Source organism: Acomys minous (assembly GCF_964271855.1).
Source record: "Acomys minous genome assembly, chromosome: 9".
Classification (NCBI taxonomy): domain Eukaryota; kingdom Metazoa; phylum Chordata; class Mammalia; order Rodentia; family Muridae; genus Acomys; species Acomys minous.
The window spans coordinates 75225971-75370149 of record NC_140490.1 but is presented as its reverse complement, the minus strand read 5'-3'; the positions used below and the strand labels follow the sequence as shown (position 1 = coordinate 75370149).

The 144179-nt window shown below is 41.7% G+C and overlaps 1 protein-coding gene and 1 long non-coding RNA gene across 6 annotated transcripts; one reads left to right on the top strand and one right to left on the bottom strand.

The window, feature by feature from the left end:
• Positions 1-40877: 40877 nt before the first annotated feature.
• LOC311605571 lies at positions 40878-134119 on the bottom strand. 4 transcript variants are annotated; one of them, XR_014782012.1, is made up of 9 exons: positions 133544-134119; positions 106624-106706; positions 78073-78179; positions 71669-71771; positions 70805-70946; positions 67274-67335; positions 49277-49357; positions 45896-46015; positions 40878-41177 (listed from the first exon to the last, which is right to left on the bottom strand). It is a non-coding gene; the product is annotated as an uncharacterized lncRNA (long non-coding RNA). The 4 variants fall into 4 exon arrangements; XR_014782013.1 differs by lacking the exon at positions 71669-71771 and having other exon boundaries at positions 133544-134112; XR_014782014.1 differs by lacking the exons at positions 70805-70946; positions 71669-71771 and having other exon boundaries at positions 133544-134112.
• INHBA (inhibin subunit beta A) lies at positions 121959-142131 on the top strand. Of its 2 annotated transcripts, none has more exons than XM_084796227.1 (3): positions 121959-122341; positions 127284-127790; positions 136914-142131. In XM_084796227.1, the coding sequence occupies exons 2-3, from the start codon at positions 127403-127405 to the stop codon at positions 137798-137800; spliced, it is 1275 nt and encodes a 424-aa protein (XP_084652353.1). In that variant the 5' UTR covers positions 121959-122341; positions 127284-127402; the 3' UTR covers positions 137801-142131. The 2 variants fall into 2 exon arrangements, with proteins under 2 accessions (XP_084652353.1, XP_084652354.1); XM_084796228.1 differs by lacking the exon at positions 121959-122341 and adding an exon at positions 124267-124553.
• The last annotated feature ends 2048 nt before the right edge of the window (positions 142132-144179 follow it).

Sequence of the window (144179 nt, the reverse complement as noted above, 5' to 3'; positions counted from 1 at the left end):
TCTAAGGAAAAGCCTATTTATTTACTTGTAGTTTTGGAGGCTAGGAAGTTCAAGACTGAGAGACTGTCTCTGTGACTGTCTTCTTATGGGCAGTCTTCCCAGCAGGGTCTCTGGTGCAGGGATTTCATGTGGAGACAGCAAAGTTGCCCAGAGGGAGCCGTGAACTACTCCCTTCATAACCCTTTAACTCGCGAGCGAATTGATTAATCTACTCACGAGAGTTGAGCTCCTGTGACCTGGTTGCTTATGTTCTCACCTCTTAATACTTCACAGTGAGGATGGGATTTCAACATGAAATTTGTTGGGGGATATTCAAAGCATCATGCCAGTGTTCTGTCTGCTTGACCAGGAGAAATGAGTCAGAGAGGCCCGCCTGCCCCCAGCCCTGTTCAATAGCTTCTAAAATGAAATAAGGCCGAGAGCTAAAGTACAGTGTACTGTGCTCGGCTGGGGGCTGGGAAGTCCTCCAGACTCCCAGGGTCCCTCCAAATACCTACCAGGTAGACAGATATTTTAAGGTAAAAGACAACGTTCTATGCACAGTCCCACTTAGCCAGACGTTAACCTAAGCCTAACAAACCAGAGATCTGGCAAAAAAGAGATGCTTTGGAAGGTACCGACTTTTATTCCAAAACCAGCTAGCATCCCAAGCTAAATAAAGTTCTGGTCTTATTTTCATCTCTTATAAGTAACAAGGCTGAGAGAGGGATCAGGAATAGGTCAGGAGTATAAAATAAATGGGAGCTCCCCACGCCTTCTATAACACACAAAAAGGAGGCTGTTTATTCCATGCAAAATAGTCATAGCTCTTGTGTTTGCTCAGATCTATTTTTCCCCAAAAGATAATAGCATTTTTAGTTCCTGGCAGATAATTAGTAGTTTCTTATCTATATTTTCATTGTCCAAACTAAGCTGCCAGACAGAATAAAAGAAAAGCACGGGTATGTTCAGATGTTAATTATAAGGTTATGGCACTAAAAAAATGATATAACCCAAACACATGGCCTTAAAGATTCTGAAATCTGTGCCAAATGTGATTCATCAACGAACCAGAACCACTGCAAAACCTTCCAGAAGTGACCATTCCCATCCACCTAGCATTTCCTTAAACAGACCTTAATATATGTGTGTGTATGTATGTATGTATGTATGTATGTATATATATATATATATATATATATATATATATATATATATATATATGACCTCAGTTTCTATATGGTGTTATATAAAACATAGGTGAGTTGGCTCGGTGATGGAAGGAGAAAGGGTTTCTTCAAAGACTCCTGTCCCTGATCCACATTTACCCTGTTGCCTTCTCTAGTGCACTGATTTCTTTGCTATACCACAATTTCTGACACCATTTGTTGCCTTGAGTGCTCCTGAGTACACTCTGCACAGGCCTGGGCAGCACCTGTGTTTGTTACGCTGCACTGGACTTGCGTAGGACATCCTCCTGGCTGATACCACATATTATGTAACAGATAGGCCATGACATACAAAAGATGTGCTCACTCCAAGTGGTTGGTCTTTGGCAAATCCCATAGTTGTCGTTTGCCAGTTGTCCTTTCTCCATTAATTCTCCATCCCTTGTATATTTTAAGATAAAGTTTAATTCATTTTTTTGGTTCATTTGTAGTGATAGTAATTCATCAGGACTTCTGTTGTAAGACTCATTTGATGTTCAAGAAACCTTATGAACTTCTGTGAAACACTTGGAGAATATTCTTCCTAGAATCCAGAAGCAGCTTTTGGTCAGTTCTAAATTAATTTCAACATGAAACTGTGTTATTTTAGTCCAAGACCTACATCAGTTGAAAGGCCTCTTGTGCAACTATTTAGATGATAGTTGGTTTATGTGGTCCACATGGATACACTTAAGGAGATGAGATACAGTTCATTAGTGAAGCTGTGAGGCAAAGGCAGAGGGGAGTAGGAAGCTTCAAGAAGATTAATTTCTAAACCACCACAAGCAAGAGCATCCAGGTGACAACTGTCCTGCTTCCCGTAAGCACATCACTAAAGGAAGCCGGCAACACTGGCTTGTGGAGATTTGCGGGGTGGAAGCCATTGTAAGCAGAACTCACCTGTGGGAACAATGTATAGACAATTCAAATTGGGGTGGGGTTTCTAGTTCATGAAAGTGAGAGAGATGAGAACATACTCTTTATTGGACAGTTGTCCCTGAACTGTGAGGCATAAATGAGGTGTTGAGATGTCTGGACTCTTTGATCTTTGGGTGCAGACAACAAATCATCTCTAAGAGGAAAAACTGGCTTAGCAAGTCTGAGCTCCATCCTTGTTGGTCACTGCACTGGCAACTCAGTAGTTACTTTGTATCCTTTTCTTTTGATTTACAAAAGAATATCACTTTGTATATAATGTTTTGAGGGCATAGCTGGGGGTTAAGACTAGAGACAAGCACAGGATACTTTGGATACAGAATAGGGACTTCCACTAGGATAGCACTGTGCTAAGTACAGGGCCAGAGCCACGGGAGGAGAGACTATGAGAGGAAAAACGCAGGCATAGAAGAATGATCCAGCCATATTATGGTTGGACGCACAGCGATGGGCCGCACTCAGACTTACACAAGTCTGACTCCGTGAATGCTGAGATCTGAGCTGTGCGGGCAGACACAAGCCTTTCTCCAGAGAACGAAAGCTGCTTCATGCTGCTAATGTGACAGGGGCATTTGGAGAATGTTGTCACATGCTGAAAAACGGAACAAAAGCCAGAGCAGTCCTATCATCTGGATCCCCTTTCTTCCTCATCACATCTATAAATACCACAGAATCCCCAAGCCCTACCTTTCTGGGAAGGCTCGTTTGGTCCTTAAGGTCTGTGGAGTGTTCTGCTCAGTGTTCTGCCAGACACTCGCAGCCCATGGAGGTTTTATTGACATCCCCTTGTACGGGTAGTCAGTCTCATCACTAAAGATGGGCACATTATCCAGGTCAAGAATTGTATTTGCCATAGTTTGAGCGAACACCTACCCAGAACTAGCCAATGGACAGGACATTCTCCATAGCTGAGTGGAGAGTGGGGTCTGACTTTCACACGAACACTGGTGCCCCATATTTGACCATGTTCCCTGGATGGGAAGACCTGGTGGCACTCAGAGGAAGGATAGCAGGCTACCAAGAAGAGACTTGATACCCTATGAGCATATACAGGGGGAAGAGGTCCCCCTCAGTCATAGTCATCGGGGAGGGGAGTAAGGGGGAAATGGGAGGGACGGAGGAATGGGAGGATACAAGGGATAGGATACAAATTGAGATGTAATATGAATAAATTAATAAAATGTACTACAAAATAAAAAAATGACATTAACCTTGCTTTTAAAAAAAGAATTGTATTTGCACCACTTTGGTTCCATCACAGTATTTAATACAGAGCATTCATTAATTTATTCACAGAGTCCTCTGTTGCTGGCCAAGTATCATAAGACAGCCTGAATCACCATCCTTCCTCCTGAGGGCTTTTCCACACACTCAGAGGCATGGTGGCCATTTGATCTCACTTGCCTGCCTGTTTCTCTCACAGAGGAAAACAAAAGCTACTCCAATGAAGAGCAATATTCTTTAAAACAAACTTTGCTTAGTGCCTACTTTTTTATGAAATGCAGTTTGGCAATCCTTAAGTCTAGGGTAATGTTAGGTCCTAATCGAAGGCGTATAAAATATAGTGACTTTTTTCTTTTGTCTTATTATTTTAATTTCTACTGCATCTATAACTCTACATACTTCCAATACCAGAGGTTATGTCTACTTGACAAAGGGGCACAAAGTGGAAAATGCTGAAGCAAGCAGGCAGAGCAGTAAGTAGGCTTTGCCAGAAAGTAGGCCAGCTGTCTGTAATGGGCACTGTCTGCAATGCCACTTTGAGGTGGCAAAAACAGATTCATCAATAAGAATTGGAAAGTTCAAAGGAAACATTAAATTTTGACTTTTGTTCTTTGGAATATGTTTAATTAAATATAAAAACTGAACTATCCTCACAATTCTTTTCATACAAGATAAAATTGTAGAGAATTTTTTCCCTCATCTCAATCAGATGACCAAAGTCTATTAAGTTATGTACACGTGCATGGTGTTTAAATGTGTGTGTGTGTGTGTGTGTGTGTGTGTGTGAGAGAGAGAGAGAGAGAGAGAGAGAGAGAGAGAGAGAGAGAGAGAGAGAGAGAGACAGAGAGAGACAGAGAGAGACAGAGAGAGAGACAGAGAGAAACAGAGACAGAGACAGAGAGACAGAGACAGAGACAGAGAGAGACAGAGGGATATCTGGTATTGAGTTGCATTTCCCATACACTTATGTAGAATTTTTAATCCTCAGGTTTTTTTGTCCTCAGAAATTTTTCATCATTTTAGGCCTGAAAATTTTTAGGCAACAAATAATAGCTGTGTTCACTTCTTCCTTAAACACTTGCTTGATAAATTTTTTTCTACTACTTAAGATTTTTCACATATATTAATATGCACAATATTTTTCCTTTTCAAGCATTTTTGCTAATTTTAATTTCATGCCTTATTTAAATACCTTGTATGTCAGAGCAATGCAAAATGAAATAAGAAATATGAGTGTCTTTGTCTTTCAATGCTTGTGTTGCTGTACCAGTGTTGCCAGCTATTGATTTATTTATCCAATTCTTTTTTCATGCTGTTGAAGTATCCATTTATTCTTAGAGTTGTTTTCTGCCATACAAGGAATTAATGCTGCTTCTTCATGATCTATGATAATGCTAGTGTGAATTTTCCCCTTGAGCCTACTATGATGCCATAAATAGTTCTTAACCCTATCTAGTCTTTTGTACAAATTTATTTATTCATGAGAGAGAGAGAGAGAGAGAGAGACAGAGAGAGAGAGACACACAGAGAGAGAGAGAGACAGAGAGAGAGACAGAGACACAGAGAAAGAGAGACAGAGAGAATTATTTTAGCGGCCTGAAATCAGCCACAGTGAGAGTGTTATTACAGAAATTGATGCCCATCTTTTTTCCTCTCTTACCATCATCCAGATGGGCTGCCAAGCATGTGCATCAGAACAGAATCATTTGTTGATGGCTCTTTTTGGCACTCCTTCGCTCCTTCCATCACATTCTTCTTTTCTCTGAGAATTTATCAAGCGTAAGCTACAAGGAATGGGCAGGAGACCACAGGAAAACTTCTATGCCTTCCTATAGGTAAGAAGAAAAATTGTGTCTTTAACTTCTGCTGACATCCCAGAACTTGTCACATGGACACTTTAAATAGAAGAAATGTAAAATCCTTATATGTATGTATCTCTGGTGAGAGATTTCTCTCTGTCTACTGGTCTGTAGTGAGACTAGGCTTCTACTTCCTCCTCCTCACCTCTTATTTTACAGATCTATTTCTTTGCCCAAATATTTTATTTTGTTTCCTTTCCTTGCTGATTTCTTTTCTCACCTCAATTTTAGAGGTCATTAATGAAGTTTTTAGGGAAAAATTGTTTTTTATTTAAATTGCATTATGAGTATAGATTTTGGGGGTATGTGTGCCGTCATTGCTGCTGTTTTGTTTCTTAAGCTGTAGTTTTGTATAGCACAGGGTGGTCTCGAACTCAGTTTCTTCCCTCCCAGCCTTCCATGTGCTGACATTAATATTGTGTGCCACTATGCCCAGTGAATTCATACATTTTTGAAGATAAGGTTGACAAGTTGATGAACATGTTACATGAAGCAGTTCATTAATAGCAAATAATTTCCTTTTTCCTGAACTTAAGTCTCACTTCAGATTGCACAGGTGCAATATGATTTGTAATTTTTATATGTAATTGTCAGATGAAATTAGCTTCTAGTTTCTCTCCCTCCCTCCCTCCCTCTTTTTCTCTCTTCTTTCCTCCCTTTCATCCTTTACTCCTTTTTAGTTTCATTGTCAGATTATACTTACAACTTGAGACAATTAATTCTGAATGATTTATTCATATGCATTACAGAAGTTCAGATGGCCTGGGACGTATTCCTTGAACCATCTGGCATTGCCAACTTTTCAAATGTGTTCTGTACTTCTTGGTTTACTCAACTTCTCTACTTCATTTAGCTAATAATTCTAGTTTTATGCAATCATTTATTGAGTTGATATTTTCAAAATCATTAGCCCAATATCAGCTGCAGAGTAGGAACTGGCTAGGTATTTCCCAAAATAATTTTGTGGTCAATATTTTGCTTGTGGTATGACTTAGAGACAGTACAAATCTGTAAAAAATTATTGAAATCTCATTAAGTCAGATAGTTGAGTTTTTTAGCTTTACATTTGTTTTTGTAAGACTATTTTCCTCTTAATTAATATTCATTTTTTAAGGTTTCTGTTCTGCTTATTTTGTTCCCAAATATTGCTAAATGCATAATGTTTTCAGTAGTTCCTTAGGACAGTGTTAACCCACTTTCCAACTGTGATTCCTGCAAAGATTGATTTCAAGAGTTAATTAACATCAAGAGGTCCCCATGATGAAGAGAGCAAGCATGTGAACCTCTTCATCCCTCTTCCACTGTCATCCTTGCTTTAATGCATAGCAGAGTCAGGGCGCAGGATCAACAAATACTTTTTTCTGCTCTATTTTTATTATATCTTTAACATATGCATTTATATTATTACACATAAATAAAATAAACTACATGCAGCAGAAAGAACCATGAAACAAGCAGGAGTTATATAAGTGTTACATTCATAGTGATTTGGCTATTTGTATTTGGCACATTTAAAGTAAACATAGTTCCTATCTTGGTAAGTCTAAAATTCTGAATGTAAATCAGTATCCATCAAATCTCATTTCTATTAACTGAAAACCTCTATCTAGACCTAAAAACATCTCAATCCCTAAACAACTAAGCTTAATTGTAAAACTAAAATATCTGGTTTTCAATCCCATCAGTGACTTGAGAAGGAATAAAATTAATTACCTCAGTGAATAGGAAGTGCAAGTTAGCACCTTCCATAATGAAAAAATGACAGAGACAGTTTGCTGCCTGAACAGTCATTCAAACGTCTCTATAAGATTGGAGCATCATCTTCAGCCTTCTGGCCCAATATATCTGACAGACATATTTGTGAGGCAGGAACTATTGAGGACTTGCTTACCCCATCTTGGCAGAGTTTGGCTGTTGACTCTGCCTGTATCCAAGCTTGTCCATTTTTAGGCAAAATTCTGTCAGTGGCAGAAATGAGGACATTTTTGTCCAGTGGCTTGTTTGCCACATTTGAAGCCACTTTCATAAGCATTTGAGCATCTTTGATGCTTATCATTTTCTTTGAGGTAGGCTGAGTGTTGCCAGGAGTCAACCGATCAACAAATATTTTAATAAGTCACCAGTTTAGGAACCATTGAGGTGCTATTAAGTAGCCATCACTGAACCTCAACTCTATCATACACACATTAATATGTGTACTGCCTTGGGTGGATTGTGTAAATCTCCTCATGTGAAAGGGCAGGCCCACTGTTGTAATGCCCACTATAGTGTCTATCCCCCAAAGGACCCTACCTGTACTTGTAAAATGAATGCATATTGCTCACGAGAGCAGAGACATTTTATTGGTAGGATGACAGGAGCTAGACTAGTTGGTCCCCTTGGTGTCACTTTGTTGCTTTTCATGTAATATTAATAGTAAGTGAACATTTTCAGGTTGCCCAACATTGACTGACACAAGGGTCACCTTCACAAATTGTATAAATGGGGAAAATCTGAACACCACATAACTGTTAATATCTATGATAAACAGGCTTTTGATAATTTCCTGGAGATAAAATACTAGTCTACTTGATTTATCACTACCATTTCTCCCTACAAGTTACTGTTTGCTGCATCTGAAATAAAAAAGATGACCTCATTATTTTGCTTTACTTTAAAGATGTTTTAAAACTAGGAAGAAGATCCTTCATTGCTAAACCCCAAAATTCTTTGCAAAACCAAAAGAGTCCTAGACAAGTCAAGATGATTGCTTATGCTAAGTATATAGTTGGCTCATAAAGTATTTTAAACAACACACAGCAAGCAGTTTATTACAGAGCAGTGGGGAAACAGCATACCTGGGCATCACACTGATAATTTAGAGGCTTCCTTTAGCACAGTGGTCATAACAGGTGGAGCTGCACAGGAAGGGGTTTTAGACAGGATCTGACGTTGTGGTTAAACAGCCCAATTTCTCTTAGGCTTATGAGCTTTGAGACCAGAGGCTCATTCTTGCAGTGGCAATTGCCCACCCATTCTTAGGGTTTGAAATCTGTGTTGAAACCCACAGAATCTTTTTTGACTCTTGTCTACTATCTCAGAAATCACCCACATTAAACAAAAAATGCGAAGTCTCTGGACCCGTGGGGTAACTCATTTTGAAGATGGTTCCGGACTTCGTACGAAGAACCAGAAAAAATGTTGAAAACACAGAACAACAAAAATCTGTGGTGTGTTTGCAAACCCTAAGACTCTAACCCTGATCTAAAGCAGACTGTTTTCTCCTGGCTTCCTTCCCTTCCCTTAATTAAGCTAACTGGGAAGGCAAGACTTCCATCAGAGCATGGCGGCCATCCTCCTCTCTAGGTCTACAGCGTGAAACACAGACTCGGCTATGGAATTGCATTTGAAATATTAAAGGCAAAGGAGCCTCTCCTCACTCCTGTCACTGGTCTCTGTTTATTTTTCTTTCTTTTGTGTCTGATGTCAAGGAGAAAATGACTTAATCTGCTGGAATCTGAGCACGCTTGCATTTTGAGATAATTAGAATTAATGTTAGAGGGCCAAATAGCACTGAGCAGTCCTGGTGTTTCTTTTTCGTAAAGCACTCTGATGGCTTCTCCTTCATTTGGGACTCTGGCTGGCTGCCACAGGCCACCTAGATCCAAGAAGCAAAGTTTCTTTTTCTAGAAGGGAAATTTATAAGCTGGAAGTTAATAACTAGGGCATAAGCGGAGCAGAGTTCTGGAAGCTCGCTATCTGTTTGGGTTCCTCCTCCGTGTGTATTTCTTCCTTTTGCTGCCTGGATGGCAGGGCTTTCAACAACACAGCCGTGAACCTGCACCTTGCAGCTGCTGGAAAGGCAAATCCAACAGAGGAAAGGACAGCAATGAATTTTCTTGAAGGCAGGCTAAACCCCAGGAACTCAGTTCTGAGACATCATCTGTGAGACTCTTCAGGGAGAAGACCCAGACACAATGGTTATTAGTTATGGGCCAGGCCATAGTTGACAGGATGTTTGACTTCCCCATAAACTGTTTGGCCAAGTGAACACATGGTCTTTGTGATTCATGCATACGAATCGAATCTCTTGCTTAAAATCTTTCAGTAGCCCCTCATGACCCACAGAGTGAAACCGAAGCCCTGAATCCCTTGGCATGAGACTCATGACTTTCCAGGAACTGGGTCATTGTTAGCTGCCCAGCTTTCCTTTCTACTGCCTAGTTTACATGCAACAGACACCAAATGCCTTGGTGTTTCTCAAACACATGGTACTATGTCATCAACATATATTCCTGTCTCCTAGAAGCCCCTGTTTATCTTCACACATGATCTGGATCTTCGTATCTGGTAGGTGCTCTTTTAAAATGTTTTACAAGCTTTATCGTATGAATCAATTTACAAGTAAATAAACACATAACATCAAAATTATGAGACCAAAAATTTATACATGTAGACCTTGCATACACTTAGAGATTAGGCATTTAGAATGAAAGCTGTGGCACTTCACATTGCATTTAGTGCCTTCAGTATTGAATATATTTTATTCACCTATCATCTTTCAAAAAAACCCAAACCAAACCAAAACAGAACACAAAAAACCCACAACAAAATCAGAACCAGAAAACCATTGGTTTTATATCCTCTTTCATAACTTCCTTCTTATACTGTATGTACTCGGTATATCTGTTAAAAAATGAATTTCAAAACTCAATGATGAAGACATCCACAACTCCTGTATATGGTTTAAGGACTGCATTCTCCACGCTCTCACAGTTTTGGGTCAAAGTCTACCCCGTGGCTAACATCTGAGCATGAGGTTGCCCCTGAGGAGCATGTGACAGTTTGTTTAGGCCCTGAACTCTAGAAAGGCCTGTTTCTGTTGTGGCAACCGGAAGCAGAGGAAAGTAGCCTGGTGTCCAGGAATGGACTCTTCAGCGTTCACACATTACAGGGATTTCACTCTGACTGTTCACAAGGCCACTAGCAACACCATGTTGGGAAGTGCCTTCTCCTTGGGAAAAGGGGCCTCTATAAACTGCCTTTTCTCAAACCCCAAATTTACCCCGAAGGTTGGCGTTCCATTTTCATGCCAACTCTCAAAACCATGGTCTATTTGGAATTGGCCTTCGCTTCAGCATTCTGGAATGCTCCATAAATAGGCCCCATTGGGGAGCTTTGGGAAGTGCTATTTTGATGCTCCTCCATGCACAGTCACTTGGACGCCAGCCATTTGTCAAGGGAGCCGTTTGAAAGGGCAACGCAGAATCCTACCCACATGATCTCAGCACCTCTTTCTTCTTGCTGATAGTATCAGGCTAAAATTGGCCTCGTTTTGACTTTACCCACCCCTCTCACTAAATAACTAGATTGTGTTTAGAATAAGAACTCAAAGCAACAATGGATTGACTGGGAGGCTTGTGTTTCTCAGAAGTCTTAGCAAGGGCTTCCCTCCCCCTTGCATTGTAATTTCTCCATAGAATTGTATTTTGCTTGGAAACACTGAAAGCAAATTATGGTCAGAGTTGGTGTTTGTCAAAATGAAAATGTGAGGGGTGTGATTTTCATTTAAATTTGTCCTTCCCAGAGCAATTGGGACTTTTAGGGAGAACTGGCCTTCTCTGCTACATATTCGAGGCTGAGATTACCCTTCTTAGCCAGACAGAAGCATGCACAATTCTACATAGATCCCTGTGAGAATGTAGCTTATTCCACATGGGCAACATTTTTCTTCCCCCAGCTTTTCCTGAGAAAATTTTACCCAGTAGTTTTGGTAAACTGTGAATTTATTACATTGGAGATTATGCATCTGGCTTAATGAAAAAATTTACAAAGCTTAATGAGCATGTTTCACAATTGTCCTTGCTTTACAAAATTTAACAATTAGTTATTACATACTATGTTGTGCAAATAATAGATGAGGATTCAGGGAAACATGACTCTTGAAACAGACCTTATTGCCAAGAAGCTGCCCCTAGGGACCAGTAAGTCCCAAGGGAATAGCTAGGGAAAAGATGGGAAAGACGCACTTGGACCATGGCAGTGACTGATTGACAGATGTTCCTGGGGTGGTAGAGAAAGTTAAAAGAATGTAAGTGTGAACTTAAGCACTTACAGAAGCTTCAATCAATAAACAGACTGCAGGAGAGATTGTTGTTGTTGCTGTTGTTGTTGTTGTTATTATTACTTTGCTTTTTGTTGCATACTCTTCCAGATCTTCATGGTGTTTTGTTTCCTTCCTTCGGGTTTGTTTACTGTGTTTCTTTTCTTTCCTTCGGGTTTTGTTTATTGTGTTTTTTCTCTTTCTTCTTTTCACCATCCTCTGCAAACTAGAGGTCTCAGTCTCCCTCTATGCGTCTCCAGATAGCCAGCGCAGTGTCTGCCATGGACGAGACTTTATTAAAAGGCTCAATGAACAGAAAGTGACAACTATTTGTGGAGTGACTTGCATATATGTGCGTAGCAAAAAACATCCATCGAGAGGCAGAGGTAGTGGAGGTCTACTGAGAAGCAGCATCTTTCGGTTTCGCAGAGTGCCTGCATCCATCTCCTAACAGCTGTGGATGCCTACAGAACATCTGTTCAAGATCAAGGCAGGCAATGCTCCAGCACGGAAGGGGGCAGCGCTCTCAAGTCTCCACCCCCTACGAGAGAGCTATTGGCAGTTGATGGCTGCTGGGAAAGCCATGCGGCCATGAGCCAGTGGTAGGCGTTGCACCCGAGCATATGGGCGGGGCTAACTGGACTCAGTGTGCTATAAAAAATAAAAGAGAATACAGAGGACTTGAAGTTGGGAGAAGGATATGGCAAGGCTTTCGGGAGTCAGTCAGAGGATGGGGGATGGGCATACTGTGTTCCTTTGTGTCACATGCCGATCTTGCAATTTGATGCAACACTATTCTCTGTTTTGTCTTATTTTTGTGTTACACAAAAGTCTAATTGCTTTTGTCTTCCTCTGGGATTATAAAGGAGGAGAAGTTGACCTATTCACCTCCTTAATATGGTTTATTTGGTTTTATTTTCCCATTCACATCCTTAGATGAATAAACTTAAAATAATTTAAAAAGACATTTAAACAAAATCAAGTTCTGTAAACGCCTTGCCTTCATCATCTTCATGGCCCAATTCACAACTTCTTTAGAGCCTGGAATTTACTCCAGGGCAAGCACAAATATTTTGTATTTAATTGCAGTCTGTAGTTAAAGATCGTTTTTCATGTTCATGAACTGCATTGATTTTACACATAAATTTTACTTGTCTAATTCACTAGTTCCTGAGGAGGATGAAGTGAAGGCATCTTAATCTAGGAAAAACATCTCAAACGCTCCTGCACACGTTTTGCATTTGACATAACCTAAAACACATTTCCTCACAAAACTTTTCCCCTTACCTCTTAAGCCCCTGCGTACTTCAATGGAGTCCCAAACCGTTTTATCTGGATTCATTTACACTCTCATTTACTCATCAGCGTGGTGTTTTGTAAGAGATATTTAATATTATCCAAGAGCTGTTTTGATTTTTGTTTTTTGTTTTTTTTTTTTCCTGAACATTTCAAAATTTTTCCTGTAGGAAAAACTCTGTGTTCCAGGCCATAAATTGAGTCTGAATCCAGAAAACAGAAGTTGTGGGAAGCCATAAATTCCAAATGAGCAGCAAGTGGTACTGATTTTAACTCCTCACTATGTGTGCACTGTGGTTACTGAAACAGGGCTTGTGTCCACAATGAAAGCAGGCTTTAAACATCAGTGGCATAATTTTGCATCTGAAAAGAGAATCCTTGTCCTCACTGTGCTGGCTGAAGAGTTTCTTTGTCAACAAACAGGTGTCACTATCAAGGAGTCCTCTGGGAGTAATCTCCTTCCTTCTATAGCTGTCTGTTCTGGTGGCCTAAGGGTGCTCCCCACCCTGACACCACTGGGCTGTCCCAGCAACCAGAGTTCCCTGTCCAGTGAATTCATGTAGGATAGTTAGATATCCTGGACTTATTTTTATTCTAAGTCTTGGAAACCAATGCTATTGAGATATTTGAGAAGGAAAATTGTTGGAAAGCTACCAAAACCATCTTTAGAATTTTAGAAGTGGAAAATCCAGCGTCTTGAGATACGATGGCTAAAAGGGTTGCTGGCATCCCTGGGCTGTGGGTTAAGTCAATCACACAACGAACAGACTGAGCACACAACCAGGTAGTGTCTAAGGGCAATTGTAAGCTAGTAAATCCTGACTAACCTGTTTTTTTTTTTACTCTTTTCTTCAGCAGAGAGATTGAAGCCTCCCTGTTTTTGTTATTTTAAACATTTCTTTTATTCTTCAGATATCTGTCACAGTGTTGACTACTTTGTTATTACTTTGAGATTTTTATATTTAAAACTCAATACTATATTCTGTACATAATCCTGTTTAAGGTGTCTCCTGAAACTATGGGTTTCTAAAACAATTATAGAATCCTCATCATGAGAAGCCTGGTCTCAGCTTGTAAGAAAGTGAGTCTAAAATATCTCCTGACGTGAATGCTTACCATGATTAAACTTATTTTCTTTGTGATAAGCACATCTGAATTTTGGAGAAACCTAGTTCCAACCAGATTCTTTTTCCCAAATATTTAGTTTCCAAATAAAAATTATTTTAAATATTATTATTTGATCATTATGTTTCCCCAAATAAATACAAATGGCATGATTACTGCTTAATTATATACTAATAACGCAATTGTATAACTGCTAATTAAAGTCATACATTTATCTTTCTAAAGTTTAATACGATTTATGTAGATATTATGGTGAAAGGCAATACTATCTACTGGGATATTTAAACTGATGGAGTTTACATTTGGTGACTTTCTTCTTGGGTTTCCAGGTGGCCATGTAAAGAGAAAGGGTCAGATAAAACTGAGCCCAGGTCTCGCAGAAAACATATCCTACATCTGAGAAGCAGATCTATTTCTGGGCGTAAATCAAACACAGTCTCACTGATGATCGCAGCTTCTCTGGCTAGGCTGTGTGCTGGTGTGCTTGCCAACAGGAACCCAAACTGCTCATGTTGGGGTGTCGTCATGAGTTGGGGTGCTCATGTTAAGGTTGAACATCTTTGCAGAGAGCAAAGTCACTATGGCTTTCTCCCTCCCCACCCACCCCCTGCTGATTTTCCTGGGTCAAAGAAAAACCTGTAAACAGAGCTTGCTTTAATCATCTGCCAAACACATGGGCCCAAGGTTTTCTTTAAAGGAAGGAGACCTTGCGAGCAGTCTGAGGAGACTTTACCTACACGGAGCACAGCACACCTTAGCAAGTTCCTTCTGCTCATGTGATACACACGCACCCGCCTAATTATCTTGAAAGAACACTGTCAGAATGAAATAGGTGTTTGTGAGGGCACTGAGGCATTATAACATTTAATCTATAAACACAGCTCAGAATGTTGCCTCATTTGCCTAGGTTGACATGAGTCTGAAAGAAATTCGCTTGCATTCAAATAAAAATTTGAGCTGGTGATGCATTAAAATGAGTTTGTTTGTTTTTGTTTTGGGGTTTTTGTTTGTTTTGTTTTGTTATTTCAAGACATAATTTCTCTGTGTTGCCTTGGGTGTCCTGGAATTGCTGCTTTGTAGACCAGGCTGGCCTCCAACTCACAGAGATATGCCTACCTCTGCCTCCCTGAGTGCTGGGATCACAGGCGTGTACCACTATCACCTGACTAAGATGAGTTCTTAATCAGGTGTGTGTGTGTGTGTGTGTGTGTGTGTGTGTGTGTGTGTGTGTGTGTGTGTATGTGTGTGTGTGTGTGTTTAATAGAAAGTGAAGAAAGATCCTGTTATGGCCTAGAAATACAATAAAACACTATGGTGAAAGTCCCTTCAGAGACATGCCACTGTCACATCCTAAAACAAGGGCGAGAATGCTCAAGGGCAGGACCATTGGCTGGAAAGTTTAGATCAGAACCTGATTTCATAGTGTCAGTCTTCTCTAGACCATCTGGGCTGAGGTATCAATTATGATCTAAGGATTTATGAAAGCAACTTTCATTTTCACCATCCAAAAACTATCTATGTGGTGCTCTAGGTACTGAGAATTAAGTGATTGCGGGATCACACACACACACACACACAGAGGGAGAGAGAGAGAGAGAGAGAGAGAGAGAGAGAAGAGAGAGAGAGAGAGAGAGAGAGAGAGAGAGAGAGAGAGAGAGAGAAGGAGAAGATGCATGCGGAAGAAAGAGAATTTCTGTCCTAAGTGAGGAGTGAACTAAGTGACAATATGCACATCAGGCTTCATCGTTCAGAAAAAATGTGGCTTTAGAATATTTTACGTAAGGTGACTGAATAGAATTTTATATTCAGCTCTGTGTGACTTCAAAGAGAAGAAAGCTGTTCAGGATTAAATCCTCTGTAGGGAAAAATAACAGCTACTCTGCATGCTTGGTGGGGAGTTCACCTCCGTAGGCAGACAGCATCTCCTTTGTAAGATTTGCCTCTTTGGGTGATAGTTAACATCCCATCAGTGTGGAAGCCTTCCTAAGGCCTGCCATTCAAGCCTTCTGGACTGAAACTCAGGATGAACACACTGCCACACAAAGAACCCAGAACCGAGTTCAAGGACAGCGGTTTTGAAAGTGCATGGAGTGCTTACTGCTTTCCTTTGGCCTTGTTGAATGGCAATGTGTTTCAGATTTCTAGCTCTTTTATTTTAAAAATATATATTAGTTAAAATACAACTACATCATTTCCCCAACTCCCTTTCTTTCCTCCAATCCCTCCCAGGTTGTTTCCTTGTCTCCCTCTTAGACTGATGTGCCTATCTCTTATCAGGGTGGCTTTCAGCTTCATTAGATAACATTCTGCTCTCTGCACTGCTTTGTCACCACTGATATCCACTTATCTGAGCTAAGTGTCATCTCCTCAAATTCATGTCCACCTGCTGTTTGTGAGTGTGCCCTTATTTAAAAAGCAAAACTTTGAAGACTTGTTTGGTTTGGGTAGTTTTACATTTTTTGTTTGCTTTAGCTTTTCTTTCTTTCTTTCTTTCTTTCTTTCTTTCTTTCTTTCTTTCTTTCCTTCTTTCTTTTTCCTGAAGGGAGACACAGAGAGAGGCAGAACATGAATATGGGTGGTAGGGAGGAGGAGAAGACCTGGGAGGGGTTGGAGGAAGAGAAAGAATAAAAATATATTGTATGAAAAAATTTAAAAAGATTTATTTATTAATGTGCTTCATGCATATGAGTACTCTATCTTCATGCACATCAGAAGAAGGAAGCAGATACCATTGAATTTGGTTGTGAGCTACCATGTGGTTGCTGGAAATTGAACTCAGGATCTCTGGAAGAGCACCAGAAAAGAAAAGTTTTCCTTCCTAAGGTTTCAGAGAGAGAGAGAGAGAGAGAGAGAGAGAGAGAGAGAGAGAGAGAGAGAGAGAGAGAGAGAGAGAGAGAGAGAGAGAGAGCATGTTCCCACTAACTCCGTGATGTACTCAGAGCTGGCCTGAGAGTATCTGTTTGAGACTCCTGCATTCATAGCAATCTGTTAGGACAATCTCACAGACATGTCTGAAGAGCATCAGGGTTGTAAGTGGCGCTGCAGACTTTCCTGTGTTGTCCAGCAGTTAGACGGGCATTCTCTGAGTCCAGCCTGAGTGCAGGGTTTAGATTTCTACAGTCTACACCACCTTTGGGCTCTCTGTGGGATCAGACAATGAGGTGGGGAGCTACAAATTCCAGAAAACCCTGGAGAAATAGCACTAGTGAGAAATTCACAGCAACAGGCCTGTCATGTCAACCCTGAAGCACACGTTGTACACCCTCTTCTTGTTCCTGACCATGTCTGTTTGCCGTGACCTCTGCCTGTGTCACCCTCTGTAAAGTTTTGGTACCTCAGCTGGAATTTAGGGTTTTCCACAGTCCTGTTTCCATTTTATTCCTGTCCCTTCTCTTTCACCCTCTGCTCCATCCCCACAGTATTTCCTAGGACCTTGCCTGCATGGCTCCAAGATTTTCAATGTCTATTTCTCACAGCTCTTGTGTCTCTTCTCTTCCCGGAGCCATAGTTTCCAAACCTAGCTTGCATCATCTCCTTCAGAAGTTCTCCTGTCTTTCCACTAGCATCTATCTTCATGTTGCCAAGTTTACCATAGATTTCTATGTCTTGTGATTTGTACTGACAGACTGACTCCATTGTATTTTCAAAATTCTTGCTTTCCTCACAACCATACTTGTTCCCATGGTCTCTCCTGGGTATTTACCTACAATAGAAGATGCTAGAGGAATAAGAGAAGTGACATGTCAGTTCTGTGCAGAAACTATTTTCTGTTTTTCCACGTAGCACTGCCGTGCCCTCAGACGTCCCATCACGGTTGCTCCTTTAGACTGGTTCCAGGAAGGAACTGGAGCACGGAACAGGAGTGCAGCTGACCATAAACGACAGGAACCTGTCCTTCCAGGAACATGTGGCTGTGTTATCAAGCACAGTCTGTCATGAGATGATTTACACAATAGTTCTTGCAGTCAGGCATAAATTATCACCAATTGCATACATGGTTTCTCTTCCTCTTTAGAATGTGAGCTTCCTACAGAATTTGCGATGGGTCCGTCTTTGAATTTATCACAATTTTCTTTTTAGATGTTTATTTTTTGGTATGGTAAGTAGAAACATGATTTCAGCAAGGATATCAGTATAAAAGCTATGATGAGGCCAGGCTGTGATGGTGCTAGTTGGAAAGACCAAAGAGAAGCCAGTAGAGCTCCCTGTAGCAGGAAACATTGTGGATTTCAACCAGAATCTCATTCCTGGAAGAATTTACGGAAATTAGCTCCACTTGTAAGGGAATGAACTATTTATGGATGATGGTTCGCACCACATCTCTCTTTAAGTCTCCTCTTTAGTCTGTGCAGAAGACAATAGATCCTGTGTAATGACAGATGATTTTCAGAAACTTAATCAATCAGTGACTCCATTGCACTCTTTATACCCGATGTGACTTTTTTGATGCTTAAGCAGATTAACACATCTCCTGGGACCTAGCATGTAGTTATTGATCTTGCAAATGCTTTTCTCTTGATACTTATCCATAAGAATGACCCAGAGTAATGCTTGAGTCTCACTCAGAAAAGGAAATAAAATAGGCTTGGAAGTGGAGGGAGGGAACGAACTGGGTAGGAGAGGAGAAAGGAAGGAGAGCAGGGTAGAGGGTTATGAGTAGGGAAAGCAAGGGAGAGAACAGAAATCGGAGGTGGGGGACATCTCTGAGACTTGTCAGAGACCTGGGATAGAGGAGGCCCCAGGAAGTCTATGGAGGTTACCCTAGTTGAGACTTCCAGCAGTGGGAGAAATGGAGCCTGAAGTGGCCACCTCCTATAGCCAGGCAGGACTTCCAGTGGAGGGATAAGGACACCAACCAATCCACAAAACCTTTGACCCAAAATTTCTCTTGTCTACAAGAAGTGTAGGGATAAAGATTAAGCAGAGATTGATGGAATGACCCACCCAAACCTGGCCCTACTTCAGATCCGTCCATTGGGGGACAACCAATCCCTGACACTATTAATGTTACTCTGCTGTGCTTGTAGACAGGAGCCTAGCATAGCTCCTCTGGGAGGCTCCACCCAGCAGCTGATGGAAACAGATGTAGAGACCCACAGCCAAACATTTGACTGAGTGTGGAGAGACTTATGGTTGGGGGAACGATTGAGGGAGCTGGAAAGATCAAAGAAGACCTACAGAGTCAACTAGCCTGGGTCCATGGGAGTGTACAGAGACTGAACCACCAACCAAAGAGCGTCCTATGCCCCCTGCACATGTGTAGCAGATGCACGGTTTGGTTCCCCCAAATGGTTCCCCCAATAACTGGAGTGGGGCCCTTTCTGACTCTGCTGCCTCCCTTTGGATCCTGTTCTCCTAACTGGGCTGCATTGTCTGGGCTCAGTGGAAGAGGATGTCCTTAGTCCTGCAGTGACTTCGGGTACCAGGAAAGGGTTGGCTCCCATGGGAGATTTTCTCCTTATCTCAGGAGGGAGAAGGAGAGGGGAGGATGCAGGGAGGGACTTGTGAGGGAAGGGGACTAGAGGGAGAGGGAGGCTATAATCAGGATGTAAAGTGAATGCATAAATATATAAAAGACGACCCAGAGAAATTTTCTTTTAGCTGGCAAGAACTAGCATATCCCAAGTATTTTTTCAAACTAAATGCACTTTCTCTAATGGAGATTTCAATAGGGTGAGTTGGTAGGGAGGCTCCAAGAGGACATTTGTGATAAGCTTGCAAATGCTGCTGATGGCCAGTGTACCACCTTTCAGCAAGTGTTGGGACTTTGGGATTGAGTCATAGGACACAATGTAATTTTTTAGCTAAGAAAAGAGTAGATACAGTTAGCACTAATGCCTGTTGGTCATAGAGCAACACAATTACCTTGAAAGTATTGAAGAAGTCAGAAAGGAAATCTTTTAGCCATAATGCCCAGTGGCCATCATAGATGAGAGTTTAAAAGCACAGGACTGGAGACCAGATTCTAGCCCATCAATTGAGTCCTCAGCTGAGGTTTTCACGGGTTGCTGGAGAGCTGGCAATTTGCTGAGTATCTTTGGGAGACTTGCAGGGTTTCTGTTTATTGCTTAGGGTGCTTGTGGTGATAAGATGTAAACTCTGTGATGGATTTTGCCTGTGACTTCAGCACTCATTGGGTCAAGAGATGCTTGCTGTTTTCCGACATAACATGGTTTCTTTCTAACAGAGAAAGAGGGACACACAGAAACACATTGGGAGAGGAAAGCCAGCCATGTGATATTTTGGCCCATAAGAATAGAAAGGAGCACATCAGTAAGAAGTTGGGGGCTAACACCAGATCTCTAGGGATTTCCTTTCGGAACATGTAACTTTCAGGATCAACGCGGTTGTACCACTGAATTCCCTGGAAACTCTAGAGCAAAGGAAGGGACAATAGAGAAGAAGTCAGCCTCACTCATCTCCCCATCCTCATCAGGACCCATCAGGACAGACTAACAATTTATTTCCTTCAACTTGTGCCACCTTACCAATTTGACATGATAAGAAAATATATGACAGTGAAGATGGAATTGTCTGTGGGAAAAGAAAATTTTATAGCTTCTCTATAGCTGAGATGCTCAAGATGAGGCAGAAAGATCTTATATGGAGTGGATTTATCACTCTGATTAAATCTTTGAATATTTTCACTTAAGAGTTAAGACTTTTAAAGTTATGCTGCTGAAGGTGTAGTGTTCCCAACATGCACAATGCCCTGGGCTTAATCCTAAGTTTTTAATAATTGAATAGATAAAAATGTATTACTTAGAACGTACTATCTGTCTATTATGTAGGATTAAGCAAAAAATTCAACTGAAGTTTTCATATAGAGGCCACTGAAATTACTGTTCCTAAATAATTACCAAAAAAGAGCGACGTATAATAGTAAGTTTCAGTTACATAACAGCTATTTAAAAAGAAATCAAAATAGCAGAAACATAATCTAATTAATGACAAAAGTTGGGCTTACAACATGGAGAAGGTGTCAGTGAGGAGGCAGTGGGAAAGTATGAAGCTTGGGGAGAGGTCCTGGAGCCCCCAGAGTTGTCCTATAGTATAAGCATATTAGAGCTGAGGAGTGTTGGGCTTTACTGAGCGAGCCAGGGAACAAAGCCAAGTGGTTTTCATCAGCAGAAGGAGGCTGGGCCAACAATGGTTGCAAGTGTTTGCTTGTCTTGACTGTCTGACTTTCTGATTTCCTTCTCCAGTGCTAGGACTGGGAAGGCTGATGACAATGTCTTTCCAAAACCTTAGACGAAAGCGTTGCCTGAATTGGAGTATACCAGTGCAGTTTCAACACTCATTTTAACAGTGGCTTGTAACAGCACAGAGATCTTAAAAAGCAACTCGCCCGTGGATTCCTCCCTCCTTCATTTTCACAGCCGTAGAAATAAAACAAGTTTTCTCCCACATCCTTCTGTACCCATCACTTCTTGTCATCCCTCTCTGTGATACCTTCATCAGAGGGATCTTAATTCTTTCGTCACTCTTTCCTTTTTGTCTTTGATGACGGAAAAAGGAGGAGTAAAAGCTTCATAGGTGGAAAATGGAAGAGATTCTAAGTTCTGGTTGACCCTGTAGGACACAGAAGAGCGCATGGTCTCTCTTTTGACCACGAAAGTGGCCCTAATATGTTAATATTTTATGCAACAAAGTTCATGAAGATTTCAAGCTCACCAAGTTTGTACAATAAAACCTGTGCATCACGCAGTAGAGCATCACAATTCCCACCCTTTCTTTAGAGAGGACACTCTACACAGGTCAAACACAGGCGTCAAGATTAGACACATCCTTGTGAGGAGCACAGTTCCTGCATCTGGTACACTTCTCACATTTACATGCTCAGGCTCATCACTACCACACTCGTTTCCACAGCGCGTGCTCTGCAGGTGATGCTGTGGAGACTCTGCAGACTCTTTGGCCCAGGGCAAGAGTGCTTATTTTAAGGAATTCTGTGTTACAAAGGAAAGGGACCCTGTGACAGGTACATGGTGTGGTTAACACACATGTAAAGGTATGATCGTCCTTTTAGTTATATGTACAATGACTGTTGTCCAACCCCATTGCAGTTGAAGATGATGGACTTGAGTCTTCTGGGAGGAACAGTGAAGTATTGAAGGGTGTGGAGAGCTGCGAGGTGCCGTGCCTTAACATGGCGCAGGCTTCCGCTTTCCGCCATCCCGACGGCGAGCACTCTCTAAGATAAACAAGTCCTCATATGGCAAAAGGCTGTGCAAGGGTAACTAGTGATCTGATGACGAGCAGTCCTGCTCTGACGCGGACCTATGAAGAGGTGGCACCTGGCATGAGCTGATTGGCCCTTGAGTTGTACTTAAGCTTGGCCCTTCCCTTCTTCAGGGCCATTCCCACTAAACTTAATCCTGAGTAATGATCTCGAGAAGAAGTCTGGTTGTTGGTGTCTTATTTCTGCTGGACGGTGCAGCGCCGACAGAAGGGGCTTTGTGGCAACCTGTTGTATTTGAATGAGCAATGCTAATCTTAGAAACAGAATTTCTAAGATTATGTTGAATTTTCTCCTTAACTATCTTGTTTATTGAATATTTATCACATATCAGGCTTTTTCAGTGTCAAAAATTTTACTCATGACCACACTTTCCCCCAAGGAATTAACCAACATAATTCTTCTTTCTCAATATGTATTTTTAATTCCAAGATAACTATCAAACATACCTTAAAAAGGCACAAGTGTCAGCCTACCTCAGAGAAGATGATGAACATCAAAGAACCTCCTTATAGAGTTGGCTTCAAATGTGGCAAACTAGCCACTGGGTAAAACAGTCCACATTTCTGCCACAGACAGAATTCTGCCTAAAAATGGGCAAGTTTAGATGCACGCAGAGTTGATAGCTAAACTCTGCCAAAACAGGGTAAGCAAGTCCTTAATAGTTTGTGCCTTGCAAATCTGTCTGTCAGATATATTGGGCCAGAAGGCTGAAGAGGATTCTGGGCCAGAAGGCTGAAGAGGATGCTCCAACATTTTATAGAGATTTTGGAGTGGCTATTCAGGCAGCAAACTGTCTTAGTAATTTTTTTTTCACTTTGGAAGCTGCTAATCTGGATTTCCTATTTACTGAGGTAATTAATTTTATTCCTTCTCAAGTCTCTGATGGGATTGAAGACCAGATAGTTTGGTTTTACAATTAAGCTTAGTTAGTTGTTTTTAGGTCTACGTGTTTTAAGTTGATAATAATGAGACATGATAGATACTGATTTACATTCAGAGTTTTCTTCACGGCTGCCAAATACAAATAGGCAAAACATTATAATTCCTGATTTTCTCATGATTCTTCTTGCTGTATGTAGTTTATTGTATATATGTGTAATAATATAAATGTATATGTGAAAAAGAACAAAAAAAGAAAGCACACATGAACCCACAGTGGTTTGGACAGCATGCAAAATCGCAGCATGGAGAGGGGAGTTGGGCATGCAGTCCCACTCCTAACTGAGGATGGATTGGAAACGGACAGCTACTAGGAGAGAGAATCAGTCTTGGTAAAGGTGTGGCCTCTGATAAGTGCAGCTTACTCCAGCTGAAGGCCACACATCCAAGTGGGTATGGTGGCACAAACTGGTTAAATAAAGTTGGGGCTATGGGAGGAGTTGGGAGTGAACGTGATTAAAACACCTCCTACAAAAATCGCAAAGAACTAATAAAAATGAAGGAAAAGTTAAAATGCTCTTCCAAGATTTCCATACAAAATTCCAAGAAACAAAAATCTTATCTAACTCCCGTCTCCACCTACCCACATGCACATACACTTTTAGTGACTCTTAGCTCTCTGCCACTGCCTTCACTAAGATATTTGATTGGCTTCTGTATCTTCTCTAACTGGTTTTTAATCCATTTTTGATCTACCTATATCCACACAAACATTTACATATACATATATATATACACAATATATATACATATATACATACTACACACATATACACATATATACTATATGAGGTGTAATGCAGGGTGTAAGCCTAAAAGCATTAATATTAGTAGCGAAAACTGGAATAAAAACACCTATGCTTACCAATGGTAAGCTACTAAGAATGTGAACTGATAGTCCTGCAAAACAGCTACATCTATATTAACAAACTGTACAGGGATGAGCAAATGGTTAGAACTTTTTGATTGTGGATAGTTGAATGTTATAGATCTAAAGCTAAAGCTTTTTGGGTATCTATAGTCCCCTTAACAGACTATTTTAATGATCAATCAGTGACTATGGAATGCCATTTTTGCCTTTATTTCCTCATTAGAATAATCATATATAAACGTCTATCTGTAAGTATTGGATCCTTTCAAATTTTTGTCATAGTTGAACTACTTTCTTCATTTCTTTTAAAAAATGTTTATTGTGCATAGAAGCACAACTTCTTTTTGACTCATAGCCTATCTTTTTGAAACTTGGCTGACCTTAAACACATTCCTAAGTCTTTTGGAGCCTCATTCTCCTCATTAAGTTAGATATGCTAAATGCTTTCTAAAATCTTTCCCTTTATAAAATTCTGTGATGTTGCATACATATTCAAACCCTTTAATTCTACATATAAGGAAAGAAATTCAGCTTTCTAGTCATAGCTCAGAAGCCAGAGGAATTTGAATAAGCATCTCTAAGTGGAGACTGTACTCTCATGCTCACTGAGACATTACTTATATCTTAGACACAGGAGCAATTAAACTTCCAATGATGAATCAGTGAGTGTGGTAGATAATAAAATGGAATATCGTTTAGACTTAAACAGGGGGAAACCCTGTGTTTTTAACCACTTGTTAAACCTGGTGGATGTACACTCTATGTAAATACTGCTAAGCTTGGTGTATTTTATTCTTGAAACAAGAGTGTTAGCTATTCAAATTATAAGCGTGAAGACAGAAGTATGCTTAAACTATCATAATTTTGAAATTTCTGAAAATACCTGGGAATACTAATTCATAGTTCCTGAATCTCAAAAGACTCAAAAACACTCTAAATAATTCTAAATTGTATCACTGTTAATAAATAAATGTACTCATAAAACCCAGGAATACGAAGTAAGATATTGTTAACCAAAATTAACAACACAAAGAATCATGTAATGCGCTGAGATTTATCCTGGGGCAGCAGAGAAAACTGGCTCAAAATTTAAAAATTAATTAGTATGGTCCATCACATTAGTACATTGAGGAAGTAATATCACATAATTATATGAATAACTGTAGAAAAAGCCTTTAAAGCGCCAGCACCCATTCATTCGTGGTATAAACATTAGCTAACATAGTGTGCACTGAGGCAAATAAAAACCTGCCATCTTAGAAGCTAAGCTGAGGAGTAAGGTGAGGAACTCCCATCCCATCCCTCTTGAACATCATCACCAATCTTAGCTAATTTAGCGAGACAAGAAGAAAAATGAGTCTGGAAAGTCAGAAATAAAACTATTTTTACTCGTGGATGACATGACTTTATATGAAAAGGATAAGAAAAAAAATAATCCAAGGTTGGGAGAAACGAAGCTAACCTATAAAAGTCAAAAATTTCCCCAAATACCAGCATGAAACAAGTCAAATATGAAATGAAAAATACAATATTATTTACACTAGTAGTAAAATACTTAGTTACAATTCTGGCAGAATAAATACAATGTGCTATATGAGGAGAAACTATTATACAATCCTAGGCAACTGTGAGCCCTGAGAACTACAAGAATGCTGACCAGGCATTATATGCCCACTGGAGCTCAGGAGACAGGAATATTATGGAAGTATTCAACAACTTTCTGCTTAGATTTGCCTATTCTCCAAGACAAACTCATATTTGATGCAGTTACCTGGGTTAAAATTTCTCATAGCTAGCTAGGTCACTGGCCCTAGGGAGAGAATTTACAACTGTTATTTTGCTAAGTAGACATAGAATCAAACTTCTCTATAGCTTCTTACCCTTATGCCCACAGATTAGTGCATCCCTCATCAGAGAAGCTTCTGTTTGTGGTAGGTGACAATAATAGAGAAACCCACAACTGGTCCATGAGTGGAGAATAAGAGACAGTTGAGTGATCACGTCTAAATGGGACATCTTTATCATACCCCCTTGACCCAAGGCCAAGGGATCGTTGTGGAAAGGAAGCAAGATTATAAGACCCAGAGGTAGTGGATATCTGTGGAAAAATTATTTGCTGGATATGCTAGGGACACTCACTGCGGCTCTGATGGCATGCACATAATCTCTGCACAATGTTGAGTCAACCAAATTCCTCAGCGGGATAGGGGATGGCCTTACGGAATCCCACCTGTAGCTGAGAAGCTATTATTGGCAAGGAATGGCTAATGGGAAAGGAGGGTGAGCTTTCTTCAGGAACGTGGTTCCTGGACAGCTATCCATGCTCCAGTACATGGGCACGCACCTTTGCACAGACAGCAGTGAGTGGGTACAGGGGTGGTGAGGGAGAGTGGGGTAGGGATGAGCACATGACTTTGTGAGCACGAATAGTTGGAGGGTAGCAGAGGAACTGCAGAGGAGGGAGTTGGGGGTAGATTTTGTCAAAATACATTATACGGATGTACACAATTTTCAATAAACAAGGGAAAAATTGACAAATGAAATCAGAGAAGTCAGTGGAATGTGAGCTACCTCGGTTAGGGTCAAGAAGACAGTGCACTCAGTACTTCATGGCGTCAGACCTTTCTTACTTGATCTACGGATTCGGTACACTCCGAGTACAGCCTTGTAGGGAAATGTACCTAAAGTTTTGAAATAATACGCATAAAGTTGGCAAAACTAGTAACTTTGGAGTTGTCTATTTTATCATAATTAAAAAGTTTTTTTCTCTCAGATAAGGAAGGAGGAGTAGGAAAATGCAAAGCCGACACATGAATGCACACACACGTATCGTGTATGAGGTGGTGGCTGTAAAATGCTGGGAGGGTTTACTTAGCATCAGAAGAGCTCAGTGCTGGCAACGTTATGCTTTACCAACTCCAAAGCTCAGGAGGAATGCCAGTGCTAGGAGCAGTGCTGTGCTAGCTCGTTGTTTTGTTTTGTTTTCATATCTTACATCTAATTTACCGATTTATTTATTTAATCTCTCTCTCTGTCTCTGTCGCCGTGTGTGTGTGCATGAGCATCCGTGTGTGTGTGTGTGTGTGTATGTGTGTGTGTGCGCACGCGCGTGTGTGCCTGTGAGTGCCCCATGCATGTGCATGTATGTAGAGTCAGAGGTCACAAGATGACTTTGAAAAGTTAGTTTTACTCTGTGGATGCCATGCTTGAAGGGAGGCTCCTTGTCCCAATGAGTCATCTTGCTAGCATTATTTTTCTTCCTAAGTGTTTCGTTTTGTTTTGCTTGAGACAGTGTTTTTCTGTGTGGCCTTGGCTGTCCTGGACTCACTTTGTAGACAAGGCTGGCCTGGAACTGACAGGGATCTGCCTGCCTCTGCCTCCCGAGTGCTGGGATTAAAGGCATATGCCACCACGCCCAGATTTTTTCCAAGTGTTAACCTTTGTGTTTGAAAGAGTTCTATTTAAAAAGACGGGAAAGTCAACTATGCATCTGTACAGAAAGAAAATAATGCAATTAATTAATAATTGGGAAAATGTTTAAAAAAGACACAATCACAGATAAAAATTATATTATATTTTTATTGTATATATTTTATTATAATGAAGGTGGTATTGTTCTTGTGGATAAAATAATTATTGTAAAAATAAAGTGGGAATGTGAGAAACAGCAACATGAAAAAATGAACTTGACACATAATTAAATTTGGTTAAAATGTTTATGTATAAAGAAATAGGGAAAAACCCAAAATATGAACAGTGACTATATAGTTTATGAACCATCCATGGGTTTTATTTTTCTGCTTACATGTCTGTGTTTTGCAAGTTTTTAAGAGATAAGCATATGTATTTTACTGTCAAGAAAAGATATTCAAAACACAGGGACGAAACAGAAGATAGCTCCCTGTGAGGCTGGTTCCCCTGCCTCCCGCGTTGCTCCCTCTCCCTCAATCCTCTCTGCAGCCTTCCCTTTGTCCTCCTGCTCCCACATGGAGCTCACTGTGTGGGCAGAACTAGAATAAAACGGTGATGCTGAGGAAACAGTGCGTGATACCATCGGGAAGGAATTAAGAAGCAAGTTTTAAATGAAGATTGGAGGATTTGTCAACAAGTTGGAGAACATCCAGAGGACCAAGGGATGACTGAAGACCTGAGGATGGAGCCTGGCTGGAGAGGAGAGATGAAAAGACAATGTGTTTAACTTGGCCACACTGTAAGCCGAGTCTGAAAAACAGCATTGGCGCTCAATCAAACCACCAACAACTGCCAGGCAGATCCCCATCCTGAGCGACCCTGAGAGGTCAAAGCCGACTCTTAAAATGTCCAGGGCTTTTTAGTTCAACCTGAGGTTAAAGACCATATCTTCCACAAAGTACAGACTGCTTTGCATGTGTGCCAAGAGCTTGTCTTTAGTGTGTCTTCAAGATGCAAACATTGTGTAGAGGAAGCAAGCCTCTAAAATTTCTGGTGACAGAAAATGCTGACAAAGCCAGATACATTTTGCCAGGTTTGCTCAGTGTAACTGTGCTGAGCAAAAAGAGTTTTCTGGGTTTTTTGTTTGTTTGTTCTGTTTTTTGTTTTTTCCTTCTTCTTGTGGTTCATTTTTCATGCTTGTTTTGTGTTTATTTGGGGGAACAATGGGAAAGAGTGGTGACAGAAAAGAGAGAAAGATAAACTAAAAAATTGAATCTGTGAGTTCTGTTGAGTGAGAGCAGCCAGGGGAGATGCCCTCGCAGATGGTGGGCCTATCCATAGCTCCAAACAGCAATTGCATTGACATAAAGGTCAAGGCAGGAGCTGGGCATGGTGGCACACGCCTTGAATCTCAGAACTCAGCAATCGGATTGCTGTAAGTTCGAAGCCAGCCTGGTCTACAAAGTGAGTTGAGGACAGCCAGGGCTATACAGAGAAACCCTGTCTCAAAACAAAACAAAACAAAACAAAACAAAAAACAAACAAACAAACAAACAAAAAAACAAACAAACAAAAAAAAAAACAACAACCAAACCAAACAAAAGCCAGGGGGTTATATCTGCCATGCTGGTAATTGTGTAGGCATTACATCTGGCTAAGACTGTTTAATTGATTTCCTTTGTTGTCAGCTTGCACAGTATTTTCTGAAACTATGGAAGCAGACTTTTCTAGACTGCAGGAAAGAGGCTTTCAGGCCAGATTCAGTCTAATGTCCCAACTGTGAGGTGTCATCAGCAACAGGGGTCTACTCTCAACCCCTGTGAGACAACTGATATCTTCATCAATAATATTTATTATTTTAGGAGAAGACTATTTTGAAAGGACGTTTCTCACGCCTAATACTGGTGTTTTTGTTTGTTAGTCTATGTTTTCTTGTGGGGGCATTGTCAACCCAAGTGGCTTAACACACACACACACACACACACACACACATATATGTATATGTATATACATTTATATATAATATATTTATATATGCATAGCATATACATATACTTATTATATACTATAAAATATATATTCCTTGAGGCTTTATCAAATAGTCTTGGTGCTATTTGTCTATTGTATCTCCTACTCCTTCTGTATTAGCCTCCCTGCCTCTACCTACTTGGAGGCAATCTTTTCCATTTCTTACTTTATATTACTTGTATCTTCCCATTCTCCATCCAAGATTCCCTCAGATATCGTCCTTGTACACTTTCATGGTTTCTGTGTTTACTCCAAATTATATATGCACATCTGAAGGCTTAGAGGTGGGAACCGCAGATTAGAGAAGACATGAGGCTTTGGCTTTCTGAATTTGAGTTATATCACTTAATATCATCTTTTCTAGGCCTATCCATTTACCTGAAAGTTCCATAATTTAATTTTTATTTTCAGCAGAATTACTATCCCCATTGTGTATATGCACATCTTCATTATCAGTTCACCAGTGGAAGGGCATTTAGGATGCTTCTGTTTCCTCGCTATTGTGAATTAGGTGGCACTGAACATTGCTGAGCAAGTCCTATACGCATATACCAAGGAGCACTACATCCAGGTCTTATGGTATATTTATTTTTAGTTTTTGAGGACTTTCCATACTGATTTCCAGAGTGGCTACACCAGTTTGAATTCCCACCAACAGTGGCTGAAGGGTCCTCTTTCTCTGCAACCTCACCAGCATTTTTTGTGAGTTATTCTGTTGATCTTGGCCATTCCGGCTGGGCTGAGATGAAATTGCAGTGGTGCTCTATTTCTCTAATTGCTGAGGACAATGAACACATTTTGAGGTACTTCTTTGCTGCTTTTATTTCTCTTATTGAGAACTCTTTGTTTAGGTCCTTCACCCATTTTTAAATTGGGTAGTATGTTGTCGCTACTCTTTGTTTTCTGTGTTTTGTGTATTAGTCCTTTGTCAGATGTACAGCTGACATAGATCCTTTCCTGTTCTGTGTGTTTCTCCTTTGTGCGATTTCATCCCTGGCTGTGCAGAACCTTTTTCATTTTTTGTGGGTCCAGTTGTCAATTGTTGGCCAAGGTTCCTTGGCAAATGGCGTCTTGCTCAGAAAGTCCTTTCCCATACTTGTATCTTGTGTGGTACTGCCTATGCTGTCTGCTAGAAGTCTTAGTGTTTCGTGTTTGACATTGACGTTTTTTATTTGCTTGCATCAATAGACATGGATGTAGACACATTCTCCTGCATGTGGCTGCCAATTTTCCCAGCACCTTTTGTGGAAGATGCTGCCTTTGCCCCAGATTATGGTTTTTGCCTCTTTGTTGAACATCAGATGGCTGTATATTCAAGTGCCCTCTATTTTGTTCCATTGATCTACATGCTTGCTTTTGTGCCAGTACTTATTATAGCTCCATAATGTATCACGAAGTCTGGAATGACAGTCTCTCCAGCATTTCTCTGTTTTGCTCAGAACTGCTTTGCTATCTGGGGTCCTTTCAACTATTCTTGAAATGTCGCTGTGTTTCAGCGACATAGGGGAAAACAAAATCAAAGATGATGTAGTCTGGAGCTTCAGAGCTCTACATTTCCTTTTGAGAGTTTCCCACCATGGCTTCTTCACATTGGAGGAGCTTGGTTTGTCCCATAGGGGATGCCAGGGACCCTGTGCTCTGTAGAGGTGATGCTCCACTCATTCAAGTCATACGATTAAATGCTCACAAGGAAGTAAGGTATTATAAGCAGTTACACATCAGATTTGGAAATTTCTACTTTGCCTACTTCATTATGAAGCCATCAAGCCCTATCAGAAAGAAGGATGTAATTCAGAGACTCTATGGATTTGGTTGGGAACTCATTTTCAACTTTTCCTCAGACTCCAAGATACTCTTTGAGTCCACGTCTGGTGGAGCGATGGTCTGAGGTTTGCACATATGCTAATGGTTTCTTGCTTCTTTATGAATGTCTTAACTTTATCTTCTCATGGTTTGATTGCAAAATACAAATCTGCTGTAAAGAATGAGGTTAAATATTCCCAACCCTTCCTGATTAATTTTTAATTTTAATAGCAATGCTTAGTTCTGCTTGTCATGTAAAGGTGATAGAAATTAGAGTACAAGCAACATGTCCTGTAAAAACACATAGTTCTGTGATACTGACTCTAATTGTGATGTACCGACTCTCTTCATTAGAAATGCCCATTCCCGAAGACCTACTGAATTGCTTGCTCTTAGAGATGAATTATTTTAGATTTAAACAGTGATCTTCTTGAAACACAATACATTCAGGCACCTGAATGCAGCACTTAAGAAGAAAGCCACAGATGGGCCAAGGCTGAGCCAAGATCAGAGTTTTTGGATTTAAAAATAATATTTATTTTCTGTTTTACACTAGAACCAGTAAATATGAACTCAATGGAAAAATCCATGAGCCTATTTTTAGAAAGTCTCATATGTAGGGAATGTGATTGTGACCAATGGGGCAGGAGGGCCTTCAGCTTCCTGTGTGTCTGACTGCATCTTATGTATAACTATCAATGTAATACAATCAGACAGATAATTACATCTTTTAATGGCAAGTAAGTTGCCTCTATTTTGAGCTAGAACATTTTCCCCAGTGATTTGATCACTAACTCTATTGAATGATTGGAATCAGACAATTGATTACATAACAGACATAATCTAGATATTTCTATTGTATTGATTCTACTGGTATCTTCATGTACCAATTTTATTATGGTAAGGTAATATAAAAGTTTTCTCTTTTTTTATTTTGACAGTATGCTAAAATGTAAAACATAGGCTTCTAAGGTTCTTTGATGAGGATAAGATGGTTAATTTGCTAAGCAGCTGTTTACCACATAAAAAGATATTTTAAACTTTTCATACTAATCTTATTTTACAATATATATGCTTTGTGATCACAAGAATATGGAAGACAGGAAGAGGACGAGTTCAGAGAAGGGAGAAGCCAGTGAGAATTCTAAGCAGCGTCCCAGTGAGTGGATCTGACTCTGGCTTAGCACTCAGAATGTAGTCTGGAAGGTGATGGGGAGACAGTCATCAACTCAGTGTCACCAGCTCCAGTGAGACATCTGACCTTTGCATGTCTTTGTGAATGAACCAGCAGTAAAGGAGCAGCGGGGGAAAGCAGCACAATCAAACTGGCCATGCGGTCTCTTAGGTAAACACATGATGAAGTTGGCATTCAGTTTCTTATGACTTTCTGTGGCTTCTTCAGCCTGGGGAATTCTCCACATTGCAACAGACAGCCCTGTCATTTCATTCTGTGGTAATAAGGAAAAGGCCTCTGGTGTGAAACACTGGCTCACTGTGTGACTAAGGAAAGGGCAACTGTTCCATCCTTCCACATCAGCTAGCTCCAGGGCCACTCAGAACAAGGACACACAGGACCCAGTTAGTATGTTTTTAAAAATTACTTTATATTTTCCTTATTTTTTAAGAAGGTAATGTGCTAATATAATACTAAACCTGAAAGGTATGTAATTAGGTTAATTATGTGTTTATCATATAATATAGGATATGTGAATATTCCTTTTAAATTATATACATTTTGTGGATATATACAAATGAGTCCGGTACCATGGAGACAGAAGAAAGCATAAGATCTCCTAGAACAGAAGTTATAGACAGTGGTGAGCCATCTGCTATGGGTGCTGGGAGTCCAACTGGGGTCCATTGCAAGAGCAGTATGCAGTCTTACCTATGGAGTCATTTTTCTACCCCATTTTCTTTAAAAAATAAAAATAAAAATCTTATGTTTACACTGTATTTTCATAATATTATCCTCCTTTTTCTCCCCCAACCTCTCCCATGTCCCTACCATTCCCTAATTCATGGCCTTTAGTATATAAATATTTATTCATATATAAAATTATATATACTTATATATACATATATCCTATTGAGTCCTTTTAATGTTTCCAATATGTACATGGTTTAGGTTGATGATTCCATATTGAGTAACCACCTAGATGGGCTCATACCTGGGGAAGACTAATTACCTCTCTTACTAGTCATTAATTGCTGATGAGATTCTACTTTTCACGTATTTGGCTTGTAAAAACTTGTTGTCATCACTCAGGCCTTGTTTGCAACCACACTGTTAAGATTTTATGGGTTTGGCTTTCCTGTCATATCCAGATGATGCACTCTCACAGTAGACTTCTGAGTCTTTGTATGCACATGGTCTTTTTGCCTCCTCTTCCATGATATTTTCTGAGCCATAGGTATAGGGTTTGCATTATAGAAGTATTAATTGGGACAAGGCATTCTGCAGCCAGTTCTCTGAATTTTGCCCAATTGTGGATTTCTGTAATTGTCTCTGTCTGCTGCAAAAACACCTTCTTTGATGAGGGGTGAGAGCTACACTTATTTGAGTATTTGGGAAAGTCGCAGCAGTTGTAGGATGTATGCCCTCATTAGCCATTGTATACCATTCAGGCCTGAATTTTCTACTATTGATCAGGCCTTGCATCCAACTAGACAACCGTTGGCTAACACAAAGGCACTGTTATGGTGCCTTTAGGTGTACCATGCTTGCTGGTCATTGTTGTAAATCAAAGGCTTTACAGCTGGGCAGGGCTATTGATTATTTCCCTCTGCCTTGGCAGTTGGCATACCAACTACCAGTACTATGAAACAAGCCCTCAGAGGAGCTTGCAGATTAGATACTGATCAATCTCTTCAAGTCCTATGTCCACAGTAAATAGTATCTAAATTCTGGAAGGCAACCAAGGGTAACAGCAGTGGCATATATTGTTTTGGAGTTTCTTTTTTTCTTAATTTTAACTTTATTAATTTATTCAGATTACAATTAAATTTTTATCCCACACTTGTATCCTCCCATTCCTCCCTTCCTCCCGCTTTCATCCTATTCCCCTCCCCTAGGTCTATGACCGAGGGGGACCTCCTCCCCCACTATATGCTCATAGGCTATCAAGTCTCATCTTGGTAGCCTGCTTATTCTTTCTTTGAGTGCTATCAGGGCTCCCCACCAAGGGAGGTAGACAAATATGGAGCACCAGAGGATCGGGGCCCAGGGGGCTCTGCTCAAACTATTGCACTAACCAAGGACAATACAAGCAGTAAACATCAAACCCCTACTCTGATCTACTCAATGGACAGGACATTCTCCACAGTTATGTGGAGAGCGGGGACTGACTCTGACACGAGCTCTGGTGTTTTTGGAGTTTCTTGAACTCCCTTGACCAATATCTCCAAAGGAGGTTTTTCATGCCTGGTCCCTGCCCTTGGGTATTATCACACCAAATGGCATAACTTCATTTAAATACATTTTCACATGTTGTATATGGTTTTAGGTTAGTATTAAATAATAGATCCCCTATGGCTGTTCTGCTTCCCTCTCTCCATTTTTGATATCTCCCATTTTCTTTATTTCTCCCTAATATAACCTGTATCCTACTGTTAAGTCCTCTAGACGTTCTCCAACACAGACGTTCTTCCCTGGTTCTTGCTGTTGCTTCAGGTTATAGTCACATCTAAAGACTGAACTAGGAATCCCAAAGGAGAGAACATACGGTGCTCAGTTTTCTGGAACTGGGTTACCCCACACAGCATATTTTCTAGTTCTACCTATTTATCTGCAGAGTTCATGATCTTAAATTTCTTGTCACCAGAATAGGACACCTTTGTGTATATGTACAATGTTTTCATAAAAGTCCAACTTAATTGCACTCTTGAGTTTGAAGGATTTGCTATTCTCTCTTCTAGCATCTGCTGTTTGCTCGTAATTGTTAGCCGTCCTTGGCTTGTAGCCACATCACCGTAATCTTTGTCACTCTCTTTATTCTAGTGTCTGTTCTGTGTGTTTATGAAAGTTGTAATTGGATTTAGGGCCCATATGGCTATTTAGGATGATCTCATTTCATGACTTTAAACCTTACTATATCTGCAAGGTCATTTTCCAAAATAAAATCACGTCTATGAGTTCTGAGAAGACATATATATTTTTATGAGGTTATCATTCAGCCCACTACCCTGGAAAATAGTTATTGTAGTTGATGATAGGATCTTTGGGAGTATATATTAAAATGGGCTTTGAAATCCGAACCAACTCTACTAACTGAAAACAATAAACAAACCTTCACTAGGGATGGATGGAGCACAAGGATGCAGGAGAAGATGCTCAGAGGTTTGAGAAAAATAGGATCATGACTATGGATTTAGCTACTAATACTTTGGAGAAAGGCAAAAGCTGATGGTGACTAGTCACTGATTTGAAATGAAATGAGAAAATCAAAGGAACCTTTCTGACAGCCTATAAAAGGCTCTCAGCTTCTGCATCCAGAAGGCAAGAACGTTTAGGGCCAGCTCCAGCATTTGGTTAAAATCATAGTCAAGGTCCACAGAGGGCTGTCTATTAACCTGGGGTAGTATCTTACGTTTAGAAGTTCTGAGCTTCCTAATGTGTCAAGGTGTGTCAATGTTGTTGCACCATCACTTCTGGGTAATTTTCCTAGAGTCTCTCCTCACTGCAAAAATGACCACTTCTCTTTGCAAAGGCCTAGACCTTCTCTTAAAGGCAACATAACCTACTGGATTCCTCCTAAAATAGTATATTCTTTCATTACTATCTGCTCATCTCATGCCCTGGTTAGCTTGAACTGTAAACTTGACACCATTTGGAAGACTCTGGAAAGATAATATCAATGAGATAACTTTCAGGCATTTCTGTGGGGGGTTGTCTTGATTGTTCATTGAGGATGTTTTAGCATCAGTACCATTGCCTAGGCAGGTGGTCTTCAATGGCATAGAAAAGCTAGCTCAGCTTGATCCTGCCTGCCCACAGCCAGCAGCATCTTCGATGGTTCTTGCTGCATATCTTTGGCTTGAACTGAGTTCACCGGTGACAGGTAATGCTGTATGGGAGGTGTGAGGAGGCAGCAAGGGTGCATTCAGTCCTCTCTGCTCTTGACTGAATATGATGTGTCTAGCCACTTATATTCCTGCCTTGATTTACCCTCAGTGATGGCTGAAAGCTAGAATTGTAAACCAAATAAACCCTTTCTTCTTTTAAAGTGCTTTAAACCTTTTCTTCCTTTTGATCAGGATATTTTATCACAGTAGCAAACATGAAAACTAGAACACTTCCCTTCTTAGCTACCAAACCAATCTCTGATCTCCTATGAGAGTACATTCAGGATGGAAGGGATGGACCCTGCCACAAGATACAGATTTGGTCATGTATAGTGCCAGGAGGTGAGGGGTTGGTTTGGATGCTGAGGGTGCTGGCTCAAAGGGTGTGCAGCATAAATTCAGATAAGATGAGAATTTCTTAGTATTGAAACTCTCTATTGTGAAGGAGAGGGAGGACCCTGGTACGGACCCTGCGTGGTGTCTGTAATGTGTTGGCTCTTGACTTCTAGGGCTTCACTAAGTACCTCTTCCTAAGCATAACAAAATGCATGATGCTTCATTAATACCTCATAATCTTTAGCGTAGCTTTGGAAATCTAGCTTATTCTTGCTTTTCAAAGTCACACTATTCTGGCATCATAAAATAACCTATTGTTTTAATATTTTACACTTTATTATGGAGTGAAGTAATTATCGTGCTTATGGATAAAGTATAACATAAATGTGTGTGTGTGTGTGTGTGTGTGTGTGTGTGTGAAGCACCAATAAGGCAAGCAGTGATATTGGAGGAATGAGTGACTTGAACAGGGAGGCGCATGTGACAGGGTGGCAATCTAGAGAAAACTAGTGCATAGGAAAAGAAGCATCATAAAAAAGCCAAGGGGAGAATGCCATAGTTAGAGTGAACCATAGTGGGAAGGGTCTAAGGTGGTAAAAACCTGGAACAGCCTAGGATATATTGGAGGCACTGTGGCTGGGATGTAGTGGGAGGAGCTTGATAAAGAGGTGGGTTTTTGTTTGTTTGGTTATGTTTGTTCTTTTTTTGTTGTTTTTTAGGCACAGAGGTCAACAGCTTAATTAACAAAATGATGTAACATGATTGACAACAGCATCACAGCATTAAGCCTCATTTACTCTAAAATACCAATGCTATTGATCTTCTAGCAGCGCTCCCCATTTTTTTTGTAACAGAAACCTACAGATATCAATAGAATATCTATGCCTATGTAAAGTTTCTGTCTTACTCATGTTTTTGCTGTAAAGAGACATCGCAACCACAGCAACTCTTATAAAGAAAAGCGATTAACTAAGACTGGTTTATGGTTTCATTTTAGTTCATTATAGTCATGGTTGGAAGCATAGCGGAGCACTGGCAGCCATGGTGTCAGAGTGGTAGCCGAGAGTTCCACATCTGAATCTCCGGGCAACAGGAAGAACGAGAGCCACTGGGCCTGGCTTGAACTTCTGAAACCCCAAGGCCCACCCTCCAGTGACACATTTCCTCCAAGAAAGCCATACTTTCCAATAATGCAACTCCCTATAAGCCTACAGGGGCCATTTTTATTCAAACCACCATATACCACTCCCTGGCCCTCATGGTTTGATAACCATAACACAAAAAGCATTCAGTCCAACTTCTAAGGTCTTCATAGTCTATCACAGTCTCAATACTGTTTGAAATTCCGAAGTTCAAAATCTCTTCTGAGACTCAAGGCTAACACCCTGAAATCAAAATAAAAAAGGGGATCACATACTTCCAACACACAGTGGCCCAGCATTTACCATTCCAAAAGGGAGGGAAGAGAATATATTGAGGGAATATTGGATCAGTGCAAGACCTAAAATCAGCAGGACAAATTCCAAACTCTGCATTTCCATGTCTGATGTCAAAGATTCCTTCAGATGTCCGTCTCTTTTCAGCCTTGTTGACTGCAATATACTTCTTTTGCTTGGACTGGATACACACCCATTCTGCCCCTTTCCTTTACAGGTAATCCATGATTATGGCATCTCCAACAACTTTGCATTTCCAAGACAATCTGTCACTCTGAGTTCTGTGTCTAGGTCAAGGTGCTGCTCACTTCCAGACAGGAACAAATCAAAGGTCCCGTTTCACTATCAGGAGCAGCTTGAAGTGCTCACAGAGAGGCCTGTTTGCTATGCAAGGTTCCTGGTCTCACAAGAGGAAGTAGAAATAAATTTTCTACTGGGTATTAGAGTTAGCTCTTTTAAAATGAGATTGCTGGTATCAGAAGGCAGTGGAAACTCAGGAGTTCCAAAAGCCTATCATGATACCAAAAGTGCTACAGCCCTTTGTTACGCCGCCATGCTAAGCATGACAGAGGATGTGGGTAGATGCCTGGAACTGGCTAGAAGGCAAGTCTGGTAAGATGCAGACATGGTGGGTGCTTTGCAGAGAGTCAGCAATTATCTTGCAGCAATGCATGAACCACTAAGCTCCATTTAAAGTGTTCAACTGTTTTCCTAATCCAGAATCCCGAAGACCACATTCCACCAAGAAATATGGTCAGGCCAGCCTGTAATAGCAGTACCTCAGTCTCTGGCACCTTCTTCTGTCTGAGGATTTCTATTGCCATGAATAGACACCATGACCATAGCAACTTTTATAAAGGAGGACATTTATTTGGGACTGGCTTACTGTTTCAGAGGTTTATTCCATTGTCATCACAGCAGGAAGCAGGGCAGTATCCAGGCAGACATGGTGCAAGAATGGTAGCTGAGAGTTTTACAACTGGATTAGCAGGCAGCAGGGAGAAAGCCACTGGACCAGGTTTGGGCTTTTGAAATCCCAAATCCCACTCCTCGCTGGCACACTTCTTCCAACCAGGCCACACCTACTCCAGCAAGGCCACACCTCCCAATAGTGCCCAGCCTTATAACCCTTTACAGGCCATTTTTATTCAGACCACCACAGTTCCCTTATATATGGTCCTCAACTCTTAATTCCTGAGTCTATTCTCCTTAAGACTATTCTCAACCCTCACAGAAGCATCCTTTACTCTGTTTGACTTCATTACTTTTGCATGATTTTGATTTCGGATTGATAATATGATTCCTGGTCGTCCTGTCATTTTCCAGCATGGCCTCTATAATTGGTTTCAGAAGTATTTCATTGGTTTATGTAAGCATGAATGAAGAACAACACAGGCTCCTTCCTCTTGTATATAACAGACTGGTTGGCATAGACACCAGCCTTGTGTGGGAAAACATGCCTGAGCAGAAGCCATCAAAGATTGAAACAGCTTAGTAGCATTCACTGGATGAGCCTATTTCTACACTTGGTTAAAGTTATAATCCAAGAATGATCTTTGGAATTACTTAAATTCTAAGACTGCTGTTGAGGAGACATAATTTCTGAAATCATAAGCTATCTGAGAAATAGTTTGCTTGAGTATATATATGAGTATATATGGTGTGTGTGTGTGTGTGTGTGTGTATGTGTGTGTGTGTGTGTGTGTGTGTGTGTACCATTAGATATCCTCAGAATGGTCACATGGAATGAAGACATTCAGTGCTGGTAGTGTTGTAGTTCTCCCCCTGGGAAGATGGGAGCCCAATGTTAACCCATCAGTAGCGGTTGTTTGAAGCTCAAAGAGTCCATAATGTTTTGTGTGTGAGAGAACTTGTAGTTTGCTGTTCCTTTTGTACAACAACTCTGTTCATAGTGCCATGGATACACCATGAAATTAGGTTAGGGAACCTTGGGATTGACTAAACTAGGGCTCGTGCTTGCTAAATTTCTCCACCTTCCTAAGGAGGGCCATTTGTCGCCCTTTATAGTGTTGGAAAAACAGAATGAAGAGTGTTATGTTTATAACTCCCCTAGGGAAAATTATTATAGGGAATGAAAGAGAAAACATTGCTTTCCAAATATCAGAACTACTCAAAATATCTGTTAGGCCAAATATAGAGCACTGTTCATAACCCTGTGAGCTCTATGGTCTTGCTATGTGTAAACTCTGGGTGTGGTTCCTTACCTCCTTCTAAAGTTTGTTCCCAAACTAGTCCTGAAAGCCTAACCAAAACCAGTGCTTTAATATTAACTAAATATTCAGTTATCCAAGCATAAGCTACTGCTTAATTTAAAACATGTTAGTTTGCCCTCTGTGATAGCTGAAATGGAGAGAATGTTTTACAAGCTGAAAGGACACAAATGCATCTTTCAGAAATGTTTTAGAAGTCTGAAAAATCAAAGGAATACCACAGTCAGCAAACACTCTAGATGTGGCTTACCAAGGAGGTGAATCATGGGCTTTCTCATGCTAGGTTGGAAGATTTTGTTCTTTGGGTCCCCTAAGGGAGACCAGATCAATAGAAAGGAATTGAGGTTGGTGCAAAGTAAACCAGTCTAAGATCTGTGAGGCCTGAAGTTTACCCCTCCAGAAAATCATCAAAATGTATTCCCTGGTGAGTCTTCTCCTCTTTCTTTCTATCATTTATTTATTTATTTATTTCCAGATGTGTGTGTATGTGTGTGTGTATGTATGTATCCTGTAATCACTCAATCTTTTCTTTCTAATTTCTTCTTACTTTATATGAATATATTTCTTTTTTCTCTTTCTTTCTTTCTTTCTTTCTTTACTTCTTTCTTTCTTTCATGAATATAATTCTGATCTCATTATCTCCTGTAGTTGTGTTACACAAAGTCATAAACACAAAGCAACATTCGGAGGAGAAAAACAGAATTAGGGCCTTTGAGCTTCTGGTCATAACATTTTCAACAACCCATCAATGCATAACTCAGAATTCTATTTTAAGTATTTCTGCTTAAAAACCACCCACCCACCCACCCACCCACCCACCCACACACACACACTTTAGAAGACACATCTCACCATTCCACAGCCTTCTTGTGTTTAGGGGCACCAGATAGCCTTTCAGTCAGTATGAATAGAGGACTTTTTAAACAGCAAAATCACCAAAAATGGGTATAGAGCATGAAAAATGTGTGGCATTGGATTCATAGTGAAGAGATACTTGCTAACAGCGTCAGAGCTGAAGTGAGAGGGCTGAGCATAGCTGTATTCAGTCTCTGCTAAGGCCATGCTTGTCAAGCCTTTCCTAGTTCCATCAGCCAGCACATCTGTAAGTGACTGTGAAAGGACAGGGAAAATTTATTGTAGGCTGGTAACTGGTAAGTTCAAACATTAATTTATAAATGCTAATATGATAGATCTACAGATACGGATGTTAATGTGATTATGTGTATACAAGCATGCATAATATAATTTCTATTCTTTTCTACTCTGCTTTAATCAAATTTATTTGTATATAAGTATCAAGTATCAAGCACAACTCAAACAAGTTATAAATTTGAATATATTACCCAGTAGGTAAACTTGTGTGCATCTTTAGGTACCATGAAGACATGAAAACACCCAAAATGTCAGAAGATGACTGAAAAATGTTTGCCTGGTAAATGTTAAAGGCACATCTATAAATAGGACAACTGACTATAACACATTGCACCTTAAAGCATTGTTATGTATTCTGAGTGAAAGAGGAGTTTCAACATGACAGGAAAGAGGCAAAGCTAACTGCATGGTCAGCCCACACTAGTGTGTAAGGAGCCGAGAGGCCCTGAGGCCCAGGACAGAAGGGAAATGAACCAGGTCAAAGGCAGAAGGCAGCTTTCTTTGTGTTCCCTTCACCCACAAGAACAGAAAGCTGCAATTTAGCCTCTTTGTTCTGAGAATCTTGAGAACTGTCATGACTATGAAAGAAAGTGAAGAAATTCTACCCGCAAGACTTGAGAAGCAACAATATTTGTTATAATTAATACACAAAGGCTAAATTTGTGCTGAGTGCAGGAGCCCAAACTAAAGGGAGGGGAAGAAATCCTGAGTGTATGAAGTCCTGAGTGAGTCTTTTTTGATGTGAACAAATCCTGTCCAGGACTTTAAGACCAATTGATCAATGGCGAATTGACAAGACTGTTACCCATATGGGCCAGGTTCAAAAGGAATGACAAATTTTTCCTTGGGAGCCAGAGTATGAGTTTTTGTGAACAACTGATCAATGTGTGCAGAGACTAGCAACTGTGGCTTTCTCTTCCCACGTATTTATGAATGAAGACCGCTCCTACAGAGACCTCCTAGAAAGACTAGCCAACTACTCCTCTTGGGCTATAAACATGCCAAGGTTCCTGTCAAGGCAGTTAGAGAAAGTCACACAATTCCAGCTGCATTGAATGTGTGTTTCCTCATTTCTTCTCTGCTCATATGTAGGCACTGGAACTCTGGCTGCATGGGACACGACACCAAACTTATTAGTTCTATCATGGGAATTTGTGGGAGAGATTAATAAGCAAGCTGATAAAATTCCTGAGGCTCAGTTGAATCTGTCTTTTTAGGTGACAGAACCAGAAGTCATCAAGGTTCTCACCGGAACTATACTCTTCACAAAGGATGAACTCTAATAAAATAAGTTATGCTATTAGGAAAAAAATTAGGAAGACACAACAAAAAGTGGCACACATAGGAATTAGCATTTTGTCCTGCCTCCTGATGCCACCTGTGGCAGGCAGGAGAACTGGCCGACTTCCCTTGGCTGGGCAGTGTGGAAGAGCTGGCCCTGGAGTCTTGTGTGGGAGAACTGGCCCTACCCGTCTCTGGGGTGGTGCTGGAGAGCTGGCCTTGCTTCTCACTGGCTGTAGTACTTGGGAGATCATACTTGCACCTTCACCTAGTCTGGGCTGCTTGGTAGAGCTGGTCCTGGTGGCATGAGCATGGGAAAGCTGACTCTGATGGCAAGTACATGGGAGAACCAGCTCCACCTCTTACAGGCTGCCACAAGCTGGAGACCTGTCCTGACTCCTCTCCTGGGGGAAGTGGGAGAGCTGGCCCTGGTGGTGCAGGTGAAGAAGAGACATCTGGCTGACCAACACAGGCTCAGATCCAGGGCTTGGAGTTGGCCTATCCCAACATCTACCCCATTTAATGAACTGCTGAAGTGCATGAAGGTGTTGGTCTTGTAGAACCAGAGCTGCAGGATCTCCATGACACACGGCAACAACAGGATATCCAGTACTGATAGTGTACCAGAAAATCATTATTTGTTTAAATGAAAAAAAATTGATTGTTGGTTAAACACTTTTGAAGAGAGATTCAGTAAACTGGAAAATTATTTTTAAAGAACCGAAAATGTAAGCCAGGCGTGGTAGCACACGCCTTTAATCCCAGTGCTCGGGAGGCAGAGGCAGGCAGATCACTGTGAGTTTGAGGCCAGCCTGGTTTACAAAGCAAGTCCAGGACAGCGAAGGCTACAAAAGGAAACCCTGTCTCTAAAAGCCAACAAACCAACCAACCAGCCAAAGAATGAAAAATATAGTGTAGAATGTATAGTGGGAGTTATATTAAAACCAGTTATCCAACACTAGGTCATATTTACATAGAACAAGGAAACAAACTGGAATTAAATATTCAGTTTATGGTTCAGGCAGAAGTTACCAAATTTAGGCTTTCAGGTATTTAGCCTTTTTTGGAGTCAAATATTCTGGCTAATTTTTTAAGTTCTAAATTTATATGTGAAATAATGCCTTTTATTATGGCATTTTCACACACACTCTGTTTTCTCCCTCCCGCTTTCCTGTCCTTCCTTTTAGCTCCCTTCTTCTCTCACTGTCCTCCCTCTGCTTTCATGCCACTAACATTCTATTTCCATTTTCTCCTCTATATCTTTCTCTTAATACTTCTATTTTCCTTCTCTTGTCTCACCTTTATTCTCGCGGCTTATTCCCGCTCTCATACATACTGCAAATACATAAAAATTAATGTTTGGGATCTGCATGTAAGACACACATGAGACATTGTCTTCTAAGTCTGGCATGCTTGCCTTAAAATGATAATTTCCAGTTTCTTCTGGTGATGGAGAGTTACCAAATTCCCATATCATACTTTGTGAAATGATCTGATTTCCATAAGAGAGATGACATTTCCTAGTTTACTATAACCTGCCTGGGTAGTTTAAGAAACTAGAAATGAGACTCAGAAAAAAACATCCTCTTTCTCCTTACAATTAAGCCTACATCTATTTGTTTTTCTTTTAAAACAATTATAAATAGCATCAGTATCTTTGTGCTTTTAGATCAAACCAGAACAATACTGTCGTCTTCAATGAGTTAAAAGGAGAAAAGACAAATTCCTTTTGTGCTATCACCATGAGCTCAATATCCAACTGCGTTTGTGTCATTTAAAATGAATTTTAATATAAACAAGTCCAAAGCTGGGAAGTGTTGTAGGTGGCATAAATTACTTGGTATGTTTCTTCACTAATCCTCACAGAAACGGCAATAATCAATGGTCAACCAGTCTTCATTTCATGGGAGGATGCCACAATCAAGAATACAGTTTTTAAGAGACATATCTTCTTTTTCATCTATCCTACATTTTTGGTGCTCCAAGTTGCTGGAAAGATAGGTTGTATAAGCTGATTGGAACCAGCTAGTTTCCCTAGATTTCATTAGCTTTTGTTTGCAAATATTTTCCTATTAAGTTCCAATTCAGTTTCGTCCAGCTTATGCAATACTGACTCTTTGTTCTCATTTCAAAGTTTTGCCCATTTGTTACAGGAACTCCTTGGAGATGTCTTTTGTGAACTAGCCAATGGCTCTCACATATTTGTTTAAATTGGGCCCTTTGTTGTTCACGTGTGTTTGTAGAGATGACTAATATTGGTGGATACTGAGCAGAACACTGACTGCAGTCCATCAGAAATTCAGAGGCAGCCCCTTCCTTCATCCTTCAGTTTCCTGGGCTTTGGAGGTTATTGCTTAGTATTTATAATGATTTATAATGTTTTCTTTTTTTCCTTCCTTCCTTTTTTTTATTTTATTTTTTATTTTTGCCTTGCCTGTCCTGTAACTCTCTTTATAGACCAGGCTCAAACTCACAGATCCACCTGCTTTTGCCTCCAAAGTTCTGGGATTAAAGATGTGTGCCCACCATGCCCCCTTGTTCTTATAACAGAAGCCTGAAGAAAACCAATGTTTTGACTCTCCCTGACACTAAACTTGCTTGCAGTTCATTTTCTTAGGTTAGAGATGCCAAGAGTTGCTATTAATCCTACAAAAGTAGCCTAAAAATAGGCGAGTAGCTACAAATGCACTCATATTGGAGACTGTGTTTTAGGTTTAACATGGGTGAAGGTGAGGTAGAGAATAGCTTCATTCTGCTGCCAGTGGTTGGGCCATAAGACTCGGGATCCTGTTGTATACTATGGAAGTGATTTGAAGTATCTAAGTGGCTGACTAATAACTATTGCTCATCAAAAGCATTAGAACACATGGATACTTGACACCACTAAATTGTTTTTATGTCAAAAAGTAAAAATGTATCTATTTGACTTTCATAAATATAAGGTTGATATATCAGAGCACTGTAGAGTAGAAGAGCATAATATTAACGAGCCAGAAAGCTAGACACATATTTGTATTTGCAGAGGAAGGTTTGGTGAAATAAATGTAGTAAAGTTTAATCTCAGTTTATTTCTCTGTCTCTTTGAAAAATGTTATTTGTGATTGATATATTCTTACCTAAGTCAGAGAAGACATAGGAGTGATCTAGTTTGTTGTTGTTGTTTTGGTTTTTGTATTTTATGGTGTTTTAGAAGAAAAAAGAATGATCTTTTATTTCTATATTGGGCTGGCTTATGCACCTGGCTGGGATAAGTTCTAATCTGCCCACAGCCTGTGGATGGGCAGACTAGTCAATACTTTCTTCACTCTTTTCACAAGTCACTAGAAAAGGATTAGAGAAGCAGGGAAGATAAATTGAAAACAATAAATATTCTTAATATATCTTGTTTGACTTACTGTTCTAGGATAGAAAGTGTTCACTTGACAAAGTGCAGTTGGTATCACTGAATAGGATATGTGATTTCATCATTTTCTTGGCAAGAGCTTCTCAAACATTAATGTGCTCACTCATATCACCTGGAGAAAAAAACTTGTTAAAATGTAGAAGTAGTAGATTTAGGTGAAAGCCAAATTTTGCATTCTAACAAACTCACAGATGATGCTGTAATTTGAGAGTCACACTTTGAGTAGTGCTACAATTTGCCCTTAAATGTCCCTAAAGGGTCATGTGTTGAAATTTTATTCTGTAGCACATGGCATTATTGAGAAGTGTGGAAGTATTTAGAAAGTAAGACATTTAGGAGGAAGTCATATAATTGTGGAAATCATGTAGAGGGGATACTGTGACCTTTAACCCTTCCTATACCATGAAGTGACAAGGTCCTTTTGGTCACATGCTCCCAATATGATAACTGAGTTGCCAGACAGAACCTAATGGGTTCCTAATGGAACCAAGTGATTATGGAACGGACCCTTTGAACACATCAACCCCAATAAAATATTCCTTCTTGTTGTTGTTTTACTTTGTGGTCCTGGAGGACAGACTACAAGACCATTTATAATACTAGATGAGTGCTCTTCCACTCTGCTACTCCAAGCCCTAAACCTTTCTGCTTTTTAATATTCTTATCTTAGTTATTTTGTCACAATGATAGAAAATTGGCTAATCAAATATTAGGAACAAAATATATTTTAGTTTGCCTTTCTTGCTATTCTTGATATAGATATATAGCCAACCGTTAGGACCACAGATAATAAGATATGAAAATAAAAGCAGCTGCAGCTTAGTAGTTATTCGTTATTAGTAGTAGTAGTAATTATTATTAGTAATTATTATTATTATTATTATTATTATTATTATTATTATTATTATTTCGATAGCTATTAGTGACTGTGGTAAAGATTTACTGGGAGGAAGCCACAACCTGGGAGATGCTCTGTGTATTAGTTACCTTTTTTTTCATTGCTGTGACAAAGTGCCTGACAAGAAACAACTTAAAGGAAGAATGGTTTATTTTGCCTCTCATTTTATAGGACCAGCTATCATGACTATTAAAACATGGATGTAGGAGCCATGAGGCTACTTGCTAACATTTTAGTTGATCATGAGCAGAGAAAAGACAAAAAAAGAAAGGGGGGGCGGGGGTGGACTTTAAACCTCAAGGTCACCTCCTAAGATGTCACACACTCCAGTTAGACCCTTCTTAAAAGTTTCACAAGCTCCTGAAACAGTATCCAATGGTCAAAGAGAACCACACACACCTGTGGAGGACAGTTTGTGTTTAAACTTTAACATTATGTTAGTGAAATAAAGCTGGCCCAGGAATATAGTTATTACATGTTCTCATTTGTGGGTGGTAAAAAAACAGTTGATTTCATAGAAATAGAAACTGGAATAGTGGCTGTTAGGGCATTAGAAGTGTAGGGACAAGGTGTTTAGAGAAAGGTGAGACAATGCAGTCAAGCAGGAAGAATTGATTCTAGTGTTTTATAGCACAGTAAGTGGATTATAGTCTACCTAGATTTACCAAATGTTTCAAGATAGCTCAAAGAGCCTGAGTAATTTTGGCGTATAGAAATTACAAAGTTGTTTCACTCTTGGTTGCCCATCATAACTAAATGATGTAAGGCCAATCCTAAACACACCTAAAACACAGATTTTACTTTCGGAACATATACATGTTCATGATTGAGCTGAATTGGAAGTGTCCTGCTTGTTGTCTAGCGTCCATAGTGCCACAACACACTATGCAATCCACCTTAGCTGGGAAGTCATCAAAGTCACACCCAACTGTGAATCCTGAGAGCCAATACCAATCTGCTTGGCGAGATGTGCCCATTGGTGCACTAGTGGTACGAGTGTCATGAGGTCGCCCAATTCTTTCTGATTATATTTGAAACCCACTCTCAAGGAGGGAAGCCATGTATGGCTCTATAAACCTGGGTAAAAGTCCATCAATTTTTAGTTTACAAAGTCACAGTCCTTGGGCAAGAAGTTGCAAGGGGACAGACCTACCACTATTGTTTTGGTAAATAGATGCGGGGCCAATCTACCGTATAGTTTTTTGTTGTTGTTGTTGTTGTTGTTTTGGTTTTGTTTTGTTTTGTTTCTCTCTGTAGATTAGTGCTGCTTCTCACTTTTGGTCAGAAAAATCTTCTGTTTGCTGCAGGTGATGGTTAAGGCAGAGAAACACAGCTGGTCGAAATGCTGAGAATGAAGTGACTGCTAACTTAAGAGAAGAGGAGGTAGAAAGACTCCAGGAACCAGAGGGCGGGGAAGAGTGCTGCTAACAATGTCTTTTGGACATGATGCGGCCATTGCAACCATGAAACCACAGCATCTATGGTTGGTGGCCTATCGTCTTGTTCACAAGACCTGTACAAAACTGAGCCCATCAACACTCTCCCTCTTCTACGAGTAGCTATTGGCAGTTAATGGTTACTCATGGGAGGTGAGTGATAAAAAAAGATACCCTAGCTGTTTGAATCAGGGGTAATGATAATTACTCTGGCTTGATAATTTATGTTATGTGTTAAATATTTGTGTGTACCTTGTAAGTATCTGAAAATATTGTGTGCTAATTGATGAAATGCACATTCTTATTCAGTGATGGAGATGCCCGATGTCTAAACTGCCTTCCTAACAAGCTGTTAAGAATCACTGAAGCATCTGGTCTAGGACCAAACTGGGCAGTCTCTCCAGACAACAGAATTTACAACATTTCTCCCATCTTTCTCTTTTAATTTGCATTTTACTTGAATTTTCTAGGGAAAAATGAGATGTGACATAATTCTGAATTTATTTAAATGGGACACTTCCTGATATTCTGGAAATAGAAACATGAAGGAGAGTGAGACGTGAGGGTTTGTGCGGGGATGTAGCGAGCTGGGAGAATGGAGGGGCAGGGTGAGGACAAAGGGAGCTGGGTTCTCCTTGAGTTTAGCTCTTTTCCACATGGCTTCACTTGCTCATTAGCTCACAGTGTCTGTGCCTGACCTATAATCCTAAATCACGGAGGGGTCCAGAATTGCCTTTACTTTGTTGTATATCTCAGACCACATAGAAGACCGAGATGAAGAGCTTTAGCAGCGAAGTTCCTGTGTGACCAGCACTTCCTCTTTTTCATTCCACATTGAGTGAACAGAATTCAGCAAGACTTCTGTTCCATCTCACGTCTGAACAGCTCAAATTCCTGTCTGCGCATGTGCGCACATTATTTGGACGCAAGTCTCTGTCCCATCATCCCCCACTCCAGGGGCCTCTTTTTTTCATTGACTGGCAGTGGCAGGCCAGCACAACTTTCCCTCTCACTTCATCCACACTATATCCTCACTCACCGTCACTCTGCCCTACAGTTTGGGGGCCACTCCTGCTTCCCTCTGGTCACTCAGCGTTGGGTGCAGACTGCTGGAGGTAAACTGTAGAGAACAAGCCCTGTGTCAGTCTTGTCGGTATCCATGACGTTTCTCATATTTTCATCCTAGTTGCACACCCATAGCCTTTTCACATGAGCTTGGGGTTCTGTGCTAAAGAAGCACAGACGCTTTCCCCACTTACTTTTGAAACTGCATTGCACAAGCATGAAAACTGAGAAACATTCCTCTTCCTTACCAGCCAATTGAAACTGTCCTGATGACAGTCCCAAAGTAACCACACAGGCCGTGAGCCAACGTTCCATTTGGGAGATTTCCCCACCTTCCTCTCCTGTCAATGAAGCAAGTAGTTCCCAGATGACTTCCCCATCTAGCCCAGCGGTTACTGGAAACATGTTTCCAGAGAAGTCAATGACAGAACTGCCTAGGCAGGGGAGTTGTAGATAGATGTAGGAGGCGGGCTCTTTCATGAAACCAACTGAGGGAACCAACTGCGGTGTGTGTGTGTGTGTGTGTGTGTGTGTGTGTGTGTGTGTGTGCGCGCGCGCGCGCGCGTGCGCACACGCGCGTGCACGCGAGTGCACCTGTGTGGATGATATGGGTGAAGTAATCTTGGATATACTCGATTGGTAGTGCTGTATCAGTGAACTACACTTCCTGCCCTAACTATCTCTTTTTAAAAAAAAACTCTTTAACTCTTTCAAACACACTCACTTTCTATAGTGATATAAGCGATACAAATAATGGAGAAATTCAGAGGCACTTTTGGTCATGAAAATGTCAAGGATTGGCGTTGTACATAAAACGCCACTGATGTTAGATAAAATGTGAGTCACAATTTCTCTTGTATGTATACATATTTGTTCATGCTCACATACGTGCGAATGTATACAATGCAGAAACAGCCAGAACTCTGTATAACTCTTTAAATGTTGAAGGTCAGGTAGCCCTCGTCATCCTCTAATCCTTTTCAGACTTTATTCCCAGGGGTTGCTGCATGGTATGAGAGGAGAGGTTGGTTGTGTTTCGAGAAGTTAGGTAAGCCTTCAGATATTGAGCTCCAGGTGAGAGCAATTCTTACAAGTACAGTTACCTGAGTTATATTATGATAAAGTAACAGCATTGTTGGGGTGGGGAGGTCCAGAAACTGGCAGTAAGAAGTGGATGGGGAAGCCCACAAGGGCATGTGGAGGTAAGAGAAGAGCAAGGCTTCTCTCTATGGGACTGAAAGCATTCAGCATAGAACCCCAGGAATTCCATGAACCACAGAATCTAAGGCCACCCACTCCTAATGCTAACACCAAAAGAGAACATGCAACTGTGATGTTGGCATGATTCCTCTTCATATTACTCCAACAACTTCCTTTAATAAAGAAGAATAGTTCCTTTACTTTGTGGCCTTGGTGACCCAGCTGCTTTTGCACACAGCTTTATGTCTCCATAAAGGAGACAGGCTGAGAAAGCTGTTCTGGATAGACAGTTGCTGAGGCACTTGGCACTTGCTGTTCTGGATTGTGTAGGATATGTACTGTGTGCTCCATGCTTGTCATGGCTAGAGCTAGGCAGTTCACATGTGTTACCTCCTTCTGCCTTTTCAGTGTCCCTCCCAGGTCGGTATCAGCATTCAGATTCCAAGGCTCTTCTCTGAATACAGAGAGTTTAGTAACTTGGCATAGTTGCTAGATAGTTCATTCCTGTAGAATGGTACTTGGTCCCCCAATTGTTCTGAGGAGACTTTTAGATTCTTCACAAGATTGACTGACATCTAATTTGTCTACAAAAGTCTTCATTCTCATTCTGAATTACATTCAAAATTATTATTAAATTACTTGTGTAAATTTTATAGTAAACACAATTTTTATTGAAGACCAAATTTAGCTCTAGGTGAATTCAAGGATTCAAAGCTAAAAGGAATGCCTTAAAATCCTTAGATCATTACTTAGGTGACTCTATTCTAGACTTTCATGTAGGTTCCTGAAGGTGTGCTTTCTAAAACTATTTTATTGGGTTCTTATATCTCCTTTCTTCTCCATCCCAACCCCTGCCAACACTCCAATACCAGTTAAGAGAGAAAGAAGGTTAGTGGGGAGAGGGGGGAGAGTCTATCTTAGCTGCTTTCTGCTGGTTAGGGCCATAGTTCCTTGGGTAAGTCAAACCCTCCTTTCTACAATATCTAACTTTTCCCCATCAAAGTCCATCAACAGCAACCAAGAGATATGGGGAGTGGTGAGTGGTAGTGGTGGGTAGTGGTGAATGTTGTTGTTGTTGTTAGTGGGTGGTGGTGGTGGTGAGTGTTGTTGTTAGTGGGTGGTAGTGGTATTGGTGGTGTTGGGTGTTGGTGTTGGTGTTGGGTGCTGTTGGTTCTGGTGTTGGTGTTGGTGGTGTTGGTGTTGGTGGTTCTGGTAGGTGGTGGGTGGTGGTAGTGGTGGTTTTGGTGTTGGTGTTGGGTGTTGTTGTTGTTGTTGGTAGTGTTGGTGTTGTTGGGTGGTGTTGGTGTTGGTGTTGGTGGTTCTGGTGTTGGTGGTGGTTCTGGTGAGTGGTGGTGGTGGGTGATAGTAGTTGTGGTTTTGGTGTTGGTGTTGAGTGTTGATGTTGGGTGTTGGTGTTGGTGTTGGTGTTGGTGGTGTTGGGTGGTGTTGGTGGTTCTGGTGTTGGTGTTGGTGGTGGTTCTGGTGAGTGGTGGTGGTGGGTGATAGAGTGGTGGTTCTGGTGGGTGGTGGTGGTGGTTCTGGTGGGTGGTGGTAGTGTTGGTGTTGGTGTTGGGTGTTGGTGTTGGTGGTGGGTGGTGGTGGTGGTGTTGGAGGTGGTGGTTCTGGTAGGTGTTGGTGGTGGGTGGTGGTAGTGGTGGTGTTGGTGTTGGTGTTGGGTGGTGTTGGTGTTTGTGGGTGGTGTTGGTGGTGTTGGTGGTGGTGGTTCCCATCGGTGGTGGTGGTGGGTGCTGTTGTTAGTGGGTGGTAGTGGTGTTGGTGTTGTTGGGTGTTGTTGGTGTTGGGTGGTGTTAGTGGTGTTGGTGTTGGGTGGTGTTAGTGCTGTTGGGTGGTGTTGGTGTTGGTGGATCTGGTGGTGGTGGTGGGTGGTGGTAGTGGTGGTGGTGGTGGTGGTTCTGGTGGGTGGTGGTGGTGGTGGTGGTGGTGAGGGGGGAGCATTCTTCTTTCTCAGAGCCCCCTGTTCTCACTGGGCATTGGCATTTACTCCTTCTCCAGAGTCCTCAGAATTAAACTATCTGTAGGTGACAGATAGCCCCTCTTAGAGCCCACATGAGGCAAATAATTTGCTTCTGTGGAAAATCTGAATCACTCATATCACACAACTGGAATTAAAACAAAAGCATGTTTACATAACAAAACTGAGTTTTTAAAGACATCAAAATTTCCACTATAGGTTCCTCTTTAAGCAATCACAAAATCAAAGCTACAAGAGAAAATGCTCATGAGTTTAACTATATGCAAAGGTGAAAGTTTCTACTCGTCAAATAATTTTATGACTTTAAAATGTGTGTTTTAAAATTGTGTCAGCTAGGAATGTACACGCATATATAAAATATTACTATAAATAAATGAGGGGAAGCAGATAACCCAAGAGGAAATCATAAAATATTGATGTTGACATTCACATTTTGCTAGAGAAATACATGCAACCAACATGTAAATATTTGAAAGGATGCCATCTTCACATTAGGCAGATGCCAAGTACAGGTTAAAAACATGAGGCAAGGAATTCTGACACACTGTAATGGAGAAGGCAAGTGGTACACACAATGTGACATGACTTTGAACAGTTTCATAAATCTAGGAAATGGGTTTCTATGTACAGCTCTGATACACAGATATGGATTACTTTACACAATAAGTGTTTACTGAACTGTCGCACCCTCCTGCCGGCAGGAACAATGCAGACACCAGGATCCTTCTCAATCGCGCTTTATTGGGAGCATCCTTGAAGCTAAATCGAAACACCCCACATGCCTGCGAGCACGCCGTTTAAATACTGTCTGGACGTGGCATGTCAAAGTCTCATTGGTTACATTTGGATGCCTCATTAGCATGCCTCATTAGCATGCCCCATTAGTATGCTTCATTAGCATGCCTGCAGTTGAGTGGGCCATGTTGGAGTGCTTCATTTGCATACTCCTGTTCGGGAGGGGTACATTGAGAGGGCTTATGTCTGCGCATGTGCGGGAGTGTTAACAGTTGCCGCCAAGTGGTAACGGTCGCCGCCATTATCGGGTGTGGCCGCGCCTTACACTGAACATTTGATATTAGCAGCATGTCTTTATAAAAATTTATATTGTTTTGAGAATTTAATATGTGAGTAGCTATATTTACGTCATTTCCACACCTCTTTTCCTCTCTCCAGTTCCTCCAGTACTCCACCCTGACTCCTGTACCTCTCAAATTCATGGGCACTGTAAAAATATAGTTACCAGCCCCCTCCCTCACATACCCATTTATGCCCTTTCTTCTTTTTTATTTTATTTTTATTATCTTTTAAAATTGATAATATTCATATTATATCTCAATTGTTATCCCATCCCTTCTCCCTCCCTCTTGCTTTCCCCCTACTCCCCTCCCCTATGACTGTAACTGAAGGGGACCTCCTCCCCCTCTATATGATCCTAGGGTATCAAGTCTCTTCTTGGTAGCCTGCTATCCCTCCTCTGAGTGCCACCAGGCCTCCCCATCAAGAGGACGTGGTCAAATATGGGGCACCAGAGTTTGTGTGGAAGTCAGTCCCCACTTTCCACTTAACTGTGGAGAATATCCTGTCCATTAGCTGGATCTGGGTAGAGATTTTATGCTCACTGCACATATTGTCCTTGTTTGGTGCCATAGCTTGAGCAGAACCCCTGGGCCCAGATCTGCCCATCATAGTGTTATTTTTGTAGGTTTCTAGGACCCTCTGGATCCTTCTATTTCCCCAATCTCCTATACTTCTCTTACCTAGAGTCCCAATAGGATGTCCTCACCTCTATCCCACTTTCCTGGTAAGTGAAGACTTTCATGGAGCATGCCCCTTGGGCTAGTGTCCAGATATAAATGAGTATATATCATTTGAGTCTTTCTACTTCTGGGTTAACTCACTCATTATGATCATTTCTAGTTCAATCCATTTGTCTACAAATTTCAGAAATTCCTTGTTTTTAATAGTTGAGTAGTATTCCATAGTGTAAATATACCACAGCTTCTTTATCCATTTTCTACTGAGGGACACTTAGGCTGTTTCCATGTTCTGGCTATTATGAATAAGGCTGCTATGAACATGGTTGAGCATATGTCCTTGTTGTGTGCTAGAACATCTTCTGGGTATATTCTAAGGAGTGGAATAACTGGGTCTTGAGGAAGCCCTATTCCCAGTTTTCTGAAATAGTGCCAGATAGATTTCCAAAGTGGCTGTATTAGTTTGCATTCCCACCAGCAATGAAGGAGTGTTCCTCTTTCTCCACATCCTCGCCAGCATGTGGTGTCACTTGAATTTCTGATCTTAGCCATTCTGATGGGTGTAAGATGGAATCTCAGAGTCGTTTTGATTTGCATTTCCCTGATGGCTAAGGAGGTTGAACATTTCTTTAAGTGTTTCTCAGCCATTTGATATTCCTCTATTGAGAATTCTCTGTTTAATTCTGAGCCCCATTTCTCAATTGGGTTATTTGGTTTTATTTTTGTGGTGTTTAATTTCTTGAGTTCTTTATGTATTTTGGGTATTAGATCTTTGTCAGATGTAGGGTTGATGAAGATCTTTTCCCAGTCTGTAGGCTGTTGCTTTGTTCTACTGATAGTGTCTCCTGCCTTACAGAAGCTTTTCAGCGTCATGAGGTCCCATTTATTAATTGTTGACCTTAAGGCCTGGGCTGTTGGTGTTCTGTTCAGGAAGTTGTATGCTCTTTCTTCTAAATCATTGGAAGACTAATTGGTGCTACTAAAAACATTCATGGATGTGTGATATTCTACTGGAACCTCTTTGACTTATCAGGGCTTACACTCTTAGAGGAAATGGACCGTTCATTTCTCAGTATCTAACAACTGTTAATCACTCCAAGGCTAGGGCTGGTTGTGTGTCCTACTTCCTTCTCTACATGGTAAATTGGTCTGGCTTGAGCTTTTCAGGCTTTGTGCATGCTAACACAACCACTGTGAATTAATATGTGAAGTTGTCCTCCTGTGCTCAGATTTAGTCATGACTCTTACACAAACACCCACTTTTTTGATGAACCCTGAACCTTGCCTTGGAAGAGACAGTAATATATATATATATATTAACATGGTTCTTCAATCCAAGCAGAAAGTGGTCGGTTACTACCATGAGGTTTGTGCCACTGTCACATAAGTGGGAATTCCTTTCTAGGAAAGTGATTGTTGTAAGTGCACAGTTGTGTATATTTAATACTTACTTTTCTCCTTTGGTAGCATGCCTAGCATCTTCCAGCACCACAAATATTAGTGAGTAGGAATGAAGCTTTCATGTTTGTACTAGCTTGAAATTATTATATTTTGTGATTCAAACCTATGGTGTCCTCAAGAAGTAGCATGTTATCGTCAAGTTCTGAAGGATAACCAAAACCAAAAGCAGGTATCCTACAATAGTAGGTTTCAATGTGTGCTGTTAAAATGCCCTTTGTGTTATTTATTCCTCTTCATACTCCTCTACACTACCTTCCACACCACCCAATGCAACCTTTCCTGTTTCATTTTCCCTTTAACCATTTATACTGTGCTCTACCTTCCTTTCTTTGAAAGCCATTCCCCAAGGGTGGGTAGTAATTTCAGTAACTTTTACAAAAGTTCTATGGTATCTATGGTAACGAGAGAGAGAGAGAGAGAGAGAGAGAGAGAGAGAGAGAGGGAGAGAGAGAGAGAGAGAGAGAGAGAGAGGACTCTTGGGTACTTTCTCTGTTGTCCATTTCCTTGTCATTCTGTTGTGTCTCCAATAAATATTGATTGTGTAGCTATTTTGTGTAGATCTCAGTATGCAAGATGCTGATAGTTAAGCTTCTGGTTTTATAGATTCTATAGGCTCACAAAGATAGCATTTCTTTTTGAGTTGAACAAAAGTCATGATATGATGAAAATTGACCTATTGTGCTTAAGATGAAGGTAATCTCCTATAATGTAGGTAGCTGGGTTCCAGAGAGTATACCATTCATTCTGTCTTCATAATTTACCTGGGGAAGGTGACTTACCTATTTTGATAGTTTAAATATAACATTAAAGTATTATTATAAATTTGTTCAAACTTTTTCTTGAATTCTGGGGTTGGTGGTAGAATCATCCTATCAGTTACTGAGTATTATTCACTGCTTATTGTGACAATAACAATATCTGGGGTTAAACAAAGATATGAAGTGTCAATTCAGCCTTTAAAAAACCTCCTTCATATTTCCATCTCGTTTCCTGGTAGTGTCATTAAAGGAGAAAAGAAAATGATGATGCTTATTAAAGGAGAGAGGAAAATGGTGACACTCATGCTTACTGGGCTCCATGCTGATTTAATACCTCAGGTGAGCTTGTTATTTAATTAAAATGTTTTTAGGCTTAGTCTGGTAAGGGGCTTCTCAGTTAGTTTTGTCCATGTAGAAACTGATAGTTTGTCTTATTTTGTTTTATTGGTGATCAGTAGATATTAAGCTCTGTTTTCAGGGATCATGCACATTGTTTTCTTTGCTTCTTGCAGGTTTTTTCCCCACTAGCTTTCTCCGTTGGAGGTCTACAGTACTCTGGAAGTGCCCTTCAGGTGACTCAGGTCACAAGTCAAATGCTAGACTATGAGTGCCCTTTTGATTTCCACTACAAATAGATGAATCACATATTCTAAAATTCAACCTGTAATAAAGATTACTAATACTCAATAACTCACCAACTGGCTTGAAAATGTGTTCAAATGTTTTGTCCCACCCACAGGAGCATCTGGAAGAAGCTGCTTGGTTATTAAACCCTGCCACGTGTAATTATTGGCATTGTTCTGCCCATTTGTTCTTTCATTTTCTCTTTTTGGAAACACAATTCTTTGTTTAAAAAACAACTTTCCAGTCTAATTTCCTATTCTGAATTATGATGTGAAATTTAAGCAAAAATAAGCTTAGGCCATTATACAAATGAAAGTAGATCTTTTTAAAAATAAAAGATCCCAAACTATAATTATAAATGACTCACTGTTGATTAATATAATAATAATTTCCCCAGGGAATTTGCTCTGGCATATATAGATATGTACATTGCATATATAGAAATGTTACTATGGAGACTCATAAAAGTATTATAGTTTGTCAAATTTTAGAATTTTTTTGTAAAAAACTATGAACATGGGTATTGTGTGGGTGTTAAGAAGATAACTTCCTTGTGCTGATCAGGACTTTAATTTCTGAGGCCCTAAGAAATACTCATTTTTTCCAGGCCCTGCCTAGGCTTTGTCACTGTATCTCTCTATGTCAGACATTTTGTTTTAAATAATTCTAGGCAGGCAGGGAATCTATTTTGGTCTAAATGCCTGGACATTATATTTGCTAGCTCAGGTATTGGGAAGATGTGGAAAAATAAAGAGCTATTAAAATTCAATTACATTATAGAATGTCTAACCACCATTTAGTTGACTAATTTATTGATCATTTAACTTTATTGGTAATCATGTTGAATAACAAAGACCCTGTCCTTGAAATGTTCCCCACTGATCTTCATCATCAATCTATAGTCAGAGTGCCTCTGTTCACTGTTTCAACATCTGGAAGCCATGCATAAGTTATTAGGTGGGCACATTTCTGTATAAGTATATTAAAGTCTCAGGGTATTCCTGGAGTAGATGAAAGGTCAGATCAGGTTAGTGGCAATAGAGAGTCCATGATGAAGTGGGGAATCAATATGAAGGCAAAATCCCAATGGACTTACAAGATCTATATAGAAGGCATAAATCAAAGACCAATGCAGATTTCACTAATGGGACCCCACTCCTTGTAGGTGTTGGGAGAAGTGTGAAAATCACCAGCACCTCTTAAAGGGCCCTCACATGCATTTCAGATGTTAAATCCTTGGAGCCCAAGGTGTGGAATTTTCTTGCTGGTGCAACTTCCTGTGTCTTGATTAGGTAGAAGGAAGTTAAACCACAAAGAAAGGTGTGGCTTACGAAAGATGTAGGGGAAGGCCCCATAGAACCTTGATGAGACCGGGGATGAGACCGGGCAGCTTCTGTGCTCTTTTCATAAGTTATTTTTTCATAAGGTATCCCCATTGCACATCACAATGTACTTTGCTGTCACAGGGCCTCATGTGGCTTTTGAAGGCAAGTGTAAATATCTAAAGGCCATATGACACAGTCACAAAGACACGAGCATAAAGGTCTCACTAGCCCAAAGACAGGATAGTACATTGTTATAGCATTTTAAGTACTTGATTTTCTAATTGACATTCCTCAAGACCCACATCCTATCCATTCCATTCTTCCCATGACTAGTCTACATTAATATTTTTCCTTTTTATTAATTTTTGAGAATTTCATAGTTTGTTTTGGTCATATGCACTGTCTCCTCCAACTTCTCCCAGATCCCCTGATCCTTTACCGACCTACAAAACTGCTGCCCCTGGGGTAGTCTGGTCTTTTGCAACTAACTGGACTTGAGGTAGGGAAACGTAGCCAGGCACAAGTGAGTGCAATGCAGGGTTTCCATTGGAGATGAGTGCATGGGCAAATAACACCTGGGAACAGCTTTGGAGAACTAGTTCAATTTTGGGGGGGAAATGGGTATTCATGCCCCTGGGGAGGTGGCCAGGGTCTCTGGCACAAGGTTTGTGTGGCCATGCATTATTTGCCAGGGCAGGGGTGTTGGAAGATGCTTCATCTGTATACCCAGTGGTTGTAAGGTGGTGGTGGTGGAAGGTTACAAGGTCAAATAAGGAGTGGAGCCTGGTAACTGTCAGGGTAATAAATACTTACTAGGGTTAGTGGTGGAGGAGCTGGCTTTATGACGCCAGGTTGGGAGGGAGGTGGTAGCCAACTACTGCTATTCTTATGCTTGAGGCATCTGAAGTGGAAGTTCCCTTGATCCGTCCTCCATAACCTTGGGCTGTGATGGTCCCATTCCAAAACTTGAGTACTCTTTTTTTTTTTAACCCATCAAGTTAAATATGTGCTGCCCACATATTCTTGGACATGTAGCCTTGCACTGGAGTGTGGCTTACTTATGAGGGACACTCTCTAAGAGTGTACTCTTAGAGAAAACTGTATCTCCCTTTCTAAGCATCTAACAATTACCAGTAGCACCTCAGCTATGGATGGGACTTCATGCCAAACACCTCTTCATGCTGGAATCTGGTCAGGCTGGAGTTTGTGTGGAGTGTGTGCATGCTGTCATAACTAGTGTACCTGCTCTGTGGTGTCCTGAGGACACGGCTTCCTTGTAGTCACCCACCATCTCTTGTTATTATAGTCTTTGTCTTAGTTAGTCTCACTATTGCTATGATAAAACATCACCAAAACTCAAGTTGGAGAGAAAATGGCTTATTGGGAATATGCTTCAACATTCATAGTCCATCAGTGAGGACAGCCAGGACAGCAATTCAAACAGGGCAGGAAACTGGAAGCAGGAGCTAATGCAGAGGCCACGGAGGAGTACTGTTTACTGGCTTGTTACTCATGGCTTACTCAGCCTACTTTGTTATAGAAACCAAGACCACCAGCCCACGGATCATACCACCCACAAAGTGCACACCATTCCCCATCAATCACTAACTAAGAAAATGCCCTAGCCGGGCGTGGTGGCGCATGCCTTTAATCCCAGCACTCGGGAGGCAGAGGCAGGCGGATCGCTGTGAGTTCGAGGCCAGCCTGGTCTACAAAGCGAGTCCAGGACAGCCAAGGCTACACAGAGAAACCCTGTCTCAAAAAAACAAAAAACAAAAAACAAAAAACAAGAAAAGAAAAGAAAGAAAAAGAAAAAGAAAAAGAAAATGCCCTATAGTCTTGCTACAACCCCACCTTATGGAGATATTTTCTTAATTGAGATTCCTTCCTCTCAGATGACTTTAGATAATGTCAAATTGACATAAAAGTATCCACACAATCTTTATGTCCATTCTTCCACAATGATTCCTGAGTCTTGGGGAAAGGGAATATAATATAGATGTCCCATTTAGGGCTGAATGTTTTGCAGTCTTTTCTTCTCTGCAACTTGACTAGTTGTGGGTCTCTGTTAAGTACATCTACTGAGCATAGAAGAGTCTCAGATGAGGGTTGGGAAGTGCATTAACTGATAATATAAGGATAAATCATTAGAGAGATATTTGATATTCTATCAGTTTATCTATGTCATAGCTTGTTTCCTCCCCTCTCCCCCATGGCCTATAACCTGTTACATACCATCTTAGGTACAGAGGCATAGACTTGCATAATTGGAGCAAGACATATTGCATAAGTACCAACTACAGGCTGTTTTCTTGCCTTCTGGTTTCAGTTGTCCCTTACAATTCCCCAATCAAAGAGGAAAGAGATATACTTTTAAAAATCTTTTCTACCGTGTCAGTGTTTATCAAATAATAATAAATTCTCAAGCTGCGTGACTTTTGTTGGCTGCAGTTTGTCAAGTGGTTCCAGTTTTCCTTAATGCCTGGCTACTGGCAAACAGACTCTCTTATTTCAATCTTAACTACTAGTATTAACTCTCAGATCATAAAATAATTCTTTATCATCTGTCTATCTATCTATCTATCTATCTATCTATCTATCTATCTATCTATCTATCCATCCATCTATCATCCGTAGGTACATTGGTTACAGAACGGGTACCAAAGTTTAAGAGGCATTACTGGAGACAGAGAGCTGATAAGTATGCAACCACTGAGGTGGTAGGAAGATAATAAGTAAACTAAGTTGGATAACTACCAAATGCACAGAGATTGGCTTGGACTTGCAGAGGTGAAGGGAGCCTTAAGTTTGAGCTGAATCATAAAATCAAGGTGCAGAACCTTGGAGGCCACAGAGGTGATGCAAAGGATGCCAAGACTATGGCAGAAAGGTGCAAAACTGTGTCTTCTGGATGAATAAATGGATGAAAGGGCAGGTGGAAATTCAAGTAGGTTCTGTCCTGGTAGGACAGAGCTGAGCTGAAGTCTTAGAGATGTTTTGGAGTTCTGTGCTTACAGATCCCTTGGCTAACATACTAATTGGAATGGCAGGCTAAGGGGGCCACAGCCATTGCACTATTAGGTGCATTCCCTTTTACAGAGTTCAGGTCAAGGTGTTGCTTCTTTCCTTGGGCTGGTATGTTTCATAAGTTATCAGGCCTACTTTTCTTTTCAAAACATGATTTTAGTACTCTCATATGTTCCTATGACTTAATCTACTACTGTGACACGTGTTCCAGAATCTTAGTTGGGGACAATGAGTGAATGAAGAAAGGACTGACACTACAGAAACTATAGACTTGCACTAACACAGACAAGATGGGGTCGGGTGGACATGGACCTTCTGATGGAATGGCCATGAATATAGCAACCACAATCATAGTGCAAGTACTGTACAGCACAGAGGGTAGGGAAGGAGTTACTTAGTCTCAGTAGGAGGCCCATGATAGGTGAGCAACTTCAGGCTATAAATATCCAGGAAGAGGACACTACAGTTGCTTGTTTTTGTACACTGATCAAACATTTGTAAACACTTGTAATTGTAAACCTTGCCAACATTTGCACTTGGACCAGAGGAAGGCTTCCTCATCCTCTGAACCTCACTCTAGGAGGAAAGCTTTGGCATTACAATGGATCTGAGGACTTCACTCATTATTTACAACTTACATTGATTCGTTTGTAGCATGATGCCCTTGTACTTTTTGGAATAAGTTAACAGCATCATCCTGTTTCTGTATTTATGCTAAAACTAGAGTAAAATGTTGTTTGTAAAATGGAGTTTCCCAGAGCATGATATGTCATGAAAGCTGTGTTTTATACAATACGAGTAAGTTAGAGCAGGTAACAGCCAGTGTGTAGCTTCTTGAGGTGTCATTGAAAAGGAGTAGCATGTTTATGGGATTGGGAATGCAAGTATCCACATAAGTAGGCAAGGTTAGATACAGCAGCCCACTGATTTCCTCCCTGTAGCCACTATCACTCCACACTTGGTAGTTTCTAGGAGTGGGGACATTCACCTGTAGAGGAATTTTAATCCAGCAGCATGGATACCTTGGCTGGAATACCCATGTGCCCTTAGCACACACCTTTAATCCCAAACAATGAAAGTAAAGCTAGTCTGTAGAAGAAGTTCAGACGTGAGTTCAAGGAAGGTCATCAGAGGCAACTGAAGCCAGAGAAGGAGAAGGAGCCAGACGATTCGAATAGATTGCTAGAGTTAGTTTGAGGCCAAGCAGAGCAAATCAGTTAGAAGGTGAAAGAAGCCAGTTTGAATCAGTCAGCATGGAGAGACGTTTGAGCCAGAACAGCTGAGATGAACCAGGCAGAATGAGTTCATAAAGAGCTGGAGCGGGTAAGCTTATTCAGTAGCAGTAAGTCTCAGAGGCTGAAAACATTCTAGATTAGATTGCATGGACACTAGAAGCTTCCAGGACTAGGCCTAAGTTAGCAGGTAGAGGTGGTAAGCCTCTGAGATGATAGTTACCTCAGGTGAATAAAAGCTAGGGCAGAGAGAAACATTGCATAGTCCCTTTAAGACAGCTTATCATCTCAGTAGGTTCCTTACATTCATTTCTATTTTATTTATTATTATATATTAATCATACACAATAGATTTCATTATATTTTCATATATGTATATAGTCCATCTTTATTGTACTCACCCTGCTACCTTTTTTTGTCTTTTTGTTCCCTTACATTTCTATAGATCCCCTTTATTCCCAACTAGTTTCCTTCTACTCCACTACCTTTTTTTTCCCCCCTATGGATAAACCACTCAGTTTCATCAGGCTTGCTTATGGAAGCACAGGTGAAGAGATGCATCAAGAAACATGGGCACCTAACTAGTGTCCTCCATGAAGTAAACGTTTCCTTGTTCCCTGGAAACTGATAATTGTGTGTATATAATTGAGAGACAGTAGTGGGTGCCCCCCCCCCCACGCCAGGACACGATGTGGTAGGGTAGCCACGGAGTGCAATGGCTGTGAAATGCCCAGAAGGCGTGCCCACCCTACTGCTGCCTTTTCTAGTTTTTGCATCCTTTCTGGCACTGAAGAGGATGCTTTATGTACTATAACTGGTAAACTGGCCTCAGAATAAAGCTGATCTTGACATGGACAGACAGGAATATGTAGAGCTCCCTGATAGGTACAAGGGCTACCCAGTCAGCCTATTCTGAAGCCTGCTTGGAATGAGAGTGAACACATTTTCTCCTTACATAAGCCAGACTGAGTTAGGTTCCTATAGTTCCAATGAAATTCTTATTCATAGGACTGGGGATATGGTTCCATGGTTTATGTACACACCACATAAAGTTGGCTTCAAGACGCAGCATCTCCAAAGAGAATCCTCATCACCATACCATTTCCCTCCTGCTGCTTTAGGTATCTGTCGTCTCCCCCACAGGCCCCATCTTGTCTCTGCCTGATGATCTGGACTGACTGCATCATTGGGTACCTTGTCCTCTGGTTTCTAGTTTTGTCCTTCAACAGTGGGGCCACAGTGAAGATATGGGATGGTTGAGGAGGACTTGGGGGTGTTTCTTACTCCTGCAGCACTAGAAGCTTCTTCCCCTACTTAGCACATTGTTTTGTGTCTTGACTTTTGAGCCCCAGGTATAATAAACTTCCCTGGTGTCTTGTTTGTTTCATTAATTTCATCTGTAATATTGAAAGTGGTCCTTTCTTTAAAATCTCTTCATTTGAAAGATTATTCTTTTTTTTTCTCTCTCCCAGGAGTTGACTGATAGTGCTTACTTACTACTTTACTTTGTAGGTTTCATTTGTTTAAAGTTATAAAATTCTCCAGCCCTGGACTATAACTCCAACAATTCAGGGCAGAGATAGAAGTTTGTTCAGTCAAGGTTCAAAGAACTTTGTGCTCAGTGGCTGCCTTTGAAATGAGGAGAAATCAGCAACTTTACTATACACATTTTAGACCTTGTGAGGCAGCCACAAATGGCACTTGTATGTAAATGGCTGTTTATATTTCTCAATAAAACTTATTTACAAAAATAACTGATGAGCCAGGTTTGAGTCCAAGCCTACAGTTTGTTTGCTTTGCAATAGTTCACTTTATTTTCCTCTCCGCTGATATGAGGAGATCTTATTTTTTTAAGACATCTTTAGATAACACTGCTTTGAGAAGAAGTTTTGTTACAAGGTACCTCTTCCGCATGGTAAAGCCATTCTGAAGAGATGAGCTTTGTGTTAAATATAGCATGGAAGAATAATGTTCTTTCTCTAGCAGAGAAGAAGCACAGCATGATATGGTAATCACCAGGAGGGGCCTTTCACCCTTGGCTGGCCCTTCCACACTCCCCCTTGAGCCCAGAGATAGATGTCTAAGTCTAGAGGAAGGCTCTAGATGTCTAAGAAACTGCTCACTGCTCTGTGTCTGACAGGACAGGAATTATGGGGGTGGGCTGACACGAAAGGTAAGCCTCTGGATGCTGACCCAGCACAGGGGTCTACTTAAGGCCATGTGATTCTAAGAGCTATTCACCTTGGGTCTTCCCAGGTTAAAATCCATTCCTCTCTAAGGGTTGCCCATGGGACCTGCTCCACCGCTTTGGTGGAATTGTGCTGTGGGCTGTGTGTGGAAGTTGACAATGTCTATCTCTGCTTGTCATTAGTGGATAATAAGGTCAGAGGTCACATGGTGCTATAAACTATGTAAACCTGTGTACTATGAAACCTGCATTAGGTGTCTTTTACAGGCATTCACTGTGAATCGAATTTAATTTTGAAACACTTTATAGCATCTCTTTCATATTTCCAGAGTCCGGTGCACCTCCGTAATTCTTTAGGCATGGCTATGTTCCCACCCCTGGCACTGCAGCCAGCTCATCGGATGTCACTCTTGTGGTCTGTATAGTGGTCTCTCCTGGGCCAACCCTGCTAGCCTTAGCAGAAGCAGGTGTATGGCCCTCTCCCAGCAAGAGCAAGGAATGGAGAGACTCGGCCCGGGCTTGCAACTTCTTCACTGTCCTGAGTAAGCAAGGAGGGGTGACTACCACTGATGTGTCTCAGTGAGATGGGATGAGGCATCCCCTCACACCCCATTTGTCTGACTCAGGACTCCTCTGCTCCATAGAGCCACGTCATATAAGAGAATGGAAGAAGAGAACAGGAATCTAGGGAACTGGCCTGCTACAGTTGTGCTTTGGGCAATGGGGGCAGCCAACTCAAACACAAATAGGCAGTCTCTCACTCTTGTCTCTCAGGACAGAGACATTAATCATCTCTCCTCCCCACCTGCATTCTCAGCCTTGCTTCCAACGGCTTTGGGTTTAGTTTAGTCCACATTGCCTTTTCTCATGATCTCTATTCGCTCACACATTGAAATAAGAGGCAGCTTTTCTTACAGAGTTTGTGAGGTCTGCGGTGACTCCAAGGGCATTCTTGGTCATTCTGCCCACTGAACCCCATGTTCAACAGTTGTCAGGGTCTTTTTCAGGGTCTCTGAAGTACACACTGCTTGGCCCCAACTCTAGTCTTCTGTTCCTCATTTAGTGGCTTGGGATTTGTATGCCTAGCATCTTCCCAGGTGGTTCTGCTTGCCTGGACCCACATTGCCATGGGTGTGTGTAACTCCAGTTAGAAAGTCCCTAAAATAGCATAATTCTCCTAATTCCACAGACATGCCATCGGTTTCCCTGGCTGCCACTGACCCCAAGATATTGTTAGAAACTTGATCTTTAGTAGCTGGGAAAAGAGGGTAACATTTAAAGCTACACACAGTTCCTAGTCTCCAAGGGTAGAGGCACAAATTTACCTCAGAGGCAAATAGTTGCTTTTGGTCTGGGAAAACCACTTGAGTTTACCATTTATTTACAGAAATGTAAATCAAACATCTACTCACTGTTCTAGAGGGAAATGTGAAGTCGGCACTAACCCAAACACAGATGTTTTCAACTGAGAAGTTAACTGTTCAACTTTTAACATAAATTTTTGGGAAGAACTGAGCCAAACTCTTGTCTGAGAGACATGGTTATCTGGCTGAGAGAATGAATGTTCTAGGATTTCTAGGCCTGTCCAGTTTTCAGGGCACTTCTCCATGAGTATTGCCAATTGTGATAGCTTTGTGTGCATAGCTGTACTTGGAGCCATTGTCCAAAATGCCAGCACAGAGACCTGGGGAATGGGTCAAGAAGAACCTTAGTTAGGAGAAGCACAGTTCCTTAAGACTTCATTCCCAAGAGGAACCCTCCAAATGATGAGGTTCAGCTATTGCCTTTCTTCTGAGGTAGGGGCAAGAAAGAATAGTTCCATTGTCAAAGTTGAGAAGGTTGAACCCAGACTCAAAACCATTGAAGGAGGAAAAGGAACTGGGGCCTGGAATCCCAAGGGCAGCTGATTCCTAGGGGAACCACAGGGCACAGAGGGAGGGGAGTCACATTTACTGTAAGATGAGCTGGGACGGTGTGCAGAGAGGTGTGCAGACAGGTGTACAGACAGGTATGCAGACAGATGGAAGGGACCCTTGAAGACACCTGGGGACTGTAGAGCTTCCCTCCTTAACACTTGAATATTTTGGTGAAGTATTTTCCACATTTCACTTTAGCCTTTGTTGGGACACAAAGACCTAAGGGAAGTATACATTACCAGCTTGTAATTAACTGAAAAAGTGAGGTCAGGGTTCATGTCTGAGGCCAGTTCTTAGGGATAGCAAATTCCAGAAACAGGAGGGTTCAAGCCATGTGGAAAAGATGTGTGTTATGTGTGGCAATGATGGGCTAGATTCAGTTTTGATTTTGAAGCTATGGCATTTATGTTGGGATTGCAAATGAAATAAAATTTTTATGTTTGGCTATAGATTAGAGATCGTTTGGGAACTGGAACTAGATATGAATTCCTACCGTAAAGATCAGGCTCCAGTAGAAAGACTTCTCATTCATTAGAAGGATAAGGGCATTCAAATCTGCATGATAAATGGAATATATACAAGTTGTTAGCAGAGAGTGTGATACCATACTTGCATACTGTAGAAAGCAAGCCATTTCCTTGTTTGAGTTTCAAAAACCCATTCTAATTATATAATATCATTTATATCCACTTTATTAATATCTCATGGCATATATACAAAACCTTAAACATGGAAATCAATCAAATTAGAGTAATGCAAGAAGCCTAAAAAGTACAAGAGGTCATCAAAGGAAAACATATCTCCTATAATTTACTTGAGAGCTCTTAGGAGTGGCAACCAGACATCAAGGATCTGGATTCTTTTTAACCCTTCACAGCTCTCTATGACCAGCAGACTGACCAAGGCCATGTGGAAGGTGGGCCATATTGACTTTTACCAAAGTGATCATCCACGTGCAGAGAAGACATACTTTAAAGAGAGGATAAGAAAACATAACAGATGCCGGCTCAGTGAAAAAGCGAGTTGGCATTTACTACATCAAAGGGCTGGACTGAGGATGACATTGAATGAGTGCAGGACTATGGTAGTGATACTAGCAACTCTTTTTAGAAGAAATGGCAGTCATCAAGTGCTTAACACAATGTGAGGGGAGCAATCTGTCTCTTATGCAAGGGCTTTGTATATCTATTGGCTATTTATTTTTCCTGAGATAGGTTCCCTATATCTTCATCTACCTTTGAACTCATGATGTAGCCAAAGAGCACTTTGAACTCCTAATCCTCCTGCTTCTATTTCCCGAGTGTTGAGATTACAGGCATGTACCACTATGCCTGATTCATGCTGTGCTGGGAATGAAGCTTGGACTTTGTACATGGTAGACAAGCTCTAGCCCTCTCATTGTCCTCTTGATCTTAAACAACTCAAATCGATGTGCTACTTCAGTGTTTTGGTAACAGGGAAAGATATTAGTTCCTTTAATGATACTTTCACTGTAAGAATATAACATCATGTTGGAAGGTTCATGTGTTATTGTTCATAAGTTCGGATATTGCATATTAAAAGGTTTACAATCTTTACTGAAGCACTTCTTATGCTTCAATATCTCTTTTTGAAAAGGATTTATAGTTTATTTATCTCATTAATGAGAGAGAAATGGTGGCATTATATTTTCCACTCCTATGGACTGATTAGTATCATACAGTGTTTCTTGACTATTCAATTTTTCCCTGCATGCATAATTTTCTTGGGAAAATCCTACCAGTATGTAATTATCTTTTGACCACAGTTTTTGAGCTGATATTCCAGAGAAATTTACCAGAAATTTCCTATCCATCTCTTGACTATTTTTTTGTGCAATTGAGACCATAAAGACACACGTAATTAGCTGATCCAGGACTACGTGGAGAATCACCCACATAGTCAAGGGGAGGTTAGGCTTTAGGTCTCTACCTAGGGCATTTTGAATTTTTTAGAAAGACTGGTCTACCACTTGTGGCCATAGAATTTTGGGGGGTATCGAGTTACCACATGACAAAAATCCTCTACAGAGAACATCTGTTTCTATAATGCCAGCAAACTGGCATATGTTAGAATTCAGGAACACTTGAGAACTGAGGTCAGTGGGAATTAGAAGGCATTTTGCTTTGGTAGCATCTTCCCTTCCCCCCCAAGTCAGAACAGGATAGCTTTAGCATCAATATTCAGCCATCTATACAATCCAGGTCCATCACTTTGTACAAAGTCCAGACACACAAATAAAATTATAGTGCAAGGAGAATATTGTGAAAATTCAAGTGCTGTGTATTTTTTAAAGAGTTCTACCTTCATGCAACATACCAATACACAAACAAACCATTTTCTTCAAGACTGCATTACTCTGCAATATCTTAGAAGCCATAGGTTGCCACAGGGAGGAAAAAAATTTGTGTGTGTTGTGAATACCTCCTCTAAAGGTATTGGTCAGAGGTGTCTCAAAGGCCCTTCCCAAACACAACTGACTGTTGACTACCCACTATACCTTGATGGTAAGACCCTTTCACTGAAGACACAATCCACGTTGGTGGCTCACATAATATGGAAAGATCAAGTTGGCAAAAAGTGTGACCTACCATAATGACCACTATAGCAAAATATGGCCGTGGGTGCAACAGTAGCAAACATATTATGGTAAAAAACCAACCACTTTCTGATTGTACTGGTGGAAATGTGTCTATTTGGTTAGGAAGCTGTGGGTGATGACTCTCAGAGCTCAGGGACAAACCTGATCAATGGACACAGTGTCAACCTCACCTCTAAATTAGTATTTCTTTACTTGTACTTTATTGTACATCTCAGAGCTTATAAAAGAAGATTTTGTTGTTGTTTGCTTGCTTGTTTTGTGCATGGATGGTGGCTAATGCAGAAACTCATAAGTGGTAAGGTTCTATTATCTCCTGAGGCAATGCTTAAGTAGATTTAAAATTAAACCTTACCAAACGTATGTGTGTGCGCACGTGCATCTTTTGGGGTCATTGTTGATTCATCTTCTTTTACTTGCATATGGAAAAAGGTACAAGGGAACATTTTTGCCGTGAGATGAAGGTGCCAATTAGCTTCCAAGTCTAGACATACTTCTGCAGATGATATCTGAAGGCAGTCCAGTTGGTGGGCCGACTCTCATATCTCATATGTTTACACTCTCCTCCTTATGTGGTCCAATTTAATCCTTTAGCACATGAGCAGGAATATGATAATTGATAAAGTAGTTATAGTAAGTGATTTGCCCATCTGTAGCAATCTTTACCTTCATTCTCTATTTGTGGCTCTGGCTCCCTTTAAATTAAAGAAGTGGTAGAATTTTGTTCCAAAACAACCTTGAGCATCTCCAGCATGTCCTTTTCGACACAAGGGTCCCAGGACAAGCTGTCTGAAGCCAGCTTGAGTTCAATGCTTTATAAGCCTTGGGTATGGTACTTGAACAACCTCTCCAATTCTGCAAAAAGCTCAGTGAGGATACCAGGTATGTCATCTTTAGTAGTAAACTTCAACTCTCAAGACACAAACAAATCTGTGAGCACCCTGTTACCTTCTGGTACTTCCTCAACTAATTCCTGTTGCTCCTACTCAGTTCACAGGGTAATGGCCTCTCCTTCATTTTGAGGGTTGTTTTTCAAAGACAATCAAATAGCTCTAGTTAGCTTATTTTTCCCTTGGAAGTACTATTCTTGTTTTACTACCTTGAGAATTTTATATAACGTGCTTTAGTCACACTAAGCGCTCAACAATTCCTGTCATATCCACTTTCTCCTCCTTTACCTCCCTACTGGATTTGACTCTGAAATTTCCTCTTTTCTTTGCCCCAATCAGTTCTAGTTTGTGTTGCTTGCTACTCTTAGGAGTGGAGTCGGCCTTGGGTGTGGTTGACCTATCGCAGAGAATCCTCCGTCTCCCAGCAACTGTCAACTGATAACAGCTTCTCAGCTAGTGCTGGAATTTGTGCCCTGCCTCCATGCTTGGACACTGTCTGGCTTGTACTTGGGCAAACCTTGTGCATATCATCACAGCCACTGTAGCTTCATATGTGCGACTGCGCTGCTGGGTCCAGACAGTACTATTTCCTTGAAGTCATCCTTCATTTCTGGTCCTTACAGCCTTTCGTCCCCTTCTTCTACAAAGTCTTCTGAGTCCTAAGGGGAAGGATGTGAGACGCACACACCATGGTGAATAATCTTGGATATACTTGGGATAAAGGATGTGTTTCTGCATAAGTGTGAAACATTTTTCATTCAAGTCTGGGAAGAAAATGCCAGAAACCTCTGTTTTTATAGTAATGTAGAAGTAGAAAGGAAATAAAGCTTTAGTAGCACATTATAACCAATGTTAGGGGATTATTTCTGTGTGTGCAAGTGTGCACACTACGATTAAACCCGGTGTCTCAGGAGATCCCACACCATGATGTCTGTGTTGAGTAGGATGTCCGAGGATAAAGGAGCATGAGTTCAGGGGTGGGTTCACAGTCAGGCTTGCTGCATTTGGTATGTTAGACCACGTTGCACTAGATGATGTTATATTATTGCATTTTATGTTATTATCAAATGTAAACTAAACAAAATGAGGAACATCCAGATCTTGAAGGTAAGACCTTGGATACAGGGCTTGAAGGAACCCTGCTTGAATTGGCCCAGTTTTAATCTCTTCCCTGGCTTCTCTGCTGACTGCAACAAGTTTCTTAGAATCTCAGTAACTCAGAAGCTAATTTGTCTCTGCCAAGTCTAGAGCTCTGAACCCTCTTAGTATGATAAATATATTTTTTTGTTGTTACTATGGCCATAGTGAGAAGACCAAATAGATCGTGCAGGCTGGTGATTTAATAATGTCAGAGGACAATGGGGCTAGAGCAGTGTCTTACCATTCATTCACTGGAGGTGGCCCATTCACAGGCCAAAGTCCAGAAAGAGAGCTGAAAACAGGAGGCTGGATATTTTGACAGGGTTGAAGTCTTGGCTTTATGGCTTTAGAGAGAGGGGGAAATGGATTTATGATAGGTCACCATTTTATTTATTTATTTATACATTTTTTTGAGATGGGGCATCACACTATTGTTCAGACTAGCCTGGTACTCAGAGGCTCATCTTACTCCAACACTCTGAGTGTCAGGATTATAGACATGAGCCACGATGCCCAGTTGCTTGCCACATTATTGGTATCCAAAAGATATGGGATGAAAGACTGAAAGCAATAGCGTGAAATTCAAAAACTGGCCAAGGTTGAGCTCAACTCAAAGGTCGCAGCAATTCCAGTGGGCACCAGGAAGCATTTCCTAAAGTTTTGTGGTTAATGGCTTCCATGTACTGTAAATTATCTCAAAACTTGAACAATTCCTTTTCCCATGTGTAATGTTAGTTACAGACAGAGTCAGCTCCAGAGAGAAGATTTGGGTTCTGTTTTTTTTTTTTAATTTGTTATTCTTAAGTTCTTGCTTCAGATGCCTATGAAGCTTAGGGAGGTTGCTTTGCCTTGCCCTCTAAGGAGCCCTGACTCTCACACCCACATCCTCCTCTCAGCAGTGGAACTGAGGTCTGAAGTGAACTCACTGTTTTCAGAGCCTTTGGTAATCCTTATGCTACCTCCAGTTGAGTTTTTCTTGTGCTTCTTTTCATTCAAGGCCCTCCCAGTATTGTGAATTAATGCTTTACTTGCTTAATTTCACTTATGAGTTAAAGAAAAAAAAAAGTCCAATCATATAGATGCATTTGAAGAGCAAAACACGTGAAATGATTGCATTCATACTCTTGAAAAACATTAATTTCTCCCTTGTCTAACTCTCTCGTATCATTATAGGTTTTGAGCTACATTCATTTATTTTACATGCTGTCTTACGGTTCTATGCAGATCCTGAGTAAATTGAGAAATGGCCACAATTTTTATCACAGAATCGAGGGTCTATTTTTAAATGTTATCATATGCAAATATTCAAATTGGTAGACTTCCGCTGATTATCCCAGCCAAGATCCTATTGTACAGAACAGGCGAGCCCAGATCAGCAGCAGCCTCTGCTGCCCCTGCTTCAGTGCGGCTTATTTCGGTCTGGGAATGGCTCCACCAGATGGAACACTTAACACTATCAGCACCCCCTTCCTCCCCAATATGCCACTGTGTAGGAGAGAAAGCCACTGAATAAGTGGGGGTGAAAGATGATCAGGACAGGACCTTCTTTCAATAAAAATCTTAGTACTTGCAGGCTCCAGGCAGATGGTTTAATTAAAACATTTTTTGAAATGGACATAGATTTAGGTGCCTAGTGAACTGCCTAGGTAATTCCTTCTGCTGTCGCAGTGCAGAGCTGCCTGTGCTCTCACCACATGGGCCCCTTTCCTGCTACCATCTGCTCTGCTGATCCCAGGGACTCTGCACTTCAGTGATGTGAGCGTGAACGCAGAAGCTCTTGCTCCTCAAGTATTGCTGTTCACCTGGAAGGTCATGGGCATTTCCACAATTGGGATCCACAGCCTGTTCCCTTCCCGTGCTTTCTGCCTTTGACAAAGAAGCTGAATTTTGTAAGCAAATGAAAGGACCTATTATTCAGGTGCAGGCCTACGGTGTCATGTCGGTGCCTCTGCTAAAGTTCGGGAATGTTAACTTTACAAAAGATGCTTACAGCAAAGTCAGAGACAAAGCCAACTGTTTTCGGTCTTTAGGCCACTCCCTCCATCTAAGAATGTCTCCAGTAGATCTTTTTTTCTTTCTGCAAAGTCCTGTTCCACCTCCATACCCTGGTATAACGTTCTGTCTGTGTACTCCATGGCCTTTACATATAGTCACTGGGGAGTTCTTTCTGCATGGAATAAACTGGGGTGCTCACAGACAGGGTTCAGATGTCTCCCATAGAGTAGGTGTGAAAGCATTTCCCCACTGTATTTCTTTCACATCTTTGCACTCAAAATCTGTGATGACATTTCATTTACTGTAAAGCAACTTATTTTCTGTGAGGCACAGTTGGATATGCAAACTGTCCTTCACAACTATTGTGCCACAAGCACACAAATCAAAGGGAGGCAATAAAAACTGTTTTACCAGCCAACAAAATATAATATTGTGGGATAAGGCAGACCTCCTGGGACCAAGGGCACATATTTGTAAAGTGGCTGGGGGGTTTGGAAATATGGTACACAACATCTCCCTTTCTCTATGAAGCTAAATCATTTATTTCAGCCAAACTCATACACATTTCATTTTCAGGTTTTTTTATTAAGATGCATGGAGTAGTTAAGGTTAGGCCCTGGATTCAGAATAGTCTTGATTAGAGCCTAGGCTCTGTACTGAAATTGGTAAGTGGTTTCTTGTTGTTGTCGTGTCTTCCTGGGGTTTCAGTTTCCTCCTCTGAAACCTGGTGCAATAATCAGACCTACACAACATAAATTGTCTTTTTTAAATATAAGAATAAGGAACAGAAATTTTGTAGCATGCTCAAATCCCTAGGCTTAAACCCATCACAGAAAAACAAAGTGGAGGAGGAAGGGAGGAAAAGAAGGAGGAGGGGGAAAAGGGAGTAACAGGAGGAATTAGAATAGGAAGGGTAATAAGAGGAAGAAGAGAAGAGGATGTAGAGGAGGAAAATGTAGAGAAGGCAGATGTGAAAGAGGAGGAAGGAAGGAAGTAGAGAAGGAAGAGGATGCAGAAGAGGAAGATATGCAAAAGGAGGAAGTAGAGAAGGAAGAAGATGCAGAGGAGGAAGATGTGGAAGAGGAGGAAGGAAGGAAGTAGAGAAGGAAGAGGATGCAGAAGAGGAAGATGTGGAAGAGGAGGAAGTAGAGAGGAAGAGGATGCTGAGGAGGAAGATGTGGAAGAAGAGGATGTAGAAGATGGAAATGTAGAGGAAGAGGATGTGGGGAAGGAGGATGAAAAGGAAGGAGAAGAAGCAGGAGGAGGAACACGAGAGATGGTCTGACTCATGCCTGTGGTACGTAATCAAGACTCTTTTGCTTTTAAGGCAAAATGTTGCCATGTCTCACAACTGGTATTCTTACCTTAGCCTATGAAATTCTAGGCTTTGGTTCCTAACCAAGGTTCTAAAAAGAAGTAACTTTAGCTGTCCTTAGTTGGTTTAACCTTTAATCATAGGGCATGGTGCAGAGACTCCATCTACAGAGTGTGTGGGATATAGTCACTTGCTAGAAATCCTTGCTTGGAAGATATTCCGTTGACACCCTTGAACCTTCATGGCACCATGCCCTCATTGCTCCTTATGGTTACTTCATTGGCATCTCAGTGTCACCCATTCCTCTTCCAGCCATTAAATCTCACCCATGCTATCTCCTTCTTTCCCATGAAGCCAGTCAAACTCGCCTCATGACTCTTCATGTCTTTGCAAATCCTCATGGGGATCTCATTGTAGATTCCATAATTTTCTTCCTCAGCCTACGGTCCAAGTACGTGTTAATCAATTAAAACAAAAGTTTGGACATTGTTCTCCTAGTTAGGTCCCGCTTCCGAGCTGTTTAAATGTTAGTATTAGACCAAGAATCTCATCACCGTTTAACGAGTCCCATGAGCCTTCATCCTGCAGATCTCTCTGGCTTCATAGCAAGTCAAGCCTTGTGTACAACTAAGTCAGCCCTGAGCTCCTACAATGCCTGGAGCCTCGATGAAGCAACTTCTCTGTCCTCCCAACCCAAATACACTTCAACATTTGTAAGCAGGTGAGAAGCATCCGAAACTTCTCTTTCCTTCCTCAAGTCATGACAAGCTTTCTTGAGTGGTTATTTTTCCATAAACATTTGGAGAACCTCTCGTCTGTAAGTTTAAAACAGGCCCAGCATGTTATTATTTGGATGTGGACTATGCCTGATTGCCTCCGGTATCTCCAGTAGGTTTGAAACTGTTAAACTAGAAGACGCCTTTTTAGCACGTGTGAACTTTAGTTTCCAGGCCAGAGTCAAGCTCCAAAAATGCTGACATTTTGAAATGCCACAGGACAGGGAGGGAAAAGTACTGGAATGTTTTGTGACCTCTAAAATATTTAGCCTGGGATACAGTTCCGGATGTCATGGCAAATTAGTCACATGACAATGAGATGTCCAGAGAGGGGAAATCTAGTTTTTCAGGTATCTAGGAGATTCAGTGCATATTTGCAAGAGAGGAGGCTCGGAGTACAGTGAAATACTTGTTTTTATGGTGATTTCTGGATGAGAATCCATACTTGACATTGCTTTAGCACTCCCATTTTATTTTGTCATTACTGGTATGTGTCAACAGGTAATCACAGAGGATGCCAGATGGCATTGAGCCACCCCAGAGACTCTGTACTCAGATGGCCAGGGTGGGAGATGTCGCTTCCTATGATGCTTACAAGTATTTTCCAAACACTTAGCAGTGCTGCTGCTGTCCAGTCTGCATCTCTTGGCCTGTGCTCGCATGGGTGTGGCTCTTGGTGGCATGCCTGATGCTGGTATCTGGATTTCATTAATTCCTTCCGTCTCCACATCTAAACTTCATTGGATTTATTGTTTTCCCTTTTGATCAGGCAGTTTGAGTATTGGCAACTTTAAGCAGCACAGGTGATTTTATTTTTATTAATATCAGAATTAGTAGCTGATCCTTGTTGCGTGAATTCTGATGGTGGTGGGAGCTGAAAGGGGTCGGTCAAGTTCCTCTGTTATGCTGGGACCCTTATTGTACCTCTTGTGTGTTTGCTGTTTCTCCATTCATAAAATGTACTCCACCTGTCTAGCTATTCTAACCAGTTCCTGCTGGACTGAAAGTGCCCTGTGGGTAGAGCTCTCCCCATTTAATTCATTGCAGGCTCCTCACACTCAGGATCTGAATGTTTTAAGAGAATGGATGGATAGAATTTATGAAAGTGCAGGACAAGATACATGAAGTAAGCTCTGTAAAACAATGTGGGTTTTTAAATAATGGAGCCGTTGAAATTATTGATGTCTTTTTACTAGAACTACTTCTCAGCTCCTCCTTTGTGTTGATATAAAGTAATAACTTATAATAGTTAAAATAAAACTAATGAGCTGGAGTCATTAATTTTATATTTTCCTGTTCTGTGAAAAATGATATAGAAGTATTTTTAAAAAATAGCCTCTGGAACTAAAAGACTACTTAGAAGGATATATGTGCCAAGGGATGATTAACCAAAATATCTACATTTCTGGACAGAGAGCTTATCAAGGAAGCTATAAAACTGGCAAATGGACACATGAAAAGATGCTTCACATTGGATACTATAAGTAAAATGACAATTAAAATAATGAAATTCACTTGGGAATGGCTGACTTCATAACTCCGACGAAACAAAAGCATGGCAAGGGTATGGGGTAACAGGAACTCAGACGCAGTGCTTTGCAGTGTTCCCTATGGCACTGAACGTACTCACACCATGATTTAACAATCAAGATACTTGGTATTAACTCAAAGGAGTTGAAAACTTATGTCTGCACACATCTGGATGCATATTCTTACAGAAGCTATACTAATACTTATCTAACTATGAAGAAACCAAGATGTAGTTCAGTGGGTGGTCATGTGTAGACAAACTCTTTTCTGGACTATAACATGAATGGTCTCTTGTCCAGGTCCCAGAAGCCTTCGTTCCATCTGAAGCCTCGTCCACTACTCACGTGCAGGCTCTGATTTCCTGAGCTCCCACTGACGTCGCCCATTTAGCTCCACAGAGCAACACTCTAGATGTGTTCTAGCCTGCTTCCCCAAAGTCTTCAAGACTCTTTCCAGAAAACACTTAAAAGGCCTTCTACTTCTGTGACAAATGCTATGACCAAAGCAACGCGGGGAAGCATACCACTTATTTCACGCTATGGCTTACATTCCACTATGAAGGAAGTCAGGGCAGCATCCGTGGAGGCAGCAGCTGGAGTGAAGGCCGTGGAGAAATGCTGCTTGTTTGCTTGCTCCCCAGGGGTTGCTCAACTTGTTTATACCACCTGGGACCACAGTTCACGGGGTGAGACCACTCATCGTGGGCTGGACCCTCCCACTCCAATCCTTAATAAAAAATGTCCTCCACACTTGCCTATTGTATTTCTCAATGGCTGTCCACACTTTGGCTACCATGATGGCTCAAATTATCTGATATCAAGGCAAAATAAACCCTTCCGTAAGTGGACATTTTTCACATCTTTGGTCATACTGAGGAATAACTGACTAGCAAAATATTTTAGATTAATGTTGTGGTCATAATAGTACATTAGCAATTATGGAATACAAAATAAGACATTACTACTATTTTGTTAATTATTTGAGAATTTCGTTCAGGCTTGTAAGGAAAGGCGTTTTGATCCCACTCACTCGTTAGTTGTTCCGGGATCTACCCAGCTCCACTCTCCTTCCACATTCGTATCGCTTTGTGTGGCCCACATATGCATACGTGTGGTGTCATCAACGAAAACAGTTTCCTGGAAATACAATATGCAGGGTCACTTCATGAGGAGTGGGCCGTGCACTATTACATAAAGCAGCCGTTAGTGTCAAGTTATTTGCCATGACGCTCTTCTGACCACAATTTCCCTTTTGCTTTAACAACATCAGCTTTGATATGTTTCTAGTTAGGTTAGATCATTACATATATTCTGTGGTTCATAATTTCTAACTCAAAATTCATGCCACATGCTAAATATACTTCATCAAATTAGGATTTAGAAAGATACCTGTTTTGCTTTTCTCTTTTGGAAAAAAAATCACAAGAACTATGTGAACTAAAACACTGAAACTAAGAGAAAATGTTGGGATAAATATTTATGACAATGATTTGTCACAGATTTTCTAAATGTGATACTAAAAGCATCAAAATAGAGGAGAGGTAAGTCAGACTTCACCAAAAACTAAAATGCAAGGCATCAACGGTCCTTGTCCAGAAAGTGAAAAGAAAACAGAATTAAAAGTCCTCTTCTAGAATTCCAAATTGCCAATAACAACAACACAAAGATTCCAATTTCAAAAACAGTTAAAGGAAGCTGTATGCACTGGTATGCAGCAGTATTCCAGGCACTTTGAAGGCTGAGTCAGGAAAATCAAAAGTTTGAAACTATCCCAGGCTACAGAGCAAGACTCTGGCTCAGAAGCAAAGGATGTGCAGAGGCCGCAGAGCTATTCACTTCTTCATCAAAGCTATTCAAGCAATCAATACAGGGAAATGCAAATCAAAGCCACACTGACATGCACTTAATATTCACTAAGGTGGCTGAAATTAAAAATAGAGTAAGTAAGTATCAGGCAAGCCATGCAGTTGGAGCCCTCATGTTCTTGCTAATACAATGTAAAGTGTAAAGTGGTGGAGCCGAGTTGGAAAACTTCTTGACTATTCTTGCAAAAATCTTATAGTAAAATTACCATGTAACAAATTAATCCTAGTCCTAGTTAAACACAACATATAAAATGTGATAGCAGATAGTGGGGCCCAAAACTGAACACAAATGTTCACAGTAATAGTATTCACAAAAGGCAAAGGGTAGAGGAATGCAAAACACCATCACTGGTCAGATAATGAATAAATGTATATCCACACAAAAGAATACTAGTCTGCCATAAAAAAGTAACGTGGCATTAATACATGTTAAGAATGAACTTTAGAAATATCATGTTCAGTGAGAGAATCTAGACTCAAACCCGTGAGTATAGTATAATAAAAATGATATTAAGTACTCAGAACAAATAAACCCACAGAAAGAAGACAGATTATTAATGGCTGCACAGAGGCTGTGGGAGAGAAAACATGGAGTGAGTGTTTCATGCCTATGGGGTTTCTTTTTCAGGATGATAAAATGTTCAGGAGATCATGGTGACAGTTCTACAACTCTGGATATGTGTTTAATTCCACTGACTATTAAGCATGTTAAAATTGTTAAAATAAAATTTTATGTGTATTTTACCACAATAAAAAAAACATTGAACCAAATATTATGGTGAAACAGTGACATATTTTTTCACTTCTCCATCCTGTATTCCAGTTATGGTCCAATCTTTCCTATCCTCTTCCTTGGGACTGAGCTACTATAGGCAGTATTCAGGGCTGTCCCTATGCTAGCAAACTGCCTTTACTTCCTCACTTGGGCAGAGGTTTTAGCAAGACCATCTGTCTCATAGTCAAACAACATTGCCCTGACCGACTCACAGATAGCAGAGCTGCAGTTTTGTTCTCATTTAGCTGGTGTCTCTATCTCTATACATTTCCAATCAAAAGTTGGGTAAGAAAGAGACTTCTGTTATTGAAACTTGTACTGAACACCTCCCCAACCAAGAATACTCCAAATTAATTCATAGTCTAAACTGTGACTCAGGGTCACAAGCAACTTCTGAACATCTTTACTGCACAGGAAAGCATTTATGTTAATTATTAAAACAAAAAAATATAAAACCAGAAACAACAACATGTATCTTTTAACAATGGAATCTCCTATTAAATTGGCTCTAACCAAGCTTATAAAATATACTGTATATAATCAAATGTGTTAGGCCATTTGGTTTCTAATCATAATTATATATAGATATATAACTAATATATAAATAATATAATTATAAAATAGATTTAAATAATCCTTTGTGTTTGACGAGGAAAACTTGAGACAGTTTGTATAAAGAATATAAAGAAGAATTGAGAAGTTTAAGAGGAATATATGGCTGTTAGAGAAACATTCTGATGAGTAAGATGTGAACCTGTGGACAAATGAAAATGCAGGACTTGTCCTGTGAGGTGATATACCAGAATCCTTCACTCTTTGGTTATCATAAATGACTTTTCTTCTAGATAGGTGATGCCTTCTTTAATAGCGAGAATTATTATATTGCTTGCACTGCCACCACCGCTGCCACCACCGTCACCAAGACTACTACCACTTTTTAAAAATTCATTCCAGCATTCTTTATTTCTGTCTGTGTGTAATATGTTCACTGATATGTGTTAATGTGTTGATCAAGGTGCTAGTATGTTTACCAATGTGTGTGTGTGTGTGTGTGTGTGTGTGTGTGTGTGTGTGTGTGTATTTTCCCCTGACTTGGTTGTGATATCTTATCGGTTCTCATTATTAGTAAGAAATTTAATTCATTAGCAAGCCTCAACTTTACAACTGCACTAAAGTTATGTAATTAATGTGTATTCTTTGAATTGTGAAAATTGATGATAGCAAGATGATTATTCCGGTTAGATTCAGATGAAATTGGAGTAAAAGGAGCTTGTTTAAGATAATAACTTTATTAAAGACCATTTTTTTAAAGCTCCAAAAAGATTTATTCTCATCACACAAACCACAAACCACATCCGCTGAATGACTTCTGCTTATGTCATCCAGGTGAGCACGATTATGGTGAACAAACATGTGATGGGGAGATGGGAAATGCAGAGAAACAAAATGGGGCTGTATGTGTGCTGTGCAGAGAGGCAGAACTGGAGACACAACGGGATACAACGGGTGAGGATAAGGATGATGCGAGTGGACCACACTGGCACCTGAGGCCATGATGATGTCTGCATCTGTGCTGCTGCTAATAGCCATGTCTTGGGCTGAGATCCTGATGCAGCCTGTGTCTGTGTTGATGTCAGTGTCCAGTGTGACCACCAAAGGCTATGTGGATATCCATGGTCTGGGATGTAATCTGAAGCTATGCTATTGTCTGTGAATGGGCCATGCTGCTGCTGGGGCCATAATGATGTGAATAGCCTTGCTACCACCTGAGGCCATGGTGATGTCGGCGTGCATGCTGCTGCCAAGGACTTTGTCTGGGTCCTGGGCCTACTGCAATGGGGGGCCAAATTCGTGGTCTGTGCTGTTGCTGAATATGGTGTGGAGGGACATGATCCACCCAACTTGCGAAGAGCAAGGACATTGCTTTTGCAGGGATATCAATGATTGCAGAAGTACAGTTGAGTAAGAGCGGCCTACTGTGTGCTCCTGATAGATCTTTTGGAAGTGGGTTAGTTCTGGAAACACTATTTGTGTGGTTCTAAAGTACAGCAAGTCTATAAAGGACGTCATTAACAACCAGAATATAGATTCCTGCATTTTATTCGTCATTCCATCCAAAGACTTGTGGCTGTCAACATCAGTCTTTATGTCCTGTCTTACTAATTCAGTTGACATTCCCCATGAGCATGGGCTCCTTAGACAAATGGAGTATTCATGTTTCAGTTAAATATTTTCATGCTGTGTTTTAAAAATTATATTTATTCTATGTATAAGGGTATTTTGCCTGCATATTTGTCTGTGTACCACAGGTAAGCTGTGCCCAAGAAGGCAGCAGTGAGTATCAGATCCCCAGGTAGTGGAGTTGCTGATGGTTTAGGCACCGCATGGGAATTGAACCCAGGTCCTCTGGAAAAATAGCCAGTGCCTGGCTTAGCCTTCCCTCTACATCTGATGCTTATGTTTTACATATGTGCTTGTCAGAATCAATAGTGGGGGATTTCTGATTCTACTTCACTAACTCGTGAACTTAAAACTTAAAACTCGGTGTTTTAGGAAATGTTTTAATAAAGAAAAAGTTATGATGAGACCTTCCTATTAAGTATTTATACTCCGTTTATGACTCTCTATATATCACAGTGAGCTTGTTGGTTTCTTCATGTATTCCGTCCCTGCTTTATTGTTTAGTTCTCATTGGGGCATTGATTTCCCACTCACCCTTCACTGGGAAGAAGTCTTTATATTTCACTTTAAATAGTTGTTCCATCCTCAGGTCCTTAGAGGTCTTCTTCCGTCAATCTCTACAGTCATCCTTTTCCATATTACAGTAGTTCCATAATGCCTCAACATCTAGTGAATTATTGAGTATGTGGGTGTTTGTGTGTATGTGTTATGAGCATGTGTGCCAACATGTATGTGTATATACACAGATGCCCACACATACACAGGCCAGAAGCACTCTGCCTTATCTCTGCAGACAAGACAAGGTCTTTTACTGAACCCAGACTTGGTTGTTTTTATGTTAGCTTGATGGCCAATAAGCCTCAGAGATTTTCCTGTTTAAGTCTTCTGGGGTTGGGATCACAGACATGTGTAGCCACACCAGACTTTTTACATTCATATTGTAACCATGAGAATACCAGCTCAGGTCTTCACCAGAGTGTAACCAAGTGTGTTTGCCTGCTGAGTCATCTCCCCAGCCAGAGGGCTTTGTTTGGGGCCACTCTCTTCCATTTTGTAAGGCATGAGTTTGATAGATATTTTCCCACCTGATCATTCTGGCAATAAGAAGGTCCAAATTCTCATCATTTGCTGAATTTACATTTCTTCTTTACAAAGAGAAAAAGTGTTTTCCGAGACACTGCCTTGGTCAAAGCTTGGATTTTCTCTTGGTGTACTTACCATTCAGTAGTTGGTCAGCACACATTCACTGAGTACTAAGTATATTCCTGGCTCTGCTATGGACAATTAGAATTTTTACTTATTATTATTTTAATTTTAATTAAAATGAAATTACTTCATTCTCCTCTTCTTTTTCCTTTCTCCAGCAACTCCTATTTCCCTTCCCTCTAATATTTCCCATCCCTTCTTCTGCCTCTCAAACTGTTAGCCCTTTCCCCTTTGATTCTTAGCTATGTATTTCTTATGCATATTATATATGTGTGTATATACTATATATATTTATTGCTGAATCCATTTTGTGTTGCTTGTGTGCATATGATTCCAGGGTTGATCACTTTGTACTGGAGCAGTAAGACCATCCCTGGGAGAGAGTAATTCTCCCTCTCTCAGCAGGCTTTTGTTGCCTATAGTTCTTTTTCTAGGAGTGGGAATCCCCAAGAGTTGCTCTTTCCATATTAGCATGTCTATTGATCATTGTTTAGGTCTTATTTAGGCAGCCATATTGTCCCTGTCATTTCTAGGAGATACAGTCTCACAGAAAACTCCTTGTCCTCTGGCTCTTGCAATCTTTCTACCTCATCCTTCACAAGTTTCTCCTGAGTCTTGGGTGCAGGAGTTGTGTTGTACATGGCCCTGGGCTCCACATAATCCATTGGTCTGTCCATCATTAAAGGCTGGTTTTCTGTGATGGTCTCTACTTGTTGCAAAGACAGCTTCTTTGATGAGGAGTGGGAACTGCACTTGCATTTGGGTATAAGGGGAAGTTTGGAAAAGCAGGTAGAGTTATGCTGATCTAGTAGAGGGGCAGCTGGTTCTTCTCTGAGATGCATGACTTTACAAGCCTTTGGTATGTGGCTAGGTTTCTAGCATCAGGCATGGTTTTTCTCTTATTGAGTAAGCCTTAAGTCCAGTTATACCACTATTGCTTATCCCAAAGATGTGAATGCCACTGTTTAACCTTTAGTCCTCTGATATTTGACAGAAAGGACAAAACCATACATTGAAGAAATTACAGCATCTTTTAAAAAGTAAGGGAATACAAGGCAAAAATATCTGTGGTGGAAAGAGAAAAAAATGTCTTATGTACAATGCTACTAGATTGAGAAGATATTGATGAATTTTTAGAGAGTCTGAATTTATTTTAAAGCAGGGAAGCAGTCTGAAAGGCAAAAGGAAAAATGAGTGAAGCTAGTAGGTTATGCAAAAGATTATAGGACCATGGGGAAGAATATAAGAAGGCAGCTTTAAAAGGGCAGTTATCTGGCAACCCCCTGAGCATCCATCAGCCAAGTTGTGAATAGGCAGAGATACAAGCACCTTCATGGGTAGATGGTCAGAAAAGAGCTCAGCAATCTTAGAGAAGGTTTTCCCTTGGGTGTATATTTAAAGTTCAGCTCACTAATCAAGATGTGAAGTCAGGCGGAGAACAAGAATGGATGATGGAGCAGTAGGAACTCAACTCAGATATAACAGAATGTACATTTGTCTAATGTCCACCAGAGCAGAGACTGAACCACTCAAGTAAGACAGGACCAGGAAGGAAAAGGCCTCAGCAGTGTTTCATCTGTTTCAGTCTGGATACCGAGTCCTGTGATAGGCAGGGCAGGCTGTATGGGCCACAGCAGTTAGGGAAGGAACTGGCATTCACAGTTCTAATGGGGTTTGTCTGTCTGTTTGTTTATTTATTTATTCATGTATATGTTTTACATACAGTTTCTCTGTATATAATTCTGCCTGTCCTAGAACTTGCTCTGTAGACCAGGCTAACCACCTGCCTTCTGTTCTTGAGTGACGGGATTAAAGGTGTGGGCCATCACTATCAGGCCTGCCATTTATTTTTTAAGTTGGAGATTTATCTCAGTTTATAATATTAAAATTTTTTGTTCTTATATAGTAAAAACCCAAGGATTATGCCAGAGTTTCTTGGGGGAAATTGCAAAGCCATTATAATGCAGCTATAGGGCCATGATGTGTCTTTTGTGATTTGCTAATTCATGAATGTGGGCATCACTGTGGATGGCCCATGTTCTTGAAGCAATAAACACATTTTCCCCATAAATTCCAATTTACACTGGGCCATTCATTGACAATCTCTAAACCCATATACTGACAATTTTGCAAATAATAATCATGACCTAAGGAAAATAAAACACAGCAAAACCTGATTGAGGGCCTCCTAAATGAACTCAGGAAAGACAGGATTTGAGTTATGTTTTATGAAGATGTCATAGTATCTCTCTCTCTCTCTGTCTCTCTCTCTCTGTCTCTCTGCCTCTGTCTCTCTCTCTGTGTCTCTGTCTCTGTCTCTGTCTCTCTCTCTGTCTCTGTCTCTGTCTCTGTCTCTGTCTCTCTCTCTCTCTCCTTAAGGATCCTGTCAATTTTGGTGACGACAATGATTCAAGAAAGGTAACCTTAAGGGAAATAGCACATCAGGAGAAGTTAGAAAAAGGTAGGAACCAAAGAGGTGCTTAGAGGAAGTGATAGTGGCCCTTTAGTCTTTGATGAGGGCAATTGGTAGCCAGATAGAAGGATACCTAAAAGGAATTGATAGGAGAAGAAAAGGGATAAGGCACAAAGGGACAGGAGGTCGACTGCCAGAGGGGCCAGACAAGGGTGTACATGGGAGCAACAAGGAATAGTTGAGACCATGGTGAGAGAAACTAGACCAGGAATCAATGGTGAGGACAAAGAGGAGAAAAATGTCCCCTTCCCAGGGGAACAAAGAGGAAAGTGAGGCACTGGCTAGTAAGGAAATGGTACGGAAGAACTTTTTGCTAGCCAATTAGTAAGACAAGCCTCAGATACTCTGGCCACCTGGAGTCCAGGTTAGAATGGGGTGGCTAAGAAGAGACTGTTACCATGAGAACCTGTCCGCAAAGAGGAGGCAGCCAGGCCAGCCTCCCCTGAGGGGCCTCTGGATGTGACAGGCACAGGGTCTTTTTCAATATGGTCTTGCCTTCCACAACTGGGGCAATAGAAATAATAGCCTATAATGTCTGGGGAATATCCTGGTCAGCTCATGTCGGGAGTCAGGGGTTTTTGTCAGAATGACTTTGGCTCATGAAGGGAGCACTGTCAGACAAGCAGGAGCGTTTTCATTAAAACTATAAATGTATACTTAGACATAGAATTAAGTGTATTATAGGTATTTTAGGTAAATACTTAATAGTTTGCTTCCTTATGACTTTTCCAGATATCCTTACTGTTATTTTATGCTTTCCTCTTCTTCTTTTGCGTTTCCCCCTCTAATTAGAGTACCAACTGTTGAAGTTATTTTTATAAAACGGTGTTTGTTTCTCAATTTCTCTCTTAACCTGGCTATCACACAAATAATTGAGACTCCATTATATTATTTTAACAATCTTCACAGCATAAGAACTGAGTAGTTATTACTCTTATTATTCTTAACGGTCTAAGCTCATTAGGTTCCTTCCCAGTGTACATCCCAGGGATACCGAGATACTTGCACTTTGTAGCTTTCCAGCTCCAGCTCATCTCCCCTGATGGCTACTTGGACCTCTCCCGTGCCTGAATGCCCTATGTTCTCATCTCTTCTTACTCCTCATCCCCTGGAGGGCAGGAAGCCCAGCCCTATTCTCTCCCCTTCTCAACAATTGGCTGTAAGTTGCTTTATTGGCATACCAGGGGACAATTAGGGAGCAGTGTCTACATAACATTGAGACAGGAGATTCTTAGAACAAGGTCTGCAACCAGATACAAGGGGTACAGAAACCAGCATTTGAATTACACAATAACCTTATACCTACAACTCATTTTCCTATTTTCATGACGTGATGGACCACAACAATGAACAGCTTGGTATGAGAGCCCTATGGGTTCAGTAGTGGCATATATTCCTTAGGGGGAACCACATACTCTGTAATTAGACATAAGACCTCCCTCAACAGCAGGGAAATGGTGCCTGGTACTGGAAAGCCATCCAACTACTCAGAGCTAGTGTAGGTATGGATCTTGAGTACAACCTGCAAGTACTGCTTTACTTAGCTAGCATCATCTTTAACTACATTCTAAACATTCTAAACATGTGTCCTTACACCCACAAGTACATGTTGTCTCCATCTTTGATGAAGGGAACTTCTCTTTGCAACAGACAAAGACCATTACAGAGCAGGATTAATACTTGAGTTGGAAAGCAATTTGCAATAGTTGATGCATAATCTATCATCACTTGATTTGTACATAAATAATTTGGGACTATAATTAAATAGAAACTTAAATCATCTGTTTAATTCATATTCAAACAAAGATCAAGTTCCCTGGCTGTATTCTTCCTAAGAATTTCCATCTGTTTGGAAATATTTGCTGTTTCAGTGTTTTGAACTTTAATAATATTTAGGTCTTAAATCTTCAGTAACAATTTTTCACTTTATTAGCATTTCCTGGAGTTAATACTCTTACATATAAATAGTATTCAAAGCAGTTGTCTTAAAAATATGAAATAACTACAAACATGGAATATTTCAAATCCTACTAGAAAAATTATTTTATTTGTGTGGTGAATAATTTAGGGACTAATGATTTTATTTTTTTGTTGGAAGAGTCTGTGCTGATAAGGCTTGTGCTTTTGTTGTTATTGAATGAAAAGCAATCATGTTGTAAAGTGCTGAAAGATCTCTGTCCTACTAAGTGAGTTTATCTGAAGTGTGTTCCAATTCATCAAGTAAGTAAAACTAAGGCACAGGAATAAAGAAAATGTTTTTGCATTGAACCTTTGGGTTTACTGTAAGCCAAAACCAATGTTACAATGAAATAACAAACAAAACCACCTGTTTTCAATTTCCCCTTGCTTCTTCTCTTTCTCCTTCCCTTCTTCTTTTCTTCTACAGTTCCATGCCATTAGTCTACTGGTCAGTCTTTTGGTGCTTAACCTTTTAACGTTTCTTCACTTTTAACTGTGTCTATGTGTGTGACCCTGCATGTGAATATGTGCACATAAATTCAGTTGTCTGGGGAGGCTGGAAGCATTGGGTTTCCTGGAGTCAGGGGCAGCTGGGAGAAAATTTGGGAGTTGGGTGTGTCCTCCACAAGAGCAGCACACACTCTTAGCTGCTGAGCCAGCTCTCCGGCCCCATGCTCGCACTCCTGTCTTAATTACAATGAAACATTTTTCAATTTCTGTTTTAAACACAAAATTAACATCTTTGAGAGGAAAGATCACCTTCTTGGAAGCCCAATTAAAGGCACTGGGAACTGTAAAAGGCATAGGCTGGCTTCCAGGCTGATGTAAGAAACCCTTTACTCATGGAGACATTGGGACAAGGTCCTGGTGGCTATAACTATAGTCACTACTAAATGGGCACAATTAAAAAATATTCCCTCAACTGCATTTAGGTAAACCTCAACCCACTGAGAGTCAATATTTACAAATCACCATAGAGGCTGGGCAGGCCGTACTACAGAGTGGTGCAGATCTTAGTGAGCTTCCCAGACAGTGCTGCGTAGTTTGATGTCCCTAACTCTACGGAGACGTGAGCTGCAGCTGAGCTCTCCCCTCAGGGAGACATTTAATAGTACACGTAGTACAAAAATGGATGCAGAAGAAGAGTTGAAATGAAAACCCAGGGCATCTGAGGATCCATTTCTGATGCCTATTTAGCCACAGAGAGAGGGTGAACTGAGTCACCAGTGAAAGTTCTGGGGGAGGGGGGGACCCTAAAATAATTTCTCCTGACTAGGCTCCATCTTGCCTTGCCACACTGTGGGTGACAGAGCCTGTCCTCATTATCTTATGCCCAACCATGATCCCTTGTGTAGGAGACGTGAGAAAAATGAAGTCTGGGGTGTGATTTTGATTGTCATGTGGGAAGAAGATGAGACGATTCCCTCCTTGGGGGCCAGGAGTCTGAGTGTGCAGGCCGTTAGGGATGTATCCAGGGCACACACGGCACTCTCGTCTCTGCCTGACAGCTGAGAGCCCACCTCCTACTTCCTTGGCCACAGACACACATTTTTAATAAGACATCAGCTGAGCAGCAGAATAGTGGATATGGCTTTTAATTGCATTATGCTTTCCTTAAACTCTGCTCTTTGCTGTTAAATGAAACCAATACTTTTGGGTTCACGGGGGTAACTCTTTCCATAGCAGTCTCCAAATTTCACACTAAAAATTCCGATGAAGACATGATCCACATCACCAGCCTGCATTGCGAAATAAGGCTCCCTTTCTCCTGGGATCCAGACCTCATTGATCCAAAGCCTTTGTCCTATTGATTAGAAGGAAGAGTTGACTCCAGAGGTACACAATACAGTAATTAATAACTGTAGAAAAAGACACTGAAGGCTGGACCATCCCCATGAGGGAGACACTAATTTCCAGATTTTAAAAAAAGGCATTTTCATTGCATGGTGTCGCTACCAAAACAGGGTTTAAGAATTCTGTAGCAAGGGCAGAAGATTCAAGCTATCAAATTCAACTGGCCATAGCTCTGAGGGCAAGGTGGGAGGATGTAGCATCCAGCTCCCCTATTCTCTACAATGTCTGTTCAGACTCCAGCAGGAGATACACTTCTCTCATTATACTTCAATGAAGGCATTTACTGCAGCTGCATGGCATGCCACTTTATGAAAGGTCTTAGAACTTGTTCTGCCAGAAAGCACTCTCGGTAGTCCCTCAGGCTCCTTGTTGAGCTGATGTTCAGCTTTCCTGGGAGCCTTGCCTCTTATTCATCTTTTGGCCCTATTCAGAGCAAAATAAAGCCACCAGACACTGTCCACAAACTTAGAAACTTAAATATTTTGGTTCCTTCCTTCTATATGGTTGTTCGGATCCTAATGCGAATCTGTTGACATAAATAGTACAAATAAAAGGAGAATGCCCAGGGTGACCCACTAGGAAAACCAACTCAGTGCCTTGCCGCCCTGAAAACAGACTAGTGCTAAGAGCGATTCACAAACACTTTCTGTGGCTAAAGGCCAGCATGTCACTCCGTGCTGGCCTTTAGAAGCCTATCTAACAGAAGGCAGGATTCCAAGATTGACATGCAGAGCAAGCACAACAAACAAAACAAACAAAAACTTCTCCAGTGCGCCTATAGGTCAAGAGCGGACTTCACTGTGGGCATAACTCCAGCTCCTCACACTTTCCTTCTCCGCTTCTTGCGAACCAGGACAGCCCAGGGCTGCTGTAGCATCATGATCAGCATTGCAGTACTTTCTCCCACCTCTAGGTGGTCACATGGTCACACTCACGCATCAAATGTCTATATGCTAAAACTGTACAGTAAGCGGGAAAGTTATGAACATGGGAGGCTTGAAAATAGCCTTTCAAGTATTTTCCTATTTTTCAAGTATTTCCTATATGAGATGAAAATCGCACAAGGGAAGGGACAGCGTCCACCAGGAAGTGCGATGGAAAAGCATACTTCTAAAAATAATTTTGTATCAAAGTGAGGAAATATTACATGTTCTCAATAAGCTTCTGTTGTGAAATGAAGTCACAGGATCTTTAAAAGGAGTGTAAGCAGAGGCCGACAAAGATCTTGGGACATGTTATGAAGTCTTTGTTAATTGGTACGGAGGCCTAGTTTTCTATTGTGGCAGTGATTCCTTGCTCACCTCCTCTGCCCCTCCCAACTCCCCCTTCCCCTAGCCTCTAAATATTGGGATTTCCAAGGGCTTAGCTTTTCCCTTCTATGTCCACATTCAGTGTCGAGCTAATTGCTTTGATCCTTGTGGCTTTAGGCAATAAAGGTACCCTGATGGCTTTGAATATGTGTCTATAGGCCAGGATCTGAGGCTCACACATCAATCACCTAGCCAGTATGTTCACTTGGATGCAATATTGTCTTGGGCACACATGTCTACTTCCATCATGGTTGTTCTTTCAGAACATCCACAATCGTCAATGGTGTCATGCCAACCTGGTGCAGGCCACTGATGCCTTTCCTGGTCTACTGACACCCTTCTCCAACTGGTTTCCTTTCTCTTACACTTTCCTCTCATGAACTCTCTTCCCCTCATAGTTCAAGATGCCTTTTAAAGATGGAAAACACTCATCCCCATTATTCAAAAATTTCAGATCGCTTTCTCCTGTGGCTTTTGGGATGCCTGCAGTCTGGTCCCTGTCTCCCTCTTCAGCCACATTTTATGACTCTGAGCTCTTTCTTGGTGTCCCAGTTCGCTTCTGTGTCCACTATTTCCTAGAGCTACAGTAAATTCTTAGCCCCTCAGCAACGTTTGAATCTGCTATTCCCTTAAGCCTGTAACCACCTCCTGCAGTCTCAGCTCCGCTGGCTCCAAGCCTAAAAAGCTGTGCACGCAGAAGAGGGAGCGTGTAATTAGAGGAGCCAACCAGTCTCCCTTCACACCTCAGCTCTCCACACCGCGCACCAAACCCACACTGGAAAGGAGAGAAAAGTTGTTTCAGTAAAGTTTTTGATTGGATCTTTCATCTACAGACACCTCAATGAAGCAAACATTATAGAATTTTGTTGGCTCTGTTTATTAACAATTAAACTTTATTATACAACCCAACTAGCATACACAAGAAGGAAAAAAGGTTAAAGGGACAGAAGAATGAACCTTCCAGTCTCCGTTCCACGGGATAGGTCTTTAGGTGTCTCTCTGACCCACGAGCTGGTCCTGTCCGTTCCTCTCTCTCCATGCTCTCTCTGCTCACCTTCTCTCAACCTCTTGTTTTTCTTCCCACCACCTTCCCAGTCACATGCAAAGGGAGGTCTCCTTCTCCCTTCCAGGGTCAATTAGGAAAACAATAGCCACGGTGGGGTTCCCAGGTAGACTTCCTGAATTTCAAGCCCAGGAAGGCTCCAAACAGTCTCTCACAAGGTATTTATGGTGTGCCCCAAGGGTAAAGCCCTCCAAGACTGTTTCTACCTGTGACAAAGCTTAATCTTTCCCACAGAATTTGACCACATTTGATTGAAACGTAAAGCTAGAAAATCCATTATGGCATTGTTGAAGATAAAGGTTGGGGAGAAATTAGAAAAAGTCAGAGATACTTCATATGTATAATGCTTTCCAACAAGTCAGAGTTTGTGGTCAAGAAAAAAGGCTTCTGAAACACACGCCACACTCTCAACCACATTGACAAGTGCTCACCCCTTCTAAAGACAGTCATTTCTTTTAAATTTCTTCCCTCCCTCCCTCCCTCCCTCCCTCCCTCCCTCCCTCCCATCTGCAAGTGGCGCTTGCACCTGTATACTCACTCACACGTGTTTACAAGAACATAGATCAGCAATGAGTGTTTTGCTCCATTGCATTCTCCCTTATTTATTGAGAAAAGGTTTCCTGGCTGAACTTGAATCTCACAGTTTCAACTAGACTGGCTGGTCATCCCGAACCCCAGATCCACCTGTCTCTACCTGCCCCAGTATTGGGGTTCCAGATGCACACAACCATCCTCAAATTTTATGTGAGTGCCAATGATCCGAATTCAGGTGTTCCTGCCTACATCTTAAGCACTCTACACACCAGCTCATTCCTCCACACCCTTCCTTAAGTTTTTGATGTAATGTTTCTGAGATACAAGACTATTATCTGCCTTAACCAAGAATCATTATGCACAGGGCAATAGAATGGTTTTCAAAATGCAAATACTTGGAAAGTGGAAATATTCATACCTATACTGATATAAAATAGTAGAAGTGTGTTACAAGTGGTGGAGCTGAGAACGTGCAGCATGCACAAGTCATGAATGGAAACATTCTTTGGAAGGAACTGTGTAAATAGTGTCAAATCCAGCAAGTCACAGGGTGACTATAATTCTTGTAAACATGGATTAGAAAAACAATAGCGCAAGCCACAGGCGTTCCTACCATGAAACCCACCGTAATTCATTCATACTAATCCAGCCCATTAGCAGCAACTAAGGAACAGAACAATTGAAGAGAGAATAAAGAGAAAACATAACAAAGTTTTTCTGGGAAACACTACTGAACTCAACTGTGTTGAGAGTTAGATGTGTCTGCCCTAACCATGCATAGCTGATACTCTTTAAGACTCAATGGGATAAAACGATGACTTGCAAATCCCTATAGAGAAGAAAATGAAATTGTCAGTGTTAATGTGTGTGTCAAGAGTCTCTGCAAGCACTTTTACGTTATCCAATACCATGGACCACAATTAATGGCAAAAGAGGACATATATCTGAAAGAGAGCAAGGATGATATGTAAGAGGAGAAGATGTAATTATATTATAATCTCAAAGCTAAATAAATTTAAAAGACAAAGAATGTTTTCATGTGTGGGAAAATAGTCTTAAGACATAATCACGGTGTGCCAGCTGGAGACTGATGACATGAATTCAATTGCCAGGGCCTACATGGGGAGAACACACACACACACACACACACACACACACACACACACACTCTCTCTCTCTCTCTCTCTCTCTCTCTCTCTCTCTCTTAAGAAAAAAGAATCTTTAGTTATCAAGATAGACTCCTTAGTAAACCAATTGTTTAAAAAAAGTAACAAGTAGATAAATCACCATTTCTGCTCCTTTTTTATTTTTTAAAGCTTGGAAACATAATATCCATGAGATAAACTAATGCAGTTTTGCTTACTTTTCACTTAAAAGTCAGGAATATGCCTTTCTGTGCTCACAATCCATTTAGAAAATGTATAATATATACTAGAATAGAAACTTTCAATAATTTTCAAGTATTAGATTTTATCTGCAAAATATCAAGTTCAATTTCCTTAATATTAAAGCATAGTCTTCACATGTTGAAACTCAATCTCATTAATTATTTACCATTGCTCCTGTGTAAGATTAGTACACTCAGAACTTAATATACCCAAGCACCCCAAAGTTTTCTCCCTTTTCCTGAGTAATAGAACCTCCAATTTTATAACCGATGAGCTAGAGCAAAATCCCATGCAGCTAGGTTTGGTCATGTGACTACAATCAAGCTAGTGAATTTTTTTCCATTTTAAAATTTATTTTTAATTTATATATTCATTTTACATCCCTATTGTAGGCCCCTTCCTCCTCTCCTCCTGGGTCTCTCCATCCTACCCTCTTTATCCTCCCCCCTCCCCTTATCCTCAGAAAAGGGTAACACTCCCACACCAACCCACCGCAGCATATCAAATCACATTAGGGCTGAGCTCCTGGTCATCCACTGAGGCCAGGCAAGGCAGCCTGGTTAGAGGGAAGTGGCTGAAAGCAGGCAACAGAGTCCATGTCATAGACAGCACCCTCACAACTTACTAGGGGACCCACATGAAGATCACACTGCCCATGGTTTACATCTGTGTAGGGGGCCTAAGTTCAGTCCATGCATGCTCTTTGGTCAGTGCTCCCGTGTCTGTAAGGCCTCATGGGTCTAGGTTAGTTGACTCCGTTGGTCTTCTTGGGCATTCTTATCTCCTCCTTCTGTCTCCCCCCCTCCCCCACCCCCTACTCTTCCACAGGACTCTCAGCATTTGATTGGATCAGCTGCTGGGTGTGGCCTCTCAGAGGACTGCTAAGCTAGGCTCCTGTCTGTAAACATGGCTTAATGGTGTCAGGGGTTGGCTCTCTCCCATGGGGGTGGGTCTCAGGTTGGGCCAGTCATTGGTTGGACATTTCTTCAGTATCTATCTTTATTTCTGCACATCTTGTAGGCAGCGTATATTGTGGGTCAAAGGTTTTGTAGGTGGATTGGTGTTCCCTTCCTAGTCCTGCCAGGCTAGAACGTGGCCTAGTCAGTCTCTGTGCCCCCCTCCCCCATGCCCACTGCTAGGAGGCTCAGCTAAGGACAGCCCCCATGCCTTCCCTAGAGCTTACCCTGTGGCAGGTCTTTGGCTTGTTTCAGTGATGTCCCCACCCCTGGTTTCCTTTTTCTCCCCAAGCCCGCTCACCTCCCCATTCTCCCCACATCTGAACCACACCCATTGTTTCATTTCCCTCCCCACATCCTCTCCTACCCAATTCCCTCTCTATAGCCATTCCCTCTGTTTATTCTATTTCCCCATCTGAGTGAGATTCAAGGAGGGTCAAGCCAGCTCACTGGCTTTAAGCTGAACTACTGAGTAAACTATCTGGTAAGTGTTCTGCGAGGGAGCCATGAAGGTCCTCTATTGGCTCTGGCTTCCTTTCCCTACGCATGCAACAGTAGGTACAATAAGGAAGCCGATCTTGTCCTCCAGAGAAATTGACTGAGCAGCAAGTTGAGAAGAGACATACAGTTTTACATTGGTTATTGATAAAAATTTGAGGTCACTCTGGGTTTAACTGAGGTGTACGTGGCTGATGAAGAGCAGGAAGCAGAAAGAAGCACTGCATTCCTCCAAGGAACTTCCCAGGAGTCCAAGTGCGGCCACGCTGCTGTCTTTTGTCAGGCAGTCCTGGCTGAGAGTAGCCCATGCCTTTTCTGGGTGGGAGAGGAAAACTGTAGATAACTTGGAATGTTTCTAAGTCTGAGTATAGGAAAGAATTATCTGTGGAGGGAGAGAGAGAGCAACGTTTAACAGATTACTAGGCCAAATATTAAGACTGAGTGGAAGATGCTCGTGAGTGGAGACAAGACAATCTCCTATGTCAAAAGCAAATGCATGGAAATAAAGATGAATTTAGACAAGTTTAGAGTAAGAAAAATAAAAGCTGTGTTTTCCCCTGAAACTTAAGAGGCATATCACGTCTTCAAAATGAGGGGCAGAGGCAAGGCTGGTCTTTAGAAATTAGGGAAACAAACAGCAGAGAAAGTGCAGTGCCGAGTAGCTCCAGGACTTGTTTGAAGCAGGCTCTAAGAATTCGTCACTAGAGGATCAGTCAAGCCAGGCGACTGCCTTCAGCAGAGCTTGGCAGCTTGGAACGTGAAGTCCACTGGCGTGAAGCACTAGGTTGTGGGAGAACAGGCTCCCTGCAAGGCCCCGCAGTAGAGCAAAGTGTTGGTGGAAATGGGTGTGCTAATGACAATAGTTGGGGTAATAAACCGTGTTGTCTAGACAAGTTAAGAAATTGAAATAAAGGCCTGGAAGCCTGATTGAATAGAGGGTTTGCCAAGGACATTGTACTTACTAGCTTGATGAGGTTGAGTGTGCAAAGAGTCTGTGGGAAGATGGTGTGGAAGAGAGGGGACCTGGCAGTCTGCAGGGAGCAGTGTAGATGCAGGAGGTCACAGGTGGGGTGAGCACCAGGGATGAAGTTAAAGCAAAGGCAGAAGGAAATGGTAAGAACAACCCCCCCAAAAAAAACCACCCAACAACCCCTCCCTTCCCCAAACATCAGAGGCCTGTGAGGCAGAGATACAGAATGTTTCTTCCCGGTGAAAGCCCAAGTCACCCAGAGCTTCAGAAAGAATCTGATACAGCCCCGGCCTTGATCCAGAGGGAATGGTTGTAAACAGAGCCTCAATACACAGAGACTGGAAATGAGTGAAAAACCAGCCAGCTTGAAGCCCTTCTTGCCAGTATTTCAGCATTTTTGGTGAATGTAAAATTCAGACAATACACACTATCAGGTCTATTTAAAGTCATTTTCAGCTTTTTTTTTTTAAACTGTGAGTTAGTTATGCCGAGTTTTCATGGTTATTGTTTTCCTAAGAATGATGGCTGGGCCGAGGCCCTTCCAAGGCCTAGGTGCTATTGATTTCTTGTTTTTTTTCTTGTTCCAGCAGAGGGCACTCAAAGCTCAAATAAGTGTGCACAATCATTTTCAAGTGACTGTTTTATGTAATTAAAATCTATATTGCTTTATAAAGGAGACACATTCTGCCTTAATAAGACCTAATCACTAGTCGCGCATATACATTGTAGAAAGAGTCCCGTGAAGACTGGACTCCCCAACATATTCAAAGACACAGGGTAGCCCTTCCAAGCACCGTGCCTGCAAACGACACCTGAGCCTCAAGCTCTGTCTCACTTCCACTTAGACTTCCCTGAGAAGGGCTCAATAAGACCAGGGCTAAGCTTGCAACTACTGGACACATCTTAAGACATGTCCCGAGGAAACTCCCCAAAGAGAGAAGTGTGGGTGGGAAAGCACGCCATGGCTGACGCCATCCTGGCAGCATGGGTGAAGCCATGTGGGCAGCCCACAGGGACACCATAGGAGTAGTCCCAGAAGACTGTGTGCTTTACAGGACTAGGGAGAGGCACACGTTGTGTTGTCAGGACTGGAGGGGAGACTATCTCCATGAACAGGACCAGCCATGCGTGTGTTAAAGTGGCTTCATACTGGCCTTCTGCAGTCATATTCTGGACAGGTTGGTTTGTCCGTGCTCAGTTTATCCATGCTGGTGGCATAGAGGTCTGAGCAACCATGCGAAGAGATCCTTCCAAAAGTGCATTCTTAATAACATGTCACTGTAGAAGACCCTGAGGATGTCTAAGTCTCAATACTGACAATTGTAGATTAAACATAACATTGATGTCCTTGTTGAGCATGTCTGGCCTTGCTGTCTATCATCAGAAGACCAGCTGCAGCTATTTGCTTGTTTGTTCATTTGCTCAGCTCTCTGGCATTAATATGATCTGCACTTGAAGGTGATAAACTGTAACATTGAGTGTGGTATGAGATATAATAGATATCGATTTACATTCAGAATTTTAGACTCACCAAGATAGGAAAGATGTTTTCTTCAAGGCTGCCAAATACAAATTGCAAAAACACTATGAATATAACATATATAATTCTTGATTATTTTGTAGTCTTTCTTGCTGTAGGTAGTTTATTATATATCTATGTATAATAATTTAAATGTATATGTAAAAATATCTAATAAAAATTGTTAAAAAAGAAAAAAAAGAAAGAAAATTGAATGTGGTTTCTGACCTCTGCGTGTATATTTCCTCTCACCGGGTTAGGGAAATGCCTTGCTTACAATGACAGCAACAACCATGAGAAAATCAGCTGAATGCAAGTGGATGCTGGTGGCAAGAAACAACAGACAAAGAAAACGAAAACCCAACCAATTCCTTGTGAGACAGCACAGCTAAATGCAAATAAGATATGGTGCAGACAGGGAATCTGACCTCTCTAATTTTGATACCTTTCGTCTGTGAGTCTCAGTGACTCCATCTGCACGTCAACCAGATAATCTCCAGAGTCTATGCCTTTAGGGGAGGGAGAGCTATGTTTCTCTGAGGACCCGTTCTTCTGTTCGTGACTGAAGACACAGCTACAGGCTGAAGAAGTGGCTCCATGATTAAGAGCACTGACTCCTCTCCCACAGGGCCCAAGTGTGGTTCCAGGATGCTCATGGTGACTCGAAGCCCCCTGTAAATCCACCTCCAGGATGCTCATGGTGACTCGAAGCCCCCTGTAAATCCACCTCCAGGATGCTCATGGTGACTCGAAGCCCCCTGTAAATCCACCTCCTGGATGCTCATGGTGACTCGCAGCCCCCTGTAAATCCACCTCCTGGGGATCCTCTGCCCTTTCTGTTATCTAAGGGCTCCTGCACTATGCATATGCAGCCTTCCTCCCCAACAGACACAATTTAAAATAAAATATTTAACCACAAAGGCCTGCCTAGAGAGAGTGATCATACAAAGCCAGAAGACAGGTTGTTGTGTGACATCAGCCATAGCTCAAGGGTGTCAGCGGCCCTGGGATACTCTTCACTTTTTTTTTCTTTCAGGTCACAAGATCCTCTGAGTCCTCATACAGTAACATTCAGAGATGCAAAATGGTCTGTTCTTATTTCTGTTTTCTTATGGACAAAAGTCCTGTTCTATGCACATTCCAGAACTTACCTTCCTGGCAAGAACTCTGTGGGGTATCCAAACCTGTAAGTCACTGCTGTAGGAAACATCATCACCCCTTAGTTTGAATTGGTCAAGACCCTGAGGGAGGCAGGAGGAAGTCGTAGTCCTCCAAAGAGTGACAGGTGACCATGAACAAAATAAGGTTTTGGTAGAGCAGTACAGTTGATAAGTATTCTTTAAACTCATTCTTTAAACTCCTATACATGTAAACATGTATAGGAACTGTTGCTCATATGGAAAACAATATACATTTCTCACTGACTGACTGACTGATTAACTAACTAACTAACTAACTAACTAACTAACTAACTAACTAACACAGACAGTCCATTAGGTGACACTGCTCTCTACATTATGGTCTGAAAAATTATCCTCTTTGGGACAAGTTCTCAGTTTGGTCAAAGTCCGATGTGACATATACAACTGACATATTATATTCCAAACCTAAAGCTATTTTAACTTACTTGGATCATGATTCCTGTAAGTAATGACATTCCAGGATACAGATGTTGTCAAGGCTGCAGCATCATTCCTGGCACTTTACTAAGTGGAAATGGTGGGAGGGCAGTGGACTGTAGCATTGTCTCTCAAACTATGATCAGATTGTAAGTTCTATTCGCTCAGTTTTTCTTGTCCCCATGATTGCCTAAATTGATTCTGAAAAGACCCAGAAACGTTCCAATGCTTTCCCTGTTCCCACATTTTCCATTTTAAGAGATCACCTCAAGGTGATGCTTCCCAGAGCTACCTCAATGTTCTCTCATTCTTTTCATTCCCAACACAGCCACAAAAGTCAAACGAGGGGTGGCTCATGACCATGAGAAAAAGCACGTGGCTTCTAGACTTTACCTTTTCTAAAGTCACTGGGTTGGCCTGAATCTTCCTGCTGCTGTGGACAATGAAAGGACAAGTGGATGCTTCTTCAGAGAGGGGTTGGTCTTCTGCCTCTCAGTGGAGCTGAGCTGCACTTGCAGTCTGAAGTTTTAGGAGACTGTCATACTGGAAGGGCAACTACGTTCATCAATTATAAGAGAGCTGAGGTCCAAAATACCAGAAGGCATATCGGGATGTTTTCAACAGTCAGAGGAGCAGGGCAGAGGCGGATGTCAGCTGGGAAATGGGTACACGCCAGGACTGATGAGTGAGAGAAAGCACACTACAATCAAGGGAACAAATACAGAAAAGGGAGGTGAGAAGCTGAGGGTTGGGAAAGGGGGAGGGGGAGGGAGGTCAGTCAGCCTGCCTCATCTTGAGTAAAAGAATAAACTACTCTCCCTAGCTGAGGTTTCTTGGCTCTTAAAGCACTGACTGCTTTTCCAGATGACCTGGGTTTGATTCCCAGCGCTCATATGGTAGCATACAATTGTCTGAAACTGTGGCTCTGGTGCATCTGATACCCTCTTCTGGCCTTCACAGGTACTAGGTACGCAAGTGGTACACAGACCTACATGCAAGTCAAATACTCATACACATAAAATAAAATAAAATAACTAAAAGCAAACAAACAAACGAAACAACAACAATAAACCCCAGTCAATGAACCTCTCCTCCCAAAACAACAACAACAACAACAACAACAACAAAACCCCATGAGTTTCCATGTCGTTGACATCCTCAACTTACTGGGGCTTTCAGAACGGTAGTGACGAAAACAGGAAGGCACTTTTTCTAAGGTTTTATGTTGAGAGTAGTTGCTTGGACTCGTGTATTTTTCCTCAAAGTAACAAGGTTCCTATTCTTTTCCTATTTAAGTGCTGTGTTACACTCACGTTTTTGATGTAAGGTTTCTGAGATATATTGCAAGAGTATTATGTATGTTAATCAAGACTCATTATCTATGGGGCACTAAAATGATTTTCAAAATGAGAATAATTAGAGACTGGAAATACTCATGTCTATACTAAAATAAAACCAGCTCTCCAGCCCCTAATTTTGCTTTTGTTTTCACATCTTCATTTTATCTTTTTGGTGTAGTTTTTTTTTCTTTTTTGAGGCAGGTTTTCACTGTATATTTCAGGCTGCTCTGGAGCTCACGAAGTAGACCAGAAAGGCCTGGAGCTCATGGAGATCCACCTGCCTCTGCCTCTCTTGTGCTGGGACCACCATGTCTAGCATCCTCATAGTTTGATCTCTTATTACTTAAGATTCACTATAGATTTGGAGATCATTAGCTAAATGCAATTTTTAAGACACCATACTGAGATCAAGTTCATTGTGTCTGTCTTCATCCGTGGAGCACCTCACTGATAAAGGACAAAAGATAAACCTAAGGACACTACCCTTGTATCTGGTACCTACAGCAATAAAGCCCACAGGTAGAAACAGTGGAGCAACTGAGCTGTCTTTACTTACATGTGACAGTCCTGGAAAGCCAGACCAGTTTTCAAGGAAAGTATCTGTCCAGATAACTTTTGGCTCAAGTAGTAGAATGCTTGACAGAGAATCAAGTAGGAACTTGCATTTCTGAGTAAGCAGTGTATTCAGAGGCACACATACAAGAACTGCCCTTTTATTTTTAGGCTTTGGTATTATTTTTTTAAGATGATGGTGTATTGCCTCAAGGCCAAAAGATGGCTGCTCCGGCTCTAGCCATCTCTGTTCAAGGCAAAAGGAAAGAAATGTCTGGCACTGTTTATGTTTCTGTCAGTAATGGGCAAGCTTCAGCAGCCAGAACTGAAACAACATCATGGCTACGAAGAAAGCTGGGGACGTGTGTATGTTATTTTTCCAGTCTTTAGGGAGGAGGAAGCTGGGAGAATGAGGTAGGAATAAACTTGCCTAAAAATGATTGCCACACCTTGCTAAAATATAGGGCCAGTACAGGGAAGCTATTAAAACCCAAAGGTACGATCTTATTTGTTTAACTTGGGCACTTTTACTGGGTTTTCTTATTTAAATGAAACTACATGGCATGCCATAACAGCCTCAGAGAAGTGTGATGTGGCGGACATAGAGCATCAAAGAGTGAATTCTCAGTCTCGATATTGGGCAGTGAATAGGAACACTAAAGACAAATTTCCACAGCAGATATATTTACCTACTTCTTTTCTTACTCTTCTCTGCTTACATCTTTTTATAAAACAATTTCACATAAAGTATTACAGAGTGACATGCATTAAAGTTAGCACACAAGAAGTCTAAGCAGTGAGAAGCCGGCTGGCCACAGGAACCTGGTAGAGATAGATGCATTTCTCCTTGAGGTGACTAAGGACTGCAAGAGAGCACCCAGTTTGTCCTTTTTATATTTGTCAAAAGGCAGGTCTCTAGACTTCCAAGCATAGTCCCAGGGACTAGAAAGCAAAACACAAGTGTGGGGGATGGAAACAGATAGGCTCTGTAGCCCATTGATTTTGTTCACTTGCCTAGTTCTTTTTCTTTTCTCTTGCCTCAATGTTCTTCTAAGGGAGACTCTGTCATGTTCCTTTAGCTGTGGTAAGAATGTTCTCGTCCTGTTCCTGGAGCAAAGCACAGGGCCTAGCAGGTATCAAATCATAGAACCACTGATGACATGTCTCCACAGCTTCCTGGCCTCTAGGCATGTGCTCTACATGATGCGCCTCCAGCTAAGGGATATTGTCCTCCTCTTCCTCCTCCTCCTCCTCCTCCTCATCATCATCATCATCATCATCACCATCATCACCATCGTCACCCTCATCCAGGTAATTAATGGTTTTGTGTGTCTTTCTTGGACTAGAGGAAAAGAAAACACACATTTATTGAGAATATATAAGATATCAGACATTGTCTCTGTGTCATCCGGTGGTGTGTTTGATCTGACTGGGATGAGAATAGGAGCATGTTGCAGTTTGGTTAAACTTCATGTCCAGGACGGGAGGGTGTCTGTAGTAAGGCTGAGGGTCAGAGCTTGCATCTGAAACTGAAATCCAGGTCTCTGCATTTATGTCACTGCAAAGGAAATTTACACATGTGTAAAACTGAGGCCAGGCCATTTTGATTCTCTTTGCTCCCCAGCCAGCTTCTCTGGAAAGACACCAGAAAGACGCCTAGGTATGAAGTTCCAAAGCTTGTTTATGATGTCTTACTCTTTTACTCATATCTATGTGACCATGGTTCACTTGAGGTTTCTCAAAGCTTAGTGTATTCACCTGTATAGAGTAGCGACAGTGACTATAACCCCAGTAGCTTCATGGTGATAACAGTATTAGCATGAAGGAATTGTGCCACTGTCAAAGCCACTTTGTTGGAAAGTGCTTTGGAAAAAATAAAAGCTTTGATTACATTTAGCACATTGCTTTTTATTACTGTGACCTCAAGATGTAATAGAATTCTTCTACTTGGTTTTTATCCACAGAGTCAACTTTTAAGGACTATCTGACTGTCCTATAGGAAAGGGAAATAAATGCTTCTTGACTTGGACATCTTGCAAAGCTAGAGTGCACCCCTGTCTTACGGTGATCATTATAGTGAAAAAAGAAGCAGCACTTAACATCTTCCTTCTCCTGAGATCTGGGGAGGCTATCTTTAGTCAAAGCTGGGTTCCAAGCATCTACCACTGGACTTGACGTAAATCATGATAAATCTGGGAAATTTTAGTGTTGAGCAGGCAAATAAGCAGTTTCCTTAAGACTATTGGAATGGCTCTTATCCTAGTGTATGTCACCTGTCTGGTACTGGGATGAGGTAGCTTTGGATGTCAGAGGTAAATGGTTTTCAAGTCAGACATATTCTGAGGCCAAGCCTACAGAAGGGCTTTGGGTGGAGAAGGGAACACAGGAAATGTATGAGACAATAGGTCTCAACTGACACTGTCCAATCCTTCTGGAGGAATGAGTTGCTCATACACTGTATTTTTGACATGTACCTCACTCACTCACATCTATCTAGAAGGCTAATGGACTCTACTGCATCACTCAGACTCTCTGTGTGCAACTGTCTCTGAAGGCTCATGGGCTTGACTGCATTGCACTCACAAGCTCACATCTGCGTGTAGGATGATGACACTTCAGTTCTTCAGGAAGAAGACAGTTATGATAGTCATTTAATTCTCACACAGGTCTCAATTTTACTCATTGGGATGCTAACTGTCATTCAATAACTCAGCCACATGTAAGGCAGTTTCTGTTCATTTGCCACTTCACATAGCTTCTTGGTCTTCTGTCTTATATAATGTCAAGATCCTAAAAGTAAGTGAGTAAGTAGAGCTCTCCCTTTCTTTCTCCCCCCACAGCACTCTCTCTTTCTCTCGTTTCTTCTTGTAGAGTTGTGAACCAGACTCAGCATATATATAGAATCCTAGAACATGGTTGTGACTATGTGGGGACAAGAAATTTAAGCAGGGCTTTCCAGGCAGATCATGCTAACCACTAAATAGTTTAGGGTAACATACATGAACAATACCAAGAGTACTAGACTGAGTCTCCAAAGGAAAATTAAAACATCCAAGTAAAACAGTAAGGGAAAAAACCCACATCAGAGAGTTTAAGCAACCAAACGGAATAAATGACCCAGGAGGACATTTGTAGCTCCTTAAATCAAGGTGTTCCAGGAAAGCAAAGTAGATGGAACTGTGTTAGACTTGTTGAGTAGCATTTATTGAGTATGGACTGGATATGAGGGAGTATCCCAAAGGCTTTGACACATGGTTCCATGGAATGATGTGAGAATATCAGTTGTTGGCAGTGCCACTCTGTGCCGGAACTCATGACTCTAGAAAGTCCTGATGGACACTCAGCCTCTCTAACTCCAAAGCATGTATCCAAATATGGAGGTGCTTTCTGCTTAGGAAATTGACTCAGACTCACGATAAACACAACAGTAGTCACTCCTAGTGTGATCATTAATCGTGATGAATAACACACCAAATTTACAGCTTACTGTATTCCTTTTTAACTATTCTCATTCTAGCTAATTCCAAAGCAGACCCACATTCCATCTCACGGTTGTCTGATGCAGAGTAAAGTCATTAGGATGTGCAGGTAAACCATGATTTGTGAGGTCTCATTTTGATTAGAAACCCCATGGTCAACAGAGAGTAGTTACGAGTGACAGAGTGAGCTGGCGCAGTTGTATGAGAGTCAGAAGATGGTAGGAAAGGCTGAGAAGGTCCTTCTCTGAGTCTCTATTGGCTTGTAAGAATGGTCCATATCAAGGACAGAAACTGGGGACATATTTTAATTACTTTATTCTTTCCCCACAGAGCCATCTTTATGGTTCCTTTTTTTGGTTATCTCCAATCTCCATGGGAAAACAGGAGTTCTTGGAGAAGCTGCATCTGTATTAAAATTCCCACAAATTGAGAATCCTCAATCGTGCCTGCCTACGACATCCTGATTTTGCAGAGGTGGAAGCTTGCAGGTCAAGAGCCAAGTTCTCCAGAGCCGTCTCAGTCCTAGTAGAGTCACTTTCAATGTGTGTCTGACCTAACATCCCCATGACTATTAGGTCACCCTGTCACAAAGTACTGCACAGTTTACATTGTCAGCCTCAGCGGATTATCGTCTTAGATTGCTGTGAGGTAATGTCTGAGACTACAAGAGAAATCTCCCTGCCTTGCAGCAGCACTGCCTCATGCCCCTCCCTCCGGCAATGTATTTAATAAATATTAACTTATGATATCCTTTCCATGTGGTTATAAAAGGGCATGAAGTGTTTTGCATGGCAGCAACTGACCAGGGTCACTTTGCATATGTGTTTCTTGACAGTCACTCACGTTTATCTTAGAATGGAACATTTTCTTTGTCTTAGTAGAATTGTTAGTTTTTGTTTTTATTTTTCCAAACCAACAGACAATTAAATCAAGCAAGCATGTGTTGGATATTTTCATTAACTCTGATATGTTGTGTCTTACTTGGCCAACCCATGTTCAAGCCACAAAGTCAAACAGCATCTTCCCAGCTGACTGAGGAAAGGAAAACACTTTGGGTTAATTTTTATTAGCAATTTCTGAAACACAGTTAGCCCCTTTCAATCTATACACTTTGCTATTTCTTTTAGCTTAAGAAAGTTTTCTTGTAATTGATCTGACTTCCTGCCCAATTTCTAGTCTGGATTTTCACTTTTTGAATCTAAAATGTCAAGCTGTTTCTTCTTTTTTTACCTTTTCCCATTCTTTCAGTCTTCATCTCTTGGTTTGTTTCTCTCATGAAAAGATGGTGATGATACCACTCCTGCAGCTTTGTTTTTTAGTTTCTTCTTTACATATGTCAGCTATGTCCTCTGATATGTAAAAGTTAACAAAATGTGTGAATTTCCCGCTGTGTTATGTGTATAAATGTATGGGTTGGGATTACGAGTTTGCCTATGAAGGCTGGTGATGAGTGGTCTTCAGGCATTACTTCTATGGTCATTGAAATACACACTATTACTTAAATTCTAACAAACTCTGCTGAGATTTATGCCTTCTATGTCTGGAGATAGCAGGGCTTAGTGAGTTAAGTGAGTGTCTTGAGACCTCCTCAATCCATGTGGGACCAGGCTCTACTTTATGTCTCCTCATTGCTGGTTCAGGAAGCCATGGTCCTGTGAATGGGATTGCCTCGTTCTGTTCCAACTGAACTTTACAGTTTCTACAATGAAAAGGAAAGGAAAAAGGAAACAGCTGGAGAAGGTGGTTCTATTGACATATTCCTCTTCATGCCTCAGGATTGGGTTAGTGCAGACGTTTTGCTAGAAGCTTCCTTTACATTCTTTAACAACCTTGTGGGTTGTAACAGGAGAAAGCTTTCAGTAACGATTGCTTCTGGAATTTCTGGTTTGTATGATAATAACAGTTTTATGGGCACAAGGATTAAGACCCAGAGCAGTAAATGAATCCTGATGCCATACTTCCTACCGTCCAGACATAAAGGAGAGGAAACAAGACAGGCCACAAGCAAACAGCACCCGCTCCCTTGCACAACGTACTCACCAGCTATACAATAGGCACAGTCCACTGGAAATGTAGAGACAATCTAACACCATCAGGCCCGAGGGAAAACAGGGATATAGCAGCTGAAAAACAAAAAAGGTTGATGGTATAGAAATATATAGAAAGGTAAAGAAAAGGACTTTAAAAATTAAACCCTCCAAAATGTTTTTAGAACAAATTAAGCCCAGGCAGAAGGAAACTTTTGACTTATATTTTCAGTTGTAAGAACATTTCTGTTATTCTCTACTCTAAGGAAAAGAGGAAAGAAAAAGAAAAAATAAGAAAAAGTAGAAGAGATGGATGAGGGAGTTGAAGTCCTGGGACTCACTAAAGATACAGAAAATATGGGAGGAAAAAAAGAACATCAGGGACATTAATCCAAAAGATTCAATAGCTAATTAATTAACAGTTGTGTTCTATGGTAGCACCATGTACTTCCATTATGGTAAGGTTATTGTTTTTTATATATTTTATTTTTGGTTGTGAGCCCTCTTTCCAGTCCCGTTTTTCACATATTTTAATAAAATTAATCACTAGTGTATGCTGAGGTTTTCATTATGGTAGAACATGGGCAACGGTTTAAGTCACAGGGTCTACTACTTTTCAGTGGAACAAAGAGCCTGAGTCATAATGATAATAGGACAGGAAATGGGTACAGCACAGTTCTTGATTGGATTTAGTAGTAGGAAGGAGAAAATAGCAGGCCCAACTCCTGACTTGTTGGATTCTAGTGAGGCCGAAGCTCAACAGTTGGCCCTGGAGAAGTTAATGTATTAAGTTACAGTAGCCTAAAGGGAACCACTGGGAGGTTACAATATGGGTGTTCATGAAGGTCTGAGGCTCAGGGAACATGTGTGGTCAGGAGATAAGCTGAAAATAATCATATCTGCTGAACCCATGAAGTGAGGGCAGTCCCTCAAAGAGTTCGAATCTACACTGAGAAGAGCAGAGAGATGATCCTAGCAGAGAGGGAAAGGGGGCTCCCAGTGAAGAGGGACCCAGGAGCCTGAGTAGCAAGCAAGCCAGGACACATGGGCAGCTTGGGGAGAGGTGACAAAGGGTGGAAACACACTCAGTAAAGGTCTTGATGGGGCAGACTACCACTACTGTTTGTAAGAACAGTTTTAATGGCTTTCCAAAGCAAGGCAAATCATAGTTGAAAACTGAAAAAGAAGTTCAACTCAGACTCTTCATTTATCTTGTTGATTTAAATGAAAATCCCAAACATTCTATTTTACCAATACAGACCTAGGAGCCAGATGCTGGGGTGAAACTCTGCTAGCTCAGAGAGGCAGAGAAAGCGCTCAGCTGGCTTTCCTACTCAGCTCATGTCCCGATGAATGAGGCCAAAAAGATTCACTAGCTCATCTGACAGCCTAGGAGGAAAAGGCTAAAAACCCCAAGGCTACAGGCTTGCTAGCTCAAAGCTCAAAAAGCCAGAGGTCAAGGAGCTGAAGAGCTCAAGAGCTGAAAGCTAAAAGCCCAAGAGCTCCTTCTCTTTCTACACGCTGTCTTAAACACCCCTCAACTCAAAGTCCCTCCTACTCTTTAATGCCTGCCAGCTGGTTTCTTGCTCTCCCTCTTGACCTAGGGTTAACTTTATCAAATCCTATGTACAGAAAGCTCTTGGATAAAAGGTGTGTGTTAGAGCTCAACCGTGCCAAACAAAAGACAGGTTTTTCAGTTCACAGTCTCAGGGATCACAATGGGATAGAAGATCCTGCAACATTACCTCCTATGTAAACTGGACTAGAGACATCTATGCAAGGTTGCTGGCATAGGATTCGAAGAATGAGTGCATGTGTTCCAGGGCTGTGTGGAGCTGTGTTTGGAGGATAGCTCTGTCAGGGTTTAGCCACAATCACATCACCTAGTCAATTCAAGTCTTTTTCCTTTCTTCAATAAAATAGGGAGTGGTGAATCATCTACCTTCAAAAGCAACCTTTCAGAATTACATATTGATTTCTTTCCAATATGAGTGACAATTTAATTATTGAATGTCTGCGTCCTGTCATCAGGCATAATAGTTTGTAAACTGGTGCCATTGGGGGTTACTTTTGTCTACACAATGGTGAATACAAGTTGTCTTATCACTGGCTTGTGTCTAGTCTCCATATTCTCTTTTTTCCCCCCCATATGAATGGTAGATAACCAAGGCTTATCTCAGGTGCTTCTTCACAGCACAGTCTTCATCAATCTGAAAAAGGAAGTGACAGTCATTTGGCATAGGAAAGAGAGTGAAGAACACTGATTGGACAGGGTCGAAAGAGAAGCAGGAGAGGAGTGGGAAGCTGGTACTCACCTCCTGGATAAGACTAGCAAGAGCCCAGACAGCGCCCAGAGACAGTAGCTAGGCCACAGTCCTTGTGAGCCTGTGCCATCAAGACAGGGGAGTCCTAGCACTAGTCGGTGGAATGTGAGGAAAGGGACCTTCAGTAGAAAGGCTTTCTTTTGGCCAGTACTCAGAATGCTTTGGGATGACTTGTATGTGGTTGAGGATTAAAGAAATGCTGTGTGTCTTTCCTGCAATTGTGGATTTTGAAAAATCAGATCTGCAGCACATTTATACCATCTACCAAGCAATGCCTTAAAAAAAATTCTCCTTGCTGCTCAGTTTTGCTCATTGTTTTTGACATTTACCTCTTATGGTTATTAGAATTTTAAAAATTGAAAAAAAATCAGTTATAAATGAGGAACAGCATAACTGTGATCTGCATGGGGCAAGCCAGAAGATGTCTTGGTGGATTCGCATAAAAGATGACAGTTCACCCTCATGATCGGCATCTCATCAAGACTGAAGAAACTCAGCGAGCCCCTTCCGTCTTCACGTTTAGCTCCTATCTCAGGACTTATGTGCAACGGGGCAGCTAGAGATTTTAGGCAGAGTGATATTCGTGCACTGGATTAAGGGAGATTGTTACCTTAATAGATCAGTCCTACTTACCTGTGCATGTACACTAAAATGTGTCCTTATTTTCATGTCAACCCTTCTTTGACAAGATAACATCATGGGAACTAGCATAGAAATCTAGTTGAAGGTATCAAATTAACTAAGCAGTTCCAAATTTAATTTTTATCTTTAATGTTCTTTTAATACCTATTGGTATATGGAAACTAACATTTATATATATATATATATATATATATATATATATATATATATATATATATATTTCAATATGAAATTATAAGCCCAACTAATGTTTGCTCGCCAGCCTTTAGCACAATCCCAATACAAAGCCTTCTTAGAATCTGTTTGTTCAGGAATTCTTTCCAATAGACCTAAGCCCCCATCCTTTCCCCTCTCTCTGAACCACTCCCAACATTCCCGCTAGTATAGTGTCAGTAAGGTGCAATTCACTATCAGTTTTTACCCTAAATGTTTGGTTGACTATCATGCCTTTCATGACATTGAATTTCCAGTGAATAGTTTTTTCCCAAGTCAAGTGGCTTCCCGGATTTGGACCACATGGGTGAGGATAGGAATGGGGCTACTGAAGACTTTCTCCTCTGCCACAAACGACACAGCTTAGAGTCATTAAAATGTTAGCTCAATTACACAATTACACCTTCAGTGCATGTCCTGGGACAAGTTATTTGGCATATATATATATATATATATATATATATATATATATATATATATATATGTAACCCCCAATGGCACCAGTTTACAAACTATTATGCCTGATGACAGGACGCAGACATTCAATAATATATATAATATATATGTGTGTTTGTGTGTGTGTGTGTGTGTGTGTGTGTGTGTGTGTGTGTACATGGCCACAATAACCAAATCTGCTTTTGAAAAGGTCGCTTGGTGGATTAAAACAAATTGCACATACATCAAATGTTTCGCACTATGTCTAGAGATCATTGATAACAATAGTAGTAACACCTGCATTGTATTTCTGCTTTCTCGTGAGGACAAGCTTAGTTAGGGCTTGGCTCTTATGCTGCACATCTGGGTGCCTCCTATGTACTGCATAAGTCTGATTAGCTCCACTTTGAATTCCTCAGTCCCAGGGACTTTGTACCTACCCATGTAAGAAATCCATTCCTTAGCCACATTTGGCGTGCATCAGCTCTTCACTGGCATTTGTCTTTGGCATCTTGTCATTCAATAGGCTCCTTGGAAACTTCATGCTTGTTTGCTTTTTGTGTGTTTTTCCAGGGATGGCTAAACATCATACCTTTGCCTGTGGCTTATATTCTTTTTTGTTTGTTTGTTTTTTGGTTTTCTACAGAGGGTTTTTCTGTGTATCCTTGGGTGTCCTAGACTTGCTGTGTAGACCTGGCTGGCCTTGAACTCACAACAATCCTCCTGTCTCAGCCTCCTCGAGTGCTGGGATTAAAGGCTTGCACCACCATGCCCAACTCCTTTTTTCTTACATAATGCTATTTGTATGAACCATTGGTGGCCTTCTGGTTTCATTTCTTCCTTTACCTCAGTAGTAAAATTACCAGCTTTCCATTGACCCTTTTTATTTTCTTACTCCAGATAATTGTTGCTACATGGCCCAATCTAGCTTTAAATAGTTAACTCTTCTACCTTGGACTGGAGTACTGGGCTCCCAGGTATGTGCCATCAGCTCTCTCACAGGCTTTTGTCGCCTCTGTTATCCTGTGAGGGTTCTTGTCCTGACAGAACCTATTTTCAGTTGTCTCTACAGATACCACTTACTGTGACCAAACTCTGAGGCTGACAAAGCACATGCAACCCACAGCTAGTTTATTGCACAGCATGGGTAATGACAGTAGTTTGTTTTTAAATCATTATAGAATGGACCTCTGGGCAGCAATGCTTCACCAAAACACAGTTTCAGGAACTCAGAACCAGGAAGTGACTTGGTTCCACTGAGAACTTCAGTCGTATTTAATGTCACTGGACTCCAGTGGTACCTGGAGCTTCCCAACTGCCAGTTTTCTACCATTGTGACAAAACACTGAACATAACAGCTTTTTAGAGTGGGGAGGCTTATTTTTGACTCATGCTCCCAAGGTTTCCATCCTCTGAGGGCTGATGGTGAGGAAGGGAGTCTCAGAGGAGTATGCGCCAGGTAAGATGCTCTCCTCACAGCAGCCGGGCAGTGAGATGCTCTGGCCACCAGTCTGCTTCAAAGGGAAGGGCCCAACAATTCAGCTAGACCTTGTCTGCTTCAAGTGGCAGCCATTTGGGTGTTGTCACACCTGCCAGATTCTTCTTATACTTGTTGGCTGTCCTCTGTCACCTGGTACTTCCTGTCCTCTGTCTCCTGGTACTTCCAAACTTTTCTTCCTGGCCTCCTGCCAGGTGCTCCACACTCAGTTTTCTCTTCCAACCCTGGCTGCTGTTCTAAATTCTTCATAGGCTTCTCTTCTCACACTTTGCTCTTAAATGTGGGGATCCTGAGGCTCTTTCTTTAAGATTCTTTTCCTCTCACCCTCTGCTTGCTCCTGGGAAGGCATTTGCTTCTATAAGGAATAGACCCCCAAATGATGATGTCTCAATACCAGCAATGAGAGGAAATAAATATTCCTACCTTAGCTAGGTTTTTGTATTTAAAGACTGAAATTTGAACTCAGGACCCCATTCCAGATTTCAAACACTTATCAGAATCAGGGCCAGCAATCCAAGCTATTCAGTAGGCTAGGGTAAGGGGACTGTAAGTTCAAGGCTCGTCTGGGCAACAGAGCGAGTGCAAGGCTAGCCTGAGCTTGTCTGAGTGAGTGCAAGGCTAGCCTGGGAAATACAGTGAGACTCTCAGGGTAAAAAGTAGAATGTGAGCCAGCTGTGTAACTCAGGGGTGGAAGGCTTGCTCTGTGAGCATGAGGCTCTGGATTCAAATACCCAGTGACACAAAAAACAAACACCTGGCTATTGAAAATACCAGGGTGGGGAATGGCTAGGTAGCTGAGGACAGAGTACAGGATGGGTAAACTCCTCAAAGACTATAGAAGACTTTGGTACTGCATAGAGGAAAGGATTTTGTACGATGCTTTAGGATGTAGCACCGTCTATGAGGACCTTTCCAGTCTTTGCATTTTCTTTTTTTTTTTTTACATATCTTTTTAAAAATTAATTTATTCATATTACATCTCAGTTGTTAGCCCATCCCATGTATCCTCCCATTCCTCCCTTCCTCCCACTTCCCCCCTACTCCTCTCCCCTCCCCTATGTCTGTGTCTGAGGGGGACCTCCTCCCCCTGTATATGCTCATAGGGTATCAAGTCGCTCCTTGGTGACCTATTATCTTTCCTCTGAGTGCCACCAGGCATCTCCATCCAAAGGACATGTTCAAATATGGGGCACCAGAGTTTGTGTGAAAGTTAGATCTCCTTCTCCACTCAACAGTGGAGAATGTCCTGTCCATCGGCTAGTCTGGGTAGGGGTTCGAGGTTTACTGCCTATTTTTTCCTTGGCTGTTACCATAGTTTGGGGAGGACCCCAGGGCCTAGACTCACCTGTAGTTTTCCAGGACCCGCTGGATCCTTCTATTTCCTCTTTCTCCTAGGCTTCTCACACCTAAACTCTCAATAGGATGTCCTCCCCTCTTACCCACTATCCTGGTAGGTACAGTTTTTCATGGGGACGTACACCTTGGACTAGTGTCTCGATATAAGTGAGTATATACCATTTAGCTCTTTTTGCTTCTGTGTGAACTCACTCATTATGACAATTTCTAGTTCAATCCATTTGTCCACAAATTTTGGAAATTCCTTGTTTTTAATAGCTGAGTAGTAAACCAAATAACCCAATAGAGAAATGGGGTGCAGAACTAAACAGAGAATTCTCAACAGAGGAATATCAAATGGCTGAGAAACACTTAAAGAAATGCTCGACCTCCTTAGTCATCAGAGAAATGCAAATCAAAACAACACTGAGATTCCATCTTACACCCATCAGAATGGCTAAGATCAATAACTCAACTGACACCTCATGCTGGCGAGGGTGTGGAGAAAGAGGAACACTCCTGCATTGCTGGTGGGAATGCAAACTAGTACAACCACTTTGGAAAGCTATCTGGTGCTTTCTCAGAAAAATGGGAATAGGGCTTCCTCAAGACCCAGCTATTCCACTCCTTGGCATATACCCAGAGGATGCACTACCACACAACAGGGACATATGCTCAACCATGTTCATAGCTGCCTTATTCATAATAGCCAGAACTTGGAAACAACCTACGTGTCCCTCAATAGAAGAATGGATAAAGAAACTGTGGTACATTTACACTATGGAATACTACTCAGCTATTAAAAACAAGTCTTTGCATTTTCTTTTGCTCTTTCTGGAATGTCCTCCTAAATACAAAGAAGAGTCACTTTGCATATGAGTGCTGGGCTAACCTCCGACCTGACCTGATAACTGGCATACAGGCCAGTGGTGCATCCAGTGAAGTTAGGGGCAAGTTGTGTGTGTGTGTGTGTGTGTGTGTGTGTGTGTGTGTGTGTGTGAGAGAGAGAGAGAGAGAGAGAGAGAGAGAGAGAGAGAGAGAGAGAGAGAGAGAGAAGAGAGAGAGAGAGAGATTGTGGTTAGAAAGGAGAACTTGAACTTGCAGACAGCCTGCGTTCAGTTGATGTGACTCATGTGAGGTGGCTCACAGATGCCTGTAACTCCAGCTCCAGGGCATTTCACACCTCTGGCCTCCTTGGACACTCTTATGCATATACTGCTTAAATGAATAAAATAAACCTTAAAAAAATGAATCACCAGAAAAGGAATAAAATGGCAACAGAGGTATTCTGCATAAATTCTGCAGCCATCATAAAGGGATTCAGCAAAATAGCAGAGACAAAGGAACCTTTAAACCTCAAGACGTTCTAAACCAACAATTTACTGACGTGTTGAAGAAAACTGTAGAAACAAACAAAAACACTTGTCAAGTGCAATTAAAATAGCACTTTTTAAAATAAATAGGGTTTTTATAAGCAGAAAAATCTACTTCAATTAAAAATAAACACTAGTGATATATCACTAGTAAATGTCAAATTTGATGTCAGGGCAGACACAGAAGGCTAGAGTTTACATATGTTAGGTTGCTATGAAGCTCTTGGTCTGCATAGTGAAATGCATTTTGGATATTCAGAATTAACAGACAAAATGTAAAAAAAAATATTTAGAAGAAAACACAAGGGAGCATCAACTGGACTTCATGATAGAAAAACCTCAACATACACAGAGATTGTTAGACTGGTCTGCATATATTTAAATACTCTTTTGTTTGAAATACTGCAATTAAAATAAAATGACAAAAAACTAACAGGGGAGAAGTCACTGCAACAGGTAACAGAAAGTGAGACAGTCTTGGCTACCAAGATTCTTAAATAATAGTAAAACGTGTGTATTGAATTGTACGAAGTTCAATTTTATTTGAAATGTGAAAATGTAAAACAGAACAGTGACTCAAAAGAAACACAAATGAACAACAAAATGTTTAATCTTATGGAGCAATTTAAAAAATCCAAAATTAAAGAAAATGTAGACTAGATTTCTCTTGAAAGGAAGATTAGAACTAGGCTAAGGCCCAGGCTGAAACACAGGGATGGATCCACACTCTGACACTATTAGAACTTGGAAGAGGGCAACTTGCTAACATGTATGGGGATGTTCAATATGTCCACAGTTCTGGGCCCAATAACTCACTTAGGAATTTACCTTAAGGAACTAGTAAGAGATGAACTCAAAACATAAAATAATAATGCCTACAAATTTTTGGAACTGGCTATACACTGTCAGTTGGCTGGCTTAAAAAAAATAAAGGCATTTATTTGATTAATTATCCTTAGACATAGTTTTTTAAGAAATGTGGCCACTGAAAATAGTCAACATATAATGAATGATAGATGAAAAATATCAGTTTATCCAATTACAATTCCTTTCCAATTTTGTTTTACACATACATCAAAACAGCGAGTATTCTGGGAAGGAAGAGGCCATAGGAATCACATTCTTACACTTACACCATTTTTATATTATGTGTAGCGAATATATCCTACTTTTAAATTCAGTATGTGTCCTTTGGAAAGCAGGGACTGGGAGTGGGCACTTTACCTTCTCAAGTTTCCTTCTATGTTAATGCACCAGAAGAGGGTGCTGCTGCCTCTTTCCGAGGGAGCAATAGGCCGGTCACCTGGTAAATCTGGAATAGTCTCCCAAATCCATGAGATTTTCTTCCTTGGTGGGCATGGTTGTTGTTGTTGTTTTTGCTTTTTGTTTTGTTTTGTTTTGTTTTGGTTTTCTCCCTCAGGAATTGTCATAAGCGTTCCAAGTTGCACTGGGGCACTTCCTCTGGTCACAGCATTAAAAAGACTGAGTTCATGATTTGTGTTCGGTGAGCCTTTGCTCTGTCTGGAATTCAGGAGGATCTCTTCATCGGAAGAGGAGTGAAGTACGGCATGAACTTAACCACGGAAAGGTTGGAAACTTCCACATGCACTGTTCTTACCGAAGGACTTTGAATCAGCCACCAGTCACCTGGCGCACCTGTGCCTTTGCATCGTGGCCTTCTTTGCTTGAGAAAGCTTCTGATCTGGACTAGCACAGTCACTCTGTATTATTAATTGATTTACCGTGTTCCGTTTTCAGCCTGGTCCTTCCCATAGCAGGCTACCATTGTGGGGGAGCCAATCCTGTCTCTTTGCAGATAGCTTGTTCAGTACTGAGCCAGCAAAGACCCCAGCGGTGAGCTATCTCACCTGACTATTGCACTCTGAGGTTGGTGTCAATTTTACCATTACCCCCACTATCCCAGGGGCCTGGCCCCCTCTTCTCTTCTGCACCTCTTACATATGCCTAACTGAACTTAATTTTGAGTCTGTAAAGTACTGTCAGGTTAGAAGTACAAATAAGGGAATGAGTGAAAGTCTCTATAAAGTAACACTTGCCAGATGCCAGCGTATGAACTTGAAAACAACTCAGATTATGGTTAAAAAAAATTCCTGAAAAATGGAGAGAGAGAGAGAGGAGGGGGCGGGAGGGGGGGCAGAGATTTTACCTATAGTTCAAAGAAAAAATAGGTTGGATGTGACAGTACATTCCAATAATCCAAGAACTTGGGGGTAGAGGCAGGATGATTGCAAGGTTGCAAGATCAAGCTTAATAAGTGCTGTGAGAGTTTGTTTCTTAAGCAAACAAACATAGAAAACCTGACAGCAACATGACGTGGAGCTAACGTGGTCTTCCTTCCCTTGAATCACCTGCCTCTTCAGTTTCCAGAAGTGCAGAAGTGCGCTGTTGGGTAAGTAGGACTACATGAGGAACTGGGCCACAGGAATGTAGGCTGGCTTGTGACTCTGCAGCTCGTGCGTAAGCTGAGTATGAGGCTGGGTTTCCTTTCTCCTAACCTATCCTGGTACCCAGTTTCAGAATGCTTGCATGTCTTCCCAGTGTTTAATGTAGAAAGACAGAGGATGCTCATTTTAGCCAGTGAAGCTTTTTGAGGGAAAGAAAACCCACCTGTGGCCACATTGACTACAGAGCAGTAGTGTCCTATGTGCTGGAGGTGCAGAGACACCTTCATTCCACACAAGGGTTTTTATCTGCCGAGGCGAGCATTGTGACCAGCACTCAGTTGTCAGGAGAATCGCACTACTGATAACAGTGGATTTCTTCAGCAGTCCTAGGTCTGGAAATAGGGACCTTTAACTCCACACAGTCTAACTTCAAGAACCCATATGGCTATTTACAAACTTTTGCCAGTCTCCCAATGGAATTTTCACATTTTGGAGCTCAGCTGCGCAGAATCCAAGGCCCAGGGCACCATGAAGACACCAGAACCGTCTTCTGCAGTTGGATGATGCCACCAGGGTCAGAGAGAAGCAAAAGTCATTTGGAATGCTAGCCTTTCAGAAACTGCTTCCACCTCTAGCCCAGGAAGAAGCCATTCTGGGGATATTTTTTCCTGGAATAAGGACCCTTAGGGAGACTTGGCTCTTGCAATGGCTTCATCTGAAAAACTAACTCTTCTATGAGAGAGTCGGAATTGAAGGTTAGGGATGACTGCTCCGAGGGGAAAGTGTGAAATGGTAATCACTTTCATATGACACTTGAGAAATGTTATAATAAAGCTGAGTAAATTGGAGCATGAGTTAGCCAGTCCTTTGCTAACTAATGATGTCACTCACTTTGTGCTTCCTCCAGCCTATGATTAATAAAAGGGGGTTATTACAGTAACTCACTCCTAGTGGGCAGCAGTGACGTCAGCAGCAGCTGAGCAAACTGACTACATTTAGTCGTGCGTGTGTATGTGGGCATTTTTTTTTCCCTCCCTGTGACTAACATGAAGCTAACAGCATCTAATAAAACAAAAGCCTCTTGAACATTGAAGAAGTTATTGAGTGAAATCTTCTCTATAGGGAGCGCCATGTTAATTGTTCCTTGTTCCATAGCTAAATGGTGTTAGAGTTGGCCAAAATGACATTATTGGCTTTCCAGTTGTTGCATAAAAGTGATCACAAATGGTCTTTGAACGAAGAGAATTTTACTTATAATAGAACAACTATTCTTCCATTCCAGTTCACCTTTCAGGGGGCGTGAGTAAGTGTTAAGACAAGGGACCGTGGCCATACGCTGCCTTGGGAAAGTTTAAGCTTATAGCATTTAGTAACCCCGGCGAAACGACACAAGATTATTGTACGTTTTTTTTTCCACTTTGTTTCCCAAACTGATTAATGCTGGCAGAATCCTGCTTGCTAGTTCACCTTTGCAAACCTGACCTTCCAGAGATTAGAGTGGGGCAGCTGGATATAGTTATTGACCTGGCCGGCTGCTGCCAGAGCATGCACAGGAGAGGTCACAGTGCAGTGAAGAACAGCACCTGAGCCACTATGGCTTAGACGTGCCAGAGAGCTGCTCCCACAGAGGGACACAACCTTTGGACTTTACCAGGACATGCAGGAGGTAACAATTCACTGATTTAAAACAGCACACACACACATACACACACGCACACATTCACACTCATATGCACACACACACACACACACACACACACACACACATTCACTCACTCACTCACTCACTCACTCACTGGACAGCTTCAAGCTTTTTTATTGGTTTTTACTTTTGGGATCTATAACTGGAGAATGGGCTCTGAGGTATCTCTGTGGATAAGCAAAACTGGATTAGAATCAAAGTCTCTACTCTCTTATCAGTCTAATGAATCTACACGCTAAATCCCTGTGCCTTCATCTCTGTGTCCTCAAGCCAGGAATATGGGACTTGTTATCCTAGGGGATCCAGGTAAGGAAAAGGGTGTTGGTACTCTGTTCTATATTCCATTGAATATGTTTTCCATAATCTTCTAAGGGGAAATAAATCAATTTCTGTAGCAGATGTTTCCTGATTCGGTTTAAACTGAGTTATGACAATTTATGAACATATGTATGTTGGTCAGAACTTTGAGAAGGCATATTTACATAGTTTCTCTATAGGTTACATGTGATCATTGAGTTTTTTTTGCATGTACTAGCCATTCTTGGGAAGAAATCCAGGCATTTATGAATCATTTGGGAGTTGATTGAGGCTTTTAGTTCTAAAATGACCATTTACCTGAGTAAACTATGATTCATATCTTGGAGGAGATGACATGGCGTCATGCTGTCTAAGACACTCCTCTTATGGCTCTGTCCATTGACAAATGAACTTTGACTTACCCGTCTTCTTTCTGGATGACCTGAACCATTCAGAAGCTGAGCCTTGAACTTGGGGCAGTGGCCCTCATCTTCTGAGCACTACTCAAATCTACGCTAGCCTGCTGTGAGCTGCTTCTGTCTGTCAGTGATGGTTATCATTTCTTGTTGATGATGCTGTTTCTTTGTCTTTCACAATCATGTCTGCGTCCTCTCAGAAGAGCAGCACCTGGAGGGCCACAGCCTTCTTTTAGCAGCGTTACTTCCTTATAGGAAGGGCACTTGCAGGATATTATGTTGCTTGCATTGGACATTAGGACGTAGACAAGATTTCAGTTTTATTCCTTTGGATAGTAATTGTTTGTCACTCTCTTAAGGTACTAGACAATAAAACAAAGCTACTGGTTTTTCTTTCCTTTATAAGTTAAGATAAACATGGCTATCTCACATTTGCAAAATTTACTTTGAAGAACTCTCTGTTGCATTGATTGAGCTGTTACTAAATCACTAAAGTGAAGGGCCCATTTCCTCATTTACTTTTTTTCCTGTGAGTCTTTCTTATCTTCAAACACCTTGGGTATGAGTCAGCTCATCTAGATTTGTTGCTTGCCATCAAGACTGGCCTTGGTTTAATAATAATAATAAAAAGAACTGGCAGAAAATGTACTGTGTGCATACGAGAACTCTGGTTGGTAACAACAAGGTTGCTTGTGACAGTCAGGTATCTATCTCCTGGAGTGAGTCTCTAGTCACTGGGTATCGCTCACGCATGAGGAGGCAGAGTCACTTCAGCCATTAACACTTTGCATAATTGGATCCTTTTCCAGTGTTATAATCTGAGTTTCCAAGTCCTCTTGGATAACAGATGGAAAGGGAATTGGGTGAAATCTTAAAATCATGACTCCAACTCAGGGCTTCTCCACTGAATAGTCATTGCTGATTTCTCTAAGTGTGGGCACCATCCTGTCCTGGCCATTGTAGGAGGGTACTTGGCATCCTTGGCCTCTGTTCAGTAGATGCCAATAGCACCTCCTTCCTGGTTGTGACAGCTGAAAACATTGTCAGATGTCTCAGGAGCAAAACCATTTCAGCAGAGAACCCCAGTTCTGGAATGAAGAACAACAGTTTTTTTTACTTACTGATTTCTTTCTTTCTTTTCCATTTCCTGTTTTAGTGTAGCATCTGGGTCCACTGTTCAGAAAGATAACTGTCTTGAATACTCCGAGAACAGGCCCTTTTAGACAGCATGAGGTCTGAGGGCTACTCAGGACACTGAGAAAAATGTGAGTCTTAGGAGTCAGGGAGTTCGGCGTTAACTGCTTCTGATTTGTTGTAGTCTGGTAAATTTAGGAGGAATTTGAGTGTTCTCCTTTCCACCTCTGCTTTGAACTCCTCATTGTTGGTCTGACCTAGAAGCATGCAGACCAAGACACCCTAGTTTGATTTTGACTGCAAAGGGCTGCTTCATCTCTGGCCCAAATCCTGGTATCTAACACTTGGCCCAAACTGGCTGCAGGCTGTGGCCTGTAGGAGACGGACCGGTCTGCCAACCCCAGACTCTACTGAAGCCATTTGGTGGGGTGCTTAAGCAGGGACTCCCACAGCCCACTGCAGCACATATTCCGAATCCTGCCCATGTTTTCTGCACGCAGAGTTGGCTCTGGGAGGTGAGGGGTGGGGGATGGGGAGGAGGGTCACTGCTAACCAAGGAGGCCAGCTTTCTTCTTCTTTTTTTCCTAGGCCCAGAATCAGAATAACACTTAGCTGCTGAGAACACCTCAAAAGTCCCTTTCATTTCCACAGTCAGGTGTCACGTTCACTTTCCCAGTAGGGATGAGGCAGAAATCAGAATTTTTTGGAAACAGATTCCTTTCCCCCATGGGAAGGAACCAAACACCCTGAGTTGTCAGCAGCTTGTCTGTCCCTCTGAACCACCAGCCTCCTGTCATTCAGTTGAATCAGAGGACACTTCTCAGCCACCTGCTTAACGTGTTCACATCCCCTGGCGTGCATGTGTGACTGAATCATAGGATCTGTGAGCAGAAGCTAACCACAGAGTTGTGGCAAACGGCCCCCTTTCCAAGCCTGTCTCCTTGCTTGAGGACTAGTGAGGGAAGAGATTAATAGCCTGGATGAGCGCTTAAAGACATAAGGTTTACTTGAGAGGAAAAGTGAATATTCTCACTTCTTGATCTCTGCCAACTTTAGATGGGCCCAGCTGCCGCACAGGGCAGACACACTAGTCCAGAGCTAGCTGTGCCCCTAAGATACGTGTCACCGCAAGCCACAGGCTAGCACTGGACCGCAGGTCTCCCCCATTGGCACAAAGGAGCTCTATCCTCAAAGGAACTTTGTTTCTTGACCAGCTCACTAATTGTGATTGAAAACACCAGCTCCCCAGCAATGCTCACGCATCGGAGTTAGCAGAAACAAGACAGGCCCTAATTGCTCCATTTACATAAAAGTAGAAACATACAACTTCTAAATATAAATCTCTGGCACATCGCTCCTTTTGCAATTACAGTAAAATAAGGTACCAGTTTCCCTCCGGGCTCCTCCTCACAGCAAGCTGCTCCCCGGGTTCGCTAGTGGCTGCTCCTCCAGGCGAGCACAGGGCCAGCGTGGAGTTGGAGCTTTGTGAAGTAGTCAGTAAATCAGAACGCCTCCGCTAGGTGCAGAGCGCGGTGGCAGCGGGCCACTCTGCCAGTGCGGTAGTCGGTGGGACCGAACTCCACACTCGGGAAGGGGCAGTCTGCGGGCGCGGGGCCTGCGCTGCCGCTAGCCTTGGTCGGCCGGGAGACCGCCAGCCCCAGTGCAGGTCCTGGTCCCTGACAATCCCTGGCACCGAGGGCTGGGATCAGAGATTCCCAGCTGCACTCACTGAACAGTGATTTTTTTTTTCTTCCCCTCCCTGAATTCTTTAGCTGCCAAAAGGGGGGGAAAACCAAGAGCTGCGCTTTTAAACGAAGTTGCCCTTGCTGGTGTTCAGGGTAAAAATAGAGGCGGCCGCTTGGACCGGCTTGGCCCTGAGTCCAGGCGTCCCGCGAGCCGGGCTGGAGCTGCGCATTCGGGAGTGATCCCTGGAAACTGCCAGCAGGTGCTGCTCAAGGTACGGTGGCAGGCTGCGAAGGGACAGGGCCTGGGTGCAGGGAGTCTCCGCGGGAGGGGCAGGAAGTGAAAGAGAAACCAACCCGCTCAGAGCTGCGCTGACCAGCGCACGCCCTGGGCCCTGGAATTCAGCGGGGAAACGCTGAGCCTTAGCCCAGAATATTCCACAGAAGCTATTTTAACCTGCCTGCTTCCTCCACCACCCCCAACTTGATTTCCGTGGGGAGGAGAGAGGGAGAGGGAGAGGGAGAGGGAGAGGGAGAGGGAGAGGGAGAGGGAGAGAGAGAGAGAGAGAGAGAGAGAGAGAGAGAGAGAGAGAGAGAGAGAGAGAGAGAGAGAGAGAGAGAAGAGAAGCTTTCATAGTGTGGTTCAGCTCTGAGGTTGGGGGATCCAGCTACGTCACAGCTGCTAGACTGGCTTAGCAGGTGGGCACTTCCGTGGTGTCAAAGGCCAACAGGGTCTCAGAGTGACACGTGTGTAGTGGACCTTGCAGTCAGGGTCCTGTGCATTCCCATGATGCACATGCTTAAGCAACCCCCAGGATGTCCAGTAATGAACATCCATTTGTGACCACTGAGTTTTGACCCTGAATTTATAGATCCCATTTTATAGATGGAAACACCGAGGCTTGAGTTTAAATGGTGAGGGAGCCTCCAGAGTTGGGGGTCTGATCTAGGCGCTTTTTTGTACCACCCACTCTACACTCCAGCGCAAGTGCTACTTTCCCTGAAGACATGTGTGAGGTAGGAGGTGAGCTTAGATGCTGTGAGGTTCTTATCTGACAATACGGAAGGGCCTCTGTTCCAAGCGTTTATGTTCATCCCGGGGTGGGTATGGAACTGACCCCCACTGACTTTCTTTCTGTCCTTGCCACTCATTCCTTTTTCCCCCCTGAAACTTTATTCCCTACTTCGGTTCTCTTGTGCTGTTCTTAGAATGTTCCTTTCCCCGCCCCCCTCCTCCTCCACATGGAGCTAGCACCCACACTTTGTTAGCCAAGAGAGACCCTCGCCGCCAGACAGCTCCTGGTGTAAAGGAACCTTCCCCCCACTACGCATCAGGAGACCAGAGCCTCTGTATTTTGCTTGTGGGCACAGTGAAAAGTTTATTTTATGCATGTTAAATCCGGCACACAAAACAACATATCTGGTCATATGGCTTTCATTAGCTCCCAATTTTGTACATTTTATCCAACTTGTCCTGAGAACCTGGACAGTGCTGTACTCCTTCCTGAGAACAAGAGCCCTTCTTCACTGTGTGCATCGGAGGAGCCTTATCTCCCTAACAGTGTGACTCCCCCAAAAGAAAACCCCAAGCCTCACTTTACATCTGTTTCAAAGTGAGTTCTGTTCTTTTCATTAAACTCATATTTATAATGTTTATAAATTATATAGGTCTTGAAGTTCTAGCTTTAAAAAAAAGATGATCTTTTTCTATTGTTGTTGTTTTGTTTTTGCTGGTTAGGATGGGATTCTAAAGATATAGGCAGGATGCTTATGAAGTTCACTTGCAAAGAAGGACCCGTTTCCCAAGTCTGAGGTGACAAATGATGTATGAAGCAGGCATTCAATTTCAAGGTGTAAATTAACAGTGTGAGTCAAGGCAGGGAGACCATCATCACGTGGACAGATTTTTCCTGTGCTTTTCCTCAAGAACATAGCTTATTTAGATCATAACTATAAACTAGAGTTCCTATGAAGAACACTGAGGTTTCTCTGCCGTAGAAAAAGTAAAGTGCTTTGCAAATAGAAACAACTTTATGAAGTAACAGATGTTGTACGTGCACATAAAGCTGAATCTGAGTATAACAAGAAGTGTACGTATGAGTAAGAAAAGGCCACAGCTGGACACTCCTGGAGACGTGTGTATTTGACACTCTTTATTTTTGTAGAGGATGAACTATTCCTAGCCACGGGCTTTACTGGCTCAGTGCATCCCCCAGGTAGTGTCTCAGAAGCCAAGAGAGATTTCCATTAGATAATGAATTATGAAATGTTTCACACTGGAAAAACTAGTCATCTGCTGATGTCATGCTGATTCTAACCAATCCTAAACAAAGCCCCAGCCCTCCTCTTTGAGAGGTACCAATGTGTGAGTGTACAACTAAGTACTACAGTATAAAACTTCTCAGTGCCAATACCTTGAAGAGGAACCCAGACTGCTCTGACCTCATGATACAAGAGCCGGCTGGCAAAACAGAAGGGGCCCAAAAGGTAATGCTTTTCAATTCTTGCTTATGAGCTCTCTATGCATTCAAAGTCACTATGGCTAGGAGGACTTTTACAACTTTTTGGCACCTCCACAGGCATTGTAATTTGTATCCTTTTCTATTGTGCAGGCAGGTTAATACTGTTTTTTAATAGTCCTAGAGCATGCAAATAGATGATGTGTTTATACAACCCACTCAGCACACATATACAAGTACATATGCCAAAGAGAAAGCTATTTTTAAGAGCTCCATTTGCAAACAGTAAATTCAAGGAACACACACGTATTCACATTGCAAAGAGAATCTGAACACTGATAAGTTGCTCTTATCCAAATGCTGCTATTAGGACTTTCAAGTTGTTCATTGTCATTAAACTTTTAGCTCTATGTTAGTCTGTCTCATAAAACTTAACTGCATCACAAAATGCTCCGGGTTTTGTATCTGTAACTCCAAATAGGTGGGTGATGTTATTATAATACAAAGATATTTTATTGAACCATTATAGTGCCCATGCCCCTACTCCCCTCATCTTTTTGACCAGCCTTTCTTTTCTTTTCTTTTTCTTTTTTTTAAATGAGAGTTTTAGGTAATATGGACAGTCTTATCAACAAAAGCAGAGTCCTTGGTGTTTCTGGACTTGGGGTCCTCCTGGCTCTGCAAAGGTGTCAGAGGGCCTGTAAGCAGGAAAGTCTTGTGCTTTTAAAAACAGCATTTACATGGTTCAGAGAAGCATTGTCACCTGTCAAAACTGGGAGTTTAACCTCATGTCATGATGTTGTCAAAGTCCTCCTGGTTGTTGTATGTAGATTTTATACTTGTAGTCCTGACACCTCTTAACTCAGCCCTCCTGACCTGCTGTGCTGGAGTCCAGAGCTCTGAACCCAGCAGGTGTCAGAGAGCAGCAGAGTGCATCCACAGAAACCAAGAGTGCCTATGTGCAGGGAAGAAACTGCGAGGGAAGGACAGCTTTAACAGATGGATGCCTTAAAGATACTTCTGCAAGACAAAAGCATTAAGGCAGAAAATGAAAAGGGTGTGTGTGTGTGTGTGTGTGTGTGTGTGTGTGTGTGTGTGTGTGTGTAGAATTAACAAGAAAAACCTCAGAAAGGCATTGTTTTAAAATGCACATTTGTCTTGTTCTGTAAATACTGTAATCCTCGATGAATTCAGCTCTGCTGTTACTTTGAAGAAAAAGGAAACAGCCAGGCAGCCTGCCATGGATGCTACGGTCAAGATTAGGGAGGGGAGTCGGGGGCAAGCAGAATAACAAAACAAAACTAGTACATGCCAGAGAAAAATAATTTGCCAGTATGTGTTAGAGATTCTTTCCCTATAGGCCAGAAGTGTACACTTTTTTATGAAACAATATGAGAAAGGCCAAATGAATTATGTGCTTTAACTGTGCAGCCAGGACAAGGCAGTGAGCTATAATTTGTAGATACATGCACCTCCAGGGTGGAGGGGGAGGTGAGTACCTTCCCTGACTATGTAGAATGCTGCTTGCCCAAGGGACCTTCCAACGCCCTGCTGTGGTGCCCGCTTGGCAAGAGCAGAGTGTATTATATGACCACAGACAAAAGTTCTGCTGCGCTCGAGGTCCCATCAGATCGCCTGCTGGCATGAAGACCCTGGACATTTAATATGAATGAATGGCAGAAAGGAATGGTTCTGGATCCTGTCAGGCAGAGCAGCCAGCTGTCTCAGAGCAACCCCAGCCCCAGTCTCCTGACCTGTGCTATCTACCTGAGGACCTCCCTCAGACCCTCATCAGGGCCAGCGGATGGGATGCTTACTCCAGGCTAGTGCAAGGCCCTGAGAGAAGACTTCGACTTCAGGGGCACACTTCCCAACCAAGTTATCTCATTGAATGGAGACAGTGCATTTAATTAGCTTGGGTTTCCCCCCACCCCCCCCCCCCGCCCCCAAAGAAGAAAGGTAACGCAAGAGAAAGGATTGAGCAGAGAAAGATGAAACAGAGAGAGAGGGAAAAAGACAAAAGTAAAAGAAAAAGAAAGAAACCACCCACCCCCACCCCCAACCAAAAGTGAACACAGATAGGAGGATTTAGTGTAGAAAGGACTGAAGAATTCCCATCCACCCCCACACGCCCCCCTTTTCCCCCCACAGAGAGTGGTAGGATTTGAAAAGAGGTGTGCGTGGTGAGGGAGCAAGGAGCTGCGGGAAGGCAGCCTGTCAGAAACGGTCTGTCCCTCCTCCCTAGTCACAGCTTTTACTCAGACGCCCTCCCTCTTCCATTCACTCACTCACTTAGGACCAATCCGTCTCTCTCTCTCTCTCTCTCTCTCTCTCTCTCTCTCTCTCTCTCTCTCTCTCCCTCTCTCTCCTTCCCTCCCTCCCTCCCTTCCTTTCTCTCTCCCTCCCTCTCTCCCCTCCCCCTCTTCCTCCCCCTCTTCCTTCCTTTCTCTCCCCTCCCTCCCCCTCCCTTGCTCTCCCTCTCTTTCTCCCCCTCTCTCTGTCTTCTCTCCCCCTCTCTCTTTTCTCCCAGTGTCTCTCCCTCCCATCCTCTCTCAGTCTCTGTCTCCCCCACCCTGTCTCTTCCTTCCTCCCTCCCTCTCCCTCCCTCCCTCCCTCTCTCCCTCCCTCCTTCCTTCTCTTTTACTCGGAGACAGTCAGAACTCTCCTCCCTGACAGCCACAAACCTACAGCACTGACTGCATTCAGAGAGGAAACCTGCAAACCAAACTTCACAGAAAACTTTTTGCTCTTGTTCCAGAGAATTTGCTGAAGAGGAGAAGGAAAAAAAAAGTCCATAAAAAAATCCTGTGCGTGAGGGGTGGGGAGGAAAAGCAGGGCCTTTAAAGAAGGCAACCACACACGACTTTTGCTGCCAGGATGCCCTTGCTTTGGCTGAGAGGATTTCTGTTGGCAAGTTGCTGGATTATAGTGAGGAGTTCCCCCACCCCAGGATCCGAGGGGCACGGTGCAAGCCCGGACTGCCCATCCTGTGCGCTGGCCACCCTTCCGAAGGATGGACCTAACTCTCAGCCAGAGATGGTAGAAGCTGTCAAGAAGCACATCTTAAACATGCTGCACTTGAAGAAGAGACCCGATGTCAGCCAGCCGGTGCCCAAGGCGGCGCTTCTCAATGCGATCAGGAAGCTTCACGTGGGTAAAGTAGGGGAGAACGGGTATGTGGAGATAGAGGACGACATTGGCAGGAGGGCCGAGATGAACGAACTCATGGAGCAAACCTCGGAGATCATCACCTTTGCCGAGTCAGGTGGGTGCTGCTGGCGCTGGGGGTGGGGGCGGGGGTAGGGAGATGTGTTCCGTTGACAGTCCTAGCAGCAACTTCTTTCCCTCCAGCTAGAGACTTCCCGGGAAGGTTATTAGTTATTAGTGATGGTGGCGCCGGAGAGTCAGGGGTGGGGTGGGGTGGGGTGGGGGGTACTGGGCAAGTACTTCTTTGTCGGAGGAGCTCTGCCCCGCGATGGCTAGCTTACACTTTGCTAAATAAACTCAGTGGTTACCCAGAGAAGAAGCTCTCAGCCAGTACGGAGCTGGAAGACAGTGTCAAGGGGATCCCTGGCTGCCCTGCCTAGGAAACCAGATCTGAGCAGCCAGATGAAAGCAGGGCATTTGGGGGTTTAGGGGTGCACAGGCAGCATCTGGACCCCATCCAAAGTTTTTTTTTCTTTCTGAGGTAGGAGCGAGAGTGCCTGGGGGCCGAGTGCAAGGCACTGATGATGCCACTGTCTGAAAACAAATTTCTTTACGTGTCTGATCTGGGGCCACATTGGAGCCAGACTTGGGCTGTATTTATTAGTGACAATCATTTTCACCTCTGGAAAGCCTGCCTCTGTGCACAGTGCACACCCAAGACAGCCAAGAGCCACTCCCAGGGCAGTTAGCACTGACCGAATTAGTGATGACTTTTGGAACACTGACCCTTTTGCTTTCCGATTAAAAACAAAATAAAAACAAAAGCGACAACATCAACAGAACGCCAAACCCCTCTCACTCACAAGCCAGTTTTATTCTTTGTAAAGTACGTAGAACTTTTTGCCAAGGAATGCGACCTTGACAATGTTCTCTCAGACACTATGCAAAGCACTCAATCCTTACGTGGAAGAACTGTAATAGGGTCTAATCATTGGCTCAGGACTACGCTAACCTGTTGCTGTGTAGAAAATACCTGTCCAAAGCCTAGGCCTTAGACTTGGAACTGGTTCTTCATAGTCAGGAGGACACAGATCCTACCACAAGCCTCTGGGAGCTGGGCCCACGGATGTTTTAATAATACCGCTTTACATTCGTGGGAAATACCAGGCTAAGGACTAGGATCACTCGCCAAAGCCATCTGAAGGGAACGCTATTGTTTTGTTCGGTAGAGCATATGGCTAGTAAAGTACGTGCGGGGACTCTCAGGATTTTGTTTAAAAGTTTGCTTCAGTGGTATAAACAGTTAAGGCAACACTCAAAATTTCCAATGCTGAAAACCTGTTGACTCAGAGGTTCTGTTTTCAAGAAAACCTTGCAAGACCTGGGCATCCATGCCGGTGGGGGAGTGATGGGGAGCTGACAGACTGCTGGCTTGGTGGCTTCCTATGAGAGAAACCTTGGTGCCCCACCAGCTTCCTAGGCAGGTTAGCTCTGTCCAAGTCCTACTTTCTTACCTACCTCTTGACACAGTCCGCGAATCCCTGGTCACTGTGACTCTATTTTCTGAACCGTATTGAGGGGAAAGACAGGTTGGACCTATCAGGTTGCAGCTTACTTTTCTTCCACTTTTCAGAGTTAGGAGGTGGGAAAGAAAAGCTTTATTGCATTGGCTGACGTGTGGGGGATGGGCTCCATGCTTTAGAAGATTGGTCCTGGACCTGGCATCACCATATAAGTTTTTATATACAGCCTTCACCTATGTTGGCCTCAGTTGGCAGTCTCTATTAACTTGGTTTCAACTGTATCACGTGACTAAGTATGCTGTGACTTCCACCATGTTTAGCTTCCATAGTGGACCCAGGCACTCTCTCTTTCCCTCTGACTTACTAGGCATGGACAGAAAATTCATTGCTTGGCAGTTGGAGATGGGGCAGAGAATTAGGCCATTTTCACTCCTCCTCACTTGTGGCCTCCTCAAAGCTAATGACTCTCTCAGTTAAATGGGATCCTGGCACGTTTGCTTCTCTGTTGTTTAGTTTGAGAGAAAATGGGCTCCTCTTTACGTTGGTGGTTCACTGGGCTCGCACACCAACTGAGTGTAAAGTTTGTAAGAGGGAACTCCTTCTAGTCCAGGAACACAGTGTGTCTGTTATAGCTACTTATCTTCTCCTGTGAGAGGCAGCATACATTGACTTCAGGTTGATTTACTATAATTTCGCAGATGTAAGTTAGGGCCATAGTATAGGCAATCTACTCTCCAAGTAGCATAGGGTATGACGTAAGCATGTTGCCTATTCAGGAACCATATTTATCATCTGGTTAATTAGAGCAAATACATAAAAATGAACTGCAAAGATCCATCTTGTTGCTTTTGTAATAATTCTACTCTGCAGTGTAGGATGGTAACATATTTCAAAAATAGGAAAGGACTTTTTTCTTCAATTATAACCCCATGTACAACACAGAGTACAGTCAATGAGTGTCACCTGTAAGCATACTATTATGTGCTATTTAATATTAACATTCTTGGTATGAGATGTACGTTTTACTTTGGCCTCTTCGGTCAAGATTATTAGATTAAGCTGAAAAAAAACCCATGAAAATAAAGAGAATCCAAGGACTACAGTACCTTAGCCTTTTAAGTGAATATATCCTACTGTGTCCAGGTGGTATTTCAGCTTTGTGAAACTGATTTGGGTTGCTCTGGATAAGTAGCAGCCATTCTCTCTCAAGCTCTCTGAAATATGTACCAATAAATAAATTTGATTTTGTTTATATAGGTGTCACCCAATTGTGCATCCCAAAGTTAGTGTATTCATTGCATGGCTGGCCCCAAGTCCTGAGTGCTCACCTTTCTGGAAAGCAGCAGCAGTATGGATGAGTAAAACCCAATGACTATGACCTAAATTGTCAATGAAATTGAGATCAGAGGCCGTCTGGGCTGATGTACTGTGTTTTATCTACTTTTGCTTCTTTATAGTGGTTGCTCAGTGAATGTATAGTAACAGTCTGCTACTGAACATACATAGATTCCGCCATGGTTAGCTGCTAATTGTCACAATTAGCTTATTGGAGTGCTTGCTACATAGGATGGAAGAACAAAGAAAGTGATGCCTCAGTAAATAGATACTGCCAGGTGCTGTCTAAAGTAGCATCCCTCTAGTCTCTGGGAGGACACCAGGTAAAGAGGATTTGAGTTAGCTCACTGAAGACCACTGAGAGAGAGAGAGAGAGAGAGAGAGAGAGAGAGAGAGAGAGAGAGAGAGAGAGAGAGAGAGAGAGAGAGAGAGCGCCATCTCAAAGCAGAGTACACTCCCACAACTCCACCCCTACCTTTCTTTTGCCCTGTGTTCTGAATTGCACCTCATCAAACCTCTGAACCCTTAAGGTTTCACACTTCTCTGAGTTTTGGGAAAGACTGGCCACAAGAGGGCGCATCCCTAAGCCTTCTTCTCTGTCACTTAATCTGGGAAAGGCAGTTTTGTGGCTACTTGAAGCCCCAGCCTGTAGCACCCTAATCTTGAAGACTATCAGGTGCTTGCTCCTGCAACCCCATCTTTCTGCAGAGTTAAGATTTTATGGACTGGGAGGTGCACAACTACCTGTAATAAATGAAGTGAGGCCGAGGCACAGCATGGGAGTGCTGTGGTCCATATGAACATTCCGCAGCTCCATAGGCGGCAGAGGAGTGATACATTTCAAAAATAAACAAGGCAGGGCTTGGGATGTACGCGAATCATCGGCTACACTGATGCGAACACAGTCCCTCCCTAATACGGTAGCTTGGGTTAAAACACACACACACAAACAAACAAACAACCCGCCCGTCTCTGTCTCCCCCAATTCTGCTTCCTAGTTTGCCTGCCTTGTCAAAATGCTTTTCACAAGGGACACGAATGACAAGTGATTTCCAACAGGGAGAGGGGGGAAAAAAAGACTATTTATTTAACGCCTGGTAAGAACACGGAGTTCAGCTGCTAAGGACGCATTTGTTTCCCAGCTGAGAGTGTGGAGAGAAACCGTGGGGGAAGGGATGTGCAGAGAGATGAGCACTGGTTTTTTGCCTGTGGAGTGGGTGTACTGTAGTGGGGATGGGGAGATGTCAGGGGAGGGATGCAGTTTTCACGCGGAGAGGAGTACCTTCCCAGGCACTTCGCATGAAAATACTTACTTGTCTTGGCCCTTCTGCTATGTCAAATATTCTGCTTTACTGGTTCCTAGGTCCAAAATTAAAAGTGTAAAAGTTTCTGAGGAACTCTAGAAAAAGTCTCTGGGGCTGAATCTTGAGAATTTCTTTTTCTATTTATATTATGAAGTGAGACTCTTCATTTTTTGAACGTTTAACCCTTTTCATCATTAGTTAAATGAAAGAGGCAACGGATGATAAGTTACTCAGGCCTGAAGAGGTACAATAATTCAAAAATGGATCCTAAGGAGAGGTATTAAAGCTAAAGGGCTAGACAGGATAATTTATACAAGCTATACAAGCTAATATGCCTGCTGTAGGCAAGATTTTCTACTGTAGGTCAGAGGAAAAGTAACCCTTCAAGACCTTCTGCAGAAAGCCCTGGAAGTCATCCAGAGGCTGACTTAGTGCCTCAGAGGACACACAGGCTGTAGTGGAGGCCCTTCATGCTGCTGACTGCACTGTACCTAGGCACAGGGAGACTTGGTGAAGACCAGAACATTTAAGCAACGCGTATTTTCAGCAGAGCTGTGCTCCCCTCTGGTGAGTTTAAACGTGCACTGTGAGTGGCAAGGCTTTCTACATTAACATAGATGTAATTACTACCTATTTATAAAGGGATAGCATATTTTACTCCAGATGTTGATGAGGAAAACCAGGCTAATGAAGCTGAGCATTTATGTATATATTGGTTATTTAGCTGGGAATGATCATGTGCCCAGGAATCCGAGACCTGGACTTGTGTGTATGTGGCAATTGTATACTAATGCTGGGGAAGGAAGCAAGGAGCCTGCTTATGCAAGCCCTGGCATACCTTCATGATCAAGCTAGGGAAAAATCCTGAAAGCAAAAGAGAGCTGCTACACACACCCTTCCTTTAGGCTTACGTAGACTTTCTTTCTGCCAGCCCTCTTACCAGGCAACATTTCAAAGGTATTCCCTATAAGGTACAAAATTGATCTCTACCAAATGTTCTGCCCATTTTCTTCTGCTTTGGTGTGTGTCCACCAAGCTCGCAGGGGCTAAAGTGATGAGATATTATCACCCACATGGGTTTGCGTGGGACTATCTTAGTGAATTACTCAGACATAGCAGGCTGTGATACAAGCCTTGCTCACAAGCCTCAGGACAAAAAATAGCACCGAGGAGGAAAAGCATGTTACCAGGGAGTAGGTAATGAAAGGTTACGAGCAATCAGTCCTATCTGGGGAGCTGCGGCCTGGTGGAGAACCCAGCACACACCTGGACACACGAGCGCCATACTTGCTTACGCAGCGTGATGGGAAGGTGTTCATTTCAGGATTTTACAACAGCAGGATATTTAAGTCAGGCCTGAAATGGATGGGAAGTTGGTGTAAACATCTCATCCTTAAGTATTTCTTCCCTTTTTCACGTCATTCCATGTTCGGCTTGGGGCCTCCTGGAAGCATCCCTATAACAGAGCCGCTGCTCCCAGGCAATAGAGATAAAGGGAATAGAACATTTCCTAATTGTAGTTCTCATCCCTATGAAAGTGACTTGAGAGTTGTAATATATTTCTGAAACCAACAGGTCTGAGAAATGCTCAGTCCACCTCAGCTTCCAGCCATCTCACTCTCCCCACACCCCTCTGCAATGAAAGCTAAGGTAAAAGAAAAAAAAATGCACTGCTTAAGTCAGAATACAATAGAACTTGTAAAATGTACCTGTGCGTGAGGTAGACGGAGGAAGACTTCACTCTCTCCTCCCCCTGTCCTCCTGGGCAAACGGCAACAGCATTTTCATGAAATTGGATCTCAGTTTTATTTTTTTCCCCCCTGATAAAATATCATGCAATACACAAATAGCAGTTCCAGAAATGGACACCAGGAGAAGGAGGGGACAGGCATGTCAATTAGTAGGGGAAAATCCAAATGTCAGAAATATGGGGGAGAGATGAAGCGAGCTCGAATGGATACAAACACAGGGAACCAGAGGCTTTCGGCTGGATAATTAAACTGCTGCACAAATCAGAGCCCTTGCCTCCCGTGACACGCAGGCAATGGCTTGCAGTTAATTGTCAGCCAAGACCAGCCTGAAAGTCGTTTTATGACGACTCTCTGAACCTAGTGTAACAGCACCTGACAGACTGAGCCCCCTCTAATGAGCACTCTCTTTGTACGCTCCTCTTGCAGGAACACTAAATCATTTGCTTCCAAGTACAGCCGCCTGTGAAGAAGGGGCGGGGCCACCTCACGCATTAGAAACTTGTTCCCATGAAATGAGGGGCCGTCCTGCAGACTGTGTGACAGGGGCACATGGCCTCAGCCTTGCTGGCCTTGGTTAAAAAAAAAAAAAGCAGTTCCTATGCACAGTCACTTGTTCTAGCCAATTAATCCTCTGTTATCCCTTTCCCAGCATCTGCAGTCGTCAGCCTAGGACTGTTTATGGGAAGCCCAGTGTGAGCAGGTCAGCATGCGTGCGTGCGTGCGTGCGTGCGTGCTGTCAGTCCCCTCACCCTCACACCTATGCCAAGTGTGGCTGGGACAGAGCAGAGTTTGGGAGATGGTTGCCTTGAGACCTAGTGAACACTGACAGCCAGGAGCCAGTCAGGAGCCAGTCAGGAGCTGTTTCCTAGGGAGAGAAATTAGCCTTTTCTGGCTTCTCTAACTTGGCAGCTACTTTTGTTCTGTCTGTGGACTGACACGTCGTGTAGCCCAGAATTTCAGAAGCGGTCCCACCTGGAAACAGGAAGGAAAAAGTGATAGGTAGCCAATAGATAGTTTTCCAAACACTGAAGGAACTAGTGCTCTTCTGAGCCCCTGTGGCCTATCCCTCCTTCCCCTCAGCCTCTCTGGATCCCTCTGCCCTCATGTACCCTACCTCACGAGGTACATGTACCTCATGAGCTGCTGCAATTGCCATCTTAGATTTTGCTTCCTAGAACCTTTTACTTTCTCACAAAACCAAACAATAACAACAGCAGCAGCAGCAGCAACAACAACAACAACAAAAACAACAACCCCACTCGACCTTATCAAAGGGTGAGATGGTATTCACGTTCAAAGCTGTTAGCCACATCCCTCTTTCTCACTGTTTCTTGCTCTTGTCTACTATGGAATCAAAAATCTCCTCTTAGTTAATTTTAATACCTAGTGAAAACGTGAGGTCACTCAGAGGAATGCCAGTACCCCCACCTACATCTTCCTGGAAAACTTCAGGATAGATGCCAGGGGGCTGTGTCTCGGGTTAGCATTCCGTGGGCCTTGCCTTTGTGAATTTATCAGTATTGTAATCAATCTACAGAGTGTGTTAGATTGATGTTGGAATCTACAGTGCACCATGCACAGACAAGCTTTCCTTCAAGAGTACTTGAAACTGTGCTGAAATTTATGGTGCCATGAGCACCTCAAGGTCTCTCCTGATAAATACAACCTGGTTCTGTTAGCTATGGGTATCCAGTTAGGGAGATCCTCCTAGGGAGGTGTGATGTCAAACATGAACCACCTGAAGATTTTACAGCAGACACCTATGAATAGGGGCGTGATTAGATCAATGAAAGTGTGCCTTTATATACTCTCCAATGGTAATATGGAAGTGAAGGGAAATACATACTTAAAGAATTCTGTTTCTTATTGTAAATTCTTATTCTTTTGAGTTTCTTATGGTAAATGATACTGCATGACAACTCTACAAGTGTGTGTGAAAGGAGAAGCAAATAGCAAGGTTTTTGGCTCTACAGATAGGTAGATCTGAGTGATTGCTGGGGTTTCTTCTGTTTTAAAAGCAGATAGAAAAAGGGAAGTATGCTTTTGGTATTTATTTGGGGTATTCTAAATGAAGAGAGGCAAAAAGAAGGGATTCAGAGACAGGAGTTGCTTTCTTAATTTAAGGCAATTCAATGCTACTTCGATCCCATTTGTTAGTTAGTAATCAGATAACTCCCTGCCCTCTGCTGCATGCTCCAAAGACAGTGAATGGGAAAGCTAAGGCCTAAGCCCTCAGGTGTCCTAAATGGAGTTAGTGTGAGGGTGGTAGTAGGCGAGGAGAAGGAAGGCAGTGAGAGTGGGGTCTAGCTGGAAAGCAGATGGCATTGTTTTGGTCAGCCTGGATGGTGCAGGGACAAACGGTGTCACTGCTACAAGTGGCTTGAGTGCATAGCGTTCATAGGGGATAGATAGCTGAATTACAGGAACATGGACTCTGTGGAGTGTACACTCCTATGTCACGGGAAGTTTGGATATTGAAAACAAAAGGTTGTAACAGAAGATACAGCATAGTCAGATCTACTTTTAGGTGATGAAAAAAAATGCTCTGAGAAAGGCCTAACTTGGAGCTTTGCAGGCCATTTGGTGAAAAACCTGCTGCTGTACCTGGGGACAGGCTGACAGGGGAGTTAGGTCAGGTGGTGACAGGAAGAAGATCTTATGTCAGAGAGTCTGGCATACACTTACGCACACATAGACGAGAAGACAAGGTCTTTGGCTTTTTGTGAGAAAATAATTCCACAATTGCTAAGGCTTTCAAAGGTTTTCATTGGTGCTGTTCCATTAGATCTTTTCAAACCTGAGATCCCTGGGCAAATGTCATCTCGCCATTCTCATTTGTAAAAGGGGGTGAGTGACATAGATACAGAAGCCCAGGCTCCCTTTATCGCAGAACAGGGTCTACAAACAGCTCTCTGGTAGTTGCGCCTCCTGTAACTACTCAATTCTATATAAGTGAAACAAGGTCAGGGCAATGTGTAATGAAACACACTGTGTTCAAATAAAACTACACTTACAGGCACTAAAGTTTATATTTCAGGTAAGTTTCACGTTAAAAAAATTATCTTTCTTTAAATCATTTCAAAACTGTAAAACCCTTTCTCAACCCAGGGGCCACATGGATTCAGGTTTATCTCATACAAGGACTGTAAATTGCTGACTGAGAATTATATGAGATAACTGATAACAAGATTCTTGCTGCCATAAATCAGTGATAGATGTACAATTACAATTAACAAGTGCTCTTCTCTCTCTCTCTCTCTCTCTCTCTCTCTCTCTCTCTCTCTCTCTCTCTCTCTCTCTCTCTCTCTCTCTCGTGTTTTATCTTCAGGCACAGCCAGGAAGACATTGCACTTTGAGATTTCCAAGGAAGGCAGTGACCTGTCCGTAGTGGAGCGTGCAGAAATCTGGCTCTTCCTGAAAGTCCCCAAGGCCAACAGGACCAGGACCAAAGTCACCATCCGTCTATTTCAGCAGCAGAAGCATCCTCAGGGAAGCTTGGACACTGGGGATGAGGCTGAGGAAATAGGCTTAAAGGGGGAGAGGAGTGAACTGTTGCTATCCGAGAAAGTGGTCGATGCTCGGAAGAGTACCTGGCACATCTTTCCAGTGTCTAGCAGCATCCAGCGCTTGCTGGACCAGGGTAAGAGTTCCCTGGATGTGCGGATTGCTTGTGAGCAGTGCCAGGAGAGTGGTGCCAGCCTAGTGCTCCTGGGCAAGAAGAAGAAGAAGGAAGTGGATGGAGATGGGAAGAAGAAAGATGGAAGTGATGGAGCGGTGGAAGAGGAAAAGGAACAGTCGCACAGACCTTTCCTCATGCTGCAGGCTCGACAGTCTGAAGACCATCCTCACCGTAGGCGTAGGCGGGGCTTGGAGTGCGATGGCAAGGTCAACATCTGCTGTAAGAAACAATTCTTTGTCAGCTTCAAAGACATCGGGTGGCATGACTGGATCATCGCTCCGTCTGGCTATCACGCCAACTATTGCGAGGGTGAGTGCCCGAGCCACATAGCAGGCACCTCTGGGTCCTCGCTCTCCTTTCACTCAACGGTCATCAACCACTACCGCATGAGGGGTCACAGCCCCTTCGCCAACCTTAAGTCGTGCTGTGTGCCCACCAAGCTGAGGCCCATGTCTATGCTGTATTACGACGATGGCCAAAACATCATCAAAAAGGACATTCAGAACATGATCGTGGAGGAGTGCGGCTGCTCCTAGAGTTGCCAGGTCCTAGAGGAAACGGATCTAGAAAGTTCAGAAAAGATCGTGGCAAAAAATGAAGACAAATAGAAGATTTCTGAATTAAACAAAACAACCAGAAAAATAGAAATAATAATAATAAAAAAAACCCATAAAAACAAAAACTAAGCTGAAAGCAAAACCTAATGAAACCAGATGAAGGAAGATGTGGAAACTATTCTAAGCCAGGGCTCAGAGATGAAGCGGTGAAGGAGACAGGGATTGGGAGGAAAAGGGAGAATGGTGTACCCTTCATTTCTTCCAAGACCAAACTGAATGCATCAGTTTTTTTTTTCAAACTGGGTATTGTCCTCTCTCCTGCCTCTTGCTGTTCCCTTGCGAGCCTGGAAGTCTACTTGTCTATTCTGCAGTAATGTGGGCTAGCACAACCCAAATAACGTCTAGAAAGCCATGAGTTTTAAAGGGCCAGTCCCACCCAGTTACCCAGGTCATAAGTATGTCTATGTGACACTCTCTCTGTGTATTTCAGCACACACACACACACACACACACACACACACACACACACACACAGAGGCATGTCCACACACCACATGCATACACATACTGGTAAAAGGACAATTCTGTGCAGGTGGTCACATTTTCTTTTCTGTACCACTTTTGCCACCAGACAAAACCAACATAAAACATTGAGAACAAGAACGGAAAGAGAGAAAGATCAAGGAATAAAGAATACCAAGTTACATTTCGTTAAGGTGCTTATGATCTTAGAACTATGCAACCTAATAGGTTTGAAACTGTTTACCTGAAAGAGGACAAAAAGAAAGACTTTTTTGTATTGGAAGTAACCTGATTAATTTTTATTTTCTTCAAGGAGAGATACTTGAAAGGAATATGTTTGTCCATCTGTTGGATTCAAACATTTCTATATTTTGTAAATGTTGTTTTTTTATCGTTTACTATTTGCACTACAATGGTGTTTGACCTGTCTAATCCTTATTTAACAAGTATTTTCTTTGGGTGGGGGTGGGGGTGGGGTTTAAGAGCTGCACTTCATGTGAGCTACAAAAGAACTGCTACAGCACACAAAATAGCTATTTTTATTATTATAATTATAATTATTATTATTATTTTGTACCTTAAAAATAGACACATACACCAAAGACATTTGTGTGAGCCTTTAAACAGTCTGTCTGTGGTTGGTTATGGTTCACCATCAATGAGTCAGGGGTAGAGACTTAAGATTGGGTTAGGTGGATGGTGTTCAGGCTTAAAAGACCTGAGAGGTTTGGATTTTTGACTCTTTTTACATCCATGAAACAGGACATTTCATACTGGATGTACAGTAGTGTACACTGTTGGATTATCAAGTTCAAATAATGAGACTACATGCTTGTATGTGTATATATACATTGCTTGTGCATATGCATATCTGTGTGTATATATACATGTTTTGTACCATGTCCATACACATTTTAAGCACTTCAGGCTGTCATTTTTTTAATGTTCTTAAAACAATGAATGTTTGTGTGCAAAACACAGTATTTTTAAGAAGGATAAGTGATAGATTTTTCTTGCTTTTACTCTGTATTTGGTGGGTACATTTCAAATATTTGGATGGGAAAAAGCCTGAAAATCCCAGTGAGAATCCAGCCAGGCCCTCTTTAAATGTACAGGTTGAAATCTTCCCTCTTCCTCACCCCTGCTCCCTACAAGTTATCCCCTGTGGGGAAAATGGGATGTTAATGAAAAAATGGGCCGATTTTTTCAACTTATATTTATTATTTATTGGAATCAATCTTAAATCAGAAACTTTTTCAGAATAAAATATCTTTAGGCTAGAATAAATTTTTTTTTGAATAGTGTAGTTACTACTTAAATAATAAAATAAGCAGGAAAGTATTTAAGACAGTGGGAGTTAAGGGAGAGAGCACTTAAGGAGTAAGGAGGTAGGATAGTTGTACAAATCTCTAATATTGTATTTTACAGCCAAAAATCTTAATGTGTAAGTTTGTGGTTTTCGGAGGCAAAACTGAAAAGATTGTCTTATAAAGATCAAAATGCACACTTAAGCCCAAGTTTCTCATTTAGCCCAACACTTTGCTTGTTTAAAACAGCTAATAAATTATTCCTTATGTATTTAAAATACAGAGCCTTATTTGTACGGACTTGTTTGAAAAACTTTATAAAAATGAAAAACTCTAATTGAAAAAAAAGATATTCCTCAGTATTTTATAAAGTATTGAAGCTTTTAGCATTAAGTCAGTCCATAGATTAAAGTCGTTGTAGGAAAATGAGATACAAGTGAGAAATTAAATCTTACAAAAGCTGGTTTAACTCTTAAAAAATAAACTAAGTCGATATATATTATACATTCTAAGTCAATATACCTTATCACATTAGGCTGTATGTAGGCAAACTACTTTAGTCTTGTTACTGAGTTCCAGGGGCCCTCCCTGTCTTATGCAGGAAATGCATGTACTGCATAAGAAATGAATTACAACTGAGGTCTATTGACCTTGGAGATCTTGCATGTGGGGACAGATGGCATGGTGAGGACAAATTGAGGGAGGTAGACGTCCAGGTTCAACTTTGCCAATTTTTACGAAAAGCTTTAGGGCCCTCTGAGCTGTTTCTTCGGTACTTGAGGTAATCCTGGGACCTATAGAAATAGTGTGTGGAGGTCTACTGTGCCATGTCAAGGGTGACCTAGACCACGGGAATAGCAGGATTTATGAAACTACTAACTCCAGTTCTCATTCATATGAGGTGAATCTGCAACCTTTTAAAACCCTTTAAATTCTAGATGCTTTTGGGGGGCAAGCTCGGCTTTAATGAGGGACCATAGTAATTAACTCTAGAGAGAAATGGGAGTCCACAGGACAGTGTTACTAATCAGAGATCAAGTGACTTTGCTGTCACATGCCAATAAAGTTCACCTGAGATCATCAAATTTGTATGGTCTTGCAATCAAATTTAAATTGCTAACATCTTTAACAATATTAGATATTATTTTGCTAGAGTTAAAAATCTAGACAACACAGTCTTGTGAACAACTGGTCCTTTTATGGAGCTGCTTAGTCCAAAATCAAAGAGCCTTTAATGCCTAATATCTTAGTTTCTTCATGGTGTGCTTTACCTAGTTTAGAATGGCTCTATCTGGTATCCCCACTTTCTCTAGCATAAATCTTAAATACCTGCCCACACAAATTCTAGATGCTCTGAAGAGCATCTGTGCTCAGTATCTCTTTAAACATTAAATACTTGTAAGCTTAACTGACATTTTCCCCTCCCCAAATAAGGCAAATTTCAGCACAATGATTGGGATTTTCTTATCCTAGAAGACCAACCAATTCAATGTTCATTTAAGATTGATTCCACACTCCATTGTCAAGGAGAGGCCTTGCGTTTTCCTAAAAGGCAGAATAAACAAAATCGTTTCACATTTGTGGGACTGAACTCAAGAGGTGACTGAAGAATAGAATAAATATGCCCCAGTTACAGGAACATCCGTTCAAATGATTGTGGTCACTTGACAAATATGATCTCCGTGGGCCTTTGGTAATTTCTCTTTTCAATATAACGGAAAAACTTAATCACCCCAAAACCCGCATAAGTGAGACTTGTAGGTGTGGGCAGGAGGTTTGGGATGGACACTGTATGTGTTTAAACCCTGTATCACTGAGAAGCTATTGGAAGGGTCAGAGGTAACGAATGCTTAGATGCTGTTCACATCTTCAAGAGCAGAAGCAAATCACATGTCTCAGCTATATTATTATTTATTTTTATGCATAAAGTGAATCATTTCCTCTGTATTAATTTTCAATGGGTTTTACCCTGTATTTAAATGCTTTGAAAAACAGTGCATTGACAATGGGTTGATATTTTTCTTTAAAAGAAAAATATAATTATGAAAGCCAAGATAATCTGAAACCTGTTTTGGTCTAAAACTTTTTATGTTATGTGGTTGATGTTGTTTGTTTGTTTTATTTTTATTTTGTGGGTTCTTTTGCATACTACATGCAATTCTTTAACCAATGTCTGTTTTGGCTAATGTAATTAAAGTTGTTAATTTATATGAGTGCATTTCAACTATGTCAATGGTTTCTTAATATTTATTTTGTAGAAGTGCTGGTAATTTTTTATTTACAATATGTTTAAAGAGATAACAGTTGGATATGTTTTCATGTGTTTATAGCAGAAGTTATTTATTTCTATTCCATTTCAGCGGATATTCTGGTGTTTGCGAGGCATGCAGTCAATATTTTGTACAGTTAGTAGGCAGTATTCAGCAATGCCTGATAGCTTCTTTGGCCTTATGTTAAATAAAAAGACCTGTTTAGGATGTATCCTTTATTTTTGTTATTTGTCTACTCATTTTTCATGATAAACCTCCATACATATCACCGCACATTTGCTAGGTGAGAATTTGTTTATACTGTAATTTTCCCGACATGAGAAATAGGCTGACTGTGGATGGAGTACAAACTCCTGAGTGAAGAAATCAAGTAGAGGACTGTCTGTCTCTGCTGCCATGCCAGAAGTTAACACCAAGATACATTGCTCATCTCATATTTATTTGTTTTATTTCTTCTTCTCCAGTTGTGGTGTCAATTATAAAAGATAGATATTCTTTACCTTTCTCTACACTATTTTTCTGTTTTCTCTTTCTACTGCAATATGTGGGTCCATTGGAAATACGTTAATCAGTTCAAGCCAGAGAACAACATGTGCATGAAAGAAACATATTTCTAGTAGCAGAATGAACAGTAGCAAATTGTGACCAAATGTAAACTTAAGAACTGGCTAGTAATTTAATCTTTCCTTCTGTAGTTCTCACTAGTTCTGTATCCATCCTTGGGTGTGTTTGTCACCTCATTTCAGTTCTAGTTTAATTTAATCTCTGTTCCTGTGAGAAAATGCTCTGACACAAAGCAACATATGGGATAAGTGTGTTTATTTCAGCTTATACTTTTACGGTAAAGTCCATCACTGTGAGGAAGTCAAGCCAGGAACTTCAAACAGCTGGTCACCTCACACCCAGCAGACAGAAATGAATGCTTATGTGATCACTGGCTTGTTTGTGTGAAACTCAATTTCTTCACTTGTACATGATTCAGGATCCCCAACCTGCCTTAGTGATTTATAAATGAAAATCCCAGTGACTTATAAATGAATTACCAGTGCAAATTTAATATAGATACCATCTTAATCTAGAGAAAAATCCCTGAAATGTAAAATAAGTATTGGTATCACACACACACACACACACACACACACACACACACACACTCACACATGCACTTGCACACGCACATGCACTTGCACACGCACATGCACTTGCATGGGCGCACAAACCAGCACGTGCACATACACACGCACTCACACATGCACACACCTGCCCGCCGTTGTTAGGGGAGAGAATGTGTCAACTTTACACCCATACATGTCTCCACTGTGGTTCAAGTTTCTGTCAGAGAACAGTTGTGTGAGGAGGCACTGCTAACATGGGGTAGAATACTCTGTGTTGCTGCAGCTTGGAGCGTTCTCTGTGGCTGTGAAAAGGAGGGGTGTTGTTAGCTCCAGAGCCTCTATGAAGCCCTAACTTTCCTCAATTGTAATGCAGTTACTGACTACAGTAAGAAGTTACCCACAAGCAAAGTACCACGGAGGAGTTTCAAGGCTGTTTGGAAATGGACCATTGCCTCACTCAATGATGTCTAATTCCATATAAGCTTGTGTTCCAAAGAGTTCAGATTCATCGACTACACACCAGAGAAGTATTTTTCTTATAGAAGACATGGCAGCTGAAATCTAGAGGTGGTTGGGGAAATATTAGACCAACTGACTGAGCACACATGATAAAGAGCCAGCCTCTCTTTTGGTCCCCTCAGGAAGAAGTCAGAGGAGGTGCTGGCCACTGCTCAGGGTCTACCAGAAAGACGCAGAAAAGCCAGCCCTGGCCAGAGCTGATTTGCTGCAGTATTTCTTCCTGTCATGGTGCTGGTCTGACTGCATCATTGTGATGTGGGGCACACAGTGTTCTGACCTGAACACCATAATGTGGCAACAAAAGTGACCACAGAATCTGTCTTTTACTAATGAAGTTATGGGGCTAAGCTGTATGAAAAGCTCTGTACTCCTGGGATAGAAATGGTCATTAAGGCAAAGGTCTTCCTTGTGAAAGAAAGAAATAAAAAAGAAAAGAAAGGAAAGGGAGAGAGGGAGAGAGAGAGAGAGAGAGAGAGAGAGAGAGAGAGAGAGAGAGAGAGAGAGAGAGAGAAAAGAAGAAGAAGAAGAAGAAGAAGAAGAAGAAGAAGAAGAAGAAGAAGAAGAAGAAAAAGAAGGAGGAGGAGGAGGAGGAGGAGGAGGAGGAGGAGGAGGAGGAGGAGGAGGA

Bases quoted from the DNA above. Each gene is read 5' to 3' on its own strand.
- INHBA (XM_084796227.1), top strand. From the start codon at position 127,403: ATGCCCTTGCTTTGGCTGAGAGGATTTCTGTTGGCAAGTTGCTGGATT. The intron at 127,791-136,913 runs GTGGGTGCTGCT...TTTTATCTTCAG, and splicing joins CATCACCTTTGCCGAGTCAG to GCACAGCCAGGAAGACATTG.